Below are 125341 nucleotides of genomic sequence, written 5' to 3' on the forward strand. Positions count from 1 at the left end.
AAAAGGAAAGCAGCATGGTGATGAGCTTATGAACAGTGGTCAATGGAACAGAACAGCCCGCACATATATGGTCAATTAATTTATGACAAGCCAAAAATATGGGGAAAGGACAATGTCTTTAAAATGTTGGGCAAACTAGCCGAAACCGGTTTGGCTCAGTGGATAGAGCGTCGGCCTGAGGACTGAAGGGTCCCAGGTTCGATTCCGGTCAAGGGCATGTACCTTGGTTGCGGGCACATCCCTAGTGGGGGGTGTGTAGGAGGCAGCTGATCGATGTTTCTCTCTCATCGATGTTTCTGACTCTCTATCCCCTCTCTCTTCCTCTCTGTAAAAAATCAATAAGATATATTTAAAAAATATATATATATTGGGCAAACTGGATAGCAACATGCGAAAGAATGACACTGGACCAGCAGATCTTACACTGTACACAAAAATTAACTCAAAGTGGATTAAAGACTTGAACATAAAATTACAAGAAAACATAGGTGATGAACTCCTTGACATTGATATTGGTAATGATTTTTTTGATTTGACGCAAAAGCACAATGAAAAAGTACAACTATATCAAACTAAACAGCTTCTGCATAACAAAGGAAACCAACAAAATGAAAAGGCAACCTATGAAATAGAAAAATTTTTTTGCAAATCAGGTATCTGATAAGGGGTTACTATCCAAAATAATAGAGAACTCATACAACTCAATAGCAAAAAATCAATCCTATTAAAAAATGGGCAGAGGAACTGAACATTTTTCCAAAGAAGACAAAGACAACCAAAGGTACATGAAAAGATGCTCAGCATCACTACTCATCTGGGAAATGCAAATCAAAACCACAAGGAGATACTACCTCTCAACTATTAGAATGGTTGCTACCAAAAAGACAAGAAATAAATGTTCAGGGCATCAAGAAAAAGGAGCCCTGTGCACTACTAGTGGGAATGTAAATGGATGTAGCTACTGTGGAAAACATGAAGTTCCTCAAAATATTAAAAATAGAACTACCTAGCACTTCCACTCTGGGCATTTATCCAAAGAAAACAGAAACACTACCTGGAAAAGGTATCTGCACACCCTGCCCATGTTCACTGCAGCATTATTTACAATAGTCAAGATGGAACAAGTGTCCATCAGCAGATGAGTGAAGGAATGTGGTGTATATGTATACAATGGAATATTACTCAGCCTTGAAAAAAGGACATTTTGCCATTTGCAACAACAAGGTGGACCTTGAGGGCATTATGCTAAGTGAAATAAGTCAGAGAAAGAAATACCATATGATCTCACATATAATGTATGTGGAAAACAAAAAAACGGAGCTCATAGATAAAAATAACTGATTGGTGGTTGCCAGAAGGGGTTGGGGAGTTTAGTGAAAGGGGTCAAAAGGTATAAACTTGCAGTTATGAGATGTGATGTACAGAATGGAGACCATTGTTAATACTGTATGGCATAAAAGTTCACACACAAAAAAAATCTATGTACGGTGGTGGGTATTAACTAGACTTATTGTGGTGATCATTTCAGAATATATACAAATCATTATGTTGTACACCTGACACTAATGTTATATGTCAATTACCCTTCATTTAAAAGAAATACCTTTTTGGTCTTGATAGTTCTTCACCACCTGGCCATGCCAGCATTGTCTTTGGGGGAAGTGAGTAGTCTGAAAGGTTGAATCTGATGTGCTCTCCATCTTCACTCCCAAATCCAGGGCTGAAAGTGAGACAACTTCATGAACACTTAAGTGGGCAGGAAAAACATCTTGGAAGGGTCCCTTGCCTACCCCACGGGCTGCTGTATTTGCCTCTCTCCACTTCTTTTACTTATAAAACACTCACCATAAGGGAGAAGTGGGGTTTACAGCTCATATTAGAGACTAATTGATAACCTAGATAAGCCCCAGCCCAAATATTCACAAGAGGTATGAAAGAGTTGAGCGCATTACCTTGGAAATGCAGCCAACTGTATGATGAACTTGAACACAAGGAAGGAGCTACCTGTCCTGGAGACCAGTGTCTCTAGATCTGAAGTATCATGAGGGCAGGAGGTAGGAGGACAAAACCGATTGTTTTAAAAACCACATCTGGGACTCGAGGCCTTGCTGAAGAAAGGTATTTAATCCTGTGCTCCCATCATGACGGACTTCTTTGCTATACACAAACTGAGTTGTGAGTACCTAGGTTTGAATTACAGTTTCTAACAACCATCCTTAGCTAGTACAGAGCCTGACACATGGTAGCAGCATAGTAGTTATCTGTTGAATGAACAAAGAACAAGTCACATTTAAGGCAAATACCTTTTAATACAATGTAACTTTAAAATCTGCTTTGTCTATTTAGCTAAGAATATTAATGTAGGAATATAACCCTTTTTCTGTATAATTACCTCTATCCTGTCACTAGGCTCTTGTTATGTTGTATATTTCCTACTATAAGAATTTAGGACAAATAAATGCAGTGGGTGCCAAGGTTAACCTTAACATCACATATTAGTCAAATCAAACTTTTGGGTAATTTATAGATTACTAGAAGCCTAGTGCACGAATTCGTGCACCACTGGGTCCCTCAGCGTGGCCTGTGGGGATCGGGCCGAAACCAGCAGTCCAACGCTGCCTACCCTCCTGCTCATCCTGGCCCCACTACACCTGCCACCGCTGCTGCTCAGCTGCAGTCTCCATGCTGTGGTGGCCAGCTGCGAGCCCTGCATCTGGTGCCCATCAGTCAGCTGAGTGGCACTCCCGTTGTGGGAGCTCACTGACCACAGAGGGAAGCTCTTTCGCTAACGGTCAGAGTCGCTATGACACGCACTGACCACCAGGGGGCAGACACAACACAGGAGCTGCCCCTTGGTGGTCAGTGTGCTTCCACAGCCAGCCAACCTCTCGCGGTCCCTCCCCGCCTCCCCCCCCACCCCCCCCGCCAGCCGGCCCCCATTGGGACTGTGCAAGATGGCCCCGATTGCCAGCCAGGCCAAGGGACCCCACCCATGCATAAATTTATTCACCAGGCCTCTAGTATAGGTAATACTAAATTCCTTAATGTACTAAAACTTTACACATTTTTAATATACTTTTTTAAAATATGACTTTTATTGGCACCAAAGCCACAGGATTTTTTAAAATATATATTGATTTTAGAGAGGGAGAGGGAGAGATGGACAGAAGCATCAATGATGAGAGAGAATCACCGATCGGCTGCCTCCTGTACGCCCCTCACTGGGGATCAAGCCCACAACCCAAGCATGTGCCCTCGACTGGAATCGAACCTGGGACTCCTCAGTTCACAGACCGATGCTCTATCCACTGAGCCAAACCAGCTAGGGCTATGTATTTTTTTTTTTAATTGCTTTCAGAGAGGAAAGGCGAAGAAGAGATAGAAACATCAATGATGAGAGAATCATTGATTGGCTGTCTCCTGCACACGCCCTGTTGGGGATCAAGCCCGCAACCCTGGCATATGCCTTTGACCAGAATCAAACCTGGAACCCTTCAGTCCTCAGACCAATGCTCTATCCACTGAGGCAATCCGGTTAGGGCGAATTTTACAGATTTTAGGTAATAACCAGTAAACGTGGCAATATGAGACAAAGTAAAAAATAAATTTCAAAAGGATAAAAATGGACAGCATGCCCACTCCTGGAACTTTAATACACTGCTGCTACATCACTATTTCCCAGACCTTTACTGTGGAGAGACAACACAGAATACATTGTGGATGAAAAAGCATCATCTCCATTCTTTTCCTACCCATGTATTCAAGCTGGGCTTTCATCCACTATCATGTATCAAGTTGTGAATAACTACCCTTAATGAAAGTCATGGCTTCATTTCATTCTGAGGATTCCACTGCTCAACACCAGGGCAGGAAGTGAAGCCCCGACTGTAGCTCTGCCCTCCAGAGCCCTGGCACATGGTTTGCTGGACTGGAACACTTCCCCAGTAAGCCTAAGAAACCCATCTCTACATGACCACACGCACAGCAACTATTGACCAATCCATCTGCCATGGCAGCACAAATGCCATTAGGCACCTTCCCTGCTTTCCTGAGCGCTCTGAAGCTCCAGCTCTCCAACGTGACACAGGCATCACCTAAGGAAGGTGTGTGAAACTTGTTCAACTTCTCACTTTATGGTTCACATGCTGTCACTTTTCATAGAGCCAATCAAATTTTTTTCAAAACAATTCATTATAAACTCAATCTTCTTTAAAAACTTTGATGCTGTGACAGTGCAAACAGCATTCATTTTATTGCTCAACTTCGGCATGGGCACATACATAGTTAATTTTTTAAAACCATTTATACAGATGTTATTGATAAAGCTCATGTAACAACTGAGTGAAAATACAAAGAATATCAAAGCTAAAACACTCTGTAATAAATACAAATACAATGAAAATGATAAAACTTTGTTTTTAAAGTCAGTTTGAGAGAAGGAAGAATCTTACATTAAGTGAACTAATTACATCGAGAAACAAAACAACTCAGCATTTGGTACAATCATCACCCTAACAGAAGGTTAAATACCACAAATGGTACCCACGTGTGGTGCTGCAGCTTACAAACAGAAGCGGAGGCTGCTCTGTCAACGAAAAGATGGCTGGACAACCTCTAACTCCCATCAATGCAATCAGCTCAATGCACCAGAAGTTCAAAGCGGACTTAGTGTTGTAAAATAAAGCAAATTACATTGTATTTAAAAGAAAGGAAACTTGTGCTCTGGACTGTAAATACAAGAAAAAAATGACAATAAAAATAAACCTCATTCAAGGCAACAAACTATGTGCAAAACAAGATGTACATTATACACAGCACTATTTAAAAACTCTTTACACCGAGAAATAAGACCCTCTGAAATAAAACTCACCTCTGTACTGCATATGAGCTCTACAAAGTAACCACTGTTCATAATTAAGAATTCATGATGGAAAGGCAATGCACGGATACACGACAGCACATACTGAAATAACACTAGAGGATTAGGAAAAAACCCAGTTAAGAGGGACGTGTGGAAATAAATATTCACATTAAACATGAGGTGCAAGTCTAAGGTTCAAGGACACATTGGGGGGGTTTTTGCTTAGCACCTATTTGGAAATAATTAGGTAACATACTTTTGAAAATGAAATCTAAATCATGTTTTTATAAATTACGTTGGTGATACCACAGACTATTAGGGTAATTTATTTCTTTAAAGCTCTATTAAGTCATTTTATAAAATTTAAAAAGGCACTCAGAAAGCGATAGTATTTGCCTGCTTGATATTGTCCATTATGACAGTAGCATTTCATTAGCACTGCCTCCATCAGCTATGATTTCTCTAAAGTGTTCATGTACTTAATTTTTACCGAAAGATTCTAAGAGTAGGCACAATGACACTGCATTAGTGCTGTAATACGAGAGAGAGGGACCTGCGACTGATTATCAAATAATATACAAACCTTTTCTGTACCTTTCAAGATGTTCTTCCGTACTACTAAGAATGCAGAGGGAAAGCACAAATTGGTAAGAAAAAGGTCAGTAAAAGCACAGTTAAGATTATAACTAGGTCTGCATGTAACAGTCAAATTTGGCTGAATACAATGAATTTAAATTCTTAGAAACTACACAAGTAGTTTTCAACTTTTTTAAAAAAGCAGGTTTCTACTTCTTTTATCCTCCCCTACCCTGTGAAAGCGTACTTGGAATTCCTATAAAAGAGAAAATCTGGAGCTGCTCTGGGTAAAGGTTGGGAGTGGGGAGTTAGAAGCCCCTGCTGAATACCAACTAGTCCTTTCCTCTCCCTCACTCTGTCCCTCCTCTCGCAAACCACTATTCTGAGGCACCTCTGAGGAACCCCTTGGCTCCATGAACAGACTGAAAACCAGTCCATCCCATGAAAGAACACATGGGCCTATTATTCACTTGATAAGCCACAAAACTTAAACAAAGCTATATCATCAAAATTTGCTATTGTTGGTTTCACATCAATATATTTAAAAAAGAATAGTTCAGACTTCCAATGGCTGAGTTAAAAAAAAAAAATCTGCCCATGATTTCAGATTTTTCCAATCCCTCACTCCAGAATTTTGGTTGCCTTCTGGATCATGCGACATGCCACACCCTGAAAGCTAAATCTGGATATTTCAAAATCAGAAGCTGATCTTCAACACCAAGAGAACTGGGATTCCCTTACTTCCAAAATTCACTCTTCGGTTTAAAGTCATTTATACCATAGAGTTAGAATCACTGTTTCTTTAGTAATCACATCCCCTGCCCCACCAGCCGCACCAGCCCCACTTCATTTTGTTAAGTAAAAGCAGGGTTTTTGTTTGCTAAATAATCTTTAGAGCAAATTTTTTTCCTATTTCATAACTTTAGCTGATTAAAATATGAGCAGCTGAATAAAGATTTACGATGATTTGCTTGATAGAAACTTACACCATAATTAATATATAATATAAACTAGGTGTATTGGTCAGAGGAGACTTTGGTTTACAAGAAATAGTATATCTATTAAAGTTAAGTTGACCCAGCAAAAGAGTTAAAATCCTATCCCATCCACATGATCTGAGAAGCTATAAAAATGCAGGATTTCCATTTAAGGTGAAAAGTAAAATCCAGAACACCTGGTCATACTGATTCAAGATAAAAAATTAGGATTTGTTTTTAAAGTCTCTTAAAAATAGGGAGCCCCTGAAAGCATCTTATGTAGCAAATAAGCTACTAAGTTTAGACTAAATGGTTGCATTAGGAATTTGACAACCAAAATTATATAGCTGTATTTCAGGTAATTTGTGCTTGAAAAAATATAAAAAAAGACTCACCTAGGCTAGGTTGAAACATATAATGCTTTTAAAATATAATGCTTTGCTATAAAAAATGTAATTAAATGTGTAAATGGCTTACTTTTTTAAAGACAATGATTCTTTTAGCCAATTGTTTACAAAGGTAGAATAATTCAAAATAATTTTATTTCATTTTTTTTACAAAGAGCAAGTACAGGAGCTGTTCAAAATCATGTATTCAATCAAAATGAAATGTGACTTGTACCGCCTGCTGAAGTTGTCTTGATGTCTGAGACTTGAAATCTGTGAAGCGATGTGAATAGGTTACCTTTTATAAAAATAGTAGTAGTCTTTAAGTGTAGAATACTGCCTAACTCTGGAAATGTAGGAAAAGTCAGCATTCTTTAGGTTCAAGATATTAATTTTAAATAGCAGCTGAATGCGGCCTCATGGCAATGCATAAAGACCTGTTTTTTTCCTTGAAAAGGAATTTCAAAATTGTCCTTTCCCCTCACAGTGTCCTAAAACTTAAAAAGGGGGAGGGGACACGTTCCTGCACTTCAGCATCCCTTGAAACTGCTGAGAGGAGGCTGTTGAGCATAAATAGAGTCCGGGTAACTCCGTGAAGTCTGTCATTCCACAGCAAACCCACACGTTTCTTCGATGGCTGTTAGCAGCTTCTCATATAACTTTTCATAGCTTTCATAGGGCGGAATGTCGATTCGATTGAAGCTGTAAATAAGCACATCAGGTTTAACACAGTTCCTTCAAAATAAGCAAACCAGCCTCATCTAGCCACATCGCTCTTTGTGTCACACAGAGAAGTAAAGGAATAAGGTTCTTTCTCTACAGCAGAGATTACCACTTTTGGGTGTTCCTACCAATGTCAGCATAACCTTAAATCACTGAGTTGCTTATCATTCCTTTTAAAGGTCCATTTAATAGTAAGAACAATAAATGAAAAGCCACCTGCTTAAACTAACACACACATGGAATAAGGGGGGAAAGCTACAAAAATAACTCACCACGTGTGGGCTTTGGGCAGGTTGTTAGTGCAGGCATCAATTTGGTGGATGGTAAAGAGTCGTGGGCCTGCAGCACCTGCCAAAGAAGGAAGCATGGGTCAGGGCAGGTGCCTGTATTCGTCTCTAAGATATCACGATGAATCTGGTACATAAACCACAGGGTCTAGGGATAGAGGAAAACTGGTGACTCCACACAAGCTGCCAAAAAAAATTCTTTTGCCAGGAAAAGAATCTGGGTTTGAAAGCTGGAATTGACCTTGGATAAGGCTGGATTCCTTAATATCCTAGCATTTCAAATTTGAGAAAAGGTTCAGGATTGAAATCCTCTGCCAACTTCTTTCTTATATAGGATATCAATGTCCCAAAAGCATGAGAAGAAAAGTAAATGGGCAAATCCAAGATTAAATAAACACATATTTAGAAAGATGATGGCCTAAATGCAAATTTAGGTTTCAATGACTCAAACTTGGCTGAGAGCAAAAGATCAGCAGTCTACAGAATAAATTTGTTAACATAAGACAGCCATACAAATATATGTAGAAATACAACTTCACTTTTTGGGCAGGCTGATCAGGATGAGTTCTCCAAGTAGGGACAGTCAGCACAACTCCAAGTATGCTTTCCCCAGGGACTCTGACACTGCACTGTGGGCAACAGTGTCGGAGCATGTACTGTCTGGCTTTGTATATCCTCAGTCACCAGCAGCAGCAACTTGGAAAATAAAGAGCTTCAAAGATAAAGCACTACCATCCAGTGAAGCGCCATCGTCCAGTCATTAGCCATATTACCAACTCATCCAAAAGGTAAGCAGCTATTCCACAGAAAACTATGCTTTAAAACTCAATATGGTTGTAAGTAAACAGGCTGATGCCATGCAGTAATGCACATGCGCTGACCCAACAAATGGCTTCCACAACTCATGCTGCCTCTTTCTGTTAAAGGATGCAAAAGGAGAGGGGAGAAGCACCCTGGGGGGGGGGGGGACCTTTTGCCAGGCTGAGATGTGGAGACGGCAGTGGGCAGACTTCCCCCACAGGAATGTGCAGCAGAATCGAAAGCAAGGGGCGTGGAGAGGCAGAGCATCACCACACACAGTCCAGTGTGCGGCACTCTCTACAATCACAGAGAACCCCAGCAGAAAAGGCTCTTGGGAGAGTAACAAAGAAGAAGGGATCAAGATGTGAGAGTTACAGATCAGAAACGGTGAAAAGCGAATCGATGGATGGATAAGCACCGGGTTGTAAACCAGCTAGATAACCCAAATACAGACCCTCCCCGAATCGTGTGGTGCCGGCACCGGGCCGCTGGCTGGCTACCTTGTAAAGCTTTGAAGCCCTGCAGAGGCACTCGAGACGATCCCGTCACAAACTGAAGCAACCGTGCTCGCTGCTCTTCATCAAAAAACTCCACGGCTTTCCAGAACCACTTGACCACATTGCTGTCCGGAGTGCAGTGTTTCAACCGGGTGTTGACCTTCCAGTCGTTAACATCTATCTTTCCAAGTCCACAAATAATGAGCTGTTAAAATATTGCACAAAGCATGAGCCAATGGAAACCCAAGTTAAGCCAAAAATTCCTCAAAATAGGACTTCAGATTTGCAGTGTTGGCTCTCATAGGGTGATTCTTAAATTCATTGAGGGTACACACCAGAATCATCTTGAAAGTTTTTCAAAATACACACACCAGGTGCTATGCATGGAGATTTTAATTCTGTGGATTAGGGTAATACTCAGAAGCTGTGTTTTAAAAAGCTCTATAGGCACCTATATTCACTTTCAAATTCCCCACCCAGAGTCTGAGAACCACCCCTGTGAGCAACTCAGCAAGACGGAAGTTTCATAATTTCACATAATTCTACCTTTTTTTTTATGGACAGAAACTAGACACCACAAGTAAATACAATTTATATGTGCCTTCCTTAAGACCTGCATCATATTCTAGTTTCAACACTTATTAACTTGGGGATTCTGAGCAATTCAGTACATCCCTTGGCCAGCAATTAGTTCCCTATGGCAGTAACATCTATTTCACTGCATCCTTGACAGCAACCTGTGGTGTATAGGAACTCAAGAAATATGTTGAAAATGAAAGAAATGTGTTGAAATGTGATGCAATATGTTTGATAATCTTACAATTGTATCAAAGTACAAAATACATAAATGCACTGATCTAGCGCTCTGTGCGGTGTCCTGATGCAGGGTCAGTGTAGGTGAACTCTATCAACATCACCTCGACGCTATTAATACTTAGGGTCCTTAGGTCCAATGCTAGCTCATCTCAGTAATGTGCTTCTAACAGTGAATTAGGATAGTGTGTAGTGGAAAACATAACTTGCAAATCCTATCATTATATTAACCCAGTATAACACTAAAATAAGTTATATATTTTTGTTAAACATAAAAACTTTAATTTCATTAGCAGCAGAAGCTATATAATAAACCCTATCTCTATTGAATAAAATCTCCAACAAAGCTTCTACAGGGTTCTGAGGATTACGGAGCCACAGCCACACTGAACAGGATCACAGAAGTATTTATACCAAAAAGGTAACTCCTAAATTTTTTCTTCAGACGAGTGGTAATTATAAGGCCAAATTCCTCATTCATTGTATGAACTAATGAAAATGCATTGTATTGCAACTTTATTGTCAATCCTGTTTTCTTCCTCCTCCTGACTACTTCCTTCTGACCATTCACTGTTGAGTAACTCAATTACCAAGAGGAAAGGGGATGGTACTGAGTCAAATCAAATTTTACACTTGTTTGCTAACAGGTCTGCTAACAGGTTTAGTTTAAAAAGACACTGAGGTTAATAAATCATGTAGACTTTGAATATTTATGCTCTCCATAAATTTGGAACCTCTGGTAGAATAAAACCTCATTGATTTTTTTTTTACAAAGTAGTTCAATGAAAATTCAGATGTATTTGTTAAAGGTCTTAATTAAAAAACCAGACCTAAGGTGCTTTAAGGACCAGCTTTAAATGAAAACAAAACCCCCAAAAAGTTAACTGTTTATTATTGCTACTGTTACTAATGAATGTTTCCAAAGAGACTGAGGATGTTTAGATACAGTTTATCCTAAGTGTTTTAATTATTTCCTCTATGATCTTGTTTACCAAATGCTTTCTTGCAAAGCTCCCTGTAAATCGACTGAGCTTAGGATTTCATTCCAAATAAATTTCAATAGAAAACAACATTGGAAGAAGTTATACATAAGACATGAAATCTGTTGAAAGCAAGAAAGACTAATATGAAAAAATAAAATGTTCACAATATAAGGGAGATTGCTCACTTGTAGAAATTCCACAGCAAGATGGACTTCCTATGAATAAGAATGCTCACAGTACTGTGCCATGAAACTTCAAAAGTGCCAGAAATACAACTTTCCTCTAAAACTAAGAGAAAATTCCTACCCTTTCCTTGTTACACTAGATGTCATGACATTAATATACTGACCTCTAACTCCTTCTCGTCAAATGTCTTCAGCAGATGCTGTGGAATGACTTCATTAAATCCTTTCTGCAGAGCCAGGAATTGTGCCTCAATGCCTCGTAAAAACCTCCAGTTCACATAGAGCCTAGAAACATGGGGCGGGGTTTCATATGATCCGGTATGTTCAGATTTGGTCATTATGATGAATCTCTACTTTAGCAATATTAAAAGGTGGTAACCTTCCACTAACAAAAGCTGCATCAATAAAGCAACTCTTCACATCAGAGAAATTCTGAGTAAACTGGAAGTTGGCTGGAGCTTGGATGGGTCTGAAGTCACAATCTGGATGAGATTTCCTTCTAAACTTCTAGCCAAAAGCCACAAACAAGAGCCCATTCAAAAAAATCACTATTTTTCTGGTTTCACTTGAAAATATGGTCTGAATATGTTAGGTGTTTTGTTTATATTTTGGGAGCACTAGATGAGGGAAGAGGAGGTAAAGAGAATGAGGAGAAATAGTAAAAGCCAATAGTAAGCACCTTTTAGTTAAATATTCATTGTTCCCTGGAGGCTTTAAAACCCCCAGAAGATGTAATTTACCAACAAAAAGTACACTACATCCAATGTGTAGCCTTTTTGATGCTTTTGACTTGTAATTTTATAAGTGAATTGCTTTTTAAAAAAATCTACCCAAGAAAACCTCTCCATCTCACACATCTCAGAACTATTCATCTTCCAAGTTTGTCAATATATCCTTTTCCAAATTTGGAGAAATAGTTCTCTACTTTAAGAAATAAGTTACTTAACATTAATTATATGCTTTGGGGGACCTCATTTTTGTGTGTTTGGTTAAGGGGACACCAAAACTGCTCATCTGTAAAAAGGTTTTCTTTGTCTCAAAACTCCACTGGATGAAGGATATTACTAAGCGCTATAAATACAACCGACTCCTGGAGAGTGGGAGCCAGGGACTGAGCAGTCACACCAGGTCCTGGAAGTGATGCACGCAAATTCAGGAAATGCCCATCCGTTCTTTCATATTTTAATTAGAAATATCATAGATGCTTGTTAGATAAAGAAGAAAAAAAAACCCTAACTGTGGAGACAGAGTAAAAGCTGAAAGTCCATTATTTTATCTTTTCCCTCTCTACTCCCAGGCCCGGCACCTCCGCTCCCTCATCCCAAACACTTCATTTGGTGAACAGCCTTTCTGAACATCTTCCATATGATTATAAAACACAGACTTTGTCCCTACATAATTTTTCTAAGACTTGCTTTTTATTTATTTTTTTTTAGACTTGCTTTTTAAATCCAACAGCTTATACAGAGTCTCTCTTCCTTTTAAAAATCCACATACTATTCTGCCAAATATATGTATTTAATCATTCTCCTCTAAAAACATTTAGCAGTTTTTAATTTTTTACAAGTAATATTTAGTTGACCATCCTTTCTCGTAATTACATAATTACATGTGTTTCCACAGCATAGATTCCTAAAGCTGGAACTGCTAGTTAAAAAGCATACACATTTTTATTTTGGAAGCTATTATCAAACTGCTTTCCAAAAAAAGCTAACTCAATGCTCACGCCCATCAACTGTCTGTGAGACTGATGGGCCTTGTGTATAAAGTGGGAACATTTTAGCCAGTAAGACTTGAGGACATAATCTATATAAAGTAGTATAGATGCATGTTTTTATTTATACTCTTAATTTGGTTACCAGTTTTATGTTCAGGTGAACTTTAGTTGCCACAGCCAAATGATCTAACCCACCACTTTTAAATTCCTCCATCAACAGGTGATTTTGTAAAACTTGGAGAACATTTTCTTGTATCTACCCTTAACCTCACAACATGCTTATTTACAACAGGGCAGGTGCTAGAATACAGCACAGTCTAGCACAGAAGTGCTTCTGCATAGCCAGCCCTGGTAGCTCACGGCACACGCCCATGCACCATGCTTCCTGGTATCTGTGCCTGTGCGGTCTCCTCCACACTGAACCTGGGTTGGCATGTGACTGGCTCTAACCAAAATATACAGCACAGAGGTGGCGCCGGCCAGTTCTAGGCTTAGGCCTTAAAAAGCTCCGACAACTTCTCTTGTGCTCTGGGAAACAAGCCATCCACCCCTCTACTTTGCTGGGGAGAGAGAGAGACCTCTGATTCCACGTGGGGATAACCATGGAACCCAGCCAACAGTGAGAACGAGGCCCCAGTGGCTGGTCCAGCCAGCCCCAGCCCTCGGAGCCACCCCCACTGGGTCATCAAACGTGTGAGCGAGGAGGCTATCTTGCCGTTTCCGTCCCCGCCAACACCAGGCGGAGGAGCAGTGTGCTATCCTGTTATTCATCCAAACTCCTGACCCTCAGGACTGAGCAAGAATAAAATGAGAGTTGTTTTTAAGCCACTAATTTCTGCAGAAACCTATTTTGTAGCAATAAGTAACATGACCTAAATACTGAAATGTTTTTCTGTTCTGCTACTCAAGAACATTCAAACAAGTCTCAGTTTGGGGAACACAGAAGTGTTTACCTGACATATTCCTTTTTATTTTCTTCGGTAACGGGGATACTCTTGCCATTTGGCTTAAGTTCATGCTGAATAATTTCCCCATATGCATTATGTTCGACACAGAAGGTATGGTCCAAAACACCTGTAATATCATTCTCACTAGAAAGGAAAGATACTTAATTGGAAAATCTCAAATACAGATGTATTAACTGTGAGACAAATAAAACTAGAACAGTTTATGGCATGACAAATACAAGATCAGATTCCTTTGAATATTTCTATACTCCAAACCTCCTAGCTCTTGGGCAGAAAAGTCAGAGCTTTAACCCTCATCAACACGAAGCATTTCACTTCCTGAGCAACGAGAAAGGGTGCTGGCCACGGCCGGGCTTTACACGGGGAAACTTCAGTTGTGTCTGGCCTGCAGGTAAGAGGCCCTACTTGAGTCTCATTGGTTTGGCAAATAAGTATGGCCAATATATCTTCATAAGATAATGCCCTCCCACAAAACAGAACTGGTTCTTACAGATGCCCCTTTTTAAAGCATGGCTTCAACAATCATCACTTCTGCAGGAATCTGCTATTCTAACACATGCAGGACTGGAAACAAACTTGCATCACTTTGAGAAAATCACTTACATATAGTAGTACTTTTTACAATAGAATATAATAGATATTATTTTCCTTTTTAAAGTAATAAAGTTCACTAACTTGTAGGAATTTGAAATATACAGGAAAGCAGTAGACAAAGGAAAAATCTAATGTGGTCCTATCATTCAAATAGTCACTCTTAGTATTTTCTATATTTTTTAAATTTTAAAGAAGTGCATCCATTGAGACAGGATCTTTTTTAAAAGCTCAGATTCTAACTATAATGAACAAGACTCAATACATACAGTATCCACACTAAACTGTTATGAAGATCTGGATCAACTAACTCCATGTCATCCAAAGTAATTGACTTCCCAAGCAGCTGTTTATAAAACGGCAATGTGAAGCCACCATCAATGTAATGTCCATGAAACACAGCCATTCCCATTATTCGTCCAACAAAATGGAAATATGATAAGTGTTCCTGAAATGGAAAAGAGTTTATATAATACTGAATATATTAGAATGAAGTTAGACACCATTCAGGAAATTTTTAATAAAAAATTAAATAATTAAGCAACATTAATCTTTTAATAATATCAACTTATACTCTAATTTACAACTATTTCAATGGAATAGGCTATCATACCAAAACTCAGTAATCATTAGGGAGAGTTTCTATTGGGCATGTTCAAGATTCCCTACATTGCTATAAAATGTTACAGAGTCAAGCCTCTCTCAAAGGATATAGTCACTTTGTAAAATTCATCGTTAGAAATTAAGTCCAGACAAGAGTCCCATTGCAGCTTCATTAAACCACCCATAGATCCTGTTCTCTTCCTCTCACATCCTGCTAAGCCCTTTATAATCTTGGCTGTCACAGAGAAAAGAAAAAAAAAGCTTTCAACCCTAAACCTCCCTATTTTCCTGACCTAACCAGAAACTGAAATTCAAAACCTCACAGATTTAGGGCACAGATTTCATATCTAACTTGGACTTGAGTCCTGATTCTGCCAGTTACTAGCTATGCATACTTGGGCAAATTACTTAACCCCTATAGGATTTATTTTCCACATCTGGAAAAATAAGTGTAATAATAGTATCTAAAAAGGATCTCTGTGAGGAGTAAAATGAGATAATGGAGCCCATGGCACTGTAGCTGGCAGAGGATAAGAGCTCAACAACAAACATGAACTGTTATTACTACAACTACAATGGCAGTAATGGGACCCCAAGCAGAACCTTCGCCTAAAAATCTTCCCTTTATGAAGGATTGCCTGCAATGAATCTAACATTCCTACCATGTTTGGGTATATCTGGTCTTTCCTGATAAATTGTTTTGCTTATTAGTATTTTAAACTTCTTTTACTTCTCTATTTAGTAAGTAATCTTTAAACCCCCTCTTATCTTAAAAACAGCATTTGTTTCTTTGTAAAAAGTAATATATGTTCACACCCATAGTCTAATACCCAGAAGTAACTAATGTCAATATTACAGGGTAGAGCCTTTCGATGTTGACACATATACAAATTTATCAAAATTGTATCATACTATTTTCCAACCATCTTTTCACTTAATACATCACAAATACCATCTTGACATGTCATTAACTTTTATCCCACAATGTCATTTTAGTGGCTATATAGTATGCCCTTGTATGGAAAGCTAATGGAAATAATGTAGTAACAAATTAGTAACAGCTGCTAACTTTTGTTGAGTGCTGAATAATTTTTATATGGTTAATAATGTAAAGCGCGATGCTAAATAGTTAATGTGCAGAATCTCATTGAATTCTCACAGCCCTTCTCTGAGGTACAAACTATATTATTATTAGCAACTAGAGGCCCGTTGCATGATATTCGTGCAAGAATAGGCCTTCCTTCCCCTGGCTTCGCTCCCGGCCACCCGGGAGCCTGCAAGTCCTCGCTCCCTGCCAGAACACCGCTCCTGTAGCTCCCTCCGCCACCCCTCTCCTCCTTATAGCAGGTGTCCCGCCCCTCCTGGCCACTCCGTGCCAGCATATGCATATTAACCTGCCATCTTTGTCAGGTTAATTTGCATACTCACTCCTGATTGACTGTGGGCGTAGCGGAGGTACAATCAATTTACATGTTTGTCTATTATTAGGTAATATAACTGAAGCTCAATTCAATGAATTTGCCTGAGGTCACAAAGCTATTAAGTAATAGGACCTGGTTATGATCTCATGTCTAACTCCAGAATTTATGTTTTGTAACTGCTAATGTCATTCTGCTTCATGTCACAATGTAATAAACCCTCTGCTTATGGACAATGATGCTCTTTCGAATTGGGGCTACTACAAACAAAGATGCAGTCAATATCCCTAGGCCCAAATTGCTGAACACATCCATAAGCATATACTTGAGAAGAAAATAATCCAGACTACATTGACATTTAAAGATAACAAGTATTGTAGGTCACTTGTTAATTCACATCACCAGAACAACAACCATACCGGGTTAACTGCAGAATCAGGATTGATCTGCAATGTATAGATATCATCTCTTGAATACTGGAAGAGGCCATAGTATGGATTCAACATTTCATGCGACAAGAGATATAACCACTCCCTAGAAAACAAGACATGACAAAGGAATTTTTTGTTAAAGAATATATTTTTATTAAAATATGCTATTGATCATTTTAGCAAATAATTTTTTAAATAAAATAAAATAAAGCACTAACTAGTTATAGATCACACTGGAAAAATCTACCATGCCCAAAAAGCAAATAGAAACGCTTGTTTTATTATTATGCAGTCACTTCTCACTCACGCAGGCAACTTATAACATAGCAACAGAGTACAAAGGTATTACCCAGAAGTACCAACTATTAATTACGTAATGCATCCCAGCAGTCTGCTCCTTATAACTGCTAAATAAATTTTAATCTATCATAAATATAAAATAAAGGGAAGGGAATAGTTCAAAATATCCACGTGACCTACACTTCCTGTCCGCTGCTGTCACAGCAGACTTGTACTCAGGTAATGACATAGCAGTAATTTACTCTCGTTTTCGGATAGGGTGTGCTTGCTGTTGATATTGTTTTATAAGGAAATTTCATTCCATCATCTTTTTTGTGTAAACCTTGAAATGTGGCGTGATAAAAGTGTAAGTGGTCACTTAAAACCAAGAAGTGGTATAGAACATACCAAAAAATACATGCTTGTCCTCACCTGTATTTTTTGGTGTGTTCCTTACCACTTCTTGGTTTCAAGTGCTCATCAATATTTTTAAAACCTCATAATAAATAGTACTATCACCTTAAATTTATTAAATCCTTCATATTTTTCAAAGGATGAAAGATAACACTCATCTTGAGGAAACTGAAATACAATCACTAGGCTATCACAGATGCAGTTCTCATCCCGATTCCTGTCACTCCTCAGCTAGGAAAGGTATTTAAATGGTATGTTCTGTTATTATGGATTAAACACATTGAATAACACACTTTAAGGAAATACAGTGAAATACTTTTAACAAAAAGTTAAAGAAAAATGTTTTTCAGTTCTATAATGTGATGAAGTCTAGCTCAAATCACCACCATTTATGTAATATTTGAAAAGCCCTAGAGATTAAAAACAAAAGTGAGATCTCCATATAAGCAACTTTTGCAACACACATAACACTCACAGACATGTCTTATAGGTTTCTTATATATGTATGTGTGTTTTTAAAGAAAATCCTAATTTTTGTTTTGTTTCACCATGTATTTAGAACACACGTGAAAGCAGAACCCAACTACTTTTGGCTTCTAGCATGGAATTAAGATCAGAAAAAGCAGTTCTCTGCCACATCCCTTTTACTCTGCCCAAACCCTGAGAATAGTGGGGTTAAGAAATAAATAACAAAAACGATTTATTTGGCTTATATATATAATTATAGCTTTTAGATCCCATCAGCAGGTAATAAGTTTTCACAATAAGCATTCAAAACCAAGTTATAAACAAATCATAAAAATGCCACAGAAATGATCAAGTCCTAAGTATGATGTACAAGCAATCAATTCTAAAAATCCAAATTAAAGGTACTTCCATTTGCAGGTAAAAAGGTTGCAGAATGAAAATAAGTCCACAGGTAAAAACAAGTAATGCTAAGTAATATTTATGGGACTTGGTGAAAATACAATTTAATTAATCCTGGATTTAGATTAGGATAAGTGGAATTATCATGATGGTCCTTCAGAATGTTTCAATACGGAGCTATAATGTTTCTGCTACATTTACATAAAGTGAATTTTCACACCTAAAAAAATACTTTATATGAATTTAACAATAGGACCATTGAGGGGACACACACACACTCCTTTAACAAGGTAAAAAGCATGGCGATGAAAGCAAAGGGAGCAGTATTCCGTTTAGATTATGTCATTAAAGCCTGAAGATTGCCCCTGACAATATAAAGCAGAGGGAATAACACGCACTAAAGGGGAGATGAAGAACATACAGGGCCTGCCGGTCTACCAACAGCCCCTGTATGGTTGCAGCTAGTTTTCAGAGGGCGTTCCATTGGGCTCTATGATCCATTAAGGAGTCCCAAATGGAAATTCCAAAAGAATGTAAGTAATCATTAGTGTCCTCTTCTGGTGAAAGTACTATCCTAACCTCATTATGAATGTATTGATTAGGATATCCTCCTTTTGCAAACACTGGGGAATATTATACTAGAAAATACGTATCAATGAGTTTACACCACAAGGAGTCTCTTAAATTTGTATATATAAGGATTCATGTGCCAATTCCTGATGAGCGAGTCTTTACCTGGCAACCCCTCCATAGTCAAGACCTTCTTCTCCACGAAATTTTATCATCAATCGCTTCCAAAGATCTTTTGGTCTCATTTTCATGACCTGTCGATAAGATTCCTAAAAAAATAAAAATTAATATACTATAATTACTAGGTGCTTTTAACCTGTTATTTAAACTCTTCCTCCCATTCCACCTACAAAGCATGATTATAAATAAGGTGAAATTCAACAATCAAATCAATGGATAAACTCCAAGGGTTTGAAATCTCTTTGGAACTTCTAAAAACAAAATGAATATTGCTTAATGCTACTGAAACCAATTCACGTGATAAATATTATATTAAAACCTACTAAGTGCAAAGCTCCATAGTTAAGTTCTATGAACCATAGCAATTATTTCACTCATATTAAAAACAGAATTTGATAGAACTACCAAAATTTTCAAGTTGGTTGACCTAAATCTAGGTCACAGGCAACAATAGAAAGTAAAGGTAAGAAAAAGAAAATTCCAAAAGAATATCAGTAATCATTAGTGTTCTCTTCATTAAATGGATAATGTTATTATTTTAAAATACAAATGATGTACTACAGACAAGGCCAGGACGGTTCTGAGAGAAAAAAAGTTCATCTTTTGGCAAAAGGGTTCTCAAGTCCCCAAACCTCTTGCCCAGGAATCCTCTAAAGAGTGTAAGTCCCTGCCTTGGAGCTCTGCCACTGATTCTGTAAGAACGCTGAAGGTGATGTTAGGGGTATAAAATCTAAAGATAAAAAGTATACTAGGAAGGAGGATTTTCAGTAAACGAAGGAAGTGGTCCAACAGTAATGAAACAAATGATTTTCTGAGTTAAAAGCCCCTTACCTTGGGAAGCGTTAGAAAGTAAGAGGTGGGTGATACTTAAGGTCTTTCAGAACTCATTATTAACCAGCACTGGCAATGAGAGGCCAAGCGGAACCACTGGAACCCCACACTCTTCCTCCTACTTAAATGTTTACCTTCTACATTACATCTCTCCCAGGTTATTGCCGTTAATCCCCACAATCGAAAAGGAAATTAATGAAAACTCTTTCATTCTAAAGAGTCTCAAAAAGTTTATTGGAAAACAGAGCAAAAACACTAAAATGTCATTTTTCAGTAAGACTTGGAAGTTTACCTCAAAAATCTCTTCCCTGGAAACCTCAATTCGGCAATGGCCAGCCTGAGGCTGTTGTTGGGAAAGTTCTTGCCGCAAAATTTTTAGTTTCTGGACCAGGTCTCGCTTGTACCGTGGGACTGTCAGACACTCAGTGTCCTCAGGGCATAACGATACCACCTGCTGTTGCTGTTGATCTTTCAGCTGGTTCTGCCGACTAGAAGTGAACAAAAATACTACTGAACGAAGAAGATTACAATTACACATTTAAAATAGCCGTCAACCATAAAAAAATCTAGCTGTATCATTTCCACACCTTATGTGTTCTTGGCTTGTCATTTTTGACAACGATAAACTAGCTCCAAAGTTTATTTCTGAGAATCCATATGACTGTGTGGAGGTGGAAAACGGAGTTTTATCCATCTCCCCCACAAAGCAGCCTGTCTCTTCAGGTGTGCCGGTGAGGCTGCTGCTTAAGCACAGCAGGATAAAATACTCAGGTATCAAAGTAAAAGTTGTCATATTCTTATATAACATTCTGTTCAACAAAAGTAATAATTGAAGACAGCAGTCTATCACATTTATTACAGAAAGCACCATCAGTCTTCTCTTGTTCAGACTTGCATTTTCACACATATTGTTTCAAAAACTTACTTTAAAACTAAATGCAAGTTAGCAGAGAGCCGAGGATCTGTGAACTGTGTTGTTCTGTTGTTATGGTCAACAAAATAAACTCTGCCTGTTGCCGTATTACGGATCTCCCATCCAGGAGGCAATGGACCAAGCTCTTCACAATTGATGTTGCTAAGATCCCTGCAAAAACAAATAAAAAATAAAAAATACCTCATTGCTGGGCCTGCTGAGCCAAGCAAGTGTAAATGACACAGAACAATTCCATGAAGTCTGAGAAAATGTATTGTTTCAGAAACTTGAGATGTTCAGCTGGAATGTTTAATTCCCAATGGTTTAACAAACTTGCATATTGAAAACTCAATCCATAAATGGCCCAGAAACTTATCACATAGCCTACATTTTTTAAAAGTTTGTTCCTGGGCTTTAATGTGACACAGATTTTAAATTAATATAAAAGCAATCACAACACTTGCCAACATAAACTGTACTTCAATCCTTATCTGACAAAATATTGTTTTACAAATGTCAGTGGTATAAGGAATGAAATGTTTTCTAAAATTTCCCTTCAATTTTTCTTTTATTACTACACTGTAAAATGTGGGTAAATAAATGTTCATTCCATTATTAATTTTAAGCTCTCCAACAAAGCAAAACTATAAGTTTTATTAAAATCCGGATCCTTAAAATAATCACAGCATATATTTTAAAGAATAACATCTGCATTTTGAATTTTTAAGCTAGTGAGTGAAGAACCTGTTTATGATACATAAGGAAGAATAGTCTAAGGCTTGCTGCTACAATTAAAAAAAAGCAGAAAGACGTTTAATGGACCAATCCCATTGTTATGTATCATACATTCTTAAATATTATTATATACAAAGATTTACAAGACCTTAAGAATGAAATAAGAGCAGCATGTCTAATGTAAACTTAAATTCACATTTTAACAGATAATTATAATGACAAATATCTTCAAAATCATGTTTTAAAAGTTAAACTAGGAAAAAATTCTGCTGGTCATAATGAAACACAGCTATGGGCACATAAAGCACCCACAGATTTGTTGAAACCACAATCCTGGCTTCTGCTTATGGGTGCTCCAGGAGACTCCTGCTACACGACAGCTTGACAAGAACACACTATTTGAGACACTGCTAGTCTCAAAAGAGACAAGGGGGAAAGTTCTAAAAATCCTTCTCAAATTTAAAAGAAAAAGTGGATTGAGCTTGCCCTAGCTGACACGGCTCAGTGGTTAGAGCGTCAGCCCAAGCACCAGAGGGTCGAGAGTTCGATTCCCAGTCAAGGGCACGTACCCAGGGTGCAGGCTCAATCCCCAGCCCTAGTCAGGGCACATGCAGGACGCAACCAATCTGTGTGTCTCTCTCACATGGATGTTTCTCTCTCTCTCCCACCCGCCCCTCCGCCCTCCCTCCCCACATCTCTTCCACTCTCTCTAAAAATCAATGAAAAAAAAATATATTCTCAGGTGAGGATTAAAAAATAAAGTGGATTGAAATGGAGCTGGTACCCAAGTAGCAAGAAGGCACAGGGGTATGACTGCCAGTGGGTAGCTGTTAATTGGAAAACAGCCTCAGGTCAGCAGCAAGGTTGGAAAAGGAAATCTGACACTTCCTCCCTAAGCTGGAAACTAAAAAAGAAAAATGAAGGGATCCCAGGAAAACTTCCTAAATTCCAACTTAGGTCCACAGAACTCAAACTAATTAAGATCAAACAAATTCACACAGATCACCAAACACTTCAGAAAGGAAAGTCATGCTGACTGAGAATCAGTGGAAACAATAAACCACAGAATCAGATCCCTAAATACTGTCAGAGATCAGAGAACAGCTATGACATGAGACATTAAAAAAATAAGGGGAAAAATAATAATAAAATAAGGAAACAATTACAAAGGCAAACTATCAATGAAGAGATTATTAAAAATGAACAGCTGGATTTTTAAGTGGAGCTTTTAGAAATGAAAAGCAAATACTGAAATCAAAGGACAATTTTGATATAATGCAGAGTTTTATTTCATATACTTTTACTTCGAACTTTATAAATCTACAGTTTTACATGGAGAGCTCTAAAGAATTGATTAAAAGAGCAGAAAACTGGGAACAATATTTATTTCCACTTGAAAAATGACTGAAGAAAAATGTTTCATAGCCATAAAAAGTAATACAGAGCTGTATTTCAAGACTACACAGTCAGGATGCAATGGCATTAATCACTGTTTTAAAGAGATGCAAAACTTGATGAAATGGGACTTCTCAGATAAACCTAAGTTTACTGGATATCTTGAAATGAAGTATCTGAGTTACACTATTTTATAAATGTCTTTGAATAGTGATTTTTTAAAAATGTACTTTTATTGATTTCAGAGAGGAAGGGAGAGGGAGAGAGAGATAGAAACATCAATGATGAGAGAATCATTGATAGGCTGCCACCTGCACATCCCCTACTGTGGATTGAGCCCACAACCCGGGCATGTGCCCTTGACTGGAATCAAACCCCGGACCTTTCAGTCCACAGGCTGACACTATCCACTGAGCCAAACCAGCTAGGGCTGAATAGTAATATTTTAACAGAATCTAGATATTTATACTCTGCTTTGATAAAAGATCCTCCATACAAACAGCATGTTTACTAAAGGATCCTCCAAAAACAAGAGATATGATGATACTAGGGGCATTCGTGCACATTGAAAGGAAATTAGAAGAAATATTTTAATATTGCTATTCGCCCTTTCTCTATAATAAAAGTGTCAACCAAATTCACAATCGACAATGACAGATGGAAACACACACACGTGATTGGCGCCAGTGAGAGCTTTATATGTATTGCGCATGCGCGAGTCAACTTAGCGTGTGATATATATATATATATATAGATAGATAGAGATAGATAGAGAGAGAGAGAGAGAGAGAGAGAGTGTAAACTTGCTTAATTAAACCTGCTTTCTGATTTAGCTAAACTTTTCCAGCCCAGTGAAACACCCCAACTTCTTTTTCAGGTAATTGTCAGCAACACAGGAATAAATATCAACACAAAGCAGATTATTATTGTAGATCATGCAGGGAGAACAAAGGGTAAAATATTTAACTGCAGCAGTGTTTGACTATATTGTGTGCAATGAGAAAACCTGAAGTCATTTTCAAGGTCCACCATTTCTTACTTTTTTCAGTCGGGTCAAGTTTCTAAGCTTTCTAAATCTCCATTTTCTGGCTAATGAAAAGAAAATAGGATTCCACTGAGTCTCCTATCTACCTACTCCAGGACTTCTGTGAGGATCAAATGAGATGAGGCATGGGAAATGCTTCACAGACATTTGGTTACAGTGTAAAATGTTTCCACCTGGCAATAAAGCAAGTCATGTTCCTGGGCTGAAGAAACTCCAAGGAGGCTAGTCATCACTAGGGAAAGGAAGCCAGGTGTTGCTATGTGACATCATTACCTGGACGGACAGTTAGCATATTAGCCTTTTATATATATAGATATGATGATATGAAGATTGATTGTTAAGATAACAATTTGGAGCATAGAGATTAAGGAAAAGAAAAATAATCCAGAGCATAATTTAATAAAGCCATTATTCAGTACTCAACATGAAATATTCTTAAACCTTTATTGAAACCACATACACATTAATGAAAAACTGACACGTTTCCTTAGGAATAAGAACATATTACCAACAGTGCTGCCAAGACCTCTCTCTATTTCATCTTCTGATTGCCAACTTACATACTATTCTTTCAACAGATAACTCAAGATCTACTTTCTCACTACTGTAAAACATTTAGTTTTTAAAAATCACTTTCTTCTATATATTTCCTTCTAATGGTTTTAAATTATTTTATTGAAAAGCTCATCACTGACCTTCAATTGGACCCATACCACTTTTTATAATTTACATAATAAAAGTCTTGTTGCTAAAAGTCAGGCCCATGGATTTTTTTCAGTGAGCTTATTAATAAAACAAAAATTTTCTCCCCATGACTTTCTTTAAACTAACAACTTATATTACCAAGACAGAGAAATGGCAATCTTGATACGAAAGTTAGTGATAGCACATTTCTTTCGTTGCCAACCTCAAAAGACTAAGCTCTATGACAAAGTAAAGCATTTTTATTACTTTGCTTTATTTATAAATAAAGAGAGGGTATCAAAGCAATCCAAAATCAGCTAGTCACATCTGGTTTTGACATGAGTCTTGACAAATAGAGCTCTGAGTATAAGCTTTGGAATTTAATAGAAATTTAATTTAATTAGGTTATTTCTTTTCTATATTAAAATGAAGTTTTATTAAGGAACACATAAAGGAACACTGGATACACTCATATAAGGTTAAAATAAATAAACCCTTTGTAAAAAAAATAGCCTAACCAGAAATAAAAATATCAATTTACTACCCTTTAAAAAATGGGTATGTTTTTTGTAAGATTTTGTATGTTTTTTCCCCAGGTCAGTTTTCAAACTCCCAAAAGACTCATGTTTTTGCCCAGACTTTTTATTATTTTTCTGAATTTTTTAATGCATTTTTATTGATTTCAGAGAGGAAGGAAGAGGGAGAGATAGAAACATCAATGATGAGAATCACTGATCGGCTGCCTCCTGCACACCCTCTACTGGGGATCTAGCCTGCAACAGGGGCATGTGCCCTGACCGGGAATCAAACCCTGATCTCCTGTTTCACAGGTAGAAGCTCAACTACTAAGCCACACTGGCCAGGCATTTTGCCCAGACTTTTTAAAAGGGAAGAGTGGTGAGGGACTGGTTAGGGGTTAGGACACTGGGGTAGGATTGCAGAGAGATAGGTAAGACTTTCTACAGACATCAAACTGAAATGAGTATTAGAAAGATCCAACTTTTACATAAGCTATTTTAAGACATTAAAGATTAAATAATCAAAGAAATCCTAAGTAAAATGGAGATTCAATGGTATGAGGAACATTTAGAATGTGTTCTTACCTAGGCACTCTTGGATCATGCCACGTGCTCACACCAGTTTGAGTATGTAAGAAATACACCTGACCTTGTTGTGTTGTCCTCTGTTCTGTAAAATTAAGAAACACTAATAATAAAGATATATTCAGAATGTCCAAATCAAAGACAGCTATAGACATGAGAATATTATACTGTTATCCAAATGACCAACTTGTATCATTACAACAATTTTGTTTCACAAATCATTTGTTCTGAACTCAGAATACATTTTCTCCTAAAAACAATCTTATAAGTAGTAATGAGGGATCACAGGTCAGCTATTTAAAGCCAACTATACTTATAATATGACTCAAATACTAACCATGGTGCAATGCAAAGTAGAAAACAGGATTGTGACAGTACCAATAATTCAACAAGACAAACGTGAAGAAATGATCCTTTATTTGTCTTGAATGTGGAACGTGAGGGAACAAGAGAAGGCTCAGAGAAAGAGGCTAGCCAACTTTGGGAAGATTTTGAGGAACTTTCAGAAACTTTCAAAGGGTTTGCAGGACAGTAATGTTTGTTTTTTCTTATGCCTAATTCTTTTCCTTAGAGAGGTATATTCTCAAGACTACATTTGGACTTAAAAAGGAGACACTCTATAGTCAAAAATAGGCAAAGATGAGGACTAAAGAGCAGTGTGCATATTGGGGAGTGAGGAAGCCAGGGCAGAGAGGGGGTCTGTGAAAGGTTCCCTCACTCGTGGTTTCAGTCTTTACTTATCAATTTTTTTAAACAAAATCTAATAAAAAATTGCAACATATAAAATGACAACACTATTGCTAATATTTATTAGTATAAATTTGTTTATAAACTTATAATTAAGTCAATGAATTTCAAATTTAAACTTTTTAAAATTATAAACATAAAAATATTTAAAATTGGTTATAGATGACAACTGCCAAGATTTCAGCCTTGGTACCCATTTTACTCCTGTTTTGGTTGGATTTTTTAAAAATTTAATCCATACTGTACAAATATTATAAAAGTATAACCACCCTCACTCCAAACAGCTTGCCTTATAATCTCAATTAAAGAGAAATGGCAGAAAATACTTTATTCTAAGGTCTGAGCATTAATAATAGCAGCTACAATTTACTAAGTGCTTTCTATGCCAGACATTGTGTCAGGCACTTCAAAGGAAATTACCATTTATTTCTTATAACAAGCCTACATGGTTGGTACTATTATTTTCCCCTTTTTCTAGAAGATAAAACGGGTTCAGAGAGATTAAATAATGTGCCCACTATTACACAACTAATATGTGGCCAAGCCAGGATATAAACCATGCCTGCCTGTCCCCCAAGCCCGAGCTGTGCTGTAAGTTTACCTTTGTAGCATAGCACGATAGAAAACAGGGTATTTATTAAGTAAAAAGTTAAAATACGTTAAAAAATAAAGTTAAAATCGTGTGTCTGCAGAAAAGTTTTAAAAATATCCTACATTAAAAATAAAAGTTAGATCAGGCGATTCCCAATATTGGCCACTAGGTGTCACCAGCAGTCCAGGACAGTTTATGGGCAGGCTGTTGAGAGTACAAGGTTGTAAGTAACTGATTAGCATTTAGCAAGAAAGGACAGTTGAGTTCATACTATCTGCAAGAGTGTTCACAAGTTGTGATTTAGAAAGTTTCGTATTCAACTAGAAGATTCATGTCATCCTTCACATGAAATTCTACAATTCAGGAAATTATATAAGATTATAATTTTATACAAACAGAAATGACTAAATCATTTATAAGAATAACCCAATTACTCAGATAATTCAAAATTATAGGCAATACAAATATGTAAATACCATTAGAAATATGCTTTTGAAATTACTTCTAAAATGTATGTCTAGAAAATTACATTTCAGGTCTAATTGCAGATTTCCATTATCAATAACAATACCATCTTACCTTTATACAGTGCCTATTTACAAGGAAGTAAATTATTTCATATGCTGTTCACAATACTTTTGTGATACAGAGAGGTATCATTCATCTTATTTCATTATAAAAGAGCAAAAAGGCCCTGGCTGGTTTGGCTCAGTGGATAGAGATCGGCCTGCGGACTGAAGGGTACCAGGTTTGATTCCTGTCAAGGGCACATGCCCGGGTTGTGGGCTCGATCCCCAGTGGGGGGCGTGCAGGAGGCAGCCGGTCAATGATTCTCATCATTGATGTTTCTCTCCCCGCCTTTCCCTTCCTCTCTGAAACCAATAAAAATATCTTTAAAAAAAAACAGAAGAGCAAAAAGGCTGAGGTTAAATGACTAGCCCAAGGTCAAACTATTGGTTAGGCAGTCTTCTGCCACTTCAAAGACTTTTCAAAGTTGGGAGGTTTTACATTTACTTTTATTTTCATGCAGAATTCCTAAACCCAGGTTAATAACTTATTTAAAAAGTTGATTTTCCGGATTTCTTTGTAAACCACACTTTATTTTTGAAATTAATAAGCCACACTTTATTTTTCCTCTGCTAGTCGTCATACCATAGCCTTCTGGTAGGTCTGGAGGAGTATGTAAATGTGTCCTGCTCATGTAATTTCTATGTCGCTGTGACCTGACTCTCCTCTCTGCCAGTCTGGGATCTGAAGATTGTCCACATGTTGCACCATTTGTTCCACTAATTGGAGTGTTCTCATCAACAAAGCAGCTAAGAGGTCTGCCAGGACTAGAATATTCAGATGCCGGTCTATTGAAAAGTAACAGGGAAAAAAGGTTACTCAGTTCAAATGTCAAAAGTAGAGCTCTCTAAACAATGTATGTACTTGCAGTAACAATCACTTATAGGAAAACGGAATGACTAATACAAATATAATGATTTCACAACCTCTGAATAAAAGCCTGAAACCTCTAAGCACCAATGAAATTCAAGTGATCAGCAGAATGTCAATTATGTCTTTAAATCATTTAATATTTATTTTAATTACATTTTATATGAAATCCACATATATCTGTAGATATAAGTACTAGCTCATCAAGCACGATTTGACTTAGCTACAGCCCACCTCTCAGACCTGACTTCCCAGCACTCTCCCACTCTGCTTCTGCCACACTGACATTCTCCCTGCTCCCTGAACTTGCACAGGCCGGCTACCTGTAGTTCTGGTCGATAAGCTCCTCCTTCCACCTGAAATGTGTTTTTTTCCCTATTCCACCTAGGCCAGGGTCCTTTATTTTCTTTCTTCCTTGTGTGTGTGTGTGTGTGTGTGTGTGTGTGTGTGTGTGTGTGTGTGTGTCTATCATTCAAATCATAGCTGTAGCTTTAATGTGGCCTTGAAGAGGTCCTTCCTGACATTAGAATCTGAAGTAACCAGCAGGCATTTGATAGTACATCACCCTAATTCATCAGCATAGCAATTATTTCTGATATTGTTCTTATTTGCATCCTTGTTTTGTCCGTCTTCCAGCACTAGAATACTTACTGAGAGACTAGAGTGCCTAGTTTGTTCCCTACTACACATACCCCCACACCCAGAATAGTGCATGGCATACATGTCAGAGCAGCTCAATAAATATTGAATGAATAAAAGAAAGAAAATAGTCTGTCTCTTCAAAGAGCTTCCAGTCTATTGAAGGTCATCCAAAGTAAGAGGATAATCAAGAGTTAATTTTTAAACTAACATTTACAACACCATCAACTTTATACATGTGGAAATTAAAGTCAATTTTATCAGTTTGAATGAAGTAGAAGGAAACGGATTTCGCTAAAACACTGACATAAGTACACATTCGTTTACACTCAGGTATAATAAAAAAGCTATCTGACTTCAATAAAAACCTTGGTCATTTAATGCAACTCTCAAGCATTTTTTTTAAGAGACTGGGGTAGGCTTTTATTTCAGAAAGGCAAGTCTGATAAACAGAGTGAAGGCTGGGCATGGGAGTAAATTCTATCAGCAGAAAAAAATTTTCTGCTAGATTCTGAAAGTCCAGGACAATAACCTGACACAAAAACCAAAATGCTAATTTGCTCATTGTGCTATCAAGCATTTTTTAAAATAGTAACATGAGCTAAGTCTTTAACCAAGAATCACAACAGGGAAAACTGTGATTCAATGAGTTAAACAATTAATCCCTAGCAAATAGAAGTACGTATAGCTAATGAGAAGCATTTGATGTTCTATGTCTGGTGCCAGCCAGGCCTGCTGGGGGGGGGGGGGGGGGGGGAGGAGGTGGGGCAAAACAAACACTGAGTACAGGTGGCAAATAAACTTTGTTCTTACTTTTTTTTTGGTTATTGAACTTTGTTCTTACTTTAAAGAAAATGAAAAAATATTCAGCCACTTATCCTACTCATTTTCAGTTACGAATAAAGCACTCCCTTGGAGTTTCCAAAAAATATCTTGCATCCCTGTCTTTACACATTAAGCTCCATGAAGGTCTTTCCAACGTGTTCAATGTTACAGCCCAAATGCTGAGCACAGTGCCTGGCATATAACCATTGGTGCACTGCACGATAGCTGTGAGCATTACTACCTTCCCCTTACCTGGCTAAATCCTAACATTTTTCAGGATTTAGTTCAGAGATTCTGCCCCTTCAGAGTTTTTCTCTGTAAGTTCCACCATCCCCTTGCTCCCCATGCTAAGCCAGGTGCCCCTCCATATAACCTCAGAGCACCTGGTTCTTATCCTGATTACAGACCTTACTGGATGCAATATAATATATTCATCCCCCTACATGACTGAACAAATGTAGATCCTGTATACATATTTTGTTACAGCTATTCAATAATGGGCTCAAAAAATTTTAAGAGTCCCAGAAATAAGATGACTTCTCGATTTATTCATTTACCTTATTTAATAAATATTTATTGAGTATCATCGCAGGCCCTGCAGCTACAATAACAGGATAACCTGCTAAACAATCCTTATTGAAAATTACTTTTAAAAATAATAATGGCACTTGCTATAAGATCTACTGATCTACAGCAGTATAAACCAAGATAGGAAATCCAGTAAAGCTGATAGCGAAACAGAAAGGAACGCCTTCAGGAGGGTGAACAACATAGACCATGGGAAGATATTTGTATGTTCTTACCGTGTTGGGCGTTCCCATTGCGTAGTTCTTGTTATGTGGTTTAGATATTGGATTCTTCCAGAGGCAGTTCTCCTTTCTTCCCAGCTTAAATAAAAATATTGAAAGATAAGGTATTAGTAGGAAGCTGGATACAAAATGTTTTCAGTGCATTAACCAAGCCAGGAAAAGATTTGTGAGTATGAATCAAAAATGACAAATTGAAAGATCAAGCCACAGACTATAGGAATTTTTTCAACTTATTTTTAAAATGTATAATATATTTTCTGGAATTCTGAAGCTTCTAAAATATTTACATTGAGGTGTAATGAATATTTTCCATCAGCCAAACTGAGGATTTTTCAATAATGTCAATTAAATTACACTAATTTATCAAGAATTTAGTGGGGAGGGGGGTGCAGACCATACTAAAATCCACATAATTTTTTAAATATTTAATTTAACTAAGAAAATACATAAAAGCTTTTTAAAGCATTTAGCCTACTTAAACTAATTTTTTAAAAAGCAAGAATGTCATCCTCTTTTATAAATAAGTATAAACCAAAACTTACAGAATTAATAAATTTATTATATCCATATAGCTAGTAAGCATAAGAGTAAGGATTAGATACCAGATCGTCTAATTCCAGAACCATATGCTATGAGAATTAAATTATATAAATGCATTATATAAAGTGCTTATAACAGTATTTGACACATGTATGCTCAATAAATGTTACTACGTTATTACAATTACTATTATATAGATTCTCAATCCTATACCTCTAAACAGAGCAATGTTTCAGATTCAGTAATTACTAGTATATAGCCAGTTTTGAGTAATTTTTTAACATATATTTTATTGATTTCAGAGAGGAAGGGAAAGGGAAAGAGAGAGAGAAACATCAGTGATGAGAGAGAATCACTGATCAGCTCCCTCCTACATGCCCCACACTGGGATCAAGCCTGCAACCCAGGCATGTGCCCTGACCAGAAATCAAACCGTGACCTCCTGGTTCATAGGTTGATGCTCAATCACTGACCCAAATCGGCCAGGCTTGAGTAATTTCATAAAACAAAATGTTTTCTTTTGAATATATAATATTTACAAAAGAGTTTTATTTGTCAAAAAATTGTTTCCTAATCAAAACTCTTAAAAACCAAGTTTAGCATCTAATTCTTGGTTTATTTTATAAATTTATGACAAGATCCCTTACTAATTTTCCAGTACAAGGAAAACCTAGATTTTGGAATTGATCAGCAAAATTTTAAAGTTACGTATACAATAAACACCAACTTCTTTCTCATTATTTTAAAGATATTATCCACATATTTCTCTAATGATTTTAGCTTACCCATCTGGTAAATCGTTATCAAACAAGCGACTGCAGTCCACAACTTGTCCTCCTGTGCCTATCCGGTCTCTGGACTGAAGACTTACTATTAAACAACAGAAGCATTACTAAGAGTCATAGATAAGAAAGAATTGTTACAATTTCGTAAGACATCTGGCTTAATTTAATATTTTAGAATGCACTCTTTAGTAACTTATTTTTCCATGAGATTTTTTCCTTTACGAGTGATATTAGAATTTTAAGGTTTCCTACGCTTTATCATGTTCATGGAGAAGAGTCTAATTACTTTTTTCCACTATAATGGGCAATGCAAAGCTACTACTTCATTTAAGAAGAGGCAGCACACATCAACGGTATATTCATGTACAGAAGAATTTGAAAAGATCACATTAATTTCAGTTTAATTTTTGACTCATCTTTTTTTTTAAAATACACTAGATTCTGGCATTGGGCAATATCTGAATTCCATGAGTTAAAACAGTAATCATCATTCAGTGTAGTATAAAACTATCACTATAAACTTGGCAGCAAGAGATGTGAACTCTAAACCAGGCTATACCGATTAGTTTAGCTCTGTGACCTTGAACAAAACACTTTTAAGTTTTTGAGGGTAAGATGATCCCAATCAGAATAATGAGGAAGTTTGGCTAAATAATATGCCTGAAATTCTTGCTGCTCTATTATTCTTTAACTAGAGGCCCAATGCACGAAATTCGTGCAAGAGTAGGCCTTTCTTCCCCCGGCTGCTGGCACCGGCTTCCCTCTGGCACCCAGGACCCAGGCTTCCCTCGCAGCCCAGCTTCATCTGGAAGAATGTCTGGACTAATTAGCATATTACGCTTTTATTATTATAGATTGTATTTTTGGCAACTCTCAAATCTAGAAGGAATACAGGAAAACTTGACTATAGCCCAACTTCTTAAAAGAACACTACATAAAGTATGACATCTTAAGACCCTTCATTCTAGGAAGGGTCTCAAAATTCTGAAATTTTCCAGGTCTGTAAAAATTTTGAAAAATCAGACAGTTCAATGCACTGTTCCATTTACAGGAGACGATACCCTAACACACCTTCTCAGTGAATGCAAATAAGACATTAGTGTTAGAATTATACTAGAAAGGCTAAGTGAAATGCTTACCACAATACAATCCCGGCAGAAACAAGGTATTTTCTCATTAGCTTTGTTTAGAATAATATTAAAGATCAAAGTTACAGGATTTCATGGGCTTCAATGTACATCTCCAGAATGCTGTCTTACAAAAGACCTAAGAAATTTTTAGATGATATTCTGATTTTAAGTAACCTAATTCTAGCAATATATAAAATGAGTCATAGAAACACTATGTTTATCACAGCACTACTCATAAAACATCAGAAACAACCTAAATGTCCAACAATAAAGACTGGCTAAATTAGTTATTTGTCTTACCACAGACTACCAAACAAAATTTTAAAATGCTATAGAAATGTATCCATGTTCCCTGACTGGGCATCGAACCCATGTCCTTCCTGTGCATGGGATGATGCTCCAACTAAATGAACCACACCGGCCAGGGCTGCACTTTTATTTAAAAGGTATTTAGAGTTTAGGTCAGCTTAAATGAAGGCAAAAATTCATGTAACTTTGAGTTCCACACTTACCTACTATCTGTCCTCTAACTGTATCATTGTCATTTGGCCCAAGTTTGCAAAGATCCAACCTCTGATCTATTTCAAATCAACAACAAAAAGCAATTAAAAAAGAGGCTGGTTGCAGAGATTCTAACATCTATTAAGTGACAGTAAATTTCCACAATCCACTGGAAATCAGACCTATCATTTAAAGCAAGCATGTCAAACTCACGTTTGGCGGGCTGAATTTGACATGCTTGATTTAAAAAATTAATCATGTTTTAATGATAAAACATGTTTTAAATTTTCTGACTGTATATACAATTAAAGTAAATGTCTCAACAAAAGTTTTGATAAATTTAGATTTCAAAAACCATGAGACACTGGTGTGATACTGCCAATATGCAATTACTTTCTCTCCAAAGATTTCAGACCACTTCAGTCTGTGTCTTGGCTTGACACTTAAATAGTTGTTGTTCTTAAGCAATTTATCCCTGAGTAATATTCAATAAATGTTAGTGTCATTGTTTTTCTCTGTAACCACTGCAAACATCCCCCACCACCACCACCACCACCACCACCACTACCACCACACACAAAGTAAGTACTAACAAGCAGCCAAGTATAAACTGTAAGATAAGGGTTTGAGTCAGTTCTGCTACTAACTCATGTAGGGGCAACTCATTCTCTCATGCCTCATCTATAATGTTTACCTTTCTATAACTTTAATTTTTTCAGTTTTATATATCATTTTTATTCACTAGTAATTCCCCTTTAACTGCCACCTTAAACACTCCAATTGCCTAAATAAAACTCACTTTATTTCACAAATCCACCAAAACCAGAGAAGGGTGCTAAGAAATAAAAAAGGCACATATATTCTGACATCTTTCTTTCTTTCTTTCTTTTTTTAATATATTTTATTGATTTTTTACAGAGAGGAAGGGAGAGGGATAGAGAGCTAGAAACATCGATGAGAAAGAAACATCGATCAGCCACCTCCTGCACACTCCCCACAGGGGATGTGCTCGCAACCAAGGTACATGCCCTTGACCGGAATCGAACCCAGGACCCTTGAGTCCGCAGGCCGACACTCTATCCACTGAGCCAAACCGGTTTTGGCCTGACATCTGGATAGCAATCATTTCTGAACACTTACATATTCACTGGAAACCTAGCACTAGCTCTGATTCAGTTCTAGGATTCACATATCTAAAATGTTTCGTTGCTTCTTTTAAATAATATGAAATAAATTTAGACCAGGAATTATTACCAGTGTTTCAAACATGCACATAAGTTTTTGAACTCCTCCCCAAACATGTATATATGTGTATGTATATATGTGTATGTACATATGTAAATTTTAAAAAGTACTAGTATCTACTCACAACCAGTGTCTTTGAGGCGGTTGATGGCATTGGAAAGAAGACGAACACAACCAAGAAATCCAGCACCTTGTTTTTTATGGATCTTCTTGTGATTCCATACACTGATTGTAACTGAATCAGACTTTCCAATATACCTAAAAACACAAAAAGACTACATGAGTAACTTGGTAATTATAAGTAAGCAGTATAAAATTTTCATTTTGCTTTTGTAGCCTAGAGTCACAAATGTTTCAGAGTATAGCTAGGTAATGTACAACATGTTTTGTGTTCAATCAATCCATAGTATTGAATTTAAATTTTTTTTTTGTAATTTTAAGAGTAAAATCTAAAAAGAATTGATTTTTTAATTGCTTTTTAGAGAGAGGAAGGGAGAGAGAGAGAAAGAAAAAGAGAGAGAGAGAGAAACATTGATGTGTTGCTTTCCGTAAGTGCCCCAACTGGGGATCGAACCCGCAAACTTTTGGTGCATGGAATGATGCTCCAACCAACTAAGCAACACCGGCCAGGGCTAAAAAGAATTGTAATATATCCTTTATCACATCTGCCACTCTCAGGCTGAGTTACAATTTTTGTTAGTGAAAAAAACTATTTTAGTAACTGCTGTTAAATAACACCACGAGAGTGTATGGTTATTCCAAGAACAAAATCTTGTAAAAACATCTTTATAGTAACATTTTAAATATATCTCAATGATATGACCTGCTACCTCATCAGTACTCCGTTCATTTTCAAGGGGCAGTGTCAAGGCTGACAGACCAAAAATCTGACATACCTGTTATGTTTTTAAATGCTGTAGAACAAAAGCTGACTGTAACGCTTTTTCCCTGCTTCTTTCCTGTATGCAGGCCTTGAGCGAGCAGGACTCTTGCAGATTTCACTTCACTGCCTGCAGACAAGCAGAGCAGGGAAAAGCGTTACTACACTTGTCTGTGCATATACCTGCAAGCATGTGAAAGCTCTACCACAGCCAATTGTTCACATGGTGTCATCCCATGCAAAAATATAGTAAGATAACATAATGCTATCAGCAAGACCCTAACTATATTTCAATGTCTCTAAGAGGTCAAATTTTTGGTCCAGCAACCTTGATCTTAATGTCATTTAATAAAGCAGCAAATTCAGAAAAAATCACCTAATACATTAAAAAGCCTAAACCAGTAAGTGAGGACTAAAACTTTTACATGAGGAACATGGAAGCCACATGTGTGTTCCTGGATCCAGCTGTGTTGAAAGCATGCCCACCCCATCCCCTAACTTTAATTAAGCCAATTTGAATTTCATGTCTGTTGCTTGAAATAAAATATCTGAACTAAAGTATCACTCAGTATGAATGTACCGATTTTCAAATAAACCTAACAGACCTAACATGGCAAGTATCTACCACATGACATGTTAAAATTCTAGAACCAGATCATGTATTAAATAGCTAAATACCCCAAACCAAACATTTTTTTTAAATCAGTTTCCCAACTGGGAAGCTGATTTATAGGTATGCTAAAATACTGAACCCCTCAGATTTGAGAACAGCCCACCATGGCTGAAGTAGCCTGTTGGGAAGCTAGATGTCAAGGCCCATAGAGACCCTGAGACCACACACTGCAAACAGGGAAGCTTCAGTCAGCCTGTATTCTTGAATGACTGGCAGTGTCTCACCTCCCTGCCAAATGGACTTTATACATAAAATACTAGTACACTTCTACTGTATTAAGCCAATGAAAATTTGATGCTGTCTGCTCTAATCAATAGAGAAGACAAGTCATAAAGGGCCTTGTCAGCCATGGTATGAACTCTGGCTTCTACCTGGAAGTTAAAAATGTGAGCAGAAATAAGGGAGCAGAGAATTGCATTTTCCCATTAAAAGTCTCACAGTGGTATTATTTGCCTTTTTGAAAAAGTACATATCCTATCCTATATAATAAAAGCCTAATATGCTAATTGTCCGATCGTCCGTTCAACCAATCAAAGCATAATATGCTAATGATATGCTAAGGATGCTCAACCGCTCACCATGACATGCACTGACCACCAGAGGGCAGACAGTTGACCGGTAGACCAGTTTCTATGATGTGCACTGACCACCAGGGGGAAGATGCTCTGACAGGTAGGTGAGCTTGCTGCTTGGGTCCAGCTGATCGGGTCTGAGCAAGACGGACCAGACACACCCCGGAGCCCTCCCGCGGTCCCTCCCTGGCTGGCCAACCTCCCACGTCCCTTCCCAGCCCCAATCATGCACTGGTGGGGTCCCTGGGCTTGGCCTGCACCCTCTCACAATCCGGGACCTCTCAGGGGATGTTGGGGAGCCAGTTTCAGTCCAATCCCACAGGCCAGGCCGAGGGACCACACTGGTGCACGAATTCGTGCACCAGGCCTCTAGTATTATTATGATTAAAATAAAATTTAAAGGAAAGAAACCATCCATACAGAAGCAAAAAGAATGCCTATGAGTGAACCTCAATTATGATTTCTGGTTTTATACTTATAATTGGCCTAAAGTGAATTAATACCTTCATTTAATTGATAGAAGTGGAGGGAGGGAACTGTGTATACATTTTGTTCTTCATAGAGTCATCATGAAGGTTACTTCATTTTCCAAAACCAGCTATAAATTAACCGAAGTACCTTCTCAGTAGGTTTTATATCCCTCTGTGAAGAACAAATTATACCACAGATCAAACCCAGATCTTTTTTAGTGTTTCTTTTCCAAGACTATCAAATAATTCTGATTTCTATGTTTCATTTCAGATTAATCATTTAAACCTACAGGTCATAATGCTGATTCCACTTTGGATCGAGTGTATTCTTCACAGTATCTGTAGAATGGCATTGCCCAGATCCATCAACCACCACCTTAGCAAATGGGTCTGGAAGTCCTGTGAAAAAGGAGATGATTTTTTTTATTAAAAAATGTTTGATATAAGATTATTATTTGCTACAAAGATTACTTCATTCTTTATAAAAGTTTAACGTTTACCTAAAAAAGTGATCCATTTAAAAACTAAGATTAAAGTTAATTCTACGTTAAATACCAAAAACTACATTTTTTCTTATTCCTACCTCAAAACATTCTGAGCTCTAAACTACCTAGGTCTAGAGATTACCTCAAATGTGGAAGTTTTTATAGATCTTTACCTCTGACCCCAGAAAGGAGAATGCTTAAAACACTCCTGGTTCTCAGAGCTTTTCCAAGGTCTCCCTAGGTAGCTTATTTAAAGAAAGAGCTTACTAAAGGTTTTCACACAGGAACATGGGCCATGGAGAAATTAAGTTAGCCAAAAAGTTTTACTGAGTAATTTCCATGAGTGTTGAGAAATTGAAACAAAAAATCTAATACCCTGTCTTAAAAGAGATGAATATCTAATTGGGGAAATAAGAATGCCACACACACACACACACACACACACACACACACACACACCCCTGAGAATAAGTAAGTGTTTGATTGTACTGATCTGTAATACTATGAATGTTTTACATATGTATTAAATCTCTTAATCCTCACAATAACCCTATGGAGTAAATAATACTATTATCTCTATTTTATCTATAAGGAACCTGAGGCACAAAGGGTAATTAACTAGTCCAAGGTGACAGCAGTAAGTGGCAAAGCCAGGGTCTAAAGTTTAGATTCTAAACCCAAACACACACAATCTGGTTCTTGATTTCATGCTTTTAACGACTATGCTGTACTATATCTCTCTCTTACTATGTGATTCAGTCTGTACAAAAGCTCCGAAAAAGAGAACAGTTTGAGTTTGAACAGTAAAGAAAAACTTTTTTTTTTCTTTTGAGGGGATGGGACTCATTTGGGCTTTAAAGAATAAGTAGGAAGAGCACCAAGAAGAGTATGATAATATCTGAAGGGCTCAGAGTAGTCTAACCAAAGGGTTTGTGCTAAGGTGTGAAAGTAAATATGGTTGGAGAAATAAGACTGATCCAAGAGAGGCTGAAAAGTCAGAAAATCCAGGCTGAGAGTGACTGAGGTAGATAGCAGGGAGCCATTTTAGGTTCCTGTGCTGGCTGTGAATATCCTATCTAATAACAGACAAATATGCAAATTGACCATACCTTCGCTATGCCCACGATTGGCCAGGAGGCGCGGGGGTGCGGGTGGGACTCGGGATGGCCGGGGTGGCTGATTGGGCAGGCCATGGCTGTGCTGTGGCACAGAAGGGGCCTCTGGGGCAGCGAGCCCACGTCCCACCGGGGACCATCAAAAGCGGGGGAGCTGGGTGCCTGTCTGCTCCGGCACCAGCAGACAGGCACCCAGCTCCCCCTCGATCGAAAGCAAAAGCATGGGAGCTGGGTGCCTGTCCACTCCGGCACCAGGATGGCAGGTTAGGCCTGGGGGATGATTTAATCATGCACGTGCATGATTTAATCATGCACTGGGCCTCTAGTATTTTCATAATTTCTATTAGTGGTATTCAGATGGGCTAAGCAGCATAAAGAACACTAAGATGAGTAGACCCTGAACTAGCAAAGTCACATGGAAAGGAAAAGGAAATGACAGTGAAGAAAGCTACTCTCAAAGATCTAATCCTATCTTATAAAAGAGAAACATGCAAATTGACCATACCTCTGCTATGCCAACAAGCCATACCCACCAGCCAATCAGGAGCGGGTATGCAAATTAACCCAACCAATATGGTGGTTAATTTGCATATCCAGGCACAGAGCGAAGACTGAAGACAGCATAGAAGGAAGCCAAGCGCTGCAGAAGGGAGCGAAGCTGTGGAGAAGCAAGCGGGGCGGCGGGGAAGCAGGCGGGGCTGTGGAGAAGGGAGGGAAGCAGGCAGGGCGGGAAGCAGGCGGGGCTGTGGAGAAGGGAGGGAAGCAGGTGGGGTGGCGGAGAAGGCCACAGGAAGCCCTATTCTTGCAGGAATCTTCCTGCAATGGGCCTCTAGTATAATTCATAAGAACTAACGTCAAAAATGACACTACATTTTTCAACCCAGACAACACTTCAAATAGTGGCCCTTTTGGCCAAAAAAAGTTAGGAGAAAGTAGAACTAAATAAAATATTAAAAAGACAAATATGACCATTTAGATGTGAGACATATTGGTATATGGTATAGATTTCCTATGGAGAGCTGAAAATACTACAACAAAATTTGTTTAAGTGTTAATAATTGGAGAAACTTTGCACCTAGACATCTATGCGAGTTTCTTTTGAAAGTCACAATACTAACATGCCAAGATTCAAGGTCAGACAGAAATCAGGACATCTGTAATGGTGTCAACAAAAATAAAGTTATTTTTAAAAGTATGAATGCCTGAATCTCACCTTCCTATGTCTCTCTTCTGTTAGAGAACACAAAATACAAGCTCTATATCCTAACCAAAAAATACCTCTTTCAACTTACCTAATTATATTATTCTACAAAATTTTCACCTGAGAGCCAAGTTAATCTAATGTAGTCAAGAGCTATCAAGTTTGCTGAAATTAATGAGACCTCTAAGAGTGGTAAATATAAAGTGGCTAAAGTATTTTCTGTATTTTTTTTTAATTTCTCAATTGTCTCCATCACTCCTGAGTCATATAAAATAGCTAAAGCTCAAGAACTTTTTCACTACACAAATTTACTTAATAAGCTGAAAATAATAAAATAAAAATTTCAACTTAAAACTGAGTTACTTACTGGGGAAAAGAAAGCTTTGTTTTGATTAGGGGAAGAAAAAAAAATTCAGCTAACCAATCGTGGTTCTGAGTGACTTCAGTATGGCCCCTATACAACATCTCAACAGAGTATGTTACACACAGATATTTAAAGGTTGCATAAGAGAAAAAATAATTTGATGCTAATAGTATTCTTTTAAAAATAAACATAATGGATATATGGATAAAGTTAATGGTAAAATCAAATGGTGAGTTTTCAGTGTAAAATTCTTTATATGGTCCTATATGTTTGAACATTTTGCTGCTAAAATTTTGAAAGAAGGAGAAGTACCTATTTTTAAAAGCCAATAAGCTGGTAAACAGTTCTAAAAAAAATGACTGAGCAAAACTTTTCTCAGCAAGGGTAGATACCCTGAATTAAATAGTATTATCTCAAATTACTCTACAAAAGATCACACATGGCAGTACATTTTTTCCTATAATTAAATATATATAGTCCCCTGCCTCATATTAAAATTTACTTTTCTTATACAACACGATTTAAACTGAACTACAACAAAAAAATTAGCTATATTTCAGTAAGAATGATAATTACATTCTGGTTTCACTCAAACTTAATTAAGAGATTTAGGAATTATTATTTAATTCTTTCTCTGAAATTAATGTGAGCAACCTTCAACTTATAAACAGAGGGAAATAAATGTAAATCTACCACAGCGGGAGGACTGTCCTCACAGTGTAAACCTGGGGATGGTCCATCCTGACTGATTCCCTTCTGAAGCCTCAGGACTGGCTTTCCTGTTTCCCTTTCCAGGGCCATCAAGTGTTTCTTCTATTCTGGGTTTTAAAGATAGTCACAGTTTCCCCTCATTTTCTTATCCCTAAACACAAGCTCACAACTCTTAAGAATCTTTATCAATTTTTTACTGCTTACACCAATAAAAGGGGGAAAGTTTCCTTTTTGTGTGTGTGTGTTTTTTTTACATACAAATTAAGGACAGATAAAGATCATATGAGTGATAATCACCTCTTAGAGGTTTACAAAGAATTAAAGTAAGATCCCTCTAGACTTCCTAGGAAAGCTGAGACATGGCTATCTGGATATTTCATTGGAGAAGCTGTTATCTTGGGGCTCTGAAGGAAGAAAACAATTTGGGGAGGAAGGCTGGAAGACAAAACTGAAGATTTTATCTTTAAAACCAGAGCAGATGTCTTGGGAAATATGCAGCTGAACGTGTGCAGTCCTCACTTCCCCATCCTTTTCTCCTTGTCACCAGCCTATCTGATCCTACTTGCCGTATTGCAGTCCTACTAGGATAAATCCTATCTCAGACCAACCTTGAGAAGGGTAAAGAGAGTACTCACTGGCCCAGCTGGCATGGCTCGGTGGTTGAGCCTCCACCTATGAAGCAGGAGGTCATGGTTCAATTCCCGGTCAGGGCACATGCCCGGGTTATGGGCTTAATCCCCAAAGGGAGGCATGGAGGAGGCAACCAATCAGTGATTTTCTCTCATCATTGATGTTTCTATCATTTCTCTTCCTCTCCCTTCCTCTCTGAAATCAATAAAAATATATATTTTTAAAAAGAATACACACTGGTTACTAGGTTATTAGAGACAGGGTTGATTGAGGTGAGTAGTCCAGCACCAGCTTGTGAAGACAACAGTAATTAGTGGTAGCCCAGAGAAAGACCACTGGGTACAAAATTGGGGCATAGGGTACATGGTACATCAACTGCTTATATCTTTCTTCTTAACTATGTCCTATAGCACAGATACCATACCAATTTTTAATTATAGAGTTTTATAAGAAGTTATTTTATAAGCTTTAATTCAGATTCTACACTAGGAAGATTGGAAGTAGTAAAATTTCAAGTGGAATGAATTAAGTATGATTTAAAAATATATCAAGAGCTTGTTATTTCTTTTAACCAAACCCTCAAGAATTATCTAATGTCATATTAAATTAGCACTTACAGCTAGTTTTTGCTGGCTAGTAGGACATGAATTTTTTAAAATATATTTTTATTAATTTCAGAGAGGAAGGGAGAGGGAGAGAGAGAGAAACATCAATGATGAGAGAGAATCACTGACTGGTTGCCTCCTGCACGCCCCCTACTGGGGATCAAGCCTGCAACCCAGGCATGTGGCCCTGACCAGAATTGAACCTGGGATCCTTCAGTCCACAGGCCAATGCTCTAGCCACTGAGCCAAACCAGCAAGGGCTAGGATATGAATTTTAAAATCTAATAATTCTTTATTTCTAACTTCAAATACTTTACATATAAAATTTTGTTGGCTTAGAGTTTTAAATAAAATTTTTATCATGTTTTACTCAATAAATTAGAGCTACCTACAATCCTTCTTCACAAAACTTAATCCTAAATAAAGCCACAAGAAAATTTCAAAATAGATCAGCAAAGAGACTGCAAATGCAGGAACCAAATGTCCACTTCGGAGTCTGAGACAAGAGCATCTATGATCAAATGTGGCAGAGATTTCTTTCCTACAGCCTGGAAACTCCAAGCAAGCTGAATGACTTTGCTACTTTCCAAGGAATCCTGAATGCATGGGTAAAATTTGCTATAAAATGTTAGGGAGGAAAGTGTTTACAAAATAATCTCAAACCTTTTCTAGAAATCTAGTAGCATGAACACCTTTAATATACATTACACACATCTGCATATACACAGCAGCGCACGCACGCACACACACGCGCACACACACAAACACACATTTCACACAAATATATGGGAGGGGTGACTAAAGGGAAAAGGGTTAAAACTAAAAAGATCAAAATCCTCTAAAAGCAGAAAAAGTGCTCTAGCTGGTTTGGCTCAGTGGATAGAGCGTCAGCCTGCAAACTGAAAGGCCCCGGGTTCGATTCCAAACCGGGGCACATGTCTGGGTGGCGGGCCAGATCCCCAGTGGGGGGCATGCAGGAGGCAGCTAATCAATGACTGTCGTCATTGATGTTTCTATATCTCTCCCCCTGTCCTTTCCTCTCTTAAAATCAATAAAAAATGTATTTTAAAAAAACACACAAAAAGTGATGCCAAAAGGCTCTGAACCAAAAAAACAAAAACAAAAAAAACAACACTGAGTATATTTCTGAATAGAAAAATTCCTAAATCAGACAATTCTGAAAATGCTATCCAAAAAATTCACACACAACATACAAGATTTAAAGTTAATTTTACTTACGGAAAAAATCCTTTTTCACCAAGTTTTTTGCACAGAGTACTGTAAAGGAAACAAAAAATACATAGGAAAATTAAAATAAAATGGTAAGGCTGCATTGTCAAAAGTGTCATTTTTAAACACTGAAAACACCACTGAATAATAAACACTAACTACAGCAAGGTATGAAATATGATCACAAACTTTCATTAAAAGACTAGCAGAAGACAGCTGAATTAGTTAGTGGTTGCAACTTTAGCAATGTAACAGCTGAGGACAGAAAGTTTGTAAATCTGGTACTCTAATAAGGACCCAATTCCTATCTTCCATCAAGATCTGTTCTCAGGGTAGCTTGGTGGCAAGGGGAAAACAGTTCTAAGGCAGAAATATTTAAATTCGGGTTGACTTATATTTTAGGACAGTGGTCACCAACGGGTGGTCCGTGAGGTTCGAAAGGTTTGCAACCACTGTTTTAGGAGATAAAGTAATTTTATACTAAAGAGGATCATAAATAAAATAAAGCTTCCCCGATATAGATGAGTTTTTTTAAAATAACACTCTGTTATTTACTCTGCATCTAAATGCCACAGAAACTTTACAAGAGAGATAAATTACCTTCTAAATTATCAGCTCAACTAGTGGCCCGGTGCACAGATTTGTGCATATTGAAAGGAAATTAATTAGAAAAAACATTTTAATATTGCTATTTGCCCTTTCTCTATAATAGAAGTGTGAGAGATGAAAGAAAATTAGTAAAATGTATATGAGAATAATATGTAAATTGATTAATAAACAATAACATGATATAACAATAAAGACATGATATAAGAACAACTAAAACATGATATAAAAACAACAAAAACATTATATAAAAACACTGATAAAAACAATGACTGGTAAATTGATTAAACTTATTCTAATATCTCCCTGTATACCACATTAAGAGTAAAAACACTTTGAGTGTTTGACTAATTTCCCTTGTGATGAAGTATTTACAACTTTAACGTCACATGCTCTTCAAACTCAAGAGACAGCAACATATAACTGACCATGTCTGAAAACGGGTTCAGGTAGGAATATTCCTACTCTGTCTAGAGTTTGTCCTTATGATTTATTAATAGTCATCACAAATGCTGGCATCACAGGAAATTGTCTTCGAATTAATTTAAATGGGAGGCCAGTGTCAGATGGGGACAAATCAATTCTTGGAATCAGAACAACCTCTCCTTCCGCAGATCCTGTTAATACTTCAGCTTTGATTATGTTAGGTCACAATCTTTTGATAATAAATCTAGTACCATTACAAAGGCCCCATTTACTATTAAGATTTCTCAGTAGCATGATGATTGCACCGACAGATTTATGACACGGCATTCCTGAAGGGGTAATACTATTAAGAAATTTGATGGGAATATTTTCCTTTTCAGCATCATCTGTCGAATTGATGGAATCATCACTCAAATAGTGCTCATATTTACACAGATGCTCATATTTGTAAACCTTAGAATTATTTGTAAACTGTTATATGTACATGAAAGAACTCACTTTTTTTTTTCTGGGAGAAAGTTCATAGTTTAATAGACTGACAAGTTTCTTCCCTCTTAAAATATACATCTGAAAAGCCATTTCCATCAAGTATATCCAAAATTTCTTCATTTAATTTATGAACGTGCTCTTTTTTAGGTCAAAGAATCACACGTTTAAATGTATTTTTAATATTATCTATAGATATACTATTTCCAAAGGTAGCTTAAATAATAGATCCATTACAAATCATTTCACGGGGGATTTCAATAATATCCATTCTGAGAGCTTTATATGTATCGTGCATGTGCGAGTCAACATTTATTTTTATTTTTATTTTTTTTTTAAATATATTTTATTGACTTTTTACAGAGAGGAAGAGAGAGGGATAGAGAGTCAGAAACATCGATGAGAGAGAAACATCGATCAGCTGCCTCTTGCACACCCCCTACTGGGGATGTGCCCGCAACTAAGGTACATGCCCTTGACTGGAATCGAACCTGGGACCCTTGAGTCCGAAGGCCGACGCTCTATCCACTGAGCCAAACCAGTTTCGGCAACATTTATTTTTAAATTGCCAGTGCACGTCAGATGTACTAGCCGGTTGGTCAGTTGGTCAGTCAGACGGTCGGATGGATGGTCGGTCACTTAGCCTTTTATATATATAGGTGACAAGATAGATCTACTATATCTTAAAAAAATTAAGAATTTTTTTAAGATATAGTAGAGCTAGATATACTGAGCTAGATATCCCAAATCTACATTCTCTTGATTACCTTGCATTAAATTATTATTTATAGGGTGATAGATGCACAATCTTGTGAATATATTAAAACCACTAAATTGCAGCCCTGGCCAGGTGGCTCAGTTGGTTGAAGTGCCATCCTCTACACCAAAAGGTCTGGGGTTCAATTTACAGCCAGAGTACACAGCTAGGTTGTGGGTCTGAATCCCAGTCAAGGTGCATATGGGAGGCAACCAACTAATGTCTCTCTCACATATCAATGTTTCTTTCTCTCTCTCTTTCTCTCTCCCTCCCTCCATCTCTCTCTAAAAATCAATTTAAAAAAATAACACCATTGAATTACACACTATAAAGGGGTGAATTTTATAGCATGGGAATTTTATTTAAATTAAAACATTACTGCTTATACAGAGTCATAAACTTCACCTCTTTAATTCAAGCCCAATACAAGTGAAGGGGAAACATCAATTTCCATGTGTTTATAGTTTAATTTATAAAATATCTATGAAAGTAATGACTGATTAATTTCTACCCACTTCTACTCACCATTTAAATAGTCTATTCAATTAGTTATAATTATTGGAAGTTTAGTGTGTAAAAATTCATTTAACATTATAAACCTTGGGAACAAATCTAAATATAACTAATCACTTTTCAAGTTCAAATAAAAGTCATTTTGAAGACAGAGCCCATTAGTAAATGAATAAAATTATTAAGTAAATACAAGATACAGATTTACTAATCAAAGTCTCTTAGAAACAGTTTTATTTTTCAAATCATAACTCAATCATGAAAACTATGGCCATAACTAAGAGTACCAAATCACAAACTTGATTTGAAGTCTTCTCCAAATTTTTACTATCATCAGATAAACTAAATAAAATACTCAGGATCAACACATATACAATATAAATACAAATTATAGTCTTCAATATTAAAGAGGTGATCATAATTCAAGCGAAATGATTTCACATCCTACTTCAGAGAAAAATATGCAAATTCTCTCAACTTCTTGTTACTAAACCTACAAACTTCATGTTTTGATACTCATTCTTTTTTTCTTCTTTTCACTTATAATGTCTACTCTACTCTCCCACCTAACTCTACTCTTCTGCCTTTGCTCTGGATCTTAAAACCAACTCACCACTTTCTCAGGGATAGTATCTCTCTTCTCCTCTACTAAACAGTCTCGTCAGCACTTAAACATACTCAAGTCTCACCCATGTCTCCTACCTCCAGCCACCGTCCAACCTCTTTTCCTTCATAATGAAACTACTTTAAAGAACTGTCTACACTTTGTGGCTCCACTTCTTTACCTCCCACTATATAGGGCTTCCTCTCCCACCATTTCCCTACACTGCTTTTCCAAAGCCCTGGGAACCTAATAACTAAATTCATCCAATGGACACTTTTCATTCTTTATTACATTTGACCCCTGAAGGGCATTTGCCTCTACTGACTACTCCCTCCTCTGGAACCTCTCTCTTCTTTTGGTTCTGTTTAACACCACATCCACCTGGTTTTACACCAGGCATAAAACTCATTCTAAGTCTTCCTTGCCAGATTTTTTTTCCTGTGTACCATCCATGAAAGTTAAGGTTCTTCATGGTTTTGCCCTAAGTTTCTTTAAATCTATAACCTGAGGAACACAGATGCTCATATTTGTAAACCTTAGAATTATTTGTAAACTGTTATATGTACATGAAAGAACTCACTTTTTTTTTTTTCTGGGAGAACGTTCATAGTTTAATGGACTGACAAGTCTCTTCCCTCTCAAAATATACATCTGAAAAGCCATTTCCCCATACATTCCTCCCTGATCTGTACCATTTTAATGACATCTAAATCTATAAACCCAAACCTTTGCTCTCTCCTGAACTCCAGGTCCACACAGGCAAACTAAATATATCCCCAAAATAAAATCCCCATCGTCTCTCTCCCCCCAAACTTCCCATTTACTTTTTTTCAATAAATAGCTTTGCTTTCCACTCCACTGCCTCAGACAGAAACCTTCATAGCAGCCTTCATTACTCCTCCCTCTCCTCACCTTCTGGCAATCACCAGTTCTAACTAATATCAGTCATCTGGCCACTTCTTTTATCAGTGCCACCACCCTACTCCAGGCCACATCAACCACTATCTATGTCATTACAGTAGCCTTCCAATCAGTCCCCTGCCTCAACTCCCTCCAATCAGTTCTCCACACCGGACCCAAAGTGATCTTCCTAAAAATATGATTAAGTCCTTCCAGCCATTTCCCCTCCTTCTAATAATATTACAAAGCATCCTTAAAGCATTCCTCAAAACTATCCTTTTACCTGTGCTCTGTATCTCATACCCAACCTACCACTTCCTTAGGGACCTTGTCTCTGTCTCCTCTGCTGACCTTCATCCTTAAAACATTCCCAAGGTCTTCAGGCCCAAACTTTACTTTGGTTTACAATACCCTTCTGGCCCTGGCTCCTGCTTACCTCTCTGACTTCATCTTTCATCACCATCTCTCTCCTCCAAACCACCAAGTCCAAGATCCAGACACTCTAAACTTTCACTTTCTTAAATGTACACCATCTCTCACCCACAACCTTCCCAGGCCTGACACATTTTTCTCAGGCTTCACCTTCTCATCATTTAGGTCTCAAAAGGGAAAGAAGCCTTTTAGAACATGTTTCTCTCAACCCTCCACCCACTTGTATTTTCACAGAAGCCCATTGTTATCACAAGCATTCATCACACTTCATTATAACTGTTTAAGTGCACAATCTATACAATAAAGAGGTAATATGCTAATTGGTCCTAACAGTGTCACAGTCACACGACCAGGCTGCGCGTGCACAGGAGCTGGTGGGCGGGGATGGGGGCGGGGACTTGCGCCACCAGGACAAGAGGCTGCCACAGGGGGCAGCCCCCCCAGTGGAAGCACGCACAGGCCCGCGGTGCCACCTGGCCCAGAGGGGGGCATCAGGACGGGCCGCAGCAGCGCCCCCGGCGGAAGCGCGCGCAGGCCCGCGGCACTGCCCGGCCCGGAGGGGGGCATCAGGACAGGGGCTGGGCCTTGGTGGAGAGCTCTCAGCACTCCTGCACCAGGGTCTGAAGGCGCAAAGAGGAAAGGAGAGCAGATAGGCAGTTAGGGGGTTTAGGCCAGGAGGGGAGAGCAGATAGGCAGTTAGGGGGGTCAGGCCTGGAGGGGAGTGCAGATAGGCAGTTAGGGGGATCAGGCCAGGAGGGGAGAGCAGATAGGCAGTTAGGGGGATCAGACAAGGAGAGGAGAGCAGTTGGGGCATCAGACAGGCAGGAGAGTAGTTAGGGGCATCAGGCAGGCAGGTGAGTTCTTAGGAGCCAGTGGTTCTAGATTGTGAGAGGGATCCCAGATTGGAGAGGGTGCAGGCCAGGCTGAGGGACCCCTCCCCACCCCCGTGCATGAATTTTGTGCACTGGGCCACTAGTCTATACTATAATAGAGGAATATATAAATTGTCCAGGATGCCGTCACAGTAACAGTAACGGCCAGCTGCCTGGGGTGACAAGGCCAGCAGGGGGGTTAGTGAGGGACAACCAAATGACTAAATAGCAGGCTGCGTGGGGTGACCAGGCCCGCAGGGGAGGCAGTTGGGGGCCGACCAGGCCAGCAGAGAGGGGCAGAAAGGGGGTGGGGGGCAGTTAGGGGCTATCAGGCAAGCAGGCAGATGAGCAGTTAGGAGCCAGTGGTCCCGGATTGTCAGAGTGATGTCCGACTACCAGCAGTTGGACATCCCCCAAGGGGTCCCGGATTGGAGAGGGTGCAGGCTGGACTGAGGGGACCCTCCCCCCCATGCACAAATTTCATGCACTGGACCTCTAGTGTTGCTTATAACTATAGAGGTGGTAAACTCCATACAGCAAAAACCATGTCTGCCTCATTTCTTTGTACTTCCTGCCTCAATTACACATTGCCAGCCATTTGATGGGCCCTCAATAAATACTTACTGAATGAATGAAGCAGACTTCAAAAAAATCTAAAATAATTTCATTGAAAGAGGAACTTTTATTCTGTATGATAAATTGCCAATTCTCAAGTAATCATGATTTTCACTTATGAAATCTTATTTTTAGTGTATCCGTTTATTTAAAACATACTCATCAGACAATTTTTCTTTTAAAAATCACAAATAAGATGTTGCTAATATATGAAAAAGTTTGAAAGGGCAACTGAAAAATCAAAATAACAAATAATTTTAAAATCAAGTTTAAAGTTTATGAAGAGAAACTGAAATTCAGTAACCCAGAGACTAGGGAAGATAAAACAGGGTCCTACAAGAGGTTCATTTAAAGGTTAATTTAAAACATAAAGAAATACCAAGATTGGTCAGATTGCCAACATTTAACACTAGATAGACGGCTCCAACCAATTTTGTTTTAAGATTTTTTATTGACTTTTAGAGAGAGAGGAAGGGAGAGGGAGAGAAACATTGAGACACTGATAGACTGCCTCTGCACACTCCCAACCAGGGATCAAGCTACAACCCAGGCATGTGCCCAGACCAGAAATCGAACCATCAACCTTTTACTGCATGGAATGACGCCCAAACAAATGAGCCATACCAGCCACAGCCAGCCAGTTTTTCCTTAAACGATTTTATACCCTAAAAGGAAAAAAAAACTGTTGTATATTTTAAAAGACTGATTCTTAAACATAATTTGAGATTTGGTTATTTGCATAAATAAATTATTTTCATGCCTTGGAGTCTTTATTGCACTGTTCTTTTTCTTGGGAATATACTCTGGGTACTTGAACCAGCGCCCATTGCTCTTTCCATCCTTTGTCACCATAATAAATTCTCAACTAAGGGGGTACTGTATATATCAGAATCTCCTGGGGAATGTATGCACCATATTATAATGTAACTTTATATGTGTAACAAATTTATATTTGTATAAATTTGTATTTGTAAATGTAACATTTTTTGTAACAGATACAATCGAAATTTGAAACAAGATTGGAAATCGTGGAGCAGGAGGCGTAGCAGTGTGGAAGAACTTTCAGTTTAGTTTTCTAAATGATTATTACAGAAGAAAGGTAAAAATAATTTTTTAGAAACACCAGACTAAGCTACTAGAAGGTAGACTAGCAGGAGAGAAAAACCTGTAAGGTGGATGGGACCAGAGCAAAGGCTGGAGAGTATATACTTTCTCCTAAATAGTTACCAATATTTCAATAATTTTAATGTTTAGTAAGCTCTCTATTGAAGTAACATATACATAAAGGTACAAAAATCTTAAATATATAATTCAATAAATTTTCACTAATTTTTGTACTAAAACAAAACATTAAACTGGACTCTAGATATTTATGTAACAGTCATGTGTCAATTTGATTAATGCTAACCACAAATGTAGCATTACACCAGCACAACCCCATTACTCCAGAATCCATTAGGGACCATGTCTCACATGGCCTATAGATTTGCACTAGATTAATCTTACTCGGCTACTTTGATCATGTACCTTTCTCAAATTCCTTCAAAGCATTTCTCATTCTTAAGTTTACACTCCTAAAACCTAGCCTGTTCTAGCTATTCTAATCACCCCTTCTACAGATAGATGGTTTGAAATAGGTGGAGGAGATTATCAAAATAAGCTAAGGTTGGCCTCATTGGTATACGGGTAACTCCTATTTCACACAGATGCAGATGTGACCATCTTGAGATGCTTAATGAGAAGGGAGCACTGCCTACATCATTCATTCATTCATTCAACATTTCCTGAGCACCCACTTTGAGCCAAGTGCTATGATAGATTCTGCAGATACAAAGATAAATAAGATGTAGTCCTTTGCCCTGAGAGCCTGCAAGTCAAGTATAATTCAAATATGCTATAAATGCCTTTGTTGTTGTTGTTTTCTCAAGAAATGTTCTCAAATTTTGCAAAAATCCCCTTTTAGTAACTTTTATTTGAGGCAGTAACTGAAGGAAATCATTTGCAGAAGTGCAGATGTAATAAATATTACCATTTCACTTAAGTCAATAATTCTTTTCTGGATGGAAAGGAGTTACTACATGCAAAACACTATGTAATAATATCAGAGTATAAATCCCAGCTGTAGAAATAGAATGCTATTGCTGTTCTTACTGAGTTGTACTCATAATGAATGGCTGTCTATGCTTCATCTGAATAAAACTCCCAACTGCTCAGTGTCTTCTTGCCAAAAATTCCCTTTCCTCCTCCAGATTGGAGTTGCATTCCAATTACACTGCTGATTGGAATGAGACTGCTTGAGAGAAAGGAAAAAGAAACACTCAGACATCCCGTCTTCCTTCGCTGTACAAAAACAGATTTTATAATACTGTTCCTGCAACTCAAAGTTGTACAGACTATTTTTGAACAGAGTAGATTTCTCTGGGTTTTCTTTGAACTTATATTATCATTGTAAAATAAAACTGAAGTTCAGGATAACATTCCTATGCAAATTCCAACAAGATGGGCTAGTGTTTTAAAAATGTCTACTAATATGAACCCTTCCTGATTGCTGGCACATAACAGCAATTGAGATTTTTCTGCTCCAAGAAACAACCTCTACCTCAACTCTTAAATGTGAAGTGAAAATGAAATAAGTTCTACAGAAAACTTGCACACAATATAATTTTTATAGGTTTTGTTGTAGTAGTTATTGTTGCTTGAAACAGGAGCACTACACAAAGGGCCACATTCAAGAGCATTATTATAAAACGAGAGGCCCAGTGCACAAAAATTTGTGCAAGAGTAGGCCTTCCCCCAGCTGCCGGCACCGGCTTCCCTCCGGCACCCAGGACCTGGGCTGCTTCCCTCCTCCAGCCACCCGCAGGCACCCGGGACCCAGGCTGGCTTCCCTCGGGCCACCTGCAGGCACCCAGGACTTGGGCTGGCTTCCCTCTGGCCCCGCTTCATCAGGAATGATATCCAGAAGATGTCAGTCTAATTAGCATATTACTCTTTTATTATTATAGATGTTGTAATGAGCAAAAATATCAGATACAACCCTATTTGCCCAATAATAATCAAATGGATAAGGATGACAAACAGCATCTTGAAATATTACAGAGCCATTAAAATTATGTAAATATGTTTACTGACAAAATATTTTCTTAACATGCTATTACGAATAAAAGTCTAACCATGGCCAGTATGGTTTGGTGTTTAAGCATCGACCCATGAACCAGGAGGTTTGATTCCTAGTCAGGGGACATGCCCAGGTTGAGGGCTGGATCCCCAGTAGGGGGCATGCAGGAGGCAGCCGATCAATGATTCTCTCTCATCATTAATGTTTCTATCCCTCTCCCTTTCTCTCTCTGAAATCAATAAAAGCATTTTTAAAAAGGTTAAAAGTCTATTTACAAATAGTACATTTAATACAATGTAATTTTAGTAAGGAATATAAAAAGATTGTATAACGTTTACTGAATATTTACTATGTGCAAGTAAGTATGTATCAACCACTCTATGAAGTCAATAGTATTACCTACATTTTATTTATTTACTAGTGGCCCGGTGCACGAAATTCGTGCACATTAAAAGGGAATTAGAGGAAATAATTTAATATTGCCCTTTCTCTATAATAGAAGTGTCAGAGATGAAAGAAAAGTAGTAAAATGTATATAAAAACCTTCCTCCTGTCAGAGTCTGGGGCGCACCAGAGGACCCAGAGTCAAGTCCCCGCCTACCCACATGCGCCTCAAAATTGCATGAGACCCAGACCCAGCCGCCCCCCATCCCACTGGGCTAGATCCAGACCCAGCCAGTCCCACCCTTGTCAAGCCCCGCCGGGCAGGGTGCGTAGCCTCAGGTCCCCTGGCCCGGCGTCAGGACGGGGGGTATGGCCTGAGGTCTCCCAGCCCAGACCAGGGCGGGGGGCATGCCTTGAGGTCCCCTGTCAAGCCCTGCCAGGCGGGGGCGGGGGGTGGCATAGCCTCAGGTCCCCCAGCCCAGCACCGGGAGGGGGGTGCAGCCTCAGGTCCCCCATCAAGCCCCGCTGGGCGGGGGGTATGGCCTGAGGTCCCCTGTCAAGCCCAGCCAGGCAGGGAGCACAGCCTTAGTGCTGGGGTGGGGGGCACGGCCTGAGGTCCCCCGTCAAGCCCCGCCGGGCGGGAGGTGCAGTCTGAGGTCCCCCGGCCTGGTGCTGGGATGGGGGGCATGGCCTGAAGTCCCCTGACCCAGCACTGGGGGTGCACCTTGAGGTCCCCCGTCAAGCCCAGCCAGGCAGGGGGGTGCAGCCTCAGGTCCCCTGGCCCGGTGCTGGGGCTGGGGGCGCAGCCTGAGGTCCCCTGTCAAGCCCTACCGGGCGGGGAGTGTGATCTCAGGTACCCTGGCATGGTGCCAGGGTGGGAGGCGCGGCACCATGAGGTCCCCTGTCAAGCCCCACCTGGTGGGGGGCGCAGCCTGAGGTCCCCCAGCCTGGCACTGGGGCGGGGGAGCAGCCTGAGGTCCCCTAGCCCAGCACCAGGACGGGAAGCACACCTTGAGGTCCCCTGTCAAGCCCCGCCGGGTGGGGGACACGGACTGAGGTCCCCTGTCAAGCCCCATGGGGGCAGGGGAGGGCATAGCCTCAGGTCCCTGCTGATTGCTCGTTAAGGCTCCTTATGGGAATTTGGCCTCAGCTGTGGGTGCAGCCATCTTTGTGATGGAGTGATGGTCAATCAGCATATTCCCTCTTTATTAGATAGGATTTTTGTATTACCTACATTTTAGAAATAAAGAAACTAAAGTTCAGGCATAAAAGACTTGCCAAAGATTACACTAAGTTCCAGAGTTTAGATTCCAAGTCAAATTAATCTAATTACAGAACCCAAACTCTTAACCATCCTACCTAATAATAGACAAATATGCAAACTGACCATACCTCCGACACACCCACAAGCCACGCCCACAAGCCACGCCCTCCGTCCGATCAGAGCAAGTATGCAAATTAACCCAACCAAGATGGCTACAGCCACAGAGAGCAAGGTTTCCTAGGTAACAGAGGAAGCCAAGCTTTCCGCCTGCCCTTGCCAGGCCTAAGCCTCCACTCAAGCTACAACGTTTCAATTATAGAAGGTAAACAAATTCAAACAGAAATGGCGGCAGAATGGAGCTTGAAAGAGCAGGCCAGCGTTGCCCCCGGCAACAGGAGAAGCAAAGCTTTCCCCACACCCTGGCCGGGCCCACCCGCTTAAGGCTACCAAGTTTCAATTATAACCTCAACAGAAATGGCTGCCGGCCGCGGAGGGAGCCCCAGGCTTGGCTCCACTCCAGGCTACAAAGTTTCAATTGTAGAAGGAAAATAAATTCCAGATACCAGGAACTCTGCTTGGGTTGCCAGGGGGCATGGCCGGCCTGCAAACCACCACAGGTCCCTCGCTCAGGCCGCCCCACGCCCCAAGGCAACCCCCACCTGATCCGGGACACCCTTCAGGGCAAACCAGCTGGCCCCCACCCCTGTACCAGGCCTCTATCCTATCTAATAAAAGAGTAATATGCAGATTGATCATCACTGCAACACACAATATAGCTGCCCCCATGTGGTCAAAGATCCTGCCCTCATGTGGACACAGGAGAGGGCAGTTGGGAGGCACCCAGCCTGCAAAGGAGGGCAGTTGAGAAGGACCAGGCCTGCAAGGGCGGGCAGTTGGAGGTGATCAACCCTGCAGGAGAGGGCAGTTAGGGGTGACCAGGCTAGCAGAGGAGGGAAGTTGGGGGCAAACAGGCTGGCAGTGGAGTGGTTAGGGGGTGATCAGGCTTGCAGGCAGAAGCGGTTAGGGGCAATCAGGAAGGCAGGCAGGCAAGCAGTTGGGAGCCAGAAGTCCTGGATTGTGAGAGGGATGTCCGACTGCCCTTTTAGGCCCAGTGGGATCGGGTCTAAACAGGCAGTCGGACATCCCTCGAGGGGTCCCAGATTGGAGAGGGTACAGGCTGGGCTGAGGGACAACCCCCCTCCGTGCACGAATTTCTAGTCATATATAAAATGAAATAGTCCCTCAGGTCAGCTCTTCCTTTTCAAAGCAACTTAAAGCAATTATTGGTGATACAGTTTCACAAGATGGTTAATAAAAACTTAGATTGCAGAAGAGCCTTCTCCAAAACATAAGAGCTTTCTCCCACCTTCATGTAATCTTCCCTCCTTAATTCCAAATGCAGAAAATAAACTGCAAACTGTTATTCTGGGAAGCACTGTTCTCAGTCTGTTGAAATCTTGCTTCCAGATATACCCTCTGTTTGGCTCAAATAAACTCTTTAAAAAAATACACATAAGAACTTTCCTCTTTCAATAGATATAATAGTTTACCTCTACAACCATATCAGACCTACTTTTAGCTAAATATCTTGCTACAATGTGATCTAATCAAGGAATTTTAGGCAATTTATGCTGCAAAACAAACTGGACCTCCAAATTTAACTTATTGTACTTAGTACCTGGCAGGTAATTTAATTAGAGTATAAGATGATGTATTAAAAGACACAGGTTCTACCACAATGAGGTAAATATTCTTACTAAAATAACAAGCAATATCAGCATTTAAATATTTCACCAAAGGAAAAACTGGTTCTCAAGTTAACCAATTAAAAATGACCTTTCTAGCCCTAGCCAGTTTGGCTCAGTGGATAGAGGGTGGGCCTGTGGACTGAAGGGTCTCGGGGTTTGATTCCGGTCAAGGGCACATACCTCGGCTGCAGGCTCCATTCCCAGCCCTTGCAGGGCCTCACTGTGGGAGGCAACCAATCGATGTGTCTCTCTCACATCATGTTTTTCTCTGTCTCTTCCCCTCCATTCCACTCTCTAAAAATCAATGGAAAAATATCCTCGGGTGAAGATTAACAACAACAAAAATGACTCCCTTATATCAAACGTATGAAGATTTTAGTCAAAACGTTTCCCAACACGTGTAGTTTTTAACTGAATAAAACTGAAACAAGATTAGCGTATACAAATAAGCCTTTTTGAAGTTAAGTGTAATTTTATTAACTTTCTCAACACAAAAACAATGTTCTACTTTAATATAATAAATGCAGATATTATTTGTTCTAGCCAGCCACAAGTGTAAATTGTTACCTTACAGAGATCAGAGGTAGCTTTAAAATAAAGCTTCTCTTAGGACATAATAATCATGTTCTGGTGTAAATTCACGTTAAAAAATAAATAAGGTTCAGCTAAAGCCAAGCAAGACACTCAGCACGAAATAAATGCAAAGCAAGTAGTCTAGGTGCCTGGCACATAGCAGGCACACTGTGGAAGCTATTACTGCAAGAAACTATCTGAAAGCATTTCAGCTATATATCTTAAATCAGTATTTCCGTAACTTAATTTCTCCAACTTGAGGATGAAAACACATAAAAGTACTTTCATTCACTATGACTTAAGAATCTCCTATGCTAATTGTAGACTGAACACTATCCTGGCTGGTGCTATTGGAGACTAAGCCACCCACTACCTTCTCTCTACTGGTCACCTTCATTCAAACAGACCCACTTCCTTATTGAGGACTAGAGGCCCGATGCACAAATTGTGCACGGGGCGGGGGGGGGGGGGGGGGGTGGGGAGTCCCTCAGGTTGGCCTACAGAGATCGGGCCCCAGCTCGCACCCCCAGGCTCGCAGCCCTGCAACCCTGCTTGGCACCCGGCCTTGAACTGGCGCCGCTCCCTCACCTGCTCCACCATTCTGCCTGCAGGACAATCGATTGGGGCCACCACCACCCCCATCACACCCACCTTGGCCTGGTGCTGCCCGCTCACCTGCTCCGCCATCCCGCCGTGGTCCCGCTCTCATCGGGGCCCATCGGGGCTGGCAGCGCCTCCACTGCCGCCCACTGCCAGTGCTGCGTCACCGAAGCCCACCATTGTCCACGCCGCCCCCTGGTGGTCAGCACACATCATAGCAAGTGGTTGAACTCTCAGTCTCCTGGTCAAACGACCGCCCGAGGGGACAATTTGCATATTAGGCTTTTATTATACAGGATGACTGTTCAAGAGATTTGATACAGTATATCTAAATTTAGCCTCACAGTAATTTCTTCATGGGAACACCAAGAGAAAGAAACCTTATTATATGATTCAAGTATATAGTTGCAATGAAGCCACAACACTATTCTATATGTAGGAGGGAAATTGCATCACTTTCTGGGCATTCCTAAATTTCTCTCCTTTGCCTTCCTTTTCTATAGACACTCATAAAAGACAGCATAGTTTAGTGTTAAGCTATCTATAATAATAAAAGCCTAAGCGACCATCGCAACCAAAAGGACAACCGAACAGGCTGCATGGGGCGACTAGGCCGGCAGGGGGGTTGGGGAGGGACAACCAAACAACTGAGCAGCAGGCTGCGTGGGGCGACCAGCCGGCAGGGGGGTTAGTGAGAGGCGACCAAATGACTGAACAGCAGGCTGCGTGGGGGAACCAGTCCTGCAGGGGGGGCAGTTGGGAGCTATCAGGCCGGCAGGGGGGCAGGCAACCAGGCCAGCGAGGGCGGGGGGCAGTGAGGGGCGATCAGACTGGCGGGAGGGGGGCAGTTGGGGGCAACCAGGCTGGTGGGGGGGGGGCAGTTAGAGGCAACCAGGCTGGCGGGGAGGGGGGTGCAGTAAGAGGCGACCATGCCGGCAGGGGCACAGTTAGGGGCAACCAGGCCAGTGGGTGGGGGGCAGTTGGGGCAACCAGGCCAGCAGGCAGAGGCGGTTAGGGGTGATAACGCTGGCGGGGGCGGAGGGGCAGTTAGGGGCGATCAGGCAGGCAGGCAGGTGAGCAGTTAGGAGCCAGTGGTCCTGGATTGTGAGAGGGATGTCCAACTGCCGGTTTAGGCCCGATCCTGGGGATCGGGCCTAAACTGGCAGTTGGATATCCCCAAGGGGTCGCAGATTGGAGAGGGTGCAGGCTGGGCTGAGGGGAGCCCCCCCCCCCTTCCCGTGCACAAATTTCATGCATCGAACCTCTAGTAAGACTATATAAAGTTAAACACTTAGAGTCAGATGCCTGGGTTTTACTGTCACTTATTAACTTGTGACCCTGAACAACTACTTAATATCTCTTTACCTCAGATATCTTATCTGTAAAAATGAAGATACTATGAGACAGATACCTAATAGTGCTGATTTAAAGATTAAATAAATTGAAATATAAAACACTTGGAATATTACCTGATATACAACAAGTGCTCAATAAATATCAGCTATTATTATTCCTTCTACTCTAAAATTTAAAATAAAATTAATCCACCAGGTTGTAAATCTTAAAGAGCAAGAAAGGGATCTTCTCACAACATGGTGAGAAGCCTGTTTTTGTTTGGGCTGCCATAACACAGAGGTGGCTTAACATTTATCTCCCAAAGTTCTGGAGGCTGCGAAGACCAAGATCAAGGTGTCAGCAGATTCAATGCCTGGTGAAGGCCCTCTTCCTCTTCTGCAGACAGCGCCTTCTTGCTGTATCCTCACGTGGCCAAGAAAATGGTGACCTCTCGTAAGTCTCTTCTTATAATGGCACAAATCCAAATATAAGAGCTCCACCCTCTGGACCTAATTACCTCCCCAAAGCCCCACCCTCAAATATCATCACATTGAGGATTGGGGCTTCAACACATGAAATTTGGGGGACACATTCAATCAATAACAAAGTTTATGCATCTAATAAGCTTTCAGTAAACATGAATAAGTTTGTCTAAATCTGTATGTCTCAAAAAACCACAAAACTCTGTATGTCTAGCCTCACTCCTCTCTCAAGCTCCAAGCCCACATTTCAATCAACTACCACATACCCACTTTGAAATCTTACCAGCATTTCAAATTATATTTACTCAAAGTTGAATTAATCAGCTTCCCTAGTGAACCAGCTCTTCTTTCTTTTTGACCTCCCTGGTTCTGTGAACTGCACCACATGCTTCCCATTATCCAGAAAGCAAATGTCTTCCTTATCTCTCCCTCTCCCTGGCCACACCACATCTAAAGCAGTTGCCAGATTACATCAAGTATCACATATCTCTCTGCCTATTTCCATTTCCAGTATTCACATTTAAGTAATATATCTATTTTATAATGTGCCAAAAGAAAAAAAAAAAAGACCTCCACACAAAGTTTCTTGCTTGATCCTTAAAAGTTTGTGAGTTATGTTTTAATATCCACAGAAAAGGAAATTACAGCTGAGAGCTGTGGCTTGCCCCAACCTGTCACCTAGTAAAATGAGCATTCTGAATCCAGGCTCCATCCTCTTTTTTCTATAGATTCCTCACACAATGATCCAGCCTGTCTCTCATTAACCTATAGACTGAAAATCTGAACCTCTTTGTTCCCACCAATAAGCCCAGGACTTTTCTGCCTTAGCCTTTAATTCAAAATATTCCCCTCATCTCAAGTGCTATAATTCTAACCACTTACCCTCAAAATTTTATCCATTTATTAAATTTTTTGTTGTTTTGTTTATTAATCCTCACCTGAGGATATTTTTCCATCGATTTTTAGAGAGAGTGGAAGGAAGGGGGAAACACAGATAGAAACAAGAATGTGAGAGAGACACATCAATTGATTGCCTCCTGCACGTTCCCTGACTGAGGCACAGGATCAAGCCTGCAACTGAGGTACGTACATATGTGCTCTTGACTGAAATCGAACCCAGGACCCTTCAGTCCGTGGGCCGATAGATACTCTATCCACTGAGTCAACCTGGCTAGGGCACCACTTATCAAATTTTAATTCCATGTGAAACCTTCTCTGATTCTCCTTTTTCACAATCTGATTTTGTTCTCTCCCTTCCTGTGAACTTCCAACAACATTTTGACTCATTTTATATGTCTCTTCTCACTTGCTAATATTAAAGTTATTCAAATGTCCTATCCTTCCCCTTGTGTCCCATTAAGCTCTAAATTTCTTAGAGATAATGTTGTGACTTTTTAGCTCTCCTACAGTTTATTATATAATATCTTAAATATAATATGCACTCAAATACTTGCTGAATCAAGACAATCATCTAAAAACCACTGCCAAGGTGGTTTTTTGCTCATAAGGATGAGCAAACTAAAAGGTAAATAATAAAGTCAAACTCACTCCTGGCTTTCCTTAACCTAGTAAGTCTTTTTCTTCAAATCAGGATTGCTTCCTCAACTATTTGTAAGCTTACCCTAGGGCCCAACTACCCTTCCCCTAATATCAAACATGTCAGTGAGCCTTCTCTCTAACACAGTAAAAAGGTATATTATCACATAATGTTCTCCAATTATATAAACCGAATTTCTATGACAAGGATAAGCTCCTTGGTCTTCTGCATCCTTCCAACCTCTAAAAATCTGTAGTCACTCAAATACCTGATGACCTACTCTAATGGAGCAAAGTGGCTGCCAAGATATTTAGTTTTCCATATAGGCTCCATTTGTAAGCACAGGCCAGTCACTAGTATAAACAGGGAGGAAAAAAAACTTAAAACTATAAAAAGCTGTAATTTATAATAAAAAATATTTCTGCCCTAGCCAGTTTGGCTCAGTGGATAGAGCGTCGGCTTGCAGACTTAAGGGTCCCTGGTTCAATTCCAGCCAAGGGCACATGCCTGGATTGCTGGCTTGGTCCCCAATAGGGGGCGTGCAGGATGCAGCCAATCAATGATTCTCTCTCATCATTGATGTTTCTATCTCTCTCTTCCTCTCCCTTCCTCTCTGAAATCAATAAAAATATATATTTTTAAAAAACAACTTCATACTTTTTAAAAATATGTTTTTATTGATTTCAGAAAGAGGAAGGGAAGGGGAGAGAGACATAAAAACATCAATGATGAGAATCATTGATCGGCTGCCTCCTGCACCCCTCCCCCCTTTCTGAGGATTGAGCCTGCAACCTGAGTATGTGCCCTGACTGGGAATCGAACCAGCAACCTCTTGGTTCATGGTCAATATTCAACCACTGAGCCACACCGGCCAGGCTATAACTTCATAATTTTGAAGTATTTCCTGGGTTAATAGGGAATTACTAAATTTAATAAATTTTTTATTTAGAATAATTTTAGATTTACAGAAAAGTTACAAAGATAGTATAGTGTTTTACTATACGCACACCCATTTATCCAAGTATTAATATCTTACATTTGTCACACTTTAATGAATATTGATACCTATTAACTGAAGTTCATATTTTATTCAAATGTCCTGAATCACATCTTTTATCTGTTTAAAGATCCCATTGAGGACACCATATTACATTTAGTCATCATGTCTCCTTAGACTCCCCTTGGCTATGAGAGTTTTTCAGATTTTTTATTGTTTCTCAGACTTGTTATTAATGACCTTGACAGTTTTTAAGAACAATGGTCGTTTTGTAGAATGCCCCTCAATTAAATTTGTCTGATTTTTCATGATTATTCTGTGTTCATGGGTTGTTAGAGGAAAAACCACAAAAGGTAACAGTACCATTTTCACAATATCCTATCAAGGGTATATACTATCAACATGACTTACCACTGTTGATATTAACTTTGACCTGACTCAAGTTGTGTTTTTAAGGTCTCTCCACTGTAAAGTTATTCTTTTATCCTCCTTTCTATACTGTACTCTTTGGATGGAAGTCATTATGTGCAGCCCATATTAAGAAACAGTGACTTACTCTTCCCTTAACAATGGAATGGCTACATAAATTATTTGGAATTCTGCATGAGAGATTTGTTTACCCTCTTCCATTTATCTATTTTTTCAATCACTTATTTATATCAGTATAGATTCATAAATATTTATTTTATACTTTGGGCTATAATCCAATACTACTTTATTTTATTCTTCAAATTATTTTAACTTTGGTATTGGAAGCTGTTACAGTTGGTTCCTGTGTTCCTTTGACATACCCACATCACTGGGGAGAAAGAAGCACACTTCCATACTTTCTGAATCTAGAAAAAGCTATAGGCTTATCTTGTATGTTCCCTGGCTCAGCCCAGGAATCAGTCATTTCTCCAAGAAGGCCTAAGAATTACCGAACTTAAACATTCATAAAGACCCACATTTTTCAAACAAACAGTTAAGCCAATTAACCCTTCAGTTCCTAAGGTCTTCCTCAACTACAACATTAAACTCCATGAGGTCAAGAGCTTAATTTTGATCTCTATTGCAGTGATGGCGAACTTATGACACGTGTAGCCATTTCTGATGACACGCGGCCACTGAGGCGGCCGCATGCCGAGGATGAAACATTTGCTGCTCCTGAGGATGAAACATTTGCAAAATAATGTTTTTTCCTCAAAGTGACACACTACCCGAGTTATGCTCAGTTTTTTGGCGAAGTTTGACACACCAAGCTCAAAAGGTTGCCCATCACTGCTCTATTGCATCCCCAGAGCCTAAAATACCATGCACAGTGTACACAATTCAGTAACTATCATAGATACTAAAGTCTCAGAAATTCTGAAGTTCTATAGCAGGGCTCAGGATTGAGTCACAACATAACTCGCCATTCCAATGGAATCTGCCTAGATTTATCATATTTAGACTCCTGTTCTAACATCGCTATGTCTAATTCACTGCATTGTTTTACAGTAAACAAAAGGCTTCCTTTTTCCACGGCTCCTCCCTCTTATTCCACTGCAAGCCAAACGTGTGTTAAGTATTCCCCAGGAAAATTTCCAGTGCAAAGGACTAATGCATCACATTTCCTAGATTTTTTTCTATAATGGCATGTTGCCATTTACATCATTCTGCCCAAGCTCTATTCAAATGATCATTTTAACTTCCTATGTGTAGTTTAAATGAAAGGCATAATGCCAAATTCTTATCAACATTGGCAGAAGAAAAATCACTGACAATGAAAATGCCAGAAATTCACTGATACCTGTTTATACATAATGCCCCCTCAAACACCCAGTTAGTATGCATGTAAAATAAAGCACCTGAAACCTACCAATATCTTTTTATAAATCTGTAAATATGTAGAAAGAAAAAAGCATAAGCTAAACATATACTGTCTTATGTGTATAGCGTTTGATTACAATTTGAAGGCATGTTTCCACAGTCTATCCAATTACATGCAAAAATAAGCCAAGATTATAATAAGATGGTTCTACTAAACTTTGTATCTATAATTTAATTAAAATATTCACTAAATAACGTGTGACACCTTATTTTTTAGAGAAAGTTTCTGTAAGGAAAAAGAAAGCTACTCACTACTGACCAAAAGGAAGACACATTTATATAGTGTGACCTTTACTCTGGCTAACTTACTAGGTTAAGGCTTGTTCTGTAGATAGCATTGTCAAGTTAAATGCTCTACAGAGGCATATATTTAGAGACTCCAAAGGAAAAATGAGCACAAAACAAAATTATAACAGCTCTAGAAGCCCTTGTTTTACTGGCCTTTTCCAACCCAATGCTGCATCAAATTCCTGTGCTCTGGACTAAAGATCTTACTGACAGAGAATATATGGTGCTGACCCTACTAAGACTTCAAATTGATCCTTACAAAACCCTGCCTTTATCGCTTCTCGGCCTTTTGGCTAAGATCAAGTGCAAAACCCTGCCTTGGTTGCTCCAATATCCATTTAAACCTTAAATGATTATCAGGAATAAATCTCACAGAGTCTTTTTTAAAAGAAAGGCTTATTGTAATAAGTCTTTTGTAATATTCCCCTATTGCTCCTTTAGAAAATTAATGGAAAAGACTACAGACTTGTTCAAGTTCTCAGGGCAATCAAAAGAAGTGTGATGCTTAGAATCCCTGTAGCTCTTAACCAAACCCCTCCTGGTCCTCCATTCCTTCCATAAGAAATCGAACAGCAGTGTTCACACCAGAAGCCTACTGCTTATCTTGCTAAGACATACCCTCCCTGCTTGCATTTGGTGGCACTTTTCCACTCGCTCTATAGATCTCACATGCTATGTAATTTTTATTATTTATAAACAACATTCAATAATTTGTCAACTGAAATCCTTTTTTATTAAATCCTTTTCTGTTCACTTTGCATATCACTCTTTAACTCTTTATTCAAAACTTAATTTTGCAACAGTACTCCCTCTTTAGATGAAGGGGAACTACATGATTATTTAGCTATAACTCAAAAATATGCCAGCTCTAATTCTAAAACTACCTCCTATTGTCACCTCTGATTTAATATAGTTTGTGGAATGACTTATCTTTAAAATAACCAAAAATAAATAAATAAGGGCATTTCCTGTGCAGGATTCACTGTTATCATTAAACATGCAGCCACTGAAGCAGGTTCACTGCTTAATGAAACATGGGGAGTCCCTACCTTACTGTCAAATGACCAAGAAGTTTGTTTCACTGGAGGATTTAACCACAAACTGCGTAATATCCTTCTCTTAACACAGAAATTCCACTGTTCATATCATCCCCAAAGTTACAGAAACCTTTCATGTTTCCCAGTCTAAAGTTTTGCCACTTGCACTAATGGCCATGTAGTTGTTCCCTCAGAGCTCACACAGACTTTCTACCTATGAAATCATTATAATGTGCCCAATGCAAACGGGATCAATTCCACTAAAAACTTATTCTGTACTCTTATATGAAAATCTAACTAAGTAATGTCAGAGACTAACCTGATTTACTCAGTCTTATACTGAACAAGTGTAAGTTACACCTTTCTTCTCTAGAAAGGATCTCACCTAAAGGGATCATTTTCAGGTCCTCCTGTCAACAGCTACAACAGTCAAGCTTCAAAGTGTTGACACATAAGTTTATGTGTCACAGTAAAAACAAGCTACCAATCCAGACCACCAGATTTCCATGCCCCTGAGTGATCTTAAACTGAGTCTAATTAAAAGGACTCAGAAGCAGATGACTCCAAGAAACACACAACTTGCCCTGAAACTGCAGCTCAAGCTCATGACTACATATACTGACAGATGCTGCACAAGATTTTGGAACACAACAGAATTATACGTTCTTTTTTTTTAAACCATTTGTACACTATAAGCATCTATAGATGCAAGAGTGGACCTTTTTTAATTAAATTCAAAATATCGTGGCAGTTAACTGGTTAAAAAGGACTGCTATAGTATTTTTCTTGTGATTTAATTTAAATATAAAGTGATATTGTTTTCTCTTAGTATAGTGGAACTGAGCTTAACTATGTTTAATTCCTGATACACTTCAAACATATGTTTTCAGATTAGCCTGTGCCTTGGCAGCTATCTACACACCATAATCTCAAGACAGGTACATATATATATATACTCAAAACATATACACAGACCACTTCTGGCCGATCTACTCATCTGACCAACAAATCCATATGTCACCAGCCTATCAAAAACACTCAGGGGCCCTAACCCATTTGGCTCAGTGGATAGAGCGTCGGCCTGCAGACTGAAGGGTCCCAGGTTCGATTCCGGTCAAGGGCATGTACCTTGGTTGCGGGCACATCCCCAGTAGGAGGTGTGCAGGAGGTAGCTGATCGATGTTTCTCTCTCATCGATGTTTCTAACTCTCTATCCCTCTCCCTTCCTCTCTGTAAAAAAAAAATCAATAAAATATTTTTTAAAAAAACACACACTCAGGGACTTTGCTTTCCTAATATAAACCAGAAATATCTCAAGGTCTTCTAGATACTCCATTTCTCCTTCCCAAAAAGTTGTCTCAGCCTACCTAGACTCTGCTAGATCAGGTTCCTTGCTTGGCAATGCTCAATTTTTGTTCTCTAATAGTCTTTGTTTTTCTCTTTAGTAACCGTTTCTAGGGTTCCCCACTATTAAATTCTTACTCATCTTTCCCTCTCTCCTTCATTTAACAGCATCACCCATCCACATAGTCATCAAGGAAGCCTAGAAATTTACCCATTATCCATACACTTTCCATAGTAAATTTTCTAAAACAGAACTCAGACTACATCACTTACTTGCTTAAAATCTTTCAATGGCTTACCAAAACACCTTAGCACACACAGTACTTTATCATTTGTTCAAGCACCCTTCACCCACTATACTCTTTCAATACTGAATGCCTTCTTCCCTTCTTCACTAACCTCCAACTTACATACCTGGTTAAATCCTACTAATACTTAAAAATTGAGCAAAACCATCACTTCCCAGTAAAAAGTGATCCTTAACACCTACTCAGACCTCTACCGATCTGGCCAAGTTCACTTTTCCTTTCTTAGTCTCCTCACAGTACTGTTTATCTCTACCATATTAAAATACCACACTGTAAGCTACCTTAAAAACAAAGGTAATATCTTCTGAAACCTCTTCTGCTGCCATAGTGCCTGACCCTTAACAAGTACTCAATAAATAATTCTTTACCTAATGAATGAATGATGCTCTCAGTATGTTAGACTGTCTCTGTTTCTCTTACCTCCTCCCCCAGTTTTATTAAGACACTAGAGGCCCAGCACATGAAATCGCATGCGGTAGCCCACCGCTGCACACCGCCCCACCCACCTGCCTGGGGTCCGCCCACCCACCCGCCTTGCTGCGATCAGAGCCTGTGGGCCGCGGGGGAGGGACCAAGAGGTGCTCATGCACCTCATGGAGACCAGTCATTTGGTCATCCTGGTCGTCACGACACTGGCTTTTTATAAATATAGATTATTGACATATAACATTGTGTAAGTTTAAAGTGTACAACATGATGATTTAATATACATATATATTGCAAAATAATTACCACAGAAAGGTTAGTTAACTGAGGTCCAATTCTTAAGTGGAAATAAAACCTTTGGTATGTAGATGCGCACTATCTTCTAGACATCATCTTTTATATAAACTGTCCTTTTAGTCCCACAAAAATTATATGAGGTATATATAATTTTACTGATGAGGAAACTGAGACTCAAGAGTCTCAAAACTACCAAGTAGAATAGGAAGATATAAAATTAAAATTTTTCTCAGTTCAAGATCCATACTCTTCCCATTATGTTTTGCTGTTTATTTATAGGTAGAATCTAGAGAGAAAATAGCTCCCTCATGTACTGTGGCAACTTTATCCCCACCCAAAACATCATCATAAATTGTAAAGGGTATTTAAGAACACATAAGGCAAATTATAGCAATTATCACTGCACTAGAATTAAAAGGAAAACCAGACCAAGGTAAACCACGAGTTTCTAAAGAGATGGAATTTCTAAAGGAATCAACTGATGTCCTGGGAAAGAATCTTAGAGGTTGGGACTGATGTCCCAGAGCAGAATCTTGAAGACAACTTTTTAGTAACACTGCAGTAAAAAGGCTAGAACAAATGACAAGTAAGTGAAATTTAAGAAAAGAGGCTAAGCCTGGCAGGTGTAGCTCAGCGACTGAGCATCGACCCAGGAACCAAGAGGCTGCTGATTCGATCCCCTGTTGGTGGTGTGCAAGAGGCAGCTGATCAATGATGTTTCTCTCTCTCTCTAAAAAAAAAAAAAAAAATCAATAAAAACATATTTTTTAAAAAAAGGAAAAGAGGTTAAGATGAACAGCATGTTAATAGCATTTTAAAAACAACATAGCGAAAGCAAACAGAAAAACAGAACTAAGAGAACAGAGGCCAGGAAAAGCAATCTGATAACAAACAGGTAAACTATTCAAAACCAAAGTAAGTCTATTCAGAAACCTCCTACAGGAGGAGCCTAGAACACTCACCAAAAAAGGCTGCCTTGACACATGAATTTTGGCCTAAATTCTATAGGAAATTAATTTGATGAATTGACTGCAAGAAAAATACTTATTCAGAAAGCTAGGCTACTGGTAGAGAAAATAAAGGATTAGTAGAGACAACTTATAAAGACAATAAAGCTTAAGTGTTAGGTTTAGGAGAATGACCTGAGAAATCACAAAAGGTACCTGGAAAGAACTACTTAATATTTGAAACAAGGTTCAACCTGAGAGACAGGAAACTATATGTAGTTTGAACCCAGAAATGCTCTCGTAATATGAAGATTACCTGTAAACCTGACTTAGGTGGAAAGGATAGTTTTACAAAAAGGGATAATGAATGACAAGGAAAGATCAGCCACTTGAGGTGACTGGAGAGAATAATCATCTGCTTTTGCCCTTAGGTAGTGAAATATAAACTTAATGCAGATGAACTGAACAGCAAAAATCTTAGAAGCTTTTGCTTGTTTGTCTGTTTATTTTATAAACTTCCAAAGTCTTCATACCCGCATCAAGTAGAAAACCACTTCACTTGAGAGATTATCAGTCAACTGGGAATTTCTAAAATATACAATCCCAATCCAATTAAAGGTCACAAAAGATGTTACTCTGCAAGTGAGCAGAGAGCTAATCTGCCCAAACACAATAAATGAGTTCCTGCTACCACACCCAAACTGGTGCAACAGGTTGGTATAAGTAGCAAGACAAAACTATCTGTTAATACTGTTCAACCTAAAAATTTCTACAGGCTCTAAGACAATCATCAGGGGAGAGAAAACAAATGATGGTCCATCCTCAGTTGAAACAAACTGAGTCAAGTTGGTTTTTTTAAACTGTCCTTAGAAAACTATAAAAGGGAGAAACAAAGATGGCAGCATAAGTAATCACCTAAACTCCTGCCTCACACAACAATTTCAAAACTACAACTAAAAGACAAAACGGACATCATCCAGAACCACGGGAAGGCTGGCTGAGTGGAAATTCTACAACTAGAAGGAAAGAGAAAAGCACACTGAGACTCAGAGGAGCTGCAGAAGGCAGAGGTACCAAGGTGCGAGCGTGGAGAGGGCTGGCAACTGAGTGTGCGGCTGGCTCTCTCAACCGGGAGGGAGACAAAAGCTCCCTACGGCTCTGAACTCCAGTTCTGGGCAAGACTCTGGGGACCAAGACTCATATGGGGAGAAACTGGACTGTCAGGAAAGAGAAAAGCACACCGAGACTCAGAGGAACTGCGGAAAGCAGAGGTACCGAGGCGCGCATGCACGCAGAGAGGGCTGGCAATGGAGTACACGGCAGGCTTTCTCAATTGGGCTTTCTCAATCAGGAGGGAGACAAAAGCTCCCGACGGCTCTGAACTCCAGTTCTGGGTGAGACTCTGGGGACCCAGACTCATTCAGGGAGAAACTGGACTATCAGGAAAGAGAAAAGCACACTGAGACTCAAGAGGAACTATGGAAGGCAGAGGTACCGAGGCACGTGGGAGAAACTGGACTGTCTGGCAGCGGGCAGAACTCGAGGGCAGCTTTCTCTCAGAGGTGCTTGCAGCAATTACCATGAGACACTGAGAACCCATGGGGCCTCTTAGGGCAAGGCTGATGGGAAGCCATTGCTGTCTGCTCCACCCTGAGACTCTGCCCCATCCAAGCTGAGCACAGAGGCTTTTGCAACTCTTGTCTCATAAGGGTGTCTCCAGCACAGAAGTTCTCCCAGCATAGACACAGCTGATCCTCACAGCCAAATGGCCTGGAGGTCAATTCCTCCCAGTGATACCAACAACAATCAAGGCTTAACTACAACAAGACTGTGCACACAGCCCACAAAGGGATGCACCAAGAGAGTCCACCTCAGTTAACTGGGGAGGCTGAGCCACTGGGCCCTATAGGACACCTAGCACACAAAGCCACTCTATCAACTAAGGGAAGCAGCCAAAATGCAGAGACAAAGAAACAGGTCACAAATGCAAGAAATGGAGGAAAGCAAAAGACTGGCTATAGAGTTCAAAACCACTGTTAAAGGCCGATAAATTTAGCAAGACCCTCGAGGATATGAAAAAGGACCAACTAGAAATTAAGCATACACTGACTGAAATAAAAAATAATATACAGAGATCCAACAGGAGACTAGAGGATCGCAAGAATCAAGTCAAAGATTTGGAATACAAAGAAGTAAAAAACACCCAACCGGAAAAGCAAAAAGAAAAAAGAATCCAAAAAGTTGAAGGTAGTGTAAGAAGCCTCTGGGACAACTTCAAGCGTACCAACATCAGAAGTATGGGGGTGCCAGAAGAAGAGAGAGAGCAAGATACTGAAAACCTATTTGAAGAAATAATGACAGAAAACTTTCCCCACCTGGTGAAAGAAATAGACTTACAAGTCCAGGAAGTGCAGAGAACCCCAAACAAAAGGAATCCAAAGAGGACCACACCAAGACACCTCATAATTAAAATGCCAAGGGCAAAAGACAAAGAGAGAATCTTACAAGCAGCAAGAGAAAAACAGTTACCTACCTACAAGGGAGCACCCATACGACTGTCAGCTGATTTCTCAACAGAAACTATGCAGGCCAGACGGGAATGGCAAGAAATATTCAAAGAGATGAATAGCAAGAACCTAAAACCAAGAATACCCTACCCAGCAAAGCTATCATTCAGAGTTGAAGGGCAGATAAAGAGCTTCACAGATAAGAAAAAGCTAAACCAGTATTATATGAAATGCTGAAAGGTATTCTTTAAGAAGAGGAAGAAGAAGAAAAAGATAAAGATAAAAATTATGAACAACAAATACATATCTATCAACAAGTGAATCTAAAAATCAAGTGAATAAAAAATCTGATGAACAAAATAAACTGGTGAATATAATAGAATCAGGGGCATAGGAAGGAAGTGGACTGACAATTCTCGGGGGGAAAGGGGTGTGGGGGGTGCGGGAAGAGACTGGACAAAAATCGTACACCTATGGATGAGGACAGTGGGGGGGGGGGCGGTAAGGGCAGAGGGTGGGGTGGGAACCGGGTGGAGGGGAGCTATGGGGGGGAGAGGGGAGAAGAGGAACAATTGTAATAATCTGAACAATAAAGATGCATTAAACCTAAAAAAAAAAAGAAAAGAAAAGAATACTATAAAAGCACCCAGGGGTTGCTTCTCATTAGCTGACCTGATAAAGATAAGAACAAGTTGCTTTACAAGCTCCTTGAAAGATCCAGGTAAGAATTTTCCTTGGATGATTGGGGAAATTTTTAAACACCCCCTGAGGCCCTACTTTCAACAGCCCTTAACTAGCTCTAGGATGACCTTAAAAAGCAACTACTAGTCAAATGAAGTACATGGTGAGGTCAAGAAAGGTAAGACAGAAAAGTCTCCATACATTTTATCAATTAAGGAACTAGTATCCTCACCAAAAGCAGCTTTATAAGAGAACTGAACAAACACAATTTGAATTAGCACTTAAATCAGTGATGGCGAACCTATGACACGCGTGTCAGCACTAACACGCGTAGCCATTTCTGGTGACGAGGATAAAACATTTGCTGCTCCTGAGGATGAAACATTTGGGAAATAATGTTTTTTCCTCAAAGTGACACACTACCCGAGTTATGCTCAGTTTTTTGGCGAAGTTTGACACACCAGGCTCAAAAGGTTGCCCATCACTGACTTAAAATGAAAGGTGGGAAATGAGAGTAGACAACTTTTTTCTAAAAGTCAAACTTGAAAAGAATACAAAAGCCCTGGTCAATGTGGCTCAATTGGTTGAGTGTCATCCCCTGCGCTGAGAGGTCACTGGTTCAATTCCAGATCAGAGCACATGCCCAGGTTTCGGGCTCAGTCCCAAGGGGGCCTGCAGTACGCAGAGCCAATCAATGTTCCTCTCTCACTGATAGATCTCTCTTTCTTTCTCTCTCTCTCTCTTTCTCTCTCTCTCTCTAAAAAAAAAAAAAATCAATAAAAACGTATTTTTAAACAAGAATGCAGGAGTTTAAAAAAATGGCCTGAAGAAGGACTTTTTAATATGGAAAGCACATAAGAATATTTAAATTTTTTAAATATATTTTATTGATTTTTTACAGAGAGGAAGGGAGAGGGATAGAGAGCTAGAAACATCCATGAGAGAGAAACATTGACCAGCTGCCTCCTGCACACCCCCCACCGGGGACGTGCCCGCAACCAATGTACATGCCCTTGACCGGAATCGAATCTGGGACCCTTCAGTCCGCAGACCGACACTCTATCCACTGAGCCAAACCGGTTTCGGCAGAGAATATTTAAATTCTGAAAGAAATAGAAAAATGTACTTGATAGAGCAAAGTTCCAGATCCCAAAAGGAAAATTAATTGCCTTGATGTGGAACACACCGTGACAGGTGTTCTTTGAAAACCTACCCAAACTCCTATGACCTACTCTTTCATGACACCAAATGCACTTAACCAATGCCCTCAAAGAAAGAGAGAGGTAACAAGATCCTAAATTCTACTTCTGAACTCATTTCACACCCTCTTTATTGAATATAAAAAGTATTTACACAATAATAACTAATATTCATTGAGCATTTACTATTTCCCAAGTACCTTATATGATTAGCTCATTAAATTCTCTGGGTTAATAATATTTTTCCCATTCTACAAAAGAAAAATAAGGCTTGGAGAACAGCCACCCAGTGAGGTTGTGCTTTACTATCACATAGTGAGCCTCTCATCATCTGTTAGCCACCCATCATTCAAGTTTTCCTCTAAGCCTCTCTTTTTTTTAAAAAAAAGGGGGGGGGGGTAAGGCAACACTTTCATTCTCCACAAGCTTTGACTTGATTAAGTTTTGGCACATTAATCACAAATTTCTCCATTAGCTTAGAAGTCTAAAGGTACAATGGTCAAAGTATCCTGTGTAATCCACACCACATGGTTAATAACTCACCACACCCAACATACTCCTAAAATCAGTCTTCCCAGGGAATATTTGCCAGTTAAACAAAATGAATCTCCAACTGACTTAACATTCAGTCAGCTGTCAAAAGAGACATGGGCAGAGAAAACACAAACATCTCTTAATCCAAAACACTCACTCAGCCTATCTGATCTAAACCTGGTTCTAAGGAAGTTACAAATGCTTCTGTCTCCCTTTTCTTTTCTTTTTTTCTTTTCTTTTTTAGCTGGAGGGAAAACTGAGACAAAAAGGAACTGCTTAGGGGGAAAAACTGTTCAAAAGCCTCCAGTTCTCTCTGTCAAGAGATCTTAAACAACTTAGGAGACAGAACAACACAGAGCTTAGAAATGAGAGAAAAACACATCTGTTTTCAAATTCTAGCTCCCCCACACCTACTAGCTTTGAGCCCTTGGAGAAATTACTTAACCTCTCGAAGATCAGTGTTTGCTGGTAATATTTGTATCACCTATTTCATAGGATTACTTTGAGAATTAAATGAAATGATTTAGGTAAAGAATTTCTTAATAGTCGGCAAATAGAGGTACTTGATATTTACTATTATAATAAAAGGAAGGCCGAAACCGGTTTGGCTCAGTGGATAGAGCATCGACCTGCGGACTGAAGGGTCCCAGGTTCGATTCCGGTCAAGGGCATGCACCTTGGTTGCGGGCACATCCCCAGTAGGGGGTGTGCAAGAGGCAGCTGATCGATGTTTCTAACTCTCTATCTCTCTCTCTCTTCCTCTCTGTAAAAAATCAATAAAATATATTTTTTAAAAAATAAAAATAATAATAATAATAAAAGGAAGAATACCTAATGACAGATTCCTCTGTATCCAGGGTATTGGGAGTTGATCAGGATCCCTTAAATCAAAGCAACGGAACAAGAACTTCAAAGAATATAAAACTGAAATAGAGGCAAGAAACTCCCTTCCCATTGACTCCTCCACACCCACCCAAGTATCATTCCATCCCAGGTGAAATGTTTGTATTAGCTGGGTAAAAATAATAACTTTATTATTTTTAACATATAAATTATAATAAATTTATTGTTATTAATATGTTAATAATAAAGATAGTAAAATGGTCATTTACATAAATCCCTTAGTGTTTATTTACAATCCTCTGGTGAGGATCAATAACAGCAACAACAACAACAAAAATCTACACTAATAAAAGAGAAAGATGCAAATTGACTGTACCTTCGTGACGTCCACCAGCCAATCAGGAGTATGCAAATTAACCCAACAAAATAGCAGGTTACTTTGCATACACAGGCCCTGGGGGCAGGATGCTTGAGTCGTAGCCATGGCGACAATGCGGGCGTTCCGCACCACCCCAGCTGCTCCGGGCCTCTGGGCAGCATGGGAAGGCAGAAAGGTGGCTCCGGGCCGGAGCAAAGGTGTGCCGGCAGCCAGGGGAAGGCAGGCCCATTCTTGCATGAATCTTTGTGCATCAGACCTCGTGTGTGTGTGTGTGTGTGTGTGTGTGTGTGTGTGTGTGTGTGTGTAAAAGCATAGACTTCATAGAAGTAAATAAAAATATAAATTGAACCCTAAACCCTTCACAGGATGATACTCCAACCAGCTGAACCACCTGGCCAGGGCTCATGATAACATTTTTAACCAACCAAATTGGCAAAATTTTTTAAAAATCTGTTAAAAATGAGCTTTTTAAAAGTATAAAATGTATACATTATGGAAGGATTCTGAACGTATACATCAGACATATTTCCTGCCCTTAAGAATTTTATAGTCTAGTAGAGAAGCCATGACTAAAAATCATAAAACTGCCATGCCTGTTTTGGCTCAGTGGACAGAGCATTGGCCTGCGGACTGAAGGGTCCCGGATTCGATTCCAGTCAAGGGCACATGCTCGGGTTGCGGGCTCGATTCCCCAGTAAGGGGCATGCAGAAAGCAGCCAATCAATGATTCTCTCTTCATCATTGATGTTTTATCTCTCTCTCTCCCTCTCCCTTTCTCTCTGAAATCAATAAAAATATATTTGAAATAAAAACATAAAACTACCATCAATTTAGTACACAAAAGGTAGTCCAAAATAGGAAAGTTCAATTAACTGAATAAATATTTATCAACCACAAGTACATAAAAGCACTGTGTGTGGGAAATAAACACCGTAACTATCTATATATATAAAAGGCTAATATGCTGTGTCCATCCGGGTAATGACGTCACTTAGCAATGCCCGGCTTCCTCTCCCCAGCGACGACTAGCCTCCTTGCAGTTTCTTCAGCCCAGGAACACGACTTGCTTTATAGCCAGGTGCAAACATTTCACACTTTAACCAAATGTCTGTGAAGCATTTTCCCATGCCTCATCTCATTTGACTCTCACCTTAGTCCTAGAGTAGGGAGATAGGAGACTCAGTGGAATCCTATTTTCTTTTCATTAGCTGGAAAACGGAGACTTAGAAAGCATAGAAACTTGACCAGACTGAAAAGAAGAAATGGTAGACCTTGAAAATGACTTCAGATTTTCTCATTGTGCTGAATATAGTCAAACACTGCTGCAGTTAAAATATTTTACCCTTTGTTCTCCCTGCATGACCTACAATAATAATCTGCTTTGTGTTGATATTTACTGCTGTGTTGCTGACAATTACCTGAAAGAGAAGTTTACGTGCTTCACTGGGCTGGAAAGAGTTTAGCTAAATCAGAAAGCAGGTCTAATTAAGCAAGTTTATTCTATAGTAGAGGACCGATGCACAAAGATTCATGCAAGAATGGGCCTTCCTTCCCCTGGCTGCCGGCACCACCTTTGCTCCGGCCCGGAGCCACCTTTCTGCCTTCCCACGCTACCCAGAGGTCCAGGGCGGCTGGGGTGATGCGGAATGCCTGCGTTGTCACCATGGTGACAACTCAAATGTCCTGCCCCCAGCTCCTGTGTATGCAAATTAACCCATCATCTTTGTTGGGTTAATTTGCATACTCCCTCCTGATTGGCTGGTGGGCGCCACAAAGGTACCATCAATTTGCATCTTTCTCTTTTATTAGTGTAGATCTTACCTAATAATAGACAAACATGTAAATTGACCATACCTCTGTTAAGCCCACAGCCAATCAGAGTGAGTATGCAAATTAGAAGGCCAAAGATGGCGGCCGCCCAGCTGCTCCAGGTGTGGAGTGGCCAGGCGGGGCAGGACGCCTGCTATGAGAGGGAGGGCGGGGGGGCGAAGGGATCTACAGGAGCGGAGTGCCGCAGCGAAGACAAGACTGCAGACTCCGGAGTCTGCAGCGAAGACGAAGATGGCAGACTCTGGCCAGAGTCTGCAGCGAAGACGAAGATGGCAGACGAAGACGGCAGTCTGCAGCGAAGATGGCAGACTCCAGCAGGAGTCTGCAGCAAAGATGAAGACAGCAAACTCCAGCCAGAGTCTGCAGCAAAGCAGCAAAGCAGCGAGGACGAACCGGCCAGAGTCTGCAGCGAAGACGAAGATGGCAGACTCCGGCCTGAGTCTACAGCAAAGACGAAGAAGGCAGACTCTGGCCGGAGCGAAGGCCTGGGTCCCGGGTGCCGGAGGAAAACCAGTGCTAGAAGCCAAGGGAAGGAAGGCCTATTGCACGAATCTCTTCGTGCAACGGGCCTCTAGTATATATATAAAAGGCTAAGTTAACTTGCACATGCACAATACATATAAAGCTCTCACGGGCACCAATGATACATGTGTGTTTCCATCTGTCATAGTCGATCGTGAATTTGGTTGAAACTTCTATTATAGAGAAAGGGCGAATAGTGATATTAAAATATTTATTCTAATTAATTTCCTGTCAATGTGCACAAATTCGTGCACCGGGCCACTAATGTTATATAATCTAGCAAGGATGGTAAGACAAGCAACAATAGAAAGCAGTAAGTGACAAGTGCTTTAAGTACAAGCAAAGAGTTCTGAGATTTCAGAGCAAAGAACTCTAACTTCCAAATTATTTGAAGAAGCTCTACAAGAAGGCACAATGTTAACTGAACTCTTAGGATGGGCATAATTTTTAACCAGTAGAGATGAGACTAGAGAAAGGATGACCCAGGAGAAAGAAAGAAACAGACAAAATTAACAAATGGAATGGGGCTAAAAACATGAAAGGGTAAAAGAAAAATTCCAGTTCGCTAGAATCCAGGTTAAATAAAAGGGAAAAGGTAAGGCTTAAAAGGTAGACTGCATTAATTTTTAGAATGCCTTGATTGGCTAAGAAGTCTGGATCTTATCCTGTCAACAACAGGGAGATACTAAAGGTTTCAGAGAAGGAGAAATATACGATCAAAATGAAACTCTAGGTAAGATTAATCTAATACTGGTGTCCAGAATGGGCTGCAGGACAAAGGGCTTAAAGCCGAGAAATCATTTATTAACTATGACGGCAGCAATCTCAATCTGATGTACGAAGGACTGAATTATGGTATTGGAATGAGTAAGAATGGAAAAGGAAGGGATGCGTTAAGAGAGTTTTCAAAGGAGAAAAAGTAGGATTTGACCATTAGGGCTGAGAGGAATGGGAAATTAATTATAAATTTTCCCCTTGTTTGGAAATGTTTATTAACTCCTGACTACCTACTGGATAAAACCCAGGCTCCTTAGCCTATCATTCAAGTCACTGTACAATCTGACCAGGTGTTCTTTTTCTCCCCTCTCCCCCTGCCTCCCTACTCCATATACATAACTTGGTATTTTATAGCCTGTGCTTTTTTTGCTCATGCATTTCTCTACACCTGGAGATTAGAACAGCTTGAGTCAATGAGGTGGGCTTAGACCAGTGGAATTACTTGGACTGTGAGTGAGACAGAAGAGGTTCCCAAAAGAAAAAGTAGGATAAGTTACCAACAGAAGGGGCAAAACCACAGCATCCTCTACTTTAGCAGTTAGCAATTTACAAAGTAGGTGAAACTGGTAACATTATATCTAGGGGAGCACGTTCAGAAACTAGGCACACATGGAAATTAATCTTTTCACTGCAGTCTCTGTACAGGCTAAATTTGCCATGTACATACACATTTTAGCTTATTCTATTTTTTTTAACTTTTTTAAATTGTGCATGAAAGACATAGAAACTGGGTAACAACTTTTTTAAGTCACCTCAAATCAATCACAATATCAAGAACATAGTTCAAGCCAAAAAACATTACCCCAAGATAATTCTGATCCTTCCCTCCCTCACTGTGTAGCAAAGTTTAAAAAAAAGAAAAAGAAAAGAAAAGAGAAGAAAAGAGAAAAAGAAAACTTTTAAATAAGGGGGGAAGAGAAATTTCTTGACTGTATATCAATATAAATCTATTTTTAAACTTAGAGGGGAAAAGTACCATAATTTCCTCATCAAAGAACATTTCTGGGCCAAAAACTATTAAACAAAGAAAATGTTTAAATATAACCCAAAATGTAAGGTAATCTTGGGGTAATGATTTACTTTACTTTTCTAGTACTTAACAGTAATTTTCAAAATTTCTAAAATGTATCTGCATCACGTATTCAATCCAATTTCCTACATTACTTAAGGCCTCAATGCTAACATGCATTCAAACTGACATTCAAACTGCAAGAGTGGGAGATCATGGAACAGCCATGAAGATATTACTAACTAGGGCAGAAAAGGAGATTTACATTTTAAAAAAAAATTCAACACAGCAGATAAAACAACCCAAGTTGTCCCTAAATACTCATTCTTCAACAATTCTAAATGTGTGTGTGTGTGTGTGTGTGTGTGTGTGTGTGTATAAAGTGTGTGTAAGATGTGCTTTATTTATTTATTTTTAATTTAATAAATCTTTATTGTTCAGATTATTACAATTGTTCCTCTTTCCCCCCCCCCAATAGCTCCCCTCCACCAAGTTCCTACCCGCCCCCTGCCCTCACCCTCCCCACTGTCCTCATCCATAGGTATACGCTTTTTGTTCAGTCTCTTCTCGCACCTCCCACTCCCCTTTTCCCCTGAGAATTGTCAGTCCACTCCCTTTCTATGCCCCTGATTCTATTATATTCACCAGTTTATTTTGTTCATCAGATTTTTTATTCACTTGGTTTTTAGATTCACTTGTTGATAGACATGTATTTGTTGTTCATAATTTTTATCTTTATCTTTTTCTTCTTCTTCCTCTTCTTAAAGAATACCTTTCAGCATTTCATATAATACTGGTTTAGCTTTTTCTTATCTGTGAAGCTCTTTATCTGCCCTTCAACTCTGAATGATAGCTTTGCTGGGTAGGGTATTCTTGGTTTTAGGTTCTTGCTATTCATCTCTTTGAATATTTCTTGCCATTCCCGTCTGGCCTGCATAGTTTCTGTTGAGAAATCAGCTGACAATCATATGGGTGCTCTGTTGTAGGTAACCAACTGTTTTTCTCTTGCTGCTTGTAATATTCTCTCTTTGTCTTTTGCTCTAGGCATTTTAATTATGAGGTGTCTTGGTGTGGTCCTCTTTGGATTCCTTTTGTTTGGGGTTCTCTGCACTTCCTGGACTTGTAAGTCTATTTCTTTCACCAGGTGGGGAAAGTTTTCTGTCATTATTTCTTCAAATAGGTTTTCAGTATCTTGCTCTCTCTCTTCTTCTGGCACCCCCATACTTCTGATGTTGGTACGCTTGAAGTTGTCCCAGAGGCTTCTTACACTACCTTCAACTTTTTGGATTCTTTTTTCTTTTTGCTTTTCCGGTTGGGTGTTTTTTACTTCTTTGTATTCCAAATCTTTGACTTGATTCTTGCGATCCTCTAGTCTGCTTTTAGGTCTCTGTATAATATTTTTTATTTCAGTCAGTGTATGCTTAATTTCTAGTTGATCCTTTTACATATCCTCGAGGGTGTCGTTAAATTTATCGGCCTTTTCTAGAAAATTCTTGAAAAACCTTATAACCGTGGTTTTGAACTCTATAGCCAGTCTTTTGCTTTCCTCCATTTCCTTCATTTATGGCCTGCCTCTTTGTCTCCGCATTTTAGCTGCTTCCCTGAGTTGATGGGAAGTTGGTGGCTTTGTGTGCTAGGTGTCCTAGCAGGGCCCAGTAGCTCAGCCTCCCCAGTTAACTGAGGTGGACTCTCTTGGTGCACCCCTTTGTGGGCTGTGTGTGCAGTCCTGTTGTAGTTAAGCCTTCATTGTTGTTGGTATAACTGGGGGGAGTTGACCTCCAGGCCAATTGGCTGTGAGGATCAGCTGTGTCTATGCTGGGAGAACTTCTGTGCTGGAGACACCCTTATGAGACAAGAGTTGCAAAAGCCTCTGTGCTCAGCTTGGATGGGGCAGAGTCTCAGGGTGGAGCAGACAGCCTTGGTTTCCCGTCAGCCCCGCCCTAAGAGGCCCCTGGGTCTCAGTGTCCCGCAGCAATGGCTGCACGCACCGCTGAGAGAAGGCTACTCTCGAGTTTCGCCCACTGCCAGACAGTCCAGTTTCTCCCCGAATGATTCTGGTACCCAAAGTCTCACCCGGAGCTGGATTTCAGTGCAGTCGTGAGGTTTTGTTTTCCTCCTGAACGAGAAAGCTAGCCATGTGCTTACTGCCCGCCCTCTCTGCGCCGCACGTAAACCAGCGCGTATTCAGCCGCCCGCCCTTTCCGTGTGCACAGGTCTCCGCACCTCCACAGCTCCTCTGAGGCTCAGTGTCCTTTTTCTCTTTCCTTCTAGTTGTAGAATTTCCACTCAGCCAGCTTTCCGGTGGTTCTGGACGATGTCCGCTCTGTCTTCCAGTTGCAGTTTTGAAATTGTTGTGCGAGGCAGCAGTATAGGTGTTTACCTATGCCGCCATCTTGGTTTCTCTCAAGATGAGTACTTTAGCCCTTTAGGAATTTTTCTAGAATTTTTCTTCACAGTTCTTTTCCTTCACAAACAGCAACGTGTAAAAATTTTGTTCTCCATAATGCTAAGGACTATTGGAAATGTCTATTTTAGGCTGTCACTTTTTTAAATAAGGTGTTTTAACATAGTACTATAATACTCAAAAGAAACTCATTGGTTCTTAGAGTCATCTTATTTATTATACACTGTTCAAGAAATTTAAAAGTGACCATGCAACAAAAACTATACTAATTCAGAACCCTGAAGACAGCATGATATAACAGGAAATGTACATCAAAATAGGAGTCAGGAGATCACTGTTGAGTAAGCCACTGAACCTTTCTGAGCTTCTTTGTGTGAGCTGAAACTGGACCCTATGCCAGGGGAAAGAAAAAAAAAAAATCTGTCCACATATACAAATTTATATACAACCCAAGGGATTCACAAATTCTACACAGTCCCAGGAGCCAATCCACAGATTTTTGAAAGGTCTACATATCCCAGGTTAAGGTAACCACTTGGTTCTTAGCCAGCTCTAAAACTTGAACGATTCTATGAGTAAGTATTTTAGCAATACATCCATAAGGTAATTGACAAAGCAGATAAAAAGAAAAAAAAGAAAAAGCTCTAATAGTAAAAGTAATCAACTTTTAATAAGAGACTTTCAAACTCAAAAATTTTAAAACATACCATTTCACTCACCCACAAAATTGTCAAAAACTAAAAAGCTGATAATGTTCATGGCTGACAATGCATAAGTTTGGCTTTTGGTCATCCTTAACAAGAGCCCCAATGCAGACAGTCTCCCAAGAAAATATATACAAAACGTTGCATAGAATTTCAGTCTCTTGCCCTAAACTTTAGGTTCACTGTCCAGGGACTTCCCTTTGCTTCTCTCTGCCTTTTCCTCTGTGTACAGGGATATAATCACCTGTGTATTCCTCTTTGACAGTGTGCTCCCTCTCTTTGATAGATACATCCTTCAGTAGCTTCCTAAAAAGGGACAAGTGGAGATCTGGCAGGCCCCCAAATGCCTTTATTCTGCCTTCACACTTGACTGATCAAATGGTTGGGTTCTAGGCCAGAAGTCATCTTCCCTCAGAATTCTGAAGGCATTGCTCCACTCTCTTCTCCCTTCTGAAACTCTTGTTGAGAATTTGGGGCCATTTCTAATTGTTCATATGAAGTATAAAGAATGAGTGGTCAGCCCTAACTGGTTTGGCTCAGTGGATAGAGCGTCGGCCTGCAGACTGAAAGGTCCCAGGTTTGATTCCGGTCAAGGGCATGTACCTTGGTTGCGGGCACATCGCCAGTTGGAGGTGTGCAAGAGGCAGCTGATGGATGTTTCTCCCTCATTGATGTTTCTGACTCTCTTTCCCTCTCCCTTCCTCTCTGTAAAAAATCAATAAAATATATTTAAAAAAAAAAAAAGAATGAGTGGTCAGACTCTTGATCCCCCACCTGTCAACTGATAAATTTCACTGTAGGGTGTTTGGCAGGGTGATCTAGCTAAGGAGACTTTAAATATCAGTATTTATAAGTGTTTTCTGTTAATTGCCCAATTTTTTTCCATAAAGGATAAAAGACACAATTGGCTGCTAGTGTTCTTGAAGCTGAGCAGTGCAAGGGGGCTGAAAATTTCACTATTTAAGATGTTGCCAGGCCCTGACCAGTTTTGCTCAGTGGATAGAGCATTGGCCTGCAGACTGAATGGTCCCAGGTTCGATTCCAGTCAAGGACATGTACCTTGGTTGCGGGCACATGCCCAGTGGGGGCTGTGCAGGAGGCAGCTGATTGATGTTTCTCTTTCATCGATGTTTCTAACTCTATCCCTCTCTCTCCTCTCTGTAAAAAATCAATAAAATATGTATTTTTTAAAAAGACGTTGCCAGGCCCCTCATTTTCAGGTGAGCCCTTTCCCTCCTACCTTCTACAGTGCCAGATACCCTGGGTCTAAAACCAGTTTGGTTAACTTTCTCCACAAAGTAAGTCTAATTTTTTGTGAGGGTTGAGGAAGAACAGTCACCAGGCTGCCTGGAATGAGGTATGTACAGAAGTTTTCAGCTTCATGTACCACCTGCACCCAATTAAGCCAATTTTTTAATTTTTTTTAATGAAGCTGCTCTGTGAAAAATGGATTATAGAGGGCTAAAGAAAACGCAGACCCAATAGGGAAGCACTAAGATTATTTTATTCTTAAGCCTGAATTACAATATTTTTAATTATAAAATAATTACAGAGAATTATTTTATTTGAATAAAAATGTATGCCTTCTTTCCTTTTACCAGTCTGCTTCTGTTTCCATTGAGTATCTTTATTCTTTACCAAAATAATTTATTTATTTTTATACTTTAATAACAAACTATCATAACTTTTCTAAAAGCTGTTAAAACTTTCTATGCCATTTAAGTGCTCTGTAATAAAATTCCTAGAAACTTCAAAGGCAGAACATAACATAACAACTAAATTATAAAATCTGGGAAATGGTATCTATTAGATTAGAATATCAAAGAGTATGTAGTCCGACCCAAAAATCAAAAGGTAGCGGTAGCAGTAGCAGCAGCCACTGCTACTGCCATCTATAAAATTTTTATTTTTTATTTTTATTTTTTTATTGATTTCAGAGAGGAAGGAAGAGGGAGAGAGAGATAAAAACATCAATAATGAGAGAGAATCATTGACTGGCTGCCTCCTGCATGCCCCCTACTGGGGATCAAGCTGAGATAAATGCTCAGCCAACCCTCAGCTATTCCAGCTCCAGCCACCATCTGAATAAAACACAGAAGGAACCCTGAGCCAAAAACATCTAGCAGAGCCCTTCCCAACTTATAACCCAAAGAAACTATGAGAGATAATAAAAAGTATTGTCTTAGGCCTCTATATTTTGGAGTAATTTTTCATGCAATAAAAATAAGCCTTTATAGCAAATATATGACAATTAATTCAACTACTTGGGGGTAGGAAAGAATTTCCATCAATAAGGGTGGTTTTCAATAGGGTGAATTTTCCAGATAGAGACCAGCTTTCACATATTTAAGAGATTTGAAAAAGCTATATAGTAAGGCACATTCTTCCTGAAGTCAACATTTTTATCTTATAGCCTCTACAGATTCTTTTCCTGCATCATGATTTTTCTATAGCAAAAGAAAGTGCATAAATATAGTAACCAGGCCACTGAGCAATCAACTCAGAGTCCAGCATTATAATTCTTCTAAATGTAGTAATCTATTATGGCCTAAATTAATCCCTGGCCTCTCTTCAACCAAAATGAATGAGCCAGTTATTGCAGAAGCATCAAAACTGCCAAACAAAGCAAATATTATTAGATTTACTCTTTTGAACAAAGAATCACCACACACAAAGAATGACCACACTTTACCACTAAATAAGACAGATTTTTTAAATTATGTATCTCATCCATCTTTTTATACTTTTATTCATTTAATTAACAAATATCTAATGAGTACTGTGGTTATACAAATATAAATAAGAGATAGTTCATAGCTCTAAAGAAGTTCATGGTGCTATAGGAAAAACATTAATACAAGCAATGAATTTTCAGTCAATATGATAAACGATACAATGAAGTATGCTAAAGTGCCAAGATAATTCAATAAAGGAAACAAAAATATTTTAACAAATAGTACTAGGAAAGTCAGGTATATATATGGGGGGGGGAGTGGAGAAGAACTTGACTCCTACCTCTCACACTACATTAAAAAATTAACTTTAGAAGAGTCATAGATCTAAACATAAGAGCTAATATTCTAAATAATGCAGAAGAAAATATAGAAGAAATCTTTAGCACTGACAATTAGGAAAAAATTTCTTAGCTATGACATAAAAAGCATAAACCATAAAGAAAAAAATGACAAACAGGTCTTAGTCAAAATCCAAAACTTCTGCTCTTCAAGATACTACTGAGGGAGGAAAACGTCACAATATAGGAGAAAATACTTGTAAAGCACATATCTGATAAAGGACTTGTATCTGGAATACAAAAAGAATTCTCAAATCTCAATAATAAGAACACAGCCCAATTTTAAAACTATGAGCAAAAGCCCAGCAGATGTGGCTCAGTGGTTGTGTCAACCCATAAACAAGAGGTCGTGGGTCGATTCCTGGTCAGGGCACATGCCTGGGTTGCAAGCTTGTTCACCAGTAGGGGGCGTGCAAGAGGCAGCCGATCAATGATTCTATCATTGATGTTTCTATTTCTCTATCCCTCTCCCTGCATCTCTCTGAAATCAATTTTTAAAAAGCACATAAAACTATGAGCAAAAGATATGAACAGCTATTAACCAAAGATACAAGGATAACAAGTCCATGAAAAAGATGCTTAACCCTGTAGGTCAATAAGAAAATTACAATTAAAGCTACATTAAAGTAGCTCTATATACCAATCAGAATAGCTATAATCAAAGATTGACAACAGCAAGTGTTGACTAAGTTTGGGAGCACCTGGAACTCTCATACACTTTTTTAAATTCTTTAGTGTTTAAAGTATTACATATAGTATTACATATGTCTCATTTTCCCCCCATTGACCTCTCCCCGACCACTCCCACCCCCCAGCACATGCCCTCACTCCTCTACTGTCTGTGTCCATTGGTTATGCTTATATGCATACACGTAAGTCCTTTGGTTGATCTCTTACTCCCCCCCGCCCGGAACCCTCCCCTCCCCTGCCTTCCCTCTGAAGTTTGACGGTCTGTTTGATGCTTCTGTCTCTGGATCTATTTTTGTTCATCAGTTTATGTTGTTCATTATATCCCACAAATGAGTGAGATCATGTGATATTTATCTTTCTCCAACCGGCTTATTTTACTTAGCATAATGCTCTCCATGTCCATCCATGCTGTTGTGAATGGTGGTAAGAGTTCTTTCTTTTTTACAGCAACATAGTATTCCATTGTGTAGATGTACCACAGTTTTTTAATCCACTCATCTGCTGATGGGTACTTAGGCTGTTTCCAAATCTTAGCTATTGTAAATTGTGCTGCTATGAACGTAGGGGTGCATATGTCCTTTCTGACTGGTGTTTCTGATTTCTTGGGATATATTCCTAGAAGTGGGATTACTGGGTCAAATGGGAGTTCCATTTTTAATTTTTTGAGGAAACTCCATACTGTTTTCCACAGTGACTGCACCAGTCTGCATTCCCACCAGCATTTCCACATCCTCGCCAGCACTTGTCATTTGTCGATTTGTTGATGATAGCCATTCTGACAGTTGAGATGGTACCTCATTGTCATTGTGATTTGCATCTCTCAGATGATTAGCAACTTTGAGCATGTTTTCATATGTCTCTTGGCCTTCTCTATGTCCACTTTCGAAAAGTGTCTATTTAAGTCCTTTGCCCATTTTTTGATTGGATTGTTTATCTTCCTTTTGTTGAGATGTATGAGTTCCCTATAAATTTTGGAGATTAGGCCCTTATTGGAAACAACACTAGCAAATATGTTTTCCCATGTTCTCATACACTTCTGATAAAAATGCAAAACTGTACGTCTTTGAAAAATAGTTTAGCAAATTTTTTTAAGTTAAATACATATTTACCATACAACCCAACAATCCTAATCACTGGAAATAAAAACATTCATAAAGAGAGGTGTACTCAAAAGTTCATAGTGACTTTTTTCAGAATGTCTAAAATCCCGAAACAACAAATGTCTGTGAATATATGTGAATGAATAAACAAAATGGGATATATGTATACAATGCAATATTTCTCAGGAATAAATAGGAACAACTGATACACAACATGAATGGACCTCAAAAGCACTGTGTTAAGTGAAAGAAGCCCAATTACACTTATATAAAATTTTAGAGAAAGCAAAACTATAGTGACAGAAAGTAAATTAGTGGTTGCCAAGGACTAGAGATGGGAGAAGGAGACTGGCTAAGCAAGGGCACAAAGAAACTCTGTGGGAAGAAAGAAGTACCCTTTGTGCAATCATCTATGTAGTAATTCCTTCTAGAATGAATTCAAGATTTACTTTAAAATTGAAGTTTTATGTATGCTGTCAATTTTTAGTAAGAAACTAAACTGCCAAACTTGAGATACATGTTGATACTTAAAGCCTTGTTAAATGTAGTTTTTTTTAAAAAGCATTCAATGCTTTCAGAAGTTACTGTAAAACAAATTAACATAAAATTCCTCTTTTTATACTAATTATACATTAGTGGGAAAACCGAAAAGAAAAGAAAAATGTTAACATTCAAATGCAAAAACTGCCAGATACTGATACCCAGAAAACTGGCATCAAGTGGAAAATTAACAGGCTTAGTGTTCTGCAAAACTCTAATCAAGAAAAATATGTATGATGGCATTCCTAAATATAAGCAATAACTAAGATTAGAAAATACAATAAAAATGCCACAAATGTAAATTAGCTGGAATTACTTTAAAACATAGGAAGAGCTCAGTGGATAGAGTGTTGGCCTGTGGACTGAATGGTCCCAGGTTCAATTCCAGTCAAGGGCACATGCCTGGGTTGTGGTCTCAATCCCCAGTGGGGGGCATGCAGGAGGCAGCCAGTCAATGATTCTCTCTCATCATTGATGTTTCTCTCTCCCTCTCTCTCCCTCTCCCTTCCTCTCTGAAATCAATAAAAATATAAATTAAAAAAACATAGGAAGAAAACTATTAAACTATCCTGAGCAATACAGACAAATGCTTAAGTATAAAAACATAAAATGCTCCTAGGTGAGAAAACTAAAAACTGCACTTAAATGCCTCCTTCTCCCAAAGTAACGTAATTCTAATTACAATCCCAATTAAATTTCTTTATAAATTTAACAAGTTTAATATTCATATAGAAAAGCAAATATATAAAATAGCAAAAAAATATTAAACTAAATTATAAAACTACTATAATGAAAAAATATGGCACAGAACAAGAGATAATCTGATTCTACCATAACTAATTTAACGTAACTAAAAAGATATATCACCGTGGAAAGGAAGATTTGGTTAATAAATAATGATGAGGTGCTAAATAGCAATTTGAGAGGAAAGAACCTCCTAAACCATTTTTTTAAAACACTAAAATAAAATGTACTTAAACATTTACTAAGCCTCTTGAAGAAAAAGGCCTTCCTAAGTATAGAAATAATAGGAAAAACAAAAGATAAGTTGGACAGATTTGACTCCTAAAAATAACAAATTTCTGTGTGTCCAAAAATGGTCAAAATTAAAAGACAAATAACAGACTGGGGAAAACATTTGTAGCAAATATGACAACAGACTAATATCTTTTTAATTCTCAAGCAAATCAATAAGAAAAAAACTAAAACCCTAACAGATAACTAGGACAACGCCAAACAAGTCAACAAAGAGAAATATAATTAGAAAACAGAGAGGAAAATATTCAACTTCACAAAGAAATGTTTAAAACTATATGGCAACTCCTGACCAGTGGCACAGTTGGTTGAAGCATCATCCATACCAACAACAAAAGGCTGTGGATTTGATTCCCAATCAAGGCATATACCTAGGTTGTGGGTTCCATCCCCAGTCGGGCACATATGGGAGGCAACTGATCGATGTTTCTTTCTCCTCTTTCCCTCTCCCTCTCCCTTCCTCTCTGAAATCAATAAAAATATACATTAAAAAACATAGGAAGAAAACTATTAAACTATCCTCTCTCTCTATTTCCTTTCCTTTCCTCTCTCCCTCCCTCCCTCTAAAAATCAATAAAAAATTGTCCTCAAGTGACAGAAAGGGTGAGGATTTTTTTTTTTAATTTTAAGTAAGAGTCAATGCTTGTAATAGAATAAAAAGAGATATATACTTATCCATTGCTGCTCTGAAATAGGCACAATTCTTTCAGGAAGCAGACTGAGAAAAATTAATCAAGAACCTTAAAACCATCCATATCCTTTAACACAATAGCACTCTTTCTATAAAATATGCTAAGAAAATAATCCTTAAAACAAAATCAAATTTATCTACATCAAGATGTTTATAGCAATTATCTGTAAAAACGACATTTGGAAATAAACAAAAGTGAAAATAAGAAAACCACATGAACAATGGTTTCTGTGGCATCCTCTTAACTGGTTATCCTAAAAAATCAGTCTTGCCGAAACCGGTTTGGCTCCGTGGATAGAGCGTCGGCCTGTGGACTCAAGGGTCCCTGGTTCGATTCCGGTCAAGGGCATGTACCTTGGTTGCGGGCACATCCCCAGTAGGGGGTGTGCAAGAGGCAGCTGATCGATGTTTCTAACTCTCTATCCCTCTCTCTTCCTCTCTGTAAAAAATCAATATATTAAAAAAAAAAATCAGTCTTCTCGATTTCCATCCCAGTCCATCCTCCCTATTGCCCCAAGATTAATGTTACTAAACATCAAATATATCAAAGCTTATAATCCTCACCACTTTAAAAAACAAATCAAACTTATTGGCAAAATATAACAGGGTCTTAAATGGGTTTGTCCCTATCTGTTGCCTCATGTCTTGCCACTCACACGCAATGCATTAGCCGTAAAGAACACATACAGAATTACATAGAATTACTTCTGTGTCTCCATCATCCTATATAATAAAAGCCTAATATGCTAAGTGTCCGTTCAACCAATCAAAGCGTAATATGCTAATGATATGCTAAGGCCACTCAACTGCTCGCTATGATGTGCACTGACCACCACGGGGGGGAAGACAGTCGACCAGTCACTATGACATGCACTGACCACCAGGGGACATACAGTCGACCGGTCGACCAATTGCTATGATGTGCACTGACCACCAGGGGGGCAGACGCTTCGACCGGTAGGTGAGCTTGCTGCTGGGGTCCGGCCAATCAGGACTGAGCAAGATGGGCCAGACACGCCCTGGAACCCTCCCACGGTCCCTTCCTGGCTGGCCAACCTCCTGCGTCCTTCCCCGGCCCCATGCAGGAGCCACTCATTGGTGGTCAGTGCGCTCCCACAGGGGAAGCGCCACTTAGCAAGAAGCTGGGCTTATGGCTGGCAAGCACAGGGGCAGTGGCGGGAGCCTCTCCCGCCTCGGCTGCAGGCGGGCAGTAAGGAGCAAGGGGTCCCGGACTTCAAGAGCCCCGGAGTGCGAGAGGTGTCTGACTGCCGACAGGCGGACATCCCAAGGAGTCCCAGACTATGAGAGGGTGCAGGCCGGGCTGAGAGAACCCCCTCCACCTCCCCACCCCCAGTGCACGATTTTTGTGCACCAGGCCGCTAGTTGGTTCAATAAAATGCCAAAATGCTCTTAATCTATGCTGAAATAAGGATTCTGCCTTCATGAATTTTACAGATAGAAATAACAAATTCCCTTCTGTGAATTACAGAGGAAAGGTCAACTCAGGTCAAGAAAAGTTCTAAGGATAAGGGTAATCCTGGACTTGAATCTTAAAAGACAGGCAAGGATGGCAAGGGTAATTCCAAATAAATGGAAAGTATTTGTGTTTCCACACAAAATCATATAAGTTTGTAACAGACTTTCTATACAGACAACTCCAAGTTAACCTCTCCAACTTTCTATCTGTTGGAGCTATTGTGAGAATTAAAGCTGATAATAGTATCTGGCACTTAATAAGCATACAATACATGTCAGTTATATGGAAACGTAACAATGCTGGTTACAAAAGTATATTTCAAGGGTCCAGCATTCTTAGAACAAAGAAAGTAACAGTAAACAAGACCAGGGCAAAAAGAGAAAAGCAAGAAGAACAGGATTAATTAAACAATATATCACCAAATAGCCAGGGTCAAACAGTTCTCTCTACACACCATGACAATATCCTCATACTACATATTACAACAGCACAATAATTTATACTCATAACTAGAGGCCCAGTGCACAAAATTCGTGCACTTGGGGGTGGGGGTCCTTCAGCCCAGCCTGCGCCCTCTCGCAGTCCGGGAGCCCTGAGATTGATCGCCCCACAGAGGGAGGCCCCACCCACCACCACCGGCTGGGTAGCCTGGACCTCTCTCTTTGGGGCAATTGCAGAGCCCCCTGGCCGGTGGCCTGGGCCTCCCTCTGTGAGGCAATTGTGGGGCAATGGCAGGGCCTCCCAACCAATCACATCACACCCGCCTTGGCGGCGGCAGTCAGTGCTGGGTCGCCATAGTGCCTGCAACCCAGGAGGGACCAAGAGGTCAGCAATTCAGCCCACTCGCCAGTCCCCACCCACCTGAGCCTGTTGCACGTGCAGCCTGGCGTTCGGTCGTCCGTTCGGTCGTTTTGGACGTTACAGACCCTGGCTCTTTATATGTTAGGATGATACTGAATCTTAAATAAAACACTAAGTTCTGATAAGTATGGTCTATTTTAAAGGAGTAGGACATATTACATCTTTAAGAGTCTTCAAAATCTTTAAGACATCAAAAATAACTAAAATACACCGAAACCAGTTTGGCTCAGTGGATAGAGCATCGGCCTGCAGACTGAGGGGTCCCAGGTTCGATTCCAGTCAAGGGCATGTACCTTGGTTGCGGCACATCCCCAGTGGGGGGTGTGCAGGAGGCAGCTGATCGATGTTTCTAACTCTCTATCCCTCTCCCTTCCTCTCTGTAAAAAAACAATAAAATATATATTTTTTTAAAAATAGCTAAAATAAGAATCTTGTTGCCTAAAGTATAGTCCTTCATTTACCTTGAAAATTTAGTTATATGCAAAATACACTAAATTATATCCTAAATAAATGACACGTTAATATGCTATGATAGCCAAAACCGGTTTGGCTCAGTGGATAGAGCGTCGGCCTGCGGACTCAAGGGTCCCAGGTTCGATTCCAGTCGAGGACATGTACCTTGGTTGCGGGCACATCCCCAGTAGGGGGTGTGCAGGAGGCAGCTGATCGATGTTTCTCTCTCATCGATGTTTCTAACTCTCTATCCCTCTCTCTTCTCTCTGTAAAAAATCAATAAAATATATTTAAAAAAAAATAAATAATATATATATATATATATATATATATATATATGCTATGATAGTTACAATTCAACCAAGAGGAAAAAAGTAGATCCATGATTAAAACACACACACACACACACACACACACACACACACACACACTTTACTTGCCAATGAAGACCAAACTACATGTAGCACCTAGGCAGGTCCAACTGCCTGTCTAAAGGTTAGAGTAGACGAAATAACCTAAAGAGAAAAGGAAGGAGGTAAACTAGGTTGCCTTACAGGCAGTCCTCAGGTTACGTCGGACTCGACATACGTCGTTTCAAGGTTACGTCGCCATCTCCCATTTATTTATATATTAAAAAAAAAAAAAGTTCCATCATTTTGACATATGTACATATGTGCTTTATGTTTTTTATTATTTATTTACCACAAGTAAAGGTCAGGAATTGTTATCTTTTAATTTTTTTTACTGTGTCACTTCATTACTGCTGTGTATGTGCTCCATGTGAGTGACGCAGGTGCTTATGTAGGTGGGTTCCAACTTATGGCGAAAATCAGCATTACGTCGCGCTGTAGGAACGAATCTCCGACGTAACCCGAGGACCTACTGTAAAATGAATTGGGGACATTCAAATCACTAATACCCCTAGAATAAGTCATTATGGTATACAGGCACTTTCCTACTCAGAAACCTGTCAGATATAATCAAGTTGTGATTTTTAAAGCCTTGAATCAATAAAATATGCAGGAAAACAATACTAAAATACCAGCATATCTAAGGTGAGGTTTTTAAAGTTAATTTTTCTTTTTTTAATTATTTTTATTGATTTCAGAGAGGAAGGGAGAGGGAGAGATAGAAACATCAATGATGAGGAGAATCATTGATCGGCTGCCTGCTGTATGCCCCCCACTGGAGATCAAGCCCACAACCCAGGCATGTGCCCCTGACCGGAATCAAATCCAGGACCCTTCAGTCCACAGGCTGACGCTCTATTCACTGAGCCAAACCAGCTAGGGCTAAAGTTAATTTTTTATTAGCAAGACAAGGTTAACCTCATTACTGCCAAGGGTTTTATAAATTAATAATATGAGGAGCAGCATACAAAAACATTTAAATTACAAAAAGGTCTGGAAAGGTCTTCTGTTACTTCTCCATATCTAAGAATTTTAAATATTAGGAATTACTATTAAACTGCTTTTTCCAAATAACTAGGGTCAAACAGTTCATTGGTTCTCAAAAACAATAATGAAATAAAAAAACACACACAATATTAAAAAATTACCCCCAACTTTTTACTATAACCAAATACAAAGAATATGTAAGAAAAGCCTATTATCAGATATTCATACATGTAATGTATATAAATTTTATAATCAATTTACTCTAGAAGTACTTGTTAAAATTGATATATTTACCAAAGAATTCATTGTAATGAACAAGTATTAATACATCATAAAGATCAACAGAAGTAGCTTAATGGACTCAATCTGATTTTAACCACTAATGGCCTGAGGAATCTCAAATTTGGGTTTAAATTAGCCCTACCTTCTTAGTATCAACAAGTACCAAACTGTTCACTAGTTGATTGTGGTCTTCAGAATAGGTGGAAAAATCTAATATCTGTTGTGGGCAGAGATCTCATAGCTCAAATATTTCTTCTCCTTCAGTTTGTGTGTATGTGTACTAGTGAGTGAGTGTGTGTGTCACCACGTAAGAATTGTTGACACCTTTCAGTAAAGGGGCACCTCTCCATTAAGGATATAATTGAGTAACTACAGTTCATAAAGCACCCTGAAATCAAAGACACTAAAAATTTTAAATACTGGTACTGTATTAACATAAAGCAAAGAACAATAATCTAAAGCATCTTACAGCTCCAGTGTATTGTAAAACATATAAAAACTCACTGTGTGATCCTGCCTTTTTTTTTTTTTTTTTTAAGTGATTTTCCTTTATTATGGAATCCGGATCTAAATGAACTGTTTAACACTTAGTCTAAAGGTATGCCAAACATTTCTTAAGGTCTTAACAAAGAATCAACTTTTTTTTTTTCCAGAAAACAAAATGAGGCCTAGGTTAAATATTTTATTTGGCTTCTCAAGATGGACTGAAAAGTTGGGCACCAGCTCCAGACCAATTCCTGGACGCACATCAAACACAGCCCTGTCATTTATCCAGTCAGTCAAAACAATCTTTTCCATCTAACCCTTTAATGTTTATGTCCTAAAAAGCTGCTAATTGAATCCAGCTCTTGAGATCTATTTGTTAAAATATATACCATCTAATTTGTAAATGAACAAAAAGAAAAAAATATGTTAACTTTCCTGGCAAAACAGAAGAAAATCCATCACATGTAACCAAAAGGGAAAGAGCAGTGTTTTTAATATTTGAATATTTTTCTCTTAAAATACGACAGAGACAAATTCCCAATGGTTTTATGCAATTGAAAGTACCTTAACTGTTTTTACAATTACTAGTAAGGGGACACAGTATATTTAAAATTCCTCAGAAAAATCTAAAAATACAAAATCACTCTATAAATTTAGTCGTGTTCCTCTCCTCCCCTCCCCCCAAAAAATAATAAGTAATCTTTTCTCCTAACTTTATGTGTGAATTTTTCTAATATATCATATGCAGTCAGGAAACCACAAACACTTTAAGATCTAATGAGTCACACAAAAAACCTCAAACTTATTTTATCTGCAGAAAATCAAAATCCCTGTTGTCTCCCTCTTTTTTCCATCATGTATAGAGACTAGAAGGAAGTCAACGGCCAACAGCCTATTTCTGATGCTTTCTGCACACCTGGAATCCCAGGTTCTTTTCACAATAACTGACTCAGGACTGACGCGGAGAGGCACAGCAGTAGATAAACCCTAAAGCAACAAAGATCCCTTAGAAAGGTTTCCATTGATTCATAAGAAAATAAGGAAACTGAATGGGGGAAACATGAGACAGACAGGCATTCCCCCAATCCAGGTTTTCCATTAAGAACCACTCAGTTAATGATTCTTTGCAGTTTTCCCTAGGGAAAGTAAAACTGTCATGGAAGTAATATATTTCTTAAACTGCAGCCAACACAGGCTACCTTCTCAAATACCAAATTCACTGCAAGTTTGTATCTTGCAAGTTTGTATCTCGCAAGTTCAGCCAGTGGGGCTGGGATGTGACACACAAGCATACAATTACAAAAATTAGTCCATATAAATCTCAAAGTCTAGTGCAGGCAAACATAATTACAGTTTACTCGTACACATGCACACACACACACACACACACACACAGAGAGAGAGAGATTAAGGAAAACCATCTTTCTCACCACACATCCGAAAATCATGGTGGGTAACTTATGAATAGTGAGTGGTAAAATCGCACTTCAGTTACACTTTTCAAACCAAAAATTAGTTTTTTCCTTAACATGCGTAACACGACTGCGTAAGAATACCAAAAATGGCAGGGTAAGCAAAATGGACCTGTGATGTTCAAGATTTCAATGCCCTTGGACTCCTCGACACTTTGTAAGGGAAGCCTTCTATCTGGCAACCCCTCCAGACGTTCTTGTCCATTTAGAAAAGGGAAGAGGGGGAAGTTGAGAGAAAGGAAACTTCGCTTGAAAGTTTGTATGAGCACTCAGACATGTACAAAAAAAAAAAGTGTGTTTGTAAAGCCGGTCTAGAGTCAGAAGTGAGACACAGTTCTGCGGCCTACAAGGAACAACCCCAAACACGCTACCCTGCAATCAAACACTTCCAAAACACAGTGTACGGTGAGCCGGAGTCGTCGGAGCGGCAGACACACCGGAAAAGCCCACCTCGGCCTCCTGCCCTCCCCGGGACGTGCGTTTCAGGTGTGCGGCGCGGGCTCCCGCGGCTGGCAGCACGGTGCGGCGGGGTTTTGCACGGAGGCACAAGTGGACGAGCGAGTTAACAACCAGGGAACACACACACACACACACACACACCCTCCCGTTAAGCGCTCCATCTTTAAGGAGTGTTTACTGCGCGCAGCCAGCCACCGGATTCAACAATCCCCGCCCGGGAGCCGCTCAGCCCCGCACCGACCCCACCTGGGCTGCCTCCCGGGGCTGCTCCCCGAGGCCCGGGAGAGAGTCGTGTTCCTCGGCCGCGGCTTTTCGGCCTCAGACCCGCCTGGAATTCCAACCGGGCCCCCCTCCCCTCCACAAAAGACCCCGAGTCACCTTTAGCTTTTTCGAGAATTTCCAAACAAGGGGCGAGTGGTCCGGCGGCCCTCGCCCTCCCTGAACTAGGCCTTCCCACGTCCCCGACCCCCCAACTCACCATTGATCGCGACCCTGGCCCTTCCCAAGGCCACAGGCACCCCCCGCCGGCTCGCCCACCCGCGGCCGCCCGCCCTGCCCCCTCACCTGTCAGGCGCAGCTTGACGGGCCCGTTCCTCCGGCCCCCGGGGTTAGACATGTCCCCGGCGGCGGGGGCGGCGGGGCTGCGGCCGCGGCGCGGGGCCCGGGCCGGCGGGCGGCGGGCGGGGGCGACGGCGAGGCGCGGCGGAGTCACCACAGCGGCCGGGGCTGGGGCCCGAGCAGCCGGCGCCGCGGCCGCCACGGCCGGAGGGTCCCGGATGTGCCGAGCGTCGTCGCCATGAGCCGCGGAGGGAGCGGGACGCCGAGCTCCCCCCTCCTCCCACTTCTCCTTCCTCTGCCCGGGCCGCACAACAAAGCGGCAGCCGCGGCCGGCCGCGCCGCCTCGGCCCGCGCCCGCGCCCCCGCCGCCTCCGCGCAGCCGCCTCCGCCTTTCCCTCCTCTCGGCGTGGCGGGGCCCGGAGCCGACGGGGCTGGTCGGCTGCGGCGGGCGGTGCTCGGCGGCGCCGGAGCAGACTCGGGGATCGGCCGCTTCCTCCTCCACCCGCCCTCTTGTCTGAGCGAACCGGGTCCTGCGGCCGCCGCGGCCACTCGTCGGCTGCGGGGGGCAGGGAGCAGTCGCGGGGAGGAAGGGGGGGGGGCTGGGGGCGGGGTCAGAAGTGATGGGCGGGGAGTGGGCGGGGCATGGGCGGGCGCGCGCGGGGTGCCCGGGGCACGGGGCGCGGGGCTGGGCTCTGCCCGGGCGCCCGAGGGCCGCCGGGGGTCCCACGCCGAACTTGAGGGGGAGCCCGCAGGGAAAGTGGCGGCGCAGAGCCCTGTGGCACCAGCAGGGGCTCCGGGTCCGGGCCACGGGAGGGAGCGCTTTTGTCCGCGCGGCGCCGGCTGCACTTACCAGTCGCCCACTGCGCGCCGCGCTCCCCGAGAGGTGGGGCGAGCAAAGTCGGAACCGCTGCCCTCTGGGAATGGAGCGGCGCGGAGGGAAGGGACGCTATTTCCAGGCCGAGGATTCCAGCACAGGCCCCCCGGGTGTTTCGCTCCCGGTACCGTAGCTGCCACCTCCATCCAGGACTCACCTGGTGAGAGAGATCGGGTTACCTGCCTGCTCGGGCTCCTTCCCGCGGTAGCGCAGGGATCGGAGGATAATGACACGGCCTCAAAGGATTGTTAACAAGACAAACCTTAGAGAGAGATGTGTGAACAGCCTGACAGACAGTGCTGTGCGTCGTTATCTCAGGAGGGCAAAACGAAAACAAGTGTACCTTATCCTTTGCCTCTGTCATTGCACTCTCAGAAACGTCTCCTTGACGTCTAGTCACACAGGAGATGTTCTTTGCGAAGTTTGGTTCATAACAAAAGGGGGATTGAGCAAATAGCCTGGTGATTACATTGCATCCACCGCATGGGGTTCTGTGCAGCCATTTACATGGCAGTTGTGAAGATCATATATTATGGGAGAGTTTACAAATAATCCAAGTTTAAAAGCACAATAAAAAGTTGAATGTATGCATGCAAACGTGTCCAGCACAGTGAAAACTAAGGATTACAGCATGGGGGATTTTTTTTTTTGTATGCTTTGTTTAAGGCTGGTAGAACATTAATGCAATTTTAAATGTTTAATAAAGTCGAAGATCTTTTCACCCTAAATCAGTGTCAGTTGTTATTTCGAACTCATCAGTGATGTCACTTCATGATCCAGATGAAGTTACCTTCAAGAGCATCTCATCAGTCTGAGTACAATCTGCAATTAAAGTCGTCCAAAAATTACATAAAGCTCTAGAAATACTAGGCAAATACTAAATGCCTACTATGTGCCAAAGAGTGAACAAGACCCTTTTTAAGTGCTTCTTTTGCTACAGAAGCTCTGAAGATAGACTAATCAATTCAAACAATAGCCGCTATCACCATTTAAGAGACTAGATGAATAATGGAAGTAAAAGTTAGCAAACTGATATATACATACACTTTTGCCTTATTCTACGGCAAACACTTGGTTCCCAACCACCCACTAAAGTAATTTGCAGATTTTTATTAGGTAGAAGTTAGGATTTGAGAACATGACGGGAGAGCTGGGGAGACTGCCTGTTGTGAAGTTCAAAGCAGTGCATCTATATATAAAAGCCTAAGTGACCTTTATGACCCAATGACCAGAATGACTGGTCGACCAGTCGCTATGACATGCACTGACCACCAGGGGGCAGGCACTCAATGCAGGAGCTGCCCCCTGGTGGTCAGTGCACTCCCACAGCCAACCTCCTGAAGCACCTCCCCCTGCCGGTTTGGCTCCTGTTGCTAAACCATTGGTAGAGACCTGCCTCTAGGTCGGGGTTTCACACGTAGCAGAGAAGCTTCCTCACTGTGATCTACTGAAAGCCAGCCCTCGACACAAGGGTTTGTCTTGCTCCCATCCTCGTGGTGGCCACATGGCGGCAAGGGAAGAAGAGGGGGCAGGGAACCACGTGATGGTGGGGCATGACGGCAGCGTTGGCGTCTGGTGTCCGTTCCTTCTGCACCTGGCCCAGTAACCATTGCCTCCTCTCCTGACTCTGCCAGGGCCCTCGGGCCTGGGCTGGGATGGGGAACCGGGTTGGGTAGCGGCAGATGCGGCCCGTTTCCCAGGGGGGCTGAGGGCCGGCTCCCTCCTTGGGGCCAGCGGCCAACCTCCCACAGTCCCTCCCCTGGCTGGCCAACCTCCCGTGGTCCCTTCCTTGGCCGCCCTCCCCTCCCCCCGTGCACAAATTCGTGCACCGGGCCTCTAGTTCAACTATAAGGGACACTGCAGAAAAATGCACACATGCTTAATATGCAGGGAAGATTCTGTTTAGGCTTGTCTATGTGTAAGTGTAAATCTTACTGCTTAAAACAAAAGATTCCGATAAGAATAATACTTTAAAACCATTCATACATTAAGGAGAGCTAACCTTTCATTGAGTTAAATTTTAGCATTAGATGTGTAGCATTGGCATCATCATAATTTTAGTCATATTTTTTGAAGGAAAAAAGGAAGAATAACAATTCTTTGGAAATTCACCTTTTTCTTTCTTCCTAAAATAGAAACCCACTACCTATACATGTCACTAATGGGTATGGGAATTACAGAAAATATTTCAAAGCCTTTTTATTCCCTTATTTCTTCTAATTTGCTCTCGGTTGAATTGTGCACCTTTATCAAACCATTGGTTTAGGCATCTGTCTCAAGTACACAAACTCCACCTATTTCATACCGATAAAATGTCTTTTTCCATGGATGTCACTAAATAGAACCTTCCAGTAAAAATGCTGTTACAACTCATTAAATGGCAGTTTTGAGCAAAAGTTTTCAACTTTTTTATTACTGATCACTTAATGTTGCACTCTTTATGATGTATCCTAGACCAGAGGTAAAAATGGACATCAGGTTATAAGAATATTTAAAACCTTTTGTTTAAAACATGTTTCTGTTTTCCAAGGCTAATGTTAAATTTGATGTAACTTTGCAAGCAAATGCTTACCATCTGTAGTTGGTATTTTTCTTCTGCTCCAGCCATTAATATATTTTTTACATAAAAGAGTTGTCTCCAGTAATAAAAAATCTGTCTGAGGTAAGGTTATGTTAATAACGGTACTCCTGTGAAGCTATTTTTATAGTATAAATTTCAAATTTAATGCCGTTTATGTGCCATGGAAAAAGCAAACAACAGGCATTCTTCCCTGTTGAAAATTCTACCCCTGCTGAAAATTCAACTTCCTTTAATGTTTAAAATGTCATGAATTGAATTTAATATTTAGTTCTAGCTTCCTCCAAACGAGCTTATAACTGATGAAGCAGCCAAGCACAGCCCCCAAGTACTCGCAGTTGTCAATCGGAACCCTTCCCCATTTCCACTGATTTTCTTTGCCTTCCCAGGTCCTCAAAGTTAGGATCACCAAAAACCCTCATGTGCAGTCCCTGTCCCGACATGGTTTAGGATTAGGTCACATTCCAGGCCATTTTCTGTGACCCCTTGGTCCTGTCTCCTTCCCTGCAGATCTGGTCCCCAGTGATGAAAACTGAGGTCACATCCGAGAACCGTGTCTCTCCACGTCCGGGCTCCCCCATGCCACTCTCCTTGGCTCTTGCTTCTCAGCCTCTACCTTGGTACACCAAGATGGTAGTCCTTACCCACATCCCCTTCTAAAGGAATCTGACCTCACCTACCACTCTAACATAGTGTCCTAGGCTCCATCCCTACAGACACCGATTCAACAGGTTGTGGTGGGGCCCATGAATTTGCATTTCTAATGCTGCTGGTGGGGAGAACCTAGTTAGAGAACCACTGCCTTACCCGGGGATGAACTTGGACAGCTCTGTTTGTAATAGTTGAGCTTGGCCTCAACTAACTGAGCCAAAGGTAGGATGGCCCACCAAGAGGCCAATCACATTTTCTCTCCTTGGAACTTGAAATGGGGACACTGGGACACGGAGTTAGCGGTGGGCAGCTGGGCTGAGAGGTCACAGAATTAGCAGCTGAGAAAGCCATTTTAAGTTCAAGTAGACAAACCAAAGAGGAAATGAGTGTGTAGAAAATACTAAAAAGTAGACAGAGAAAAGTGGAGATAAGAGACGTCCTAACCCCAAAGAGGGAGACAAAGAGAGTGACTGTCTGACAGATTTCCTGCCCATACTCCTGGCCCAGGTGTGCCTTCTTACAATTTATTTCCAAGGGATCTCACTGTGCAGAGTGACCCTCTAACGCCCCCTTCCCCTGACTGAGACAAGCTTGCATGGATCCCTGTCCCTTGCATTCGCTTTGTCTCTAGTCGGAACACTGGCCCTGTTTCATCTTCAGGCCTGTTCTAAGCTCTTCCCCAAAAACCCTCAATCACCTGCCTTGCTCTGCTTGTGTTCTTCCCCAGAGCTGAGCCTTACCTGCAACCCAGCTGGTGGCTTGGATCCTCCCACCGAGGGGCCGCACTTCTAGAACTTGGAGCGGTCCAATACATATGGCTCTGGTGCTCTTGAAATATGGCTAGTGATGTGCTGCAAGTATAAAATGAAAATTGGATTTTGAAGACTTGGTATGGGAAAAAAGAAAGCAAAATATTTTAATTTTTTTATACTGATGACATTGAAATGATAATATATGGGATATATTGGGTTAGGTAAAATATAATATTAAAGTTCATTTCCCCATTTCTTTTTACTTTTTCTTTTTTTAAATATATTTTATTGATTTTTTTTTTTACAGAGAGGAAGAGAGAGGGATAGAGAGTTAGAAACATCAATGAGAGAGAGACATCGATCAGCTGCCTCCTGCACACCCCCCTACCGGGGATATGCCCACAACCAAGGTACATGCCCTTGACTGGAATCGAACCTGGGACCTTTCAGTCCGCAGGCCGACGCTCTATCCACTGAGCCAAACCGGTTAGGGCTCTTTTTACTTTTTCTAATATGACTACTGGAAATTTTGAAACTACAATTGTGACTCTTATACTCAATCATACAGTGGTGATCTAGAGGATGATGACCATCCCACCCATCTACCTCCTCAATGTTTGCCACCGGCTGGATTCCCCCATCAGTGGGCTCTGTGCTCTGCCCAGCACCAGACTTTCTCTGCATCACTCTTTAGACCTTATCTTACCTACCCAGCCCTCCAACCAATTTCTATAGCTAAGTCGGTTCAACAGCAACTATCTCACCCCAGTGAGAATGGGAAGATATTCTTCAAAGGTAAGTTTAAGTTCTAAACTGCATCCCCTGTACCAGTAAGTGTGGCCTTACTTGAAAATAGGGTCTTTGAAAATGTAACCAAGTTAAGATGAGGCCAGTAGGGCGGGTCCTAATTCAATGTGACTCGTATCCCTATAATAAGAGGAAAACACCATGTGAAGACAGAGACACACAGGAAGGATGTCATGTGACAACAGAGACAGAGATTGGAGTGTGTAGCTGCAAGCCAAGGAACGCCAAGGATTGCTGGCAACCACCAGAAGCTGGGAAGACGCAAGGAAGGAATCTACCCAGTGTCAGAGAAAGCATAGTCTTGCCAACACCTTAATTTTTAAATTTAGGCCTTCAGAACTATGAGAAAAAAACTTGTGTTGTTTTCAGCCATCCTGTTTGTTATACGTTGTCACAGGAGCCCTCGGCAACTAATACAACCTCTAAGTCCCTTCCACACTGTATTATATTACACACAATACAAGTGAAAAAGCACACAGCATAGCTGATTTTCATTAGTTGTTGCATTTACAATACTGTGCTTCTTAAAAACTAGAAAACCCTGTAAATCTAGGCCATTTTTAGGCACCCATTTTCAAATGTCTTAAGTATGCAGACTGCCCTGTTACATTGTGAATTCTGAGTTAAAAGAGAATATAATTTGAAGAGCTTGCATATTTTCCAAAGCCAATTTGGTGATTTAAGCATGGAAGTATTACAATTAAATGTTTGAAAAGTTATCTGTGCATGGTTTGCTGTAAGCTGATATCATGAAACAACACATCTTTTCAGGATGAGGTAGCAGCCCCAGCCCCCGGGGGAAAGGGAGCGGGCGCATCACTCAACTGCAACTACTTTGGACAACTGAGCAACATGAGCAGGCACAAAAAAATAGTCATATCCAATCATCTTCAAAATAAAAACTGTAGTAGCTACAACACGATTCTCTAAGGGCAGGATGGGAGGAGATGTGGAAATACTTGTATGATGCAGTCTTCATGGGTAATGCAGAGAATATGGGCCAAAATGAGATCAACATGGCTCATAAGCCAATGGGTCAATGTCAACCATTGCTTAAAAACTTTCAATGGCTGCTCGTTGCCTTTAGCAGCCAATCCAAACAGCTTTAATGACATAAAGGAATGTTCATGATTTAAATATATAAACGTTCAAAAAGCAGAAAACAAAAATATATGTGAAGAATGATCCCAATTTTTAAATAAATATACTTATGCATTCATTCAAAATGATGTTTACTAAGCATATGTTAGCTGTTGAGTACAGCTAACTAGTGGAGGAAGACAACCAACAAGAAAACAATACATAAAATACCAAGGGTAAGGCGGTATTATCTGTTGCTTTCTAGAGTGCGTTTTCAATGTTTAAGTCAAATCAATCCCAGTGATTCTCCAAAGTTTAACTGAAATGTTAAGAAAGATTTTACCTCGCCCTAGCTGGTTTGGCTCAGTGGATAGAGTGTCGGCCTGTGGACTGAAGAGTCCTGGGTTCGATTCTGGGTTACAGGCTCGATCCCCAGTAGGGGGCGTGCAGGAGGCAGCCGATCAATGATTCTCTCTCATCATTGATGTTTCTATCTCCCTCTCCCTTCCTCTCTGAAATCAATAAAAAAATATATTTTTTAAAAGAAAGATTTTACCTCTTCCCATTAGACACGAAGCTACAAAGGACAGAAATTACTATGCCATATTGTGGCTCTCCATGGCAGACAATGTCTAAGTCTGAAGTCAACACAGAAGAAGAGAGGCCAAGAGATGGAGAATGCAATTTGGTCCTGATTATCCCATCTGAGTCCCTGTATCCAGCCATTCCTAAAGCTACCATGTAGTTGGGTCAAGTTTTCAGTCACTTGCCCACAGAGAGTTCTAACTAACACATCCAATGAAGCAGAATCTCGGGTGGAAGCTGCAATCTGCATTGTGAACAAGGTCCCCGTGTGAATAATCATGGAGGAGGTGAAGACTTGGCTGGAGAACACAGGCCGGCAAACTTTTTCTGTAGGGGCCAGAGAGTAAATATTTTAGCCTTTACCAGCCACTCAACTACTCAACTGTTGTAAAGCAAAAGCATCCATAGATGAATGTGCACAGTTTTATAAACTTTATTTGTAAAAGCCAACAGCGGGGTAGTTTTGGACAACTGGCCATAGTGCCAACCCCTGCTCTAGATCTAGAGCCATAAATAAAAAGAACAGTACCATTCCTGGAAGGAAGGGCCAGTAGAATTCAGTGTTTTTCCAAGATCTGTGAAATCTGAAACTATTTAATAATTTAGGAAAAGAAGCCAATACAGTTATAAAAAGAACTAATGTTTATTGAGGGTTCACTATGTGCTAGATGCTGTGCTAATGAATATATCATTTAAGATGCTTTGGTTAGCAAGGGACAGAAAAGCTGACTCAGATAAACTTAAATAATAGAGAAGATTTGTTATTTCATCTAACAAGTAGTTCTGAGATAGATTGATTCCATAATTGGAGTTTCAGTGATTTAGTGACATGTTCAGGACCCAGGTTCTTTCCATCTCATGCCTCTGCCTTCCTCTGGGCTTGGCTTTGCCTTCAGGTAACTCCCTCCATGACCACAAGATGGCTACTGCAGTCCCAGACCTCTCATCCCAACCAAACAATATTCTGAAGAAACAGACCATCTCTTCCTCTCTCTGCTTCTTAGGAGTGAAGACATCCTTTTCAGAAGCCCCTCCACATCAGCATCTTTCCCTCTCATCTCTCATTGGTCAGAATTTGATCATATGCCCACTCTTAAACTAATCACTGGCAAGAGCAATGGACTTTCCAAGATTAGCTGAGACAAATGAAGAATCCCCTCCTGATCTAGGTTATTTATGTAGTGAGTGCAGAGGAGGATGTGGATGATATATGAATACCTGAGCGAAATCAGGGTTCTGTTAAAAACCAGGAATGGATATTGCATAAGCAGCCACAACTGATATTAGTAAGTGATTCTCTTTTTCATTATTATAGACGAGAAAATGAAGTTCAGAGAGAGGAAAGTGACTTGCCCAAGGTCATACAATTAGTAAGTGAAAAAGGCTGGATTCAGTTCCAGGTCTGAGACTACAGTGTGCAATTCCAACACACGAAAGGGCTATTATAGAGCGGAAGATGTTAGGGAAGAGCAGGATAGCTCCAAAGGCGGCCTCACAATCAAGTAAAACTGAGCCGGTTATGAAACCTGTGATGTGACCAGACCTCCCTAACAGGTCTGGGCCTTTGCTGTACAACAAACAACCTCAGAAGTCAGTGTGTAAAACCACAGTAATGTGTTCAGTTCACAATCACTTGATTGTTGACATGGGAAAATACTTTAAGCATGCTCTGGGCTCCGATGGACTCACCCATACATCTTCGGTTAGCTGCCAGTTAGCTAGCAGATCAACTGGGGACTGGCTGGTCTAAGAAGGCCTCGGTAGGTGGCTTCCCTTCACTCCACGTGGTCTCTCATCCTCCAGCAGAGTGCCAAGAAGGAGAGTGAAAATATGCAAGGACTCCTGAGAACTAGCTCAGATCTAGGAAGAGTTCCTTTTTGACTAGGGACTGAGGTGAAAAAGGATTTTCTTTCCTCATTCCACAGGAAGATTGATGCTATAACACTTGTGCGACAACATGATGCCCCATTCCCATGTTTGTAGTTCAAATAGGTTGGCCTATTTTATGGCCAACATATTATCTAGGCTCCCAGATGACAAAAACTCTTAACTAGACATGGCAGATAACATCCAGAGGTGGGACATGGATTTAGTATAGAGTGTTAGAAAAGCAGCACTGTGGTCAATGGATTGAGGCTGGGATAAGAAAACATGAGGAGAGCATCTGAAAACCAAATATTTAAACCCAAAGACAAAATTGCACCATCAATTTGTGTCATCCGCCCCCAAAAAAACATTCCATATGATAATAAAGAGACCAGAGCCATATTTTCTACTAACCTGGTAAATATAAGCTATACATTCATTCATCAAATATTTTTTGTACCAAACTCTGTCAAATGTGAAATGAATTAAATTCTAACTTATCAAGTTGCTGTCTTTTAAAATATCCTTCAGAAGGACTTCTGTTATCTTTATAGCAACCAAGAAAGTTTTCCCTAATATCAGAATTGCTTTATGTGCAAAATTATTAAAACATGTGATCTAATCTATCTGAAAATATTGATATCTTTTTTCTGAATTCATTCACTGCTATCATTAGCGGTTTAAATCTCTGGCTGTATGTAGGCATTTCAAACATTTCCTTAATTTCTAAGGAAAGGTAGTGAGCACAAGCAACTTGTATTTCATCTTATGAACCCATTCAGAAATTTACAGTCTAGGTATGAAATCACACAGCATGAAGCTTGGCCCACAGCATTTCTGAAAGTGGAATTTGGCTCATGCGAATTCCCATAACAAAAGAGGAATTGCCAAAACAAGCAACTTCCTCTACGTACAGGTGAAATAATATTCTTACAGAGTAAATGCTCACAATGTGAAAATATACAAAGTTCACTAAACGTTCTCTAAAATAGTTTTCCATAGAACCGAAGCCATGAAAAGCGATTGAGTCACTGCTATAGAGGGAAGTCCTTCCCTGCTTCATTATGCGGGAGATACAAGAAAGAACTCAAGCAAACCAAGGTGGAATCACCTAGCCCTCTGGCAGAGGAGCCTGAAAGAAGAGGTTCCATTGGCTTGAATTATCTCCACTTCTGCAGCTTGAGAAGAGGCGCAGATATAGAAAATGTACATGAATATGAATATGAATATAGAAAATATGTAGAACATAGAAATACAGAAAATAAAAACAAAAGACATTTACTGTGTTATTTAATGTTCATTGTGAACTTTCTTGTTGAAAACAGCAATTTCTAATGTGCCATTCATGATTATGTTACAGCTAAGCAATTTATGATGTATTCAATTAATAGATGGCCATATGGGCCATTAAGAGATGGCCATATGGGCCATTAAACTACAGTAATACACTGAAATGTATATTTGTAATAAAGTTATAAAAATGTTTAAGAACATTGAGTTAGGCATCATTGAGTTAGGTTTTACACACCTACTTATGAGGGTGTTTTTAACTTCTTTGTTAATAGTAAGTATTAGCAAAGAAGTTAAAAACACATGACCTAGTGGAGTGATTCTGTTTAGAATAAAAAGGTTGTATTCCAGCAAGAAAGTTTAAACTATCTGAATATCTAATCATATAGGATCAGTTAAATAAATGATGGCACCTTCATATTATAGAATACCTACAGCCATTAAAATATTATAGAAATCTATTTTTAAATATAAGATACATGGCATATATAATATATAAATATATTAGTCATATGTCTATTTCTTCACTTGATTGTAGCCAAAAGGCCGAGAAGTAATTATATGTCTACTTCTTGACATAGGAAAATACTTTAAGCATGCTGTCAAATGAAAAAAGCTTTATAATATTACTGTATAAATTCTTTTCTTAACAGAAAAATAAAATATACATGCATATTTAAACATCTTAAGAGAAACACATCAAAATGTAACTAGGAGTTATTTCTAGATAATGGAGATTTCTATTCTTCTTTCATATACAATGAGCCTCTATTACATGTAATAACACAGTAAAAATATTGGGTTTTAGCAAGCTGAAATTATACAAATAAAAAAATGGAAAAAAAAATGCACCAAGCCGAAACCGGTTTGGCTCAGTGGATAGAGCGTCGGCCTGCGGACTGAAGGGTCCCAGGTTCGATTCCGGTCAAGGGCATGTACCTTGGTTGCGGGCACATCCCCAGTAGGGGGTGTGCAAGAGGCAGCTGATCGATGTTTCTAACTCTCTATCCCTCTCTCTTCCTCTCTGTAAAAAATCAATAAAATATATTTTTTTAAAAAAATGCACCAAATGTCAACAATGATTACCACTAGATGACGGCATCATATGGGATTTTCATTTTCTTCTTTAACTTTGATGTTTTCTTAATTTTTCACAAAGGGCATATGTTAAAATTATACTATATATTACTGATGTACATAATCTCACCACATATTGAATGAATGGGCAGGAGAAAAGAAATGGTTACATAGTTAGGAGAAAGGTCCTTTCAATAAACTAAAAATAAAAACTTCTGCATTATCATCAATTGCTATAAATTCTTTCTTCAGAAATGTCTGATTTTCAGTAGCAGGATTCCTAAATAAGCTGATAAAGGTATAATTTGCAAATACCAGTGACACCTTTATATTGGTCCAAATGGTGGTGGGATTCCCTGACTCCACACTGCCCCCTTCCTGTAGTCATAGCATCTTTCTCTGAGACAAGAACTGCCCTGTCAAATTCAAGAGAGTAACGGGAGCTTAAGAGGGGTTCCTTGGGTAACTTGGGTTCAAACAATCAATTGCTCAAGTACAACTTGAGGGAGATGTGAATCAACAGCAGCTCCTGTGGAAATAACTTCAGGATCTTAATTGACAATGAGCTCAGCATGAGTCATTCTAGTGAAATGGACTTTAGCTGAATTCAGAGCAGTATTCCATTGGGAATGAGAGTCATTATGGTCCCCCTCTACTTGTAGCCCATCAGCCTACACTATAGCAATACTTTGGATGCTGTACTGTACAAAGGACAAGGGGTATTGGAATAAAAAAATGCTGAGGGGGGCCTGGCTGTTTTTTTCAGTGGTTAGAGCATCAGCCCTCGGACCAAAGGGTCGTGGGTTCAATTCCCAGTCAAGGGCACATGCCTCAGTTGCGGGCATGCAGCGGGCAACCAGTCAATGTGTCTCTCTCACATCAATGTTTCTCTCTGTCTCTCCTTCCTCCTTTTCCTCCATTCTCTCAAAAAAAAAATCAATGCAGAAATCAGGTGAGGATTTAAAAAAATAAAATGCTGAGGGGCTTCAAGTCATGTCCCATGGAGAATGCCTGGAAAAGCTGAGAAAGAAACCCAGAGGAACACATCAGCTGCCTTAAAATAATATATTCAGGTGAATTAAACTTGTTCATACGGTTTTACAGGAGGAACTATGACCAGTGTGCTGAAACTAGGATTGAAATTCTACTGAGACAGACCTTGAGATAAGAGGAAGGCTTTTTTAGTAGTTTGAATGAGCAGAAGATATACTGGCCTTGAACCTGCTCCACAAAGTATGGTCCATGGAACCACAGCGTGGAATAATTGGGAAACCTATTAGAAAAGTGCTGGATCTCAGGACCAGTCTAGACCTAAATTAAAATGTGCAGTTTAAAGAAAATGGCTAGGCTACTCAAATGCATATTATTACACAGACATGATTGATTTTTTTAAAATATATTTTTATTGATTTTAGAGAGGGAGAGAGAGAGACAGAAACATCAATGATAAGAGAGAATCATTGATCGGCTGCCTTTTGCTCACCCCACACTGGGGAATGAGCCTGCAACTTGGGCATGTGCCTGACCTGGAATTGAACTGTGACCTCCTGGTTCATATGTTGACACTCAACCACTGAGCCACCCCAGCAGGGCTATGTAATCATATTTATCCATTTATTATTTTATGATTCTGGACTTAGTATCATACTTGGACAACATTTTCATTTAAAAAATAAAACAATATTCTTCAATGGAATTTTCAAGTACTTTTATAGTTCCTTTTGTGTGTGTGTTTTTGTTTTATTTTGTGGTGTTTTGTTTTGTTTTTGTTTGGTTTTGGACATCTAAATATTTAGTGCATATGAAATTTATCCCAGTAAAATATAAGGATTTAAGTATTTTCCCCCAGATGGCTATTTAGTTGTCCCCAACACTATTTTTTAAAAATTATCTGTTTTTTTCCATTAATTTATACACCGTTATCCTACCTTAAATTTCACTGGCAACATTAAAATGATAGTTTCTTTATTTGAATGTTAAAAAATACTGGGTGTAGGCACTTCATTTCATCCCCCTTCCCCCCTGATACATTGTTAAATCGATATCAGGAACACCTTCAAGATTATGTCAAAACGCAGGGGAAATGCTTCTGATGCAAATGACAAGTGAAAAGGGAACGAGAAAAACTTTATGCAAACTGAGAATGACCACACTGAGAAAGCATGTGCAGCAAGGAGTCACATGAGCAATGCACCAGAAGGATAATAATGGTTTTGTCGGGATGAGAGACAAGAGATTCCCCCCACATTTTTTTCTTCTGAATTTTCTGTAAAGTGGTGGTATCAGCATAATTTTTAAATATATTTTTTAATAATGGCCGATTGTCCACATGGTTGTTTTTTTCCCCCTCGGAAGAACTCACTAATATGATAGTAAAGAAATAAAAATACTATAAACCTACACAGAGACAGAGAGAAAAAGAAAAGGGGAAGAGAAAGATCTCATGGTTGAAAAATTCCAACATGTTTTGGGAGAGGGCAAGCTCATGGAGGAGTGGTAACAGACAGCACAGAGCTGTGAAGGAACCAGAAGACGCTGGGTGGGGTGGTGATTAAAATAAAACATGTCACTTAGGGACAGGACTCCAGACTCCCCTCCTAGGAGACATCTCTGACTCACTGTGTGTGCCCTCGAGCCAAGACACTTAGAAGTGCGCTTGCCTCTTCTCCCAACTGAACAAGGAACACTTGTATTTAACGTCTCTAGCTTCCACTTGGGGCTGTGGGGAGGTTAATTACTGTGTGAGAATGTATGTGAGCTGGTGGAATAAAAGACCCAATAGGCAGGAGGAGGGTTATTACCAGTCAAGTAACCCTTTAAATCCTGTGATCCTCTCATGCACCCAGAAGGTCAGCACTCGGGTTTCTACCTTGGCAGCTGCAGGTGCAGCTTAATGCAGACTTGGCCAAATACTCGCATCGCTATAAGAACAGGGCAGGCATAGGCCAACTGTGCAGATATGAATGGGTGTAAGACTCCCAGCTGGGACACCAGCCCAGGCACAACCTTATACTCCCTATAAGCCAGTCACATGTCTTCCTTGGTCTCCCATTCAGTACCCTTATTCATCCCCAGATCTGGGCCCTGTCTTAAACTCTCATCTAGAGCCCCTCACTGCCCTGCCTTGCTCCTACTTATCAAGACAAGTTCAGACCTAGCTGGTTTGGCCCAGTGGATAGAGCATCGGCCTGCGGACCAAAGGGTCCCCAGGTTTGATTCCAGTCAAGGGCACATACTTTAGTTGCAGGCTCCTCCCCAGCCCAGGCCCTGGTTGGGGCACGTGCAGGAGGCAACCAATCAATGTGTTTCTCTCACATCGATGTTTCTCTCTGTCTTCTCCTCATCCACTCTCCCTAAAAATCAATGGAAAAATATCCTCGGGTGAAGATTAACAACAATAGCAAAAAAGACAAGTCCAGTCTCCATGTATTGGGAGCTCCGATGCCCTAGAGTTGCTGCTCAGAATGCAATGGTCTTGTCAAGATACAGAAATGTGGTACAATTTCATTATCTCTAAAAATTGATGGTGTTGGCAGTTACATCTACTCAGGAGTGCAACGTGCACGCGCGCGCGCGCACACACATACACACACACACACACACACACACACCTGATTTCAAGAACTTGCTGGTGGGTTTGGGTCCAATCTCTTTTCTATGGCTTGAAAACCAAATAGAGCTAAAATTATTCATCCATTCATTCCATCAGTTGTCTTTATTCTTTCTTTGAGAGAATGAATTTCTTAGCCCAGAAACACAGCTTTAAAGACGACAATAATCACTTATTGAAATTCCACTCTATGGGTCAGTCCCTGTCCCAGACCCTATGAAAAAAAAAAAAAAGAAAAGAAAAAAGAAAGAAAAAAATGCAACTCCTATCTCAGAGTCAGCCAGACTATTCATAGATCTTTTAAAGATCTAAGCATTCTTTTCTCGAGAAAAGCAGGAACCACGTCTGTCTTATTTGCTGCTGCATATTACGTTCATTCATCAAGTAAATATTTACTGAGCACCACTGTGTGCCAGGTCCTAATTCAAGCACTGGAGATTCAACAATGAACAAAGTATCTATTTTCATGGAGCTCAGACTCCAGTAAGAGAAACAGGCAATAAATAAATGAACAAATAAACCCATAATATGGGAAGCAGTGAAAAATGCTTAAGAAAAATAAAGAGGGTAAGGGACAAGAGTGGTAGGGGATGTTATTTCACATAGGTTCATCAGGGGAACTGCTCTGATAAAGAGAAGTTCAGGCAGAGACTTGAATTAGGCGAGAGAGTGGGCTGCAGGGCTATCTGGGATTAGATAGAGCTGTCAGTGCAAAATCCTCAAGGAACAACCAACATTGATATGTTGGAGAACAGTAATGAGAAAATTGTCAGAAGAGTGGAGTGAGCCCGGTGGGAGTTGCTCAGTGGGTTGAGTGTTCTCCTGTGAACCGAAAGGTTGGCAGTTCACCCTGGTCAGGGCACACACCTAGGTTGCGGGTTTGATCCCGAGTTGGGGCATATAGGGAAGACAACCAACCTCTTCTCTCTCTCTCTCCCTCTCCCTCTCTCTCTCTCCTTCTCTCTCTCTCTCTCTCTCTCTCTCTCTCTCTCTCTCTCTCTCTCTCTCTTTCTCTCTCTTTCTCTCTCTCTCTCTCAACATGTTCTTGGGTGAGGATTAATAAAAAAAAGAGTGGAGCCGAAACCGGTTTGGCTCAGTGGATAGAGCGTCAGTCTGCGGACTGAAGGGTCCCAGGTTCGATTCCGGTCAAGGGCATGTACATTGGTTGCGGGCACGTCCCCAGTGGGGGATGTGCAGGAGGCAGCTGGTCGATGTATCTCTCTCATCGACGTTTCTAACTCTCTATCCCTCTCCCTTTCTCTCTGTAAAAAATCAATAAGATATATTTAAAAAAAAAAAAAAAGAGTGGAGTGAGCAAAGTTGGGGTTCAGCTGGAAATGGGGTTGGGGAGAGGGAGTGGCATTATCATGCAGGACAAGGACTTTGTGTAAGCTTCTAAAGGAAATATAACGCATGTAGAGAAAAGCACACACATCATAAATGTACAACGCAATGAATTTTCACCCACTGGACCATCTACTTAACTATCCATCCCAACTGAGCTATAGAGCATTGCCAGCAGCCCTGAAGTCTCTCCTGCCTCCTCTGTCATTATCCCCCAAGGATAACTACTGTTTCAATGCCTATTACCACAAATTAACCTTACCTGCTTTTGAACTTCATGTAAATGGAATCATACAGTATTACCCTTTGGTGTCGGGCTTTATTTGCTTAATGTTTTGTTTGTGAAATTACTTTATGTCTTCGGGTATAGTCATTGCTCTTTTTCTTTTTTTCATTATTGTGTAGTATTGCACTGTATAAATAAACCACAATTTATCTCTCCATTCTACCACTGATGAACATTTGTATTGCTTTCAATTCGGGGGCTATTTCTTTTCTTTTTGGCTTGTTTTTATGTTTTTATTGATTTCAGAGAGAAAGGAAGAGGGAGAGAGAAATAAAATCATCAATGATGAGAGAGAATCATTGATCGGCTGCCTGCTGCATGCCCCCCACTGGGGATCGAGCATGCAACCCGGGCATGTGCCCTTGACCGGAATCGAACCTAGGACCCTTCATTCTGCAGGCCGACACTCTATCCACTGAGCCAAACTGGCTAGGGCTCGGGGGCTATTTCAAATAATATTGCTATGAGTATTCTCAGGTGTCTTTGGAGCACATGAGTGTGCATCTCAGTTGAGTAGATATTCAGGGTGGTATCACTGGGCTTCAGAAGATGCTACTAAACTACCTTAGGACTTTGCATTTTATTTACTTATTTATTTATGTATTATTTTTATCTTCACCTGAGGATATTTTTCCACTGATTTTTAGAAAGAGTGGAAGAGAGAGGGAAAGGGACAAGAGTGGTAGGGGATGTCATTTGATGTGAGAGAAACACATCAATTGGTTGCCTCCTGCACGTGCCCTGACCAGGGCCTGGGCCGGGGAGGAGCCTGCAACCGAGGTACCTAGCTGGTTTGGCCCAGTGCCCTTGATGGGAATCAAACTCAAGACCCTTCAGTTCATAGGCTGATCCTCTTTGATTTTAATCTGAGTAGAAAGGGAAATCATTTGAAGGTTTAAAGTAGACAAATCACATAATCTAGCCTACCTCTTTAAAGGAGGGTCACATGTTAGACCTTTTTTAAAAAATTTATTGATTGATTTCAAAGAGGAAGGAAGAGGGAGAGAGAGATAGAAACATCCACAATGAGAGAGAATCATGGATCAGCTACCTCCTACAAGTCTCCCAACTGGGGATTGTGCCCACAACCCGGGCATGTGCCCTTGACCAGAATCGAACCTGGGACCCTTCGGTTCACAGGCCGACGCTCTATCCACTGAACCAAACCAGCTAGGGCAAGTTACATTTTTAAAATGTTCATATGAAATGAAACCCAAGCTCGTCGGTGCCAGCATGAAAAGCATGACTCCAAATCGATATCTGTAGCCAGGACCACTACTCTGAACCACAGATTCATGACTCCAAAGCCTACCTGGCAACTCCATGTGGATGTCTAATAGGCACCTCCAACTTCCTATGGCCAAAGCCAAGTCCTCCGACAGGGTTCCCATCTTAATTGATGGCAGCACTGTTCTTCTATTTGCTTGGGCTGAAAACGTTGGTGCTATTGGTGTTATCTTTATTTCCTTGTATTTTTTCACACCTCATATCCTGTCTATCAGCAGACCCTGTGAGCTCTATCTTCAGAATATTCTGGAACCACTGCTCATCACACCCCCTGCCACTACCTTTCTGGGCCACCATTATCTGGCTTTCACATCCTGCCCTCACCTCTTCAGGCTACGATCTGTGCAGTTTCTCCAGAGATCCTGTTGAAGCATAAATTAGATCCTGTTTAAACTCTCCTGTGGCTTTCCATAACACTGGGTGAACACCAAAGTCCACACTACACTCAGAGCATGATATGGCTCCTTAACCTCTCTGACTTTAACTCCTCTGCCTGCCTCTCTCTTCTTTAGCCACACTGGCCTGTCTCCTGTTCACCACAGTCCCGCCTCAGGGCCTTTGCACTTGCAGTTCCCTCTGCCTAGAATGCCCTTGCTCCCACTGTTTGCTCCCTTGCTTCCTTCAGAACTTTACTCAAAATATCCTTTCCTGCCGAGCCGGCCTGGCTCAGTGATTGAGCATCAACCTATTAACCAGGAGATCACAGTTTGATTCCTGGTCAGGGCATATGCCCAGATTGTGGGTTTAATCCCCAGTGGTGGCATGCAGGAGGCAGCTGATCAATGATTCTCTCTCATCATTGACCTCTCTCTCTCTTGCTCTTTCTCTCTCTCTCTCTCTCTCTCTCTCTCTCTCTCTCTCTCTCTCTCTCTCTCTCTCTTCCCCCCCCCCTTCCTCTCTGAAATCAATAAAAATATATTTAAAGCAAATATATCCTTTCCCAGCAAGGATGTCTCCAGCCACCTTGTTTAGCGTTCCATGCTTCCGCCCATCCTCAACATTTTGTATTTGTTTCCCCGGCTTTGTTTTCTCAGCTTAGCATTTATCACTATCTTACATGCCATAATGTTTTATATTTTTTATCTTATTTATCAGATGTCCTTCCCAGTGAACGTAATGGCGATGAGGACATGGATTTTTATGTTTTGATGTTTACCTCCATAGCCCAGCATTTAGACTAGGGCTTGGCACGTAGTAGGTACAATAAATATTTATTGCATGAATGAATGAACGGATGGATGGATCCTTGCCCTGGATCCTTTACTCATTACCTGTGCCTGAGAAGCGGTGGTTTCTCAGCACCTCCAGAGAGTTCGTGTTGCCAATAGAAACATGCTCCTTCTATACTCTCCTTTCCTGGCGTGCAGGGACTTGGGAAAAGCGGAGATGCTGATTGGTATCTCTGGCTGGGGAGGAAGATGGGATTAGGTACTAGAAATGAGAGGAAGGATGTCTCCGCCCGTCTGCTCCCAGCACCAGAGCCTGCGATCTGCCTGGCAAGTCGCCTGTTCCCAGAAACAGGATGTGTCCGGAGAGGAAGTGACTGCAGACACGGTTCGGGGTGGGGGGAAACACGCCGTGCCTGAGACAGAACACTTGAGGCTAGTCATTCTGGAGCCTTCCAAGGGTCCATTCCTGGGGGATGAGTAAATTCCGCTGCATGGTCCCGGGGTGACTCAGTCTGTATCTCGGGGAATTCGCAGCCCATCCCTAAGACAGAGTGGACAGGTGTTTCCTCCTTCGGGGTTCCCAGCTTGGGTGACTGGATGCCGACAGGGAGAGGATGCCCGTGCCAACCCCCCACAGCCAGCTCAGGTGGGCTGAGAGAATAACCTGCTTCTGTGCCAGCACCTTCCCGGGGCGATGTGGACGAGGAAATGAGCACTGGACAAGGCAGCGGGTCTTTCTTCTTTTGATTGATTTCAGAGAGGAAGGGAGAGGGAGAGAGAGAGAAACAATGATGAGAGAGAATCATTGACGGGCTGCCTCCTGCACGCCCCACAATGGGGATCGAGCTTGCAACCCAGGCATGTGCCCTGACTGGGAATCAAACTGCGACCCCCTGGTTCATAGGTCGATGCTCAACCACTGAGCCACACTGGCTGGGCAAGGCAGCAGGTCTTAATGCCGTGCCTGCTGCGGCAGAGAGGAATACTCAGGGCCAGGGAGAGAAAAGAGCGCCCGTGTTTAAGGCTCCGCAGGAACTGTCGGAGGGAGTGGCTTTCTGGCAGGTCCTCTGACCAGTCTTGTCTTCCTTGATTTGAGGTCAGAGGTGAGATGGTTTAGAAAGCTATTGCCTGGGGTTCTCTAGCTTTCGGTACCTTCCCCAGGAGTGGGCAAGGAGCCGAGCTTGGCCCGCCCATCCCTGGGACCTCACGCGCAGGCACCCCAGCAGTGGGCTCTCCCAGCTTTAGGGAGGCTCTCCAGCCTCAACACCACGGAGGCCAGGGCCTGGCGTCTTCTTTCGCAGCAGAAGCGAGAGAAACAGCGCCCACAGACGCTCCACAGCAGCTCTGCCTTGGTGGGCGCTAAGATGTGGACTCTGCATTTTGGCCAGTAGGCATTAATGTCATCAAACCCATACCAGGAAACTTGGTGAAAAACAACGTGGCTGTTTAAGAAAAAAAAAAAACCACAAACCCAGGGCTCAGCATGGAAATGGCAGATGCGTCAATTCAAGTTCCCAGAAGAACAGAAAAAGAAAAAAAAAAGAAGAAAAACTCCCGCCACGCCGCGTGACCACAGAAATCTCCAGATGAGCTCTGGGCCTTCTGTTGATGGTGAAATGCAGCGAGCAGCTCAAAGCTGGGAAGGTGACTTAGGAGCATCACAATTATTGTCATAAAAGCTGCAGCATTTTTGCTCTTCCTCTCTGAAAACCAAAACAAGCATCTCTAAGCTTATTTGTGACAAGAGATTAAAGATAGCGGGAGGTGTCATCCTGCAGGCTGCTTTTTTTATTCACAGAAAAGTGTTCAGATGGTACAAGCCATTCTGCAACCTGCTTTTTTTTTTTTTTTTTTTTTTTTTTGCTTGAGCAATGCATGGTGAGCTCACATATGTATTGGTGATGTGTGTGTTGTATATACATCTACGTCCTTCTATGTGCTTCCTATCAACTAAGAAACTAGTCATCTTGGGGTGGCCTCCCACCCCCACACCAGGGGCTCACCACCCCAGCACTTCCTCATGTTAAGCAGAAACTGGCCCGTCTTTGTCTGAGCCCCCTCTTCCATGTGACAGTCGAAAAGGTGGGGAGGCTACCTCCTCTTGGCTGTCTACTGCTCCCGCTCTCGCCACTTCCCCTCACTTTGCTCCCACCTCACTTGCTCCTTCTAGAAACTGGAGATGGAAGGAAAAACAATCTTCTCCCTGGCAGAGGGAACAACCCTCCTGGTTTGCCTGAAAGTGAGAGGGTTTTCCTGGGACACGTGACCGGGTTTTAAAACCAGGACAGTCTCAGTGAAACCAGGAGGGTTGGTCACCCTATTCCCAGAATTATGGGGTTGGGAGGGTGTGGCCAATCCTGACTAAGTTGCTGGAGATCCCCTTTTCACAGATCCACCAAGGTCAGGCTGGAAGTTTCTGGAAGGCACGCTCAGAGATTCCCGTTGACTGAGCCTGCTTAAATCCACCCTGGAAGCCACCGCCAGGATGGCAGATGGATGCCTGGGAGTCTGAGAACCATCCACGAGGAAGGGGGTCAGCTCAGGTCACTGACCACGTCCCACTCTGCACAGCCTTCACGTGTCTGAGCCAGCCACAACGTCTCCCCAGATTCTCTAATGTGTCACCAAACGAAGTGGCTCCCAGACCCTTCCCCAGCCCAGCCTGTGGGGTCAGGAAAACGATCCGCCTGGGAGAAGACCTGCAGCTTTTTCTCCCACCTGAGTGTTGGTATCCGCCAAGGAGCCGAGCTGGGAACCAGACAGAGCCCAGGAGGGGAGGAGCCACCGACAGGCAGGACGGACTCCACTCCTTCCCCGTGGAGACACGCTCCGGGCCCGCACAGTCAGAGACCAGGATAAACACACGTTTAAGGAGTATGTCAGGGACACTTTCAAATAACATGCTCCACATGTTTGAATGCCTCTGTGTTTAAACCGATGGGGACATACATAATACTAGCACACAAATTTCCCTGTGTTTTCAGACTTTCTGGATATTCTGTGGTACACATACTGTACTTTTTTTGGCTTAATGATTGAACCCAATAATTTCAATGTAAAGGTATTTCTGCCTGGCTAGCGTGGCTCACGGTTTGATTCCCGGTCAGGGCTCCATCCCCAGTAGGGGATGTGCAGGAGGCAGCTGATCAATGATTCTCTCTCATCATTGATGTTCCTATCTCTCTCTCCCTCTCCCTTCTCTCTGAAATCAATTTTTTTTTAAATAGCAGGCACTTTAAAAAATAAATTACTGAATAAATAAATGGATGGAAAACAAAAGGTAAGCTTCCCATACAGAAGAATCCCACATAATTGATGTAGTTACTCCCCACTCAGGCAGAGGAGCGGAACTGCCCGGTTCCTGGCTGTGCATCGCGACTTCCTTACACCGAGCACAGTCTGGAAAGGGGGTGAAAAGGTAACTTGACATGGAGAAGCCTGACAACACGACCTCAGCCAGGTGATTCCAGAGGAAAGAGCTTGTCCCATGTTCCTGACTTCGCTGGACACCATAGACCTGTGGGGAGGCAGTCTGCTGAGGCACAACAACCTTGACTCGGAGTTCCAGTCCTCCCTCCGTGTATCCTGGGGGCAGTCACCTCACCTAATGGAGCCCTGGTTCCTCATCTGGAAGCGGGAAGAGGAATGGAACGTGGTGACACATGTCTGCTCTGAGGTGCCAGAGCGGAGTGCAGGGGATGGCTCGGCCGAGGGGCCTGCTGTCCCCACCCCCTAGCCCACTTCCCTCCCGCCTCCCCATCCATCTGGCTGCTCACTCCTTCTCCCCCAATGTCAGCAAGGTCAAGGGCCTTTCAGACCCTCTTAGTCAATTTGGTTAGGGCAGGGGGTGGGGTGGGGGGTTGCACAAAGCTCTGCTTGTTCACTTGACGGACCCAGAGGGCACGCTTTACAGAACACCATGTTCATGCCAGCGTCGCAGACCACAAACCCCAGGAGTCTGCCTGCTGAGACACTCAGGAAGTCGCGAGGGCTCTCTCATCTTCAGAGGCCCAGCCCAGCTCACGGGAATGGCATGCATCAAAGGCAGGAAGTCCCTGCACGTCTGTCCCGTCAAGCCACCAGACACTGGTTACCTTTATGTGGCCGCACAGGAGGTTGCGTTCTCAGGGAGGGGTGAGGCGATCTGGGACCTTCAGAGCTGGGAGGAACTGGCGTCTGAGAAGGGAGGCCACCACAGGAAGCCGGGCTCCCCGCCGCCGCCGAAGGAGGGACTCAGAGTTGGGGGCCTTAGCTCCCTTCGGGGATAAGGGGCGTTTGGCTCCTGCGTCCTCCCCTGTCTGTTTTTCTGTTTTCCCCTCATACATTCTCCAGGGAAGTCTTAACCATGGACTGCAACCCCCAGGAACAAGCTCCCCAGAGTAACACCAAGAGTGGGTGGCCTTCCGTCAAGATTGGACGTGCCAAAAGCCAGGGACAGCCCTGGCTGTCGCTCTCACCAGCTGGCTGTGCCTCACCCCTGGCTCGCCAGGGCACCAGCTCCCTGTCCTGGGCTTAGATGGCCGCACTGAAGAGACAGCCTGAAAAGATCACGAAGTCGCACTTAGTCACAACTGCCTGTGGGAATTTCTCTGCAGTCAATGGCCCCATGATGAGAGAAAAAGAGAGAGAGAGAATCTCTTAAAGAAGCCTTTTTGTAGGAGGGAGAAGAGATAACAGTTGGCCGGGGAGACCAGCCTGCCTCCTGAAGGCAGCTATAGGTACAACAACACCCGTGGCCACCTGAGTCCTGCTTAAGACAGAAGCGACCCAGGAAGGGAAAGGAAAGGAGGAGGAATCGCACAGCAAGAACAGGAGGAGGAGGAAAGGCAGAGAGGGAGACGGAGAGCCACGTGCAGCCGCTGTGCGCCAAAGCCCTCCTCTGGGCCACGGAACGCCCTGGATCTAATTGTCATTGCTCCTTGCATCCTCACACCATTGACAGATAAGAAAACCGAGACCAATGAGGTCCAAGCCTTCACCTTGGGGCCACAGGTTCGTGAATCTGATTTGAGCCCAAGACTGTGTGACCCCAACAACCTCCGGGCTCAGCGGTAATTGCCTCGGAGCTGCAGGCTGCCTGCTTGGGGTCCACATGTGACCCATGGCTGCCTCTCATTGCTTGTAATTTTCAAAATAACCATGTAAAAGAAAGGGGACAGCCGGGGAGTTTGAGCACATCATTTCCCCTCACGTTGTATAGACAAGAGTCATAAGAGCCACATCTAGGGGCAAACAAATGACAGGTGAGCCAAAAAGGTGATCCCCCCTGCTCTTCGGGCAGCCAGGGGAGGCCTGGCCTGGTGGGTGTCTCCCACCATAAGCAGCCTGGTTTATTAACCCAGGATCCCACCTGGCCTCTACCCTCCTGGACTTTGGTTCTTCTCATTGAGATCAAGGACTCTGATTTCTTTGTAGCGTTTCTGACCTCACCTCCAGCCCGCAGTGGCATCACAGCACCCCCGAAGGATGCTGGTGCCTTCCTTAACGTCTTGGTAAAGGAAATGTGCTCAGGCCTTGGGGTGGGGGAAGGGAGGTATGGTCGGGATGGCTGAGAGGTCTCGTAGAATTGATGCCCTTAGACATTCCTATTTCTTTGAGCTTTCAGGCTCCTTCCTCTGCACTCAGCATGCCAGGGCATTTTTCAGCATGTCAACCTCATTAACTTTAGGTTACTATTGAATCTAGTCTGAGTTAGAATTAGTGCTCTTCATTGTAGGAGGTGATTTATGCCAAACTCCAATGCCCAAACCTGGGTGAGTGTATCCTTGTCAGCAAATTCAGCCCAATCAAGCTTTGAATTTATCTTCCTCGAGCTATAATGCATGGAGTTCATTCCCAGACATGTTCTCAAGACTCTGGATTTAAATTGGCTAGGCCCTGCCCTAACGGGTTTGGCTCAGGGGATAGAGCGTCACCCTGCAGACTCAAGGGTCCCAGGTTCGATTCCGGTCAAGGGCATGTACCTTGGTTGCGGGCACATACCCAGTAGGGAGTGTGCAGGAGGCAGCTGATCGATGTTTCTCTCTCATCGATGTTTCTAACTCTCTATCCCTCTCCCTTCCTCTCTGTAAAAAATCAATAGGTCCTGCAACTCGTTCCATATATGAGGTGTCCCAAAAATGTATACACACTTTAACAGCTGATAGCTCCATTTTGAAAATGAAATGTATTTTAATAAACACTGCCTGTATAATTATTCAGTGTGTGTGTACATTTTTGGAGGCACCCTAAATGTAGTCCATCTCTTCCTGGAGCACGGCTTGTACCTCCCCATCTAGGCTATGTTGGGATCCAACTCTCCTTTTGGGCTTGGAGGGCTGAGGAGGAGGTTTGACATCCCTTCTGTGAAGCGACTGTGCTGAGTGCAGTCATGGAAGGCTCCTAGGCCGGAACAGTTGGTTCCTCAGATGACAAGGGAGGTTCAGGGGCATTTGAGACTTCAAACCTCTCAGCCTTGTCTGCGACTTCCCAGACACTCCCACTGTAAGTCTTGTGGCTCCACTACTTCCCTGCGGGGCCCTCCCCTGAGCATTTAATTTCTGCTACATGTTCAGTGAAGCCATGGGCCCAGTCTTCAGCCATATACACTCTGCAAGGGCAGGGGATGGGGTTCCTTCACAGCTGCCACCAAGCCTCTCTCACTGTCCACTGCTTTCTCAGTTCGAAATCCACAGCTTTCAGTTTTTCCTTTTCCCTGCGTATTCTCTCTAGGGATGTCAATAGACACAAGTGACTCCACAAGCTGTCTGATGGCCATTATTGACATAGTATCTAAGTGCCCAAGTCACTCCAAGTCCTAGAGCCTTATCCTCCACTGCCCTTCATCCCATGCCACTCCTGGTAAGTTGAATGACTATAATGCCACCAAATCCCATTGGTGACACCTGACCCATTCCATGCCCACTGCTTCCTTCAAGGAGGTTTGGCTCCGTGGATAGAGAGCCAGCCTGTGGACTGAAGGGTCTTGGGTTTGATTCTGGTCAAAGGCACGTGCCTCAGTTGCAGGCTTGATCTCCACCCCGGTCAATTGGGAGGCAACCAATTGATGTGTTGCTCTCACATCAATGTTTCTCTCTCTCTCTCTCTCTCTCTCTCTCTCTCTCTCTCTCTCCCTTCCTTCCACTCTCTCTAAAAATCAATGGAAAAATATCCTCAGGTGATGATTAACAAAAAGAAAGGAAGAAAGAAGAAAGAAAGAAAGAAAGAAAGAAAGAAAGAAAGAAAGAAAGAAAGAAAGAAAGAAAGAAAGAAAGAGAAAAGAAGTGACAGCAGCAGGAATCCAGGTGACACAGGAGCGGGGTGGGCATGAGGGGATGAAAAGACAACCCACAGAATGGGAGAAAATATTTGCAAATCCTATATTTGATAAGGGCCTAGTATCCAGAATATATAAATAACTATTACAACTCAACAATACAATGACAAATAATCCATTTAGAAGGTGGGCAAAGAATCTGAATAGACATTTCTCCAAAGAAGATATACCAGTGGCTAATAAGCACTTGGAAAATACTAACAAAATCAATAGTCATTAGGGAAATGCAAATCAAAAACATGAGATACACCTCACACCCACTAGATGGCTATACTCAACTAGATGTATAATAAGATGTATTGGTGAGGATGTGGAAAAATTGGAACCCTTATACATTGCTAGTGGGAATGTAAATAGTGCAGCTACTTTGGAAAGCAGTTGACAGTTCCTCAAAATCTTAAACATAGAGTTGCCCTGCAACTCAGCAATTCCACTTCTAGCTATATACCCCAGAAAACTGAAAACATATGTCCACATACAACCGGGTACACCAATATTCATAGAAGCATTATTCATAATAGCCAAAAAGTGGAAATAACCCAAATGTCCATCGACTGATAAATGGGTAAACAAAATGTGATATAGCCATTCTATATAATAAAAGGGTAATATGCAAATTGACTCTAACGGCAGAACAACCAGGAACGAATGGTCGCTATGATGTGCACTGACCACCAGGGGACAGACACTCAACGCAGGAGCTGTCCCCTGGTGGTCAGTGCACTCCCACAGGGGGAGCTCCGCTCAGCCACAAGCCGGGCTGACAGCTGCAAGCGCAGCGCCTCCTCAGCAGCACTAAGGATGTCTGGCTGCGGTTTAGGCCCGCCTAAGCCGTAGTCGGATATCCCCCAAGGGCTCCTGGGCTGCCAGAGGGATGTCTGACTGCCAGCTTAAGCCCGATCCCCCGGGAAGTGGGCCTAACCTGGCAGGTGGGCATCCCCCAAGGGGTCCTGCACTGTGAGAGGGCACAGGCCGGGCTGAGGGACCCCCGCCCCAAGTGCACAAATTTCATGCACCGGGCCTCTAGTCTATATATATAAAAGGCTAATATGCAAAGTGTCCCCTCAGGAGTTCGACTGGGAGACCGGGAGTTCAATCGCTTGTTATGACGTGCACTAACCACCAGAGGGCGGTGCAGAGCAGAGGAAGGCCCTGGCAGGCAGCCAGCAGCTGGGGGAGGAAGGCCTCGGCGGGCAGCCAGAAGGCCCCGATTGGCCCGGCTCACCGGCCAGGCCTAGGCATCCTACCCGTGCACAAATTTCATGCACGAATTTCATGCACTGGGCCTCTGGTACAATAGAATATTATTTGGCAATAAAAATAAATGAAGAGCTGCCCTAGCCAGTTTGGCTCAATGGATAGAGCATCAGCCTATGGACTGAAGGGTCCCGGGTTCAATTCTGGTCAAGGGCACATACCTCGGTTGCAGGTTCGATCCCCAACTCTAGTTGGGGCCATGTGGGAGGTAACTAATCGATGTCTCTCTCTCACATTGATGTTTCTCTCTCTCTCTCCCCGATCCTTTCCACTCTCTCCAAAAAATCAATTTTAAAAAAAATAGCCTCAGGTGAGGATTAACAAAAAAATAAAAATAAAAAAAATAAATGAAGAACTGACAAATGCTACAACATGGATGAACCTAGAAAGAATTATGCTAAATGAAAGAAACCGACACAAAATTCCACACACTGTCTGATCCCATTTGTATGAAATGTGCAGAATAGGCAGATCCATAGACACTGAGGCAGATGAGTAGCTGTCTTTGGCTGGAGGGGAGGGTGAATGGGGAGTGACTGCTAATTGGGGACGGAGTTTCTTTTTGGAGTGACGAAATGTCCCAAAATTAGATAGTGGTGATAGCTGCATAAATGTAAATACACAAAAAGTACTGAATCATACATTTTAAAAGGGTCAATTTTATGGTACATGAATATACTTCAATTTAAGAAAACACATTAAAGATCCTGTGTTGGAGTCTGTGGCCTGCTCTGCCCCTCCCCGTCTCCCTGGAGGGGGTCAGGACAGCATATGGGAGCATGACTTG

General features: G+C 40.8%; 1 protein-coding gene across 5 annotated transcripts; it reads right to left on the bottom strand.

Moving 5' to 3' along the window:
* Window positions 1–6936: 6936 nt before the first annotated feature.
* Window positions 6937–97282, bottom strand: SMURF2 (SMAD specific E3 ubiquitin protein ligase 2). Of its 5 annotated transcripts, XM_008149413.3 has the most exons (19): window positions 96733–97282; window positions 44029–44067; window positions 37969–38077; window positions 35208–35341; window positions 33850–33915; window positions 32208–32292; window positions 30877–30960; window positions 28325–28527; window positions 25834–25918; window positions 20884–21042; window positions 20251–20446; window positions 19113–19216; window positions 16806–16920; window positions 14635–14813; window positions 13760–13897; window positions 11254–11374; window positions 9112–9313; window positions 7796–7871; window positions 6937–7502 (listed from the first exon to the last, which is right to left on the bottom strand). In XM_008149413.3, the coding sequence occupies exons 1-19, from the start codon at window positions 96782–96784 to the stop codon at window positions 7403–7405; spliced, it is 2247 nt and encodes a 748-aa protein (XP_008147635.1). In that variant the 5' UTR covers window positions 96785–97282; the 3' UTR covers window positions 6937–7402. The 5 variants fall into 5 exon arrangements, with proteins under 5 accessions (XP_008147635.1, XP_028013156.1, XP_028013157.1 ...); XM_028157355.2 differs by lacking the exon at window positions 33850–33915; XM_028157356.2 differs by lacking the exon at window positions 13760–13897.
* Window positions 97283–125341: the final 28059 nt, after the last annotated feature.

The sequence above is a fragment of the Eptesicus fuscus genome, chromosome 20 (genome assembly GCF_027574615.1).
Source record: "Eptesicus fuscus isolate TK198812 chromosome 20, DD_ASM_mEF_20220401, whole genome shotgun sequence".
Taxonomy (NCBI): Eukaryota; Metazoa; Chordata; class Mammalia; order Chiroptera; family Vespertilionidae; genus Eptesicus; species Eptesicus fuscus.

Coding starts and splice junctions, on each gene's coding strand:
- SMURF2 (XM_008149413.3), bottom strand. CDS start 96,784: ATGTCTAACCCCGGGGGCCGGAGGAACGGGCCCGTCAAGCTGCGCCTG. Junction 20,447..20,883: donor AACTTGCATTTAGTTTTAAA/GTAAGTTTTTGA, acceptor GTTCACTTCTAG/TCGGCAGAACCAGCTGAAAG. Junction 14,814..16,805: donor CTGATTCTGCAGTTAACCCG/GTATGGTTGTTG, acceptor TTTCCATTTCAG/GAACACTTATCATATTTCCA.